The sequence below is a fragment of the Copidosoma floridanum genome, unplaced genomic scaffold, assembly GCF_036245765.1.
Source record: "Copidosoma floridanum isolate Cflo_tuat_1 unplaced genomic scaffold, Cflo_Japanese_pri ptg000006l, whole genome shotgun sequence".
Classification (NCBI taxonomy): domain Eukaryota; kingdom Metazoa; phylum Arthropoda; class Insecta; order Hymenoptera; family Encyrtidae; genus Copidosoma; species Copidosoma floridanum.
In genome coordinates this window covers 17,351,861-17,479,080 of record NW_028321883.1, presented here as the reverse complement: position 1 = coordinate 17,479,080, position 127,220 = coordinate 17,351,861, and the positions used below count along the sequence as shown (strand labels likewise).

Sequence of the window (127,220 nt, the reverse complement as noted above, 5' to 3'; positions counted from 1 at the left end):
ATAAAATTTTTTGTTGCATCTTATGACGATCGATAGTCCTTTGTGAAAACTATACATTAATTTTGAAAGATTTTTTTTGGAACTACATTGAAGCTGCCAATAATGGTAAAAAAATTAATAAAAGTAACAACATAAAATAATTTTTACATGTATATAATATGTATAAATATATAATTTTAGCATGCAAGTCACGAAAAAAGGATGTTACCTCCATTTACCCATCTTCATGATTTTTCCATCATAATTCATTGTTAGTTAAATAAGCCCAGTTTTAATGGTCTGCTTAAAAAAATTTCTTATTTAAAAATAGGAGATAGAAGCGAGATATTTTTTGTGTATTTTTTCATATATAAAGAATAGATGGAGGAGGGGCTACACGAAGTCGCTCATGGCAGCAGCTTGTAGAGAAACAGCATTTGCAGGAGCACCAGTAGAGCAATAGAATAATGCAGTTAAGAACGAAGATAAAAGAGAGCTACGGGTGCCTACTGGCTATGCGCAAAAATCAACATGGCAGTGCGTGAAAGAGAACGAGAGAGAAAGCTCTGGGTTGCAGGAACGCCTATTGCTCTCAAAAGGGAGGCGGGAAGCCCCGAGCAAACTCAATTATAAAATTTAAATATGAAATCTCACTCGATTTCCATGGCTCCCCGGCACGCAAGAGCTTACGCGCCTCGGTGTGTTCTCTGCTCGCGATGAAATACCTTATAGCTGGGCTAACGAGCCGAATTACTACGACGTCGCGTCGTTGGAAAAAGGGACGCCTGGTGGGTTTATAGGTTGAGGATTTGTATGAAACTTTCGCTCTTTCTTTGCTCTGTATTATATGAGTCTCGAAGCGAGAGATAGTAATAAGAAGAGCGGATAATTTATTATTCAAATTCCCAGGACGGAAAACGCATGAAAGGAGAATGGACCCTGATTGGAGGCACTCGGTGCTCGCGGGTTCTTGATAAGCGGAGAATCTTCCACTGAAATTAATGAGGAGGAAAAATTCTCGTAAGTGCTCATTGGCGGCTGTGAACGTCATGTAGGTCCATAATTGTTTTTTGGATTCAGATTTGGAAGAGCTGACGACGCAATGTGCGCTCTCGTGATTTATTGGATTTGGAGCAGGAGGGGGGAGATAATTTAATTGCCTGCTTCTGAACGGAGGAGGATACATGGATGGTGTACTGACACGAGGGTTGTAGTGATGGGGGATCTTATTTCGTAGGGAGCAGTGAAGTTTGAGATGTAAAATTGAGATGACGAGTGCGTATTTTAGAGCCATCTTTAAATACGAGAATGGTTTGATGTTGCGTTTTGCGTAGTATGTCATACTTGTTTGTAGGAAATATTTGTATTTTTTTTTGCTTTATTTCGTCTGAAAGATATCTCATGTTTGAAAATTCGTATGAAAAAATTATGTTAATTCACGAACAAAATTCAGTTAAAACAAAAATAATAATAAAGAAAAAAAGTCTGCAATATAAACCACCGAGTACCGTCCGAGACAATAAGCCCGACAATATTAAGTCATACTTTAATGAACATAAGGTCAAAGATACATTTAATAAACACAAATCTTTTCAACTGAATAAATTAACGATGCAAAATTAAATATACAAAGTTGTTGACACGTCACGTAGTTGAGGATATCTATTAAAATTTTCAAATGTTTGAAAAAAAATGTATACGGCTATAAATTTGATGCATGTATCCTTAAGTACTAATGATTAAATGTCATAGTTTATTAGGTATAATAGTATAAAAAAAAGTCCATCCAAGAAAAGTTAAATGGAAAAAAAACTAAAGATATAGTAATTGTGCAAGTTACAAATTTAGTTGCAGTTTATTATTCATATACAAATTGTACCAAGTAGCAACGCAATTGGACTTGAATTCACGACCTGTATGCCGTTTCTGTCTTTTGAATACATTTTTTTCCACACTAAATTTCAAACCAAACCCATTGAAAGGGGAGTTTTCAAAATTAATTCTTTTCTCGAGGTAAAACAAGATACTCCCTCTAATGATTAAGAATCTGATGGAAAATAACAATATTCGTTTCAACACTCTCCTATACCTATGAAATAGTCAGAGGATAGAAAAAGAAAATACAATCGACAACAAAAGCTGATAGAAATCGAGGCCAGGAAGTACGTCCTCCATAGTCACCAGTGCAACAAAAATGTGGAAAGCGCGTCCACCAAATCTACATCCAATTTTTACAAATCACAAAAAATCATCTCCATGAAATTCTAAAAAACTTCCGTTTCCAAAACAAGTACGCTACCTTTACTTTTGCAAACGCAAACAAAGGAAGCCGAGCTTGCACGTGCCGTCTCTGCAAGCTCCAATGCAGGAGTGCTCACCGGCGTCGTTCAATTAGTTAAGTGGACACATTATTCTCCAGACAATACTACGTACCCTACCACCTTAAAAAAAAACCAAAGTCCCAAGCGCTTCGGAAAAAGAAAAAAAAAAAATCATCGAAAGGGTCGTCTGCGACTCTGGGAATCCACCGTCAACCCTATACACAGTCGTCCTCCACTTTTTCCACCCCTTCGTAGACGTGCCGTCGCCGATTCGTTTTCTTGTCCCATCCCGTTATTCCTCTCACACTCGCACGACAAAGAGGCTTTCTCGGGCTCTATAATCCACTTCTAAGCTCCCGACACACACGCGCACAGGAAGAAACGGGCCATATCCGGCGAGGGACGAGCCCTGGAACCATTAGTAGAAAAATGTTTTCCAAAGCCAGGAGGACTCCCTTCTCGCGCCCCTCGACAGCCGGAACGCAAACTTACATGCGTGTATGTGTATGCTGGTAAATGGTGACTCGCGATTGGGAGATTTAATGACAAAATGGCGGCATGGGGAGTGCCTTGGGGGAAAGGGGGGGGAGATCTTTTGATACGGAGAACGAAGTAACGCGTCTCTTGATAATCAAGGACCAGCTTTCTCGTTACCTCGCTGCTGCTCTTTGGTACTATTGTGTTATCGATGCATGCCTGGGCTCTGGATAGGATAGGTGGCGATCAGCCGATCGTTGGTTCTTGCGAAGGGGCTTGGAGTATTTTTTCATCGTTTTCCGTCGACTTAAATCGATTTTTTGTTTATTTCTTTTTTCCTCAGGAGCTTTTGTGGTAATGAAGATGGCGCGAGAAGGATATGACGAGCGTAATGGAGTTGTTGTTTGAATAGAATTAATTCGTCACGTGATAAAGTAACGATGAAGAAAATTGATAGGTCAACTGTTGAATGATTTTTAAGCAATGTTGTTACACAAAACATTTTTTCTTTATTGGGGTTCAACGACTAATTGACGTTTTAGATTAATTAAACTTTTTTATCTAAGATTTATTTAGGAGTTTCCACATGTTATTTTAATTATTTTAAAACAAAAAACTTAGGTAGTAGTATGTCTATACAGCACGAAAAAATTGAGTACAATTATGTTTTAAAAGGATATAAGTAAATTATGTAATTACAAGACGCTTTAAAAAATAATTGTTGCACAATACTCCATGAACATTGTGATTTTGAGCAAGTCTCCCATAAACTAACAAAAAAACAGAACTATACAAAGTTAGTAACGAGAAAAATAATTCTACAAAATAAATAATTGCTCTAGTCAAAATGTTATTTCATGTCAATGCACGTCTTATAAAAAAACCACATTGTGCTACATTACGACACGTCTTGACGTGCCTGTTGAAAGAGATAACGAGTGTAATTTTCTTTAATGGAGTAAATATAAGAACTGACGTTTCAAAGGTACAGTTTCCAAAGTTGATTGCATTAGAGGCCAAACATTCTTATAATATTTTGGAATAGGATATCTGTAATCTCCTAAAAGTATACAATAAATAAAAAAAGTAACGATGGTGTAAACCTATTTATAGTACCTCAAACACAAAACACACGTCCATTGATTCCATTAGGATAAAAACTCCCAACCAATCCACCACACGTACACACTCGTTCCTTCAGAAATCGAAAATCCTTTTTCCTCCACACTTTAATAAAAAAAAAAAAAAAAAAAAAAAAAAAAAAAACGAAGCATCATCAACTCCTCGATGATCCAAGGTAGCGTGCAAACACTGCACTCTCACAACCCTTCCGCCATGTAGAACTCCGCCATATGCACACAAAAGGACCTCCGCGTCTTTATGGCTCTCTCGCATAAAATTAAAAAAGTCCCTGCACAAGAGAACAAAAAAAAAGAGGCGAGGGAGGGACTCTGTTATATTTGGCGCCAGGACTTGGTGCACGCGTCGAATGGGAGACTCGGTTCTCATTGTACGCACCGCGCATATTATGTATATGCGAGTGTGGGGGAGAGTCCCGATTTTTTTTTTCTTCTTTCCTGCTGAATGGGTAAAATGGCGGGGCCGACACGCGCCCACGTTATATACGGTTACGTCGGCAAGTATGTCTTTTTTCTCTGGTAACGAAAGGGTACCTTGAGTAAGTGGGTGGACGAACGCGTGCCGACGCGATGGCGATGAGCTTGCAAGAGAAGGCATACGTGGGGCCTTTTAGAGCTACATGGGCGATTAATTGGGACCTAATTGGAGGAGTGTGGCAAATTGATAGCTCTTTTTGTAGATTTTACACTTGTTTTGAGGCTGGAGTTGTGTTTTTGCTTGTTCCATTGTTGTCTTGGGGATTTTTATCCAACGAAACGAAAACGGCGGGCAGAAACTGTTATTTACAACTACAGTACATTGAAGTTATTATTATAGGAGTATAAATATTACAATCTTCGAAATTAAATAAAATTTAATAAGCTAGCTCGTGGTTTTACAATGGAATAAAAGAAATTACGCTAGTCTTTGCTGACTTGTATATTTAGTAACGTAAGATAGAAAAATAAAAAAATAAAATAATACAAGCAACTCAGCTGTACGGTATGAGCTAAATCATCATCTACAGCACAATATTGTATGTGTCAATTTTTCACGTGTTTTTTTATTAGTGACAATGGTGAACGTAGATGAAGAGTTTAAAATTACGGATTTGTCTTCAACAGCCTAAGAAAAATTAAATACATGATTAGTCTATATTTTTCATTTTCTTTTTTCTTTACTTCGTTATTTTGTAAAATTGTAGCTCAAAACGGGGAAGCAAAAATTTTCTAAAACTAAAAAAAATAGTTTGAAAATTTGAGTTACAATGAACAAAGTAACGCAATATTTAACTTAATAACTTAATTACCCAAACATGAATTAACAATTAACTGTTACGTAACATCTGTAGGTTTTTTTGTTTTCTCATAAAAACAGAAAGAGTACCATTTTCCAAGTAATAAATTTTTTTTTTTCATGTACCCATGCTACTTTCGTGATACCAAGTATTTAATTGTAAAAAGGTTAATAGATTAAGGTTTTTTTTTTTTTTTTTTTTTTTACTTAAAAAAGAGCACAGAAGAACACTGACGTTTTTTATGGTCCAAATAATCTATATTTTAGCTTAAGTAAGAACACTCATTTTTCTTTCCCTTTGCAACCCCATGCTACGCCATTATTTTTCGTAATTTAAAAACACAATGCATCCCAGAAGTCGCACACATTAAACTTTTCGACTCCAAGAAATGGCGCGAAACAAAAAAAAATCCCTACCCCATTTGCATCCTAAAACCCGAAAGGGTGAAAAAATCAAGCAAACACCTCGTTTTTCACCGAAACCTCTCTCATTCAATAACTCCCGTCGCATTATTTTCCACAGCGACACTCGCTCGATCGAAAAGAAAAAAAATTAATGGCGCCCGCCCGGCACTCGATATACCTACCCTAAGCATATGCGCATAAATCCATTATTGAAATATTCGAGCGCGGGAGACATGAGCGCTCCTTTGTGCGCACAAAAAGCCCAAGTATATACACACATACACGTCAGACGTATGCATTTATTATTTACAATTTTTTTTTCTCCCGTATAATGCAAGCTCTCACACTACAGAGGACCCGGAACCCGAGTAGGTATGGTTCTCTTTTATACATATTTTTTTCCCTGCATTCATCCACCCCTCAATGTTGCCATTAGACAGAAAGACGCGACTGCATGTACAAATATAAGTACACAAGAGTACATACACGCGCATCCATATGCCATTAAAACTAGAGCCATTGCATAGATATGAGAGTGCGTACGTCACAGAGAGAGGGAGAGGAAGGGCGGAGTCCGAAAAAGCTTTTTGCAACGAAGATATCACTCGAAAAATCTTTTCTTTTTTTGTTTCTTTTTTTTTTTTTTTCTCTTCACTTGTTTATACATCGACGGAGTACGTATTATACGTCTGATGTGTCTATGTGCATCCTTTCTTTTTTACGAGGTGCATAAAGGGTGAATGTACGTGATTAAAAATCTCATGGATGTACGTGTGCCGAATGTTATTCAGCAGAAGAAGATTCCTCTCTTCCGAGCTTTTGTTCGGATCGGCCGTTTCATATCAGCGTACCTACAAATGTATGTGCACAGGAGCCTCTTCTCGGCCTCTCCGGGCTTTCGTGCGTATAGCACAATGTATCCAAGCTCCCTAGTCGTCTTTCCTCTGGCACTCTTGGGCGTTATTTTTTCTTTTTTATTTAGAATTTTTTTTATAAATCGCGCAAAAAAATTCAGTTCAATGTTAACAAGAGATGGTTGATTGAATATTAAGTTATAATCGTATGGAAGTAGCACCACAAAAGCTTTTATACAACATTTTTATGAAAAGTCATTATCAACTATAAAACACCGAAGACTGACGTTTATTGATAACTCATAGTGTCCTTATAATTATAAGCATAAATTATCATCTCCAGCCGTGTTTCTTTTTTTTTTTTTTTTTTTTTTTTTTCTTGCCACTTGATAATAATTAAAACTAGATGTTTTGCTTTCCTTTGTTGAAATATGTTTGTGTTTTATTTTCATTACTTTCAGTTCAGGACAAACGCGACAATTTTTGAAATTTATTCGTTTACTTCGTATTGATTCTTATTGCTGCTCCAAGGATATTTTTGCCATTTCTGTATGCTAACACGATGTTTGCATTTTACCAGGTGCATAAAGACTAATTCTTCAAACACTTTGCGATGCAATTTTCATTGTTAATAAAATTTTTTCAAAAAAGTTTATTTTCATTCGAGTTCTTCACCAACCTATTTAATAATCACACACTAACCCAGCACACGAACAATCTTGTATTCGTCTATGACCCCTTCGGAAAAACCCCTCCTACAAAAGTATCGTTTTTATATCCATCTAATCCACCAAAAACCCGCAAGGACAAGTATAGGAACATCAGGACGAACGATACCCCTCGCCCAGACGGAATAATCTACCCTTAGAAACCAGCTCTGAGCAGCTCATCGAGAAAATAAAAATCAGCCGAGAGACCTGCCCATTCTTTCTCATACCCGTGTGTATACACCCGCGGACACACTGCGGCCAAGAGACAATTTTCCTAGGGGCTACTACCGTACCATCTCCAACTCCCGAGCGCAGCAAAGCCAACAAAAGCCATCTTCTGGACCTGACAGGCATTCAGACCCTCGCATTTGTATATACATATACGCACATGTGCACACACCCATACCTCGAAATAAAAGATAGGAGTTGGTATGAGCTCGCAGAGCGCCAACATCTCTCTGGCTGTGGAAAAATCGAGAGGAGGACTGCACGTGATTTTTCCACAATAGGACCGGCTTCTCGTTCCCGCGGACTTTTGACGGCTCCTAGGGGAGGATATTGCAAGGGAGGAGGAGGAGGAGGAGGAGAAAAAAGCTCTCTCTTTCCCTCGTCTGGCTGTGTTATGGTTCTTCTGTACGTGTACGCCGGAGTGAAAGAGGCTCTTCGGGAAATTGCCGATGGCGATTTGAGCAATTCCGCAAATGGACCTTTTCTTCGGAATTGAGCGGTCAATTATTTCTAGGCTGCCAGACCGTGGAGCTGACAAAACAGACGACATTGGGAATTTGGGGAGGGAGGACTCTCTCCTCGGCTGCAATTTCAGCGGGTTATGATTTCCACCGTGTGGCGGAAGATGGGGTGCATTAACGTGGTCGTGAAAAACGCGGAGTGTCTGATCGAGGCTGAATTTTTTTTTTTACCTTTGTTACTCGCCTTAAAAATCGTTTTATAAAGTATTTAACCATTTTATTGTTGACGTTTCAGAACAAAATGCTCGGTGCAAATGTTGATTTTAGAAAAAAAAATCTTCCTTTTGAATTACTATCTAGGAAAACATTAGAACATAATTTTTGTATCTTTGGGAAGGAAATTTATTATTTATTTATTATCTTACTAATAAAGCAAAGTCGCTAAAACCGTTGTAATCGCTAACCGCGAAAACTACTGAACCGATTTTGCTGAAATTTTGCATACCGATTCTTGACACTTCCTAGATGGTTTTAGTATGATTTTTATCTTAAAAATTTAAATACCAATAGCAATAAATAAGCTCAAAGTATTGCAAAAATTTGCCAGCTTTTAACTTTAGTTTAGTAGGATCCGCTAGGTAGCGTTGACATAAAATCGAAGCTACGTGCAACAGAATCAAATAAGTGTGGTTACAATAGGCCGGAGCGTCGCAGAAATTTCTGCAGTCGTCTACTTACAACTCATTGAGCTGCATCAAGAATGTTGATGATAGTCGTGCAGCTGGGTACACCGGTTACCGATGACGCTCTTCTTCAATGGGCAAGTGATCTAAGTCTACTACCACCCTGAACCTCTAGGACTGACGAGTGCCATCAATAAGAAATTTAACCGATAACGTCTCCGGTGGAATATCAGGAGACGTGTCAAGCCAGAGCACATCCTGCTCCAACACTTCAGAGTTATGTGGCCGTACCACAATCTGTCCTGGTGCTGTCAGAGAATTTTATTACTACAATTGTAAGCCAGGGAAGACAGCCCTGAAGAGTACGGGCAGCCACAACTGCCAACTTTTTAGTGGTCGTTCCAACGGCATTATACCTATACAGAGAAGGTATTTTCCAGTCCCACTTTCCCGACTAACGATGAGCGGTTGGTTATCCGGGGAACGACCTGAAGACGAGATATATTTTGGTCAGCGGCGTATCTCCCTCATGTACGGTCTCCGTACACAGACTTCGAGGGTAAGAGTCAAGCTACCAACATCAGTATTCTAAAAAGGCTATACTAGTCAGTACTAATGTGGAATTTTTTTTATCTTCAATTCGAAACACGATGTTATTTAATGGAATGTTAATAACCTCGATGCACCAATGTCGGCGTCAGTTTGCAATCACATGAAAAAATCATTTTTCTGTATATACTTAATACTTTGATGTAAAAATCATTTGTACAAAAAAGATTTAAAATGCATTGCACAGATTTGTCCTAAAAGAAACTTCTTCATGTGTACGACTTTCACAAAAATAGGATTTATAGCGATGTTTTTTCATTTGGTAATAAGTTTAAAAAAAAATTATTTTTGTTTAAACAATGTTATATTTGTTGCTATGAAAAACTGGAATAAACTCCCGTAGTCAATAATTCCTCAGTTTTTTGTAAACCAAAACCATAAAAACCATACAAGTTATTGGTTTTCCAATCGTTTTTCTGTGCTTTGTCCCACGGAGCTCCTAGAATAGCAATTATTAAAAAGCCATACCCAAAGTCCTTCCAACAACAATAAAAGTACACCTCACTCGAAGCAATCGCAGCCCGAAGCTAGTTGTAATTAAATGAAAAAATTCCCTATTCCCCGAATCGAAGAAATAAACCAATCATCGCGCAAATTAAAGCCCATTCTTCGACTCAATAAATGTTAATTCCAACTCACTCGCTTTACGGGTGAAAAAAAAAAGAAACCCTCGGCACAATTTTTCTCACATCGAAGATCCAATCATCTCGGGCGCTTTGATCGCCGAGTGAAAAAAACGAAAGAAAAAAAATCCCCTCCCAATCAAAAGTCCTTTGACATAAATAACGTCCGAAGCGAAACAGACACAAAGTGAGGTGGGGGATCAATTAAAATGATAAGACGCTTGAAAAAAAAAAAAAGACTTATAGTTGGCTGAGAAACTCGACTCCCCTGCTAACTGGCGAACGAGAGACTTCCATCATCAGGAGACTTTGTCTTCCATCCCTCTCGAGCCGAGGATAAAGGGAAGAGGAGAGAAGGCACGGTACAATGGCTCGCAACTAACGGGGCATGCACGGCCATTTTCTAACTTCAGCAGAAGTACATTACACCCAGGGGGGGGGAGTTGGCTCGTTAGTTGGCGTTTAAACGCATAATTGCGTCACTCGTCCGGCCGCACAGCGTCGTTGCCACGCGCTCGCCCTCTCCCTCGGCCCACCCCAATAAACGCTTGTTTTGTTCGCGTCCATGTATATACGTACAATAACTATGTGGCACACGACTCGCTCGTATTGTGCGTGAGTCACTTTCATTGGTGCGCGCTTTGAAATAAAGGGAAAAAAAGAAAAAAATACATAATAAAGGAGCAGAGGACGAGGTATGGTGGACGAGCGAGCGAATGGTTTTGTCGCCGGGTTTCATTTTGTCCCCTTTTTTTTCTCTTTTACTTCTGGTAGTGCCTAAAATGAGGTGCCCGCAGGCAGAATTCGGTGCTATCGGGTGCCAACATCGGGCCATTAGAGAGCGATTATGAGACGTGATAAATGACTTGAAATTGTGGTATGGATATATTGCGTACATATGTGTGAGTGTGGAATAAGGGGACGCGAATGCTTTTTTTTCTATAGGTCGCCAGACACCAAGAATGGCTGGTCGTTGTTTTTTTTCCTTTTTTTTATAAAGATAACATCTGCGACCGTTGGTGGTTGTTTGTTAATTTTTTGGTAGTTAGGGAGCGAGTGGTTTGTCGGGTGATTGTCACTGAGGCAAAGTGGGTGACGCAGAAAATGTAATTATGTTTATTTGGAAGGAGATCAATATGCACCGTAATAAGTAGAAGAGATGGGTTTTTTTCCATTTCCTTGATGTTTGTCATTTTGATAATTTGAAGGATTACTGCGTGTACTTTCATTACAGAAATTTTCAATATATTATGTGATGATAATAGTATATCGTGCTTATCCGTCAGAAGCAAACGATAGAATTTCGGGGACGTATTTTAAGGATGAAGACATGCAATTTCAACTGTTTCGGTTATCTTGAAATCAATCCAAGTCTCGTCTAATTTTTGATTAAGTGAATACTTGAAATTCTCAAACTCAAGGTTTAAATCACTTTCAATCTGTTAGAACCCAATTGGTTATAGTAAAAATGTAAGAGCAATCGTTAGTTATCAAAAATAAATATTTTGTAAGGTGACTATGGCTACAGCTAACAATTGAGAACGAATATCTGTAATTAAATATCAGCAGTATTTAATTTGCAAAAATGCAAATGGCGTTAATATCCTAGTAAATTAAACGTATGTCAGAAATTATTCATTTACACAAAACTGATAATGATATCAATGCTAAATACGAGATCATGATATCAATTAGAAAAGTTATACAATATTACATACTCAGATCATCCTAAATCTCATGGGAAGTTAACATTTACTTTAAATTAAAAATACTAAAATTTTAACTATCTATTGCCCTATGTGATATTCTTAATACTTGCCTTGGTTCATACAAAAAATTATTTAGCTTCGAATTATTAAAACTTTTAAATACCATTCTTACGTGAATTACTGCGTACTCCAAATGTAATCCATGAAATTGGCTCCTATTTAATTAAAAAAAAAAACAAATTACAAATTAATATTTTTAGTAGTATAATTGAGCTTTCTTTGCTTAACCTGACCTTGTTTTTCAAGCCATCTCACATTAGATCAACGTCTGTGAGTTCATCACTGATTTGACAGTACCTAATCTCATTTATTGTTCACGTGGTGGCGATTGATTGGACTGTCACAATATGTTTTACTATAAGTTTTCTACAAATATTCAAACAAAAATTTTCTTGCAACCAGATAATAGACACATACGAGTCACAAAAATTCCGATGGCTGGAAAGTCTTTCTCACATAGTTGTCCCAGTAATTATTATGCGCAGCTGGTTAAGTCAGCACCACCAGTTAAGGGCAGCCTCTTTAGAGATCATGAATAACTTTTGGTTTTAAAAATTACTAATTTTTTCAAGGGCTACATGCTGTCTATTAGATGTATCCATGATTTTCATTATTAGGTAAATTATTGAGCGACTCCAAAAAAAAACTAACATCTAAGTATCATACATGAAAATTCTCGACTACAAAAATGTAATTAGGTAATTTCCACATTCTTACTTATGATTAGTGAAATTCTATGTTTAAAAAACAATCCAGTAACCAACCCAATTTTTTTTTACAACTTCTGAAAACAGAAAGAAAAAAAAAGACTCTTAAGTGTTTCTGTTGATCATTGCACAATACTATAGTATTTGTACGCATACGTGGCGGACTGTTAAAATTCACAACTATTGCTCACATTTAAGTAACATTTTCGATGACCTGTGAACATTAAAGTCATGCTGATAAAAAAAAAAAATTTTCTCCCATACACAACTGCAGTACCAGTTTTTTTACTTTGAACTACCAAAGAAGAAGAAAAATAAACCTCAACAAAGGGTGTCATGAAAATCGAATTCATGGAAAAAAGGTAGCTAGCCGGCTACCTACTCGGTTAAATCGAATCAAGCGAAGCCAAGGCGTATACAGTAGAGACTCGTTGCCATATCAGGTATGACTTTTCATTTGGCTCACTCTTCGGTAATTTCCTCGACGTCCCCGAGCGTTTTGAAACGCATCTACCTGGACGAGAAGCGAAATAAAGTAGACGGCTCGTACAGCGCACCTTCGCCGCCAACGTGGAAAAAGCGGTAGAAGAGGAGTAACGAAATTGCGGCGTTTTTATCCAACGTCGTTACGTGATGTACCACCGGTCCACGGGTACATGATTCGCTATCGAATTTATTACCAATTTTCAGCGAACGGCAATTTTTTTTTTTTTTTTTCCTCGACAGCCCTCATTTTTTTTACCTCCCTCAAGAGGGTAAGCTTCTAATTTAAAAAGGCGGCTAGGGTGGGGAGACGATTCCAGTCTCCCAGAAGTCTGGGAGCGAACTTGCCGGGCAGACTTATTGCCGCTGTCGTCGGCTTTCCAAGGAATCGTGTGCGATCGAAGATGGATGGCTTGATGGAGAGGGAGCGACAAATCATCGGCAAGGAGGGAACTAAGTTTTTTTATTGACACACACATGTGAGCGTTTATAGGTGCCATACGCGAGCGGTGGATGGTGGGTGCTGGATGGGTCGAGGGAACTCGATGCCGACCCTTTTGGATAAACTCGCTTATCTCTCCCTCTCTTTGATTCCTTACGCCCGTGCATGTGGGGAGTATGGAAAATACGCGGGTTATCCCCCCCCCGACTGTTTGATTTTATCGGGACTCTTGCAGGGGATGGCTGATGTTTTCTCGAACGAGTAGCTTCCGAACTCGTTGCAATTTTATTTCTTGCGTACATTTGTTGATGGAATGGTGAGTTTTATCTTGATAACTCCATGATTTTCGAAGTTATTTTTGTTTAATTAATCAACAGATGGAGACGCACGTGTACTTGTAGGTCGATGTTGTCACTTTCCAACTTTCCGTGTAAGGGAATCGGCTGAGCTCGATGTAAACTATTTGTTGGACAAATGGGTGACCTCAGGCTGTGTGCCATTTACGACCACTACAATATGATCCGTGACAATTGAATGTGGTTAACAATGTTCTGTGGCATTTTTTGGTTGGTAATTTCAAACGATCGTTGCGAGCAAAAACTTACGCTTTGAGTGCCATTTTATCTATTTTTAATCTTATTTTGAAACAGTGTTTCACATTACTGATAAAATGGCATTCGAGAGTGTACGTCATTCGGTGTGAATTAAAACAAATAAAGTTTATTTCTGGGTTCCATATCGTCTCCACAGCTGTATCAACACTACAGCATGTATTATTTGCTTCCCACCGGACTTTTTTTTCTTGGCATTTATTCTCAAAGATAAAAAGTGTAAGTAAGTGTCGTTACATGAAATGAAAGATCTAGTTTATTTATTACGTGAGACAAATGGCCACAACAATGAAAGTATGAAGGTTAAGCAATATTAAATATTGATTGTTAAGCATGAATTTGCATCCTCTATTATACATCAAAAACCAACCCATAGTCCAAAAAACCCAACCGTATGGGGTCCATCCAAGAGCAAAAATGAACCAACGTCCAAGAACAGACTTTGCAGACATCTAATAAAGGTATATCTCCTAAGGCTTCTTTTTCTTTTCTCCTTACTAACGAGCAACGTATGAATATTCCTTTGCAAAGGCATCCTTGCGCTATTCACGGCTACCAATTCCAAATCCCTACGTACACCCTCAGACACGAAATACCGTCTGCTTCCCAAACCAGCAACCCGCCACTACGTACTTGATAACAAAAGTCACCGATGCAAAAATAACGACGAGAATATTATAAAAAGATCGTTACAACGTACACTCGCAAGGATCATCCCTAATCCTCGATGCACGTATACTCATTTGCATGCGATGCATACCCAAATGACGATTTGTAACATGTACGTATACAAAGCGGGCAGGGGAGGAGCCCTCTCGATCTTTCTTTTGATCAACGCCAGAGCCCGCGAATCTGCATACCTATGGACTGTCAACCGTATGCACCTCCCACCGACGTGTCTCCGCGCATTATACGCACACTTAAAACGCAGCACTCCTTGGCACGCCGACGATAGCCCACCACGCGCATATGAGTGCAGTTACATCGCACGCGCCGGTCCGAGGAGCCCCCCCGAGTCCTGTTGAACCGATTCCCAGCACGAAGAAGACTTGCATGCCTGTGACGTTTTTCACGCGGGGTGTGTGGGGGGTCGCTGACAACTCCCCCTGCTTTGTAAGGGCAGAGAGAGAGAGAGAGAGAGAGAGAGGAAAAATGGTGTAATACATAAAATGCACCGAGGGGTGGTTGCGGTGCAGCCGGTCGGGATTGGCGGGTTGGCAATGCAGGGCGTGGCTCTCTATACGTGGCTGCACGCGAGCGTGTATTGGAGTGCAACCCCTCCCGGTGCAACGTGCCCGGATTGTACTAACCCACTCTCCGTGGGGGCTGCAGCGGCTATTCGTACTTTCCTTTTTTTTCAACGCGGCCTTCTCGCGTCCTAAGGCTCTCCGAACGCGCGCGCAGGACTGTATTTGTAGGCCGGTGTACTCTTCTACGAGTTTTTTTTTTTTATTCTTTTTTTTTTCCTGCACTTTTAGCGCATCGGCGAGATGAGAAAGTCAAACAGAGAGTGGGAGATTGTCGGTGGGAGTGGATTGGAGGGAGGGGGAGGTGGCCCCCGCGACGGGGAGAAAAATTGAAAAGCCAGACTGACGATCCCTCGAGGTGTATCTGCTGATCCGACGCTGCAGTAGGTGTAGGTGAGGGAGAACAGGAGCGGGAGGAGCGTTAAGAAGTTGGTGATGAGTCTCGGGTTGTGGGTACGGGTGTCCGTGGAGCCAGAGAGGGAGCGTTAGAGAGACACAAGTGGGGGAAAGGGTGGGTGGTATTTTTAATGCGCTACTCTCCACCAGTAGGCGAATTACAATACGTTCCAGCTTGGATGTCCTTCGATGAATACAGGCGTATGATCTTTGTCTACCTATGTTGTCTGATTCTGAGTTTTTTCATTACGAGATCCGTGTCGTAGCTCGTGTTGTTTTGTTTTTTTTCTTTTTTTTCCTTTTTTCTTTGTCCAGGCATTTTTCGTTATTTTTTTGAAAAAATGAGTGTAAAAACGGGCGTGCCACTCGTGTTTTGTTGAGGGATGGTGAAAGATTAGAAGAGCACGGAAAAGGGCTCTTTCAATAATTTGCACGTTGCACGCAAATGTGTAATGTTTTTTTTTTTTTTTTTTTTTTTTTTTTTTTTTTTTTTTTTTTTTTTTTTGCAAAAGAAATAGCTCAGATTTATTTGAGGTAAGCGGTTGGATGTATATTATATTGTTACAATTAGAGGTTCATTTACGTTTAGTCTTCTTTGAAATTAGAATCCAGTCTCAAAGTGAGAAATTATATAAGTCTCAAGACAACAGTACAAGTAGAATTATATGATTATTTGTCATTTGATCCCCTCTGCAAATCGTCCATCTATCGTCAACAAATCAACATTGTTTTGTTTTGCATTGTCATTGTCGTTAATCTCAGAGGATTACATCGTTTATCACAAACATCACTCAAAAAATTGTTATGTTTACTGAACTATTTAAATTTACTTCTAAAAACACACAATAAAACTGAATCCACCGGAAACACAACATAAATTCGGTGTAATCCTTATAACAAAAGCAACTAAAGCATGTGCAAACCAATATTTTTTACAAAAGACTTATTTTCTAATAGCTACTTTTTTTATTAAATATCACCTAAAATTAAAAAGAAAACTATCCATAATGAAGTACAAATGTTTTGACTTGTACATGTTTCAATCCAACTCATACAGTTTATATACATACTAAGCTTATTTTTACGTACACAACGCTCAACGATTTCCATGCACGTGTACTGGTTGTATTTAATACGTTCATATGACAAAATCTAAATGCTATCGAGACCACGATGATGATTGATACTCTTAGCTTTTTTTCAAGACCAAAACTGTCCATGGAATTGTTCGGGGATAAGACTAAAGGCTACAGCTTCCAAATAAAAAATGAGCCCCTACATCGAAAAAGTAAATGCCTAATCAAACATACAGAGACGAGAAATTTTCGCCCCAAGAAAAAAAAAACTTTGCCTCTATCGACCACTTCATTCACGATACATCTTGAAACCAAATTTTCTCGTAGGGAAAATCAAATCATACTGGAGTAGACGCAAAGTGTGGAGCAACCGTATATACACACGTACGGAATACGAGCTGAGTCATTAGTTCGATGAATGGGCTTGAGGGCCTTTTTCTGTCCCTCCGCCCATTCGGATGGCGAATAGATAACTTGGAAGTATGAAAACCGAATATCGCACGGCTCCGCTATTTTCCTCGGGAACCTTCGAATTAACGAACAAGAGCCGAAAGAGGAAGAGCGCAAGAGCAGCGCGACGGCCAAGAGCACCACGCCCCGCGGGCCTCGCCAATATCGGCGCTTATTAATATTCATGCCGCCGTCGCGTTGAACTCGGCCGACGCCCGGGAGCCTTCGCTCTGTTGTGTTCCCGAGAGCTTACGATGCTTTTCGAGGGATTGATTTTTTTGGGTTTTTTTTTCTTTGGGTCTCGTTTGTGTATACGTGTGCATGGAAATTTTTCAAATGCAGTTATTCCTAGCGCGCACGTGTTGTATGCCCACCATCGAAGGTTTAGATTTGTTTTATACTTTGCGTGAATTTTTTGACTGTGTTCTCCATGGGGGTTGCGAGGAAACATATCATCGTTCATCCTTCATCGAAAATAGGAAAACAAATGATAAACGGAAAAACAATCATTGCAAGGTTTATTTGCGTTGGTTACCATTACACATTATCATGGAAAACATAAGTCCCGTTCTCTAAATCTTAATTATTGAAAATTGTCTGATCGACCAAAAATTATCAATTCACCTCGTTATCACCAAGAAAATGAGTATCTCGACGCAAATGGTCGTGTTTCCATGCCTTTCTTTTATTACCCGTGGGCAGATGAATATGGAAAATTGCTGATCTATTCGAAAGCCGAGTATAGGAGAGAGAGATAGAGGGCACGGGTCGAGGAATAAATTGTCGAGCAGCTTTCAAGGATCTCGACGACAGAGTAGAATACCTCTTGATGAATTGCCAGAGTCGGATTGGAGGGAAAGTAGATCGTTAATACCGTGGATGGAGTAGAACTTTAGACGTTTACGGGGAAAGAAAGAGGGATGTTCTTGGAGTATTAAATTGACAATATTAATTTTCTGATCGCCGAATTAACGGTTTTAGTTAAACTAATGTAACGCGATAATGATTGATTCTTCGAATGAGTTTGGCTCTGTCACCCGAGGATGGCTCCATCATTGCCGTGTATGAGTTTTAATCGATTATTGGAATCGTGGGTGGGTGAGTTTTTTTGTTATTGCTACGTAAGCAGTGTATCAATTGTAATGAAAAAAATGTATCAAGAAGTGTATCAAAGGGGCGTTCTGCAAAAGTTTTTACATAATTTTGTCATGAAATAAATGAAAATTCAAGACACGTATAATCAATATCCCCAATATTTTTCAATTGAGCACGAACGAGAAATGTCATCTTCCAAATTTAAATAAAAATAACAGATTTCATCTTTTGAAAGCTCCAAAGCTTTTTAATGCTAAACAACTATTTCCTTCAAGAATATTTAAACAGTCATGAATTAGGGAAAACATGAAAGAAGCTATAGAGTACTGAAATTTAGCTACACTATATCACTGTAGAGTACTCGATCCTTCAGTTTTATTTACGCCTGTTATGGGAATGTTAACGTTTTATGTAGCTAAAAAATGTACCAGGCGTATTTCAACTCTTGAGTGTCACTTAGATATCCTTTTGTATTTTAATTCTTCTTTAGAAACATATTCCAAAAATTTATTTAAATAGCTGATCAAAAATCCTTACAATCTTCTTGTAAGAGAAAAATATTAATGTCGAATTACTCTCATATTTTTGCACTTAACATTTGACTGTTGAAAAACGATCAATTTTCACACATCACTTTTATTAATAACATCTCAGACAAAAGATACTTCAACTGTTAACTTGTATCTAATATTTCATGCAAATTAAGTATACAATACTAGTTATCTTTTTTTTACGTGATTAGTAATTTAAGCAGTATTTTTTTTTTTTTTTTTAACACACTTTTTGCTCTATCAATAATCCTATCATAAAACAGTTGTACCTCAAAACGGCACGTATCGACAATTTCAAATGGTACACGAACTTGGAGTTATGTAAACTAGCTTTAATCTTAGTTCGAAAGAATCACAATAATTGTGAATTTCCCAAGCTACCATTAAAAAATTCGCAAAACACACAAAGGCCGCCAGTAGCGTTTCGAGCGCTCACGTTTTCAGAAAACAGACTCGCATCTCGGACGACAGAGCCAGTCCCTTGTAAGTGGCATTCTCGCATCTAGGACACTAGACGCGAGTAGTTGAGCCGCCACTAGACGACGACGTCGGACCCAGAAGTGCCGCAGATTTCTTTTCCCCAAGTTTGTTAACGGAGGCCTGTTGCTTTTTGCACTAGCCTCGGGCTAGCAAGCAATAAAAGGGGAAAAAAAGGCAAGAGATGGAGAAAAAGTTCGCGTGGAAAACGCGCGACTGATGTCTCCCTTCTTGTCTTTCGGGCCACTCGACTCGTGAGATGAGTTTCTCGAGGGTAGCTAGTCTGCGCGTGAGTGTATCTTCGGTTGCGTGCCGAGTGCCTTGGAGTGTCTCGTTCTCACTGGCTCCGGGAGTCTGAGTCGTGAAATAAGTCGTTTGTACGGACGGAATTCCTCAGGTGTGTTTAAATTAAGTAAAGAATAAAACTCAATCTCTACTTGAAAGGTTTTTTTTTTTTTTTTTTTATTAATCCCTTATCTTCTCGTAAGGATCGGCAATTTATTTTAAAAACTAGCGATAGGAGCTTTCGTACAAAACATCGATACGTCTATAGAAATATTAATTTCATACGTAAGAGATATTTCTGCAATGAATACGTATAAATTTCAGGACTATACAAATTATGGTTGCAGAGATGTCCTAATATTCAAACAATTTTCTACACTTTTTATGTCTCAATGCAGTAATAAAAACATTCTTAACTTTTTTTGGGACAAAATTAACTGATATAATTACACGATTTTTGAATCAACAGCAATCTCTATTGAGCAGCTTTTTTTACCCATTTTTACTGGATTTTATTTGTTTTCTTCAGACCAGTCCTAGATATCCAGTCAGCTGAAGCAATTTTTATTTTAGAACTTAAGTACATATATAATGTATTGTATGAATTATGTGAACATAATTCTTGTGATAAAATTGTTTATCAATGTATTACAAAACATCTACATATGTACTCTTTAAAAAAATTATTTAAATAATTTGTCGGTGGTCACCAAGATTACTTATTTTACAATATAAAATTGTAACTTCACTATTTTGTACATTATTTCTTTGTTCTTTTAATGTTTGTTATTATTTTCCCTATACAATAATGGATTCAAACATTGACTGATAATAATTAAAAGTTATTTAAAAAACCAGTTATTGTTTATATTATTCTAGAGGTACATAACTTACTCACACTAATTGTACTACCCAACATTAAAGACTAAAAAAAAAATATTGTGAACTAATAGTGATTCGATTAACCTTACAAATATGAACTTAATTTAACATGAACGATAACTCAAAAATTGTAGAAACCAGCTAGTATTAGTTTATTCGGTAAGGTATGTATCTCAAAAATAGTGATGAATGCGAAAATATTTGATACAGACTGGACTTAGTAAAAACAAAAGTAAAAAAAAGTCGGAAGTAGAGAAATCCTTTTCCACTTGTTGATTGTAGTCATTTTCAGAGATCCGATAAAATTCCCATCAAACCACAAACTGTCCAACGACGATTAGTTCCCATGACTGGCGTAAGAAAAGAACTCCTCGCATACACGAGCCATACATTCACCAGACATCCCGCGAACGCCCGTCAATGGACCATATCGATTTCCATTCACCAAATTCCTCCGTACACTAGACAAAAAGGACTCTCAACCATTGAGTAAAAAAAAAAATGTAAGCTAAATCCCAAAAATTCCAACGCAAAACTCTTCCTCTACTCCATTCACCAATGGAAAATAAAAGCAAACAGTCTCAAGATCCCAAGTCAAAAGCTCAAATTCCCAGGAAGAAGCACGCGTAATCGACCCCACCCCCTCCATTCAACCCCTTCCGATAGAATCAATCGATCGAATTCCATATACCCGTATCCCTTTTTCTCATTGCAAAACACAAGTATCGGGCATCCATTTCGTCGTCACCCACCAAAAACAAAAACAAAAAAACAAAAAAACAAAAGTGCACACAAATCCATCGCAATTACACGGGCGACGGAAGCCTCCATCAAAACGACGCGTGTTCGAGGGATCGCGTCAAACTCCTCTCACATGCGCACGTTTGACGTCTCTCCTCGAAAAAAAAGAGGCATGCAGAACAACAGCCGTCACCTCTCCCTCCCAACATCCAACCACTGCTGCCATTACCACGTCATTATGCTCAGAAAAAAAAAAAAACCCCAAACAGGTATATACTACCTATACGCACTTTCGTCCCTCTCTCCCTGTGGCACCTTTCTCCCTCCGTTCGTTGGCGCATAATATGACGTATCGAACCCTCCGTGTGCACTGGTTCCCTACCGTCGCTCATTTCCTTCCTTCCTTCCTGCAACGTGCACCCTCGGCTACTGTGCATGTATACCAACCACTCCGGTCCTCCCTCCCTCTTTTTTCCTTGGGGACCAACCGTATGAGTGGTTACATAATGCAATGCGAGCCTACGTACGCGTAACACCTGGCTGTGTATACCCTATGCTTGATCTTGGACAAACATGGCTGCGATTGTACGGTTTCGCGAGTAAGTTGTACTGAAGATTTAATCGCAGTCGGTGTACAAGACACGCAAATGTCATGCATATATATATATGTGTGAGGATTCGGTGCGTGAAACGTGTCGCAATGCGTCCGTGCAATTATACAGTGGTACTTTTGCTAACGAAGTTGACGTGAGTGCGTGGGTGCGGAAAGGTATATTATTACACGCGCAAAGTGACGGCTCGAGCGGATCCAGAAAATTGGAGGGCCGTGTCGTACACGAGCGCGTTATGGAAATATTGTACGAACCACTGCATGGCCAGGCTTTCGGTGTGCATTGTTATACGGCTCCTCGTTTGTTATTTTACTTCGATTCATTCTTGAGGATTTCCAGGCAAAAATAATGGCTGCGTGTTTCGAGGGAGTTTCTGGGATCCCGTTTACCCGTGTGTTTCAATTAAAATCTGGTTGGTTCAAGCGTGCAAAGCAAGGATCGTTCAAAAGTGTGTTTGGAAGTGGATGGTGAATTTTTTCTTTTCTTTACTTGGTAAATTGCATACGCTGAGTTGTGAAATAAGTATTTGGTTGTCGAGAGATCACCTGATGGCTTATATTTACGGGGTATTTGGTTTTTTTTGTATAAAAGTATGTGTTTTTGAACGGTATTTCTTACCATTACCAATCATTTTTTTCCCAGAACGAATGTAGGGAACCAACCAGCCAAATGATTTCTACGCAGGAAATTGTACCCCTGAAGTACTTAGTGATTTATGAATATTGAAAGTTTAGGTCCTAAAATTTTTTATTCCGAACCCTAGAGTTGAAGCTTTATTTCTACATAAGACCTTGAGAATAACTATAAAATATTGGGTTACTCACTGAATCAATACTAGGATGTTTTAGATCGATCCGAAATTACATACCTAAGCACGAATTTTTACTGCAAACCTTTCGTACGTGCCCGTTAGAGTCACGCAGACTTGCAGAAACTTTCATGATTATCGGTAAATAATTACGTTATTGGTGTAGTTTGGTCCTTGTTCATCAACTGTTATTATATCGAGCTGTGCAAAAAAACTTCTTCCACCCTTTGGTGAAGAAAATATAATTGGACGCTTGGTAAGTTTAATTGTACGCTATTAGGTATATTTTCACCAAATCTTTATTAAATTAATAGACAATATTCGCGAGTTGTGTTACAGTTGATATAATCGACAAACCGATGAAATTTTTTATTTTTGTTCTTTTTTTAATGTATATTGGGTCAATACTTTAACCATCGATTTCCTACATAAAAACATAATGAGTTCTCTTGGACCAATACTCTATATACTTTGCTTCATCAGCTACTGTTCAAAAACGTACTCCTAATTCATTCGATTGAAAATTCAATGAAAAACCACAAGGTAAATGACTGTCCGTTCAAAAACTCTAGTGAAAAAAAAAAATATCGCCAAGTACGTGTGAGCTATCTAGTTGTGTCCTTTTACCGTGACTCCCTGCCATTACAACCAAAACTAACAGCTCCTGCGCATAAATAGACGAAACGACCCTATATGCGTATACCCCCAGTGCTTCAAAATGCACGTCCACGTACATACGTCGTTTCTCATTAGACGCTCGGCATAAACAGGCAAAAATCACGTATACGAGCCAACGCAAAGAAAGCAAGTGCCCATGTGGGACTCTCTCTCTCTCTCTCTTTTCATCCTCAGCGACAAACGGAAAGTGGAATGTATATTATAATGGGGTGTTTCGCGGGAGCCTCGTAATGCATCCCGTGTGCCTCCCTCCTACCCCTTACGATCATTATCCGTCCTTTATTTCGCTCTTTCCTCCTCGACCACGCGAATTTTCGCAATGCCTTGTTTCGGGAGAAAATGAAGGCGTCGCGCGTGTACGGGTGCAGTGTGCATCATCTCGAGAGGTTGCGTAACGAGAGACAAAAAGTCATTTGCGCGCATTTTCAAAGTGCGAGAGGAGGAGGAGTAAAAGGGGTGTGGAAAAAAAATCGCACGGCTGTAGTGGGATAGGCTTGGCTTGCTTGTGTATTGCAGTGAAGTCTGAGGTGGGGAGAGGAGCAAAGGCAGCGGGGGGAGGGGTGTTTCCTCGACGCAAATGCGACAGAGTCGGTGATTGTGAGACTAAGAGATGATGCTCTTTTGGAGGGATTTCACCGAGTACGCGCGTGCAACGGGCACGGGTGAGTGTATGCGTGGGTATTAAGGGGGTGGGAGGGGTGAGGGTCGTAGCAGGAAGTAGGCTGGGGGCACGTATGGGTGCGAGAGCGGAGACTTTCGGAGAAGGAATAATCAAACGCCATTATGGCTTTTTTCTCTCTTTCTCTTTTTCTTGCTCCCTTTTCGCGTTTTTTTTTCTTCTTCTTTTTTTCCTTTCTTTCATACTTTTACGCCCAACGTGGCGTCGCTCTCATTTGTTTCGAATTTCGTGGGGATGAAGATCTTCTAGGGAATTTCCCGGGGGAATTAAATTTTTCTAATGGATCCGTTACCTCCGTCTCGGACGCGAATGAAATTTTCTAGACATTGCTTTTTAAATGTATGAATGTGATCAGCAAAATTAGCCAATGTGCTGTTTCTATGACAACCGTACTTTTCAACTAGTGCATGATAGATGATTGCAGTCCGAGAATGATGCCCGAATCAGTGAGAATTTTTTTTCAAGGTTTTAACGTGTCTTATGGTCCCAAGATTTTTCAAGGTATATTTCATAGTCGGTTCTCAATCCAACTGAGATTTTGAGAAAGCATTTTTAAATTTTTTCAAATTGACTCAAATAAAACATGGCGTAGAAGCGAAATTTTAAATAATAGTCGTGAGGAGAAAAAAACAAATTTTTACGACTCGAAAATTGAAATTATTTGATAAAATACTGATGTAAAGTTAATTAAATACACATAAGAAAAAACGATGTACTGTTATTAAAAAGACAAATTATTTTATATTACTGATTCTGTATGAATATTAATTTTTCTTCCCTTTAAAATAACCCAAAGATGCTCATTGAAAGTAAAAGCATCAAGTATACTAATTTCAACTAACAATTTTCTTAAATTTAAGGTTAATCGATTCTTCTGCTGATGTCAGTGAAGCTTTAGAATCTAAGACTACTGTGGTTCCAGGATCAATCGTAACGGTGTATTCTCGTAGAATCATCGTTAAAACTACTTTGGTGTAAAGTAGGCCAAGCTTTTTACCTGCAACAAAAAAAAAATATTGTTCAAGCATATGTATAAATAATATAATAATCAAAACTGAAGTAATATACAAAAAATGAGTGATAATTTATTAAAGTACTAAATGTATCATTTTGATTAATAAATGATTAATAATGTTTCAGTGTTGCCAACCTAGAACTGAGCGGAGTTTTAAGCAAAACTAAGACGTTTTACGCACCAGGGCACATTCTGGGACCGATTCCAAATGAAAGGTAAGCATCAGACGCCGTTTGGCCGCTATCGAACCTGCTTGGATCGTAAATCTCCGGTTGCTCGAAGAAACGGGAATCCCAATGCATGCCATAGAGTGAGATGAAAATTGGAGTTCCTTTTTCTATGATGATGCCAGTATCAGGGATCTGTGCAGATTAAGAACGATGCATAAGTCACGGACGAGAGTAGTCACTGTGGTAACTTACTGGCGATAAGTTTATGTTTGTATGGATAGTAATAACGCATACTCATGGAAAGTATATCATTCACCTACGTGTACGTCTACTTTTACAAACGACTTACTAGACTTCAGTGTGATTACCAGGAGAACTGCAAACAATAGTTGGGTCTAAGATGTACACGAAAGATGCATTTATTTCTGCCTCACCCATTTTCTACCAAGGGCACAGTAAGCGTCCAAACGTCACAAAAAACATTGTTTGAAGTGTCGAGAATGTGCGTCTATTATTCTTTTTTCGATAAAGTAGTTAGTGTTTAAATGCAATACTTATGATGGAAAACTTTCTTACCTCGTAGTCTTCATTGGTTAAGCGATCAAGAGTCGGTACAGGTGGATACATCCTAATGGCTTCATACACACACTGGTCTAAGTATTTCATGTCGTTAAAACCTTTGTGGGTCAAGCCGTGCTCCTTGATTGCACGTTCTATGTCCTCACGTGCCTTATCTTGAAATTCAGGGTGAGACGCCAGCTTCATGAGTGTAAAGGAAATGGAATTGGCGCTCGATTCGAAGCCAGCGTAGAACGTACCTGTCAGATTCACCAATTGTTCACCCTCCATGCCTGTAATAGTAAAAGTTTCATTTATTACCCTTTTAGTTTGTACATACAAAGACAGTTATGATACAAGCATTATGCAGCATATTTTTGATACAATAAAAGTATATCAGTGAGAAAAAAAAAAATTAAAATTATAGAGAAACTCCAGCAAAAATTACCGTTCTGCACAGTAAATAGGATGCAAGTTGACAAAAAAAAAAATTATTATTTTTAATGGTTAAGATTGTTGTTTTAACAGCATAAATTATAGTTTGAATAGTTAAAATTATGGTTACAACAGTAAAAATTAAGAAAAATAAATTTGATATTAATTTCATGTTTCATATGTTTTAGAGTTTATCCTTTAATAATTGAAGGACGGTCTTCTAACATGATTCATTCATTATTAGGAAGATTACGAAGAACTGCTCAAACTGTTTCTTATAAAGTTAGAATAATATTAATGATTATATCTATTTTAATTTTAAGAGAAGTAATTCATTTATTCAATTTAATGAATGTTTAAACATAATTATGATTTTTTAAACCTAATTTTCCATTACTGTTAATTTTTTTAGTTGGATTAGTAGCATAAATAAATCGAACTTCATTAATTTTTCTGAAGGAGAATCAGAATTAGTTTCAGGATTTAATATTGAATGTATAAAAGAAAGATTTTCGTTAATTTTTATTGCATAATGTGGGAAAATTATATTTAGAATAATATTATTAATATTTTCATTTATAAAAGAAAAGACTTTTTATATTGAAATTTTATTTAATTTATTTAGTAACTTTATTTTTAGTTATTTGAATTCAAGGAACTTTCACTCGATTTCTCTATAATTTTTATTATTTTTTTCTCCCAGTCTAGTATGTAATTTTTGTGGGTACCCTGGTATCTGAAAGGCATAATTGCGTAATTAAGTAAAAATGTACCATGACAAATTTTTTATAATACGTGTATTTATGGAAGTATATCACTGATATCATTGCTTGTCTTATTGTTCCTCTTAAGATTTAGTTATTAAATTTTCAATGATTCTGAGATTATTTTTGTCAACCAATTTTTTTTTTTTTTTTTTTTTTTTTTTTTATAGCTGACGAAATAAGTAGTAGCCTGGCCAGCCTGTTCTTCACTAAAGTTACTGTATAGGGCACACTATCCTTTTTTATAAACAAATATATTACTTTTTCTTATCCATTAATGAAAAATAGGTTTCATGTGGTAAACAAACAATGTTCAATTTTATTACTTTTCATTTGTATTGTATAAAGAATAAGTTAGCCGTACAAGTTTTATTACTCACTGTACATAGGATTTTGATTGCTGTTTTTCAGGTCGATAAGTGCATCGACAAAATCCCCTCGTATATTGTTAGTTTCTTCACGATTATTTATGCTATTCCATAGACAACTCCGTATTAATGTTTTGTTTAATTGAAGGTAAGATCCAAATAATGTACTCAGTTCTGGTATGTAAAACAGGTTTAACAAAGCAATTTTTCTTTTCAATCCATAGAATAAAGCATCTCCTGAAATGCAAAAGGAGATGAATGATTCGATTATAAGAAAGAAAACTTTGTAGATGAAGTATGAGAAAAAGCTATGAAAATATAAAATTCTATGATTATTTTTTCTTATCTCGATAAATATGTGTAAAGCTCTTTAATATCTAGGTGAACGATTACTACAAGAAATAATAAATATATTTACGGGTTTAAACTATTCTATAATTATTATGATTCAAATTTACTCTAACACTAAAAAAAAGTAGAGGTGGTCCAAGTAATACAAGTATTATCAAGAATAACAAGAAAATCCAAGCAAAAATAACTAAGAGAAAACCACAACAGTGTCAGGATTAAATGAAAATTGAAATCTCATGGTCATAACTACAAGAAATTTTGCAATCTACAATGTGTTACATCGTTAGAAAATTTAGGAAACATTTACCAAATTCGGTATGGTCGTTGTGATCATGAAAGGAGTCAACTGTTATGCCGAGAGCAATGTTGGTAATGGCATTATTCGTATAGTTGTAGCTCAACTTCTGAGCATCGATTATCATACTTTCATCTGGCTCATGGCTTTGTTCCTTAAGATAGTTCATCATCGTCTCAGTTGTCTGTATCAACAGAGGCAGCATTTGCTTTAGTCTACCACCGTTGAGTGTGGGAGTGATCTTGGACCTCAGATATTTCCAGGTAGGATTCTTTATACCAAACAGATTAATCATGCCCATACTGTCCATCTGTTGACTACCTCCAAAGTGCCGGTCTGAGAAGTTTTTAAAACTACTTATCATAATATTTTTAATAATCTTGGGATCGCGAAGCAGCAGACATGGCTTGTGGAAGATGTAGAAGCCAACAAAAGGCGCATCCTTATTGATGGCGGAGTTGTGGAGTACACCTATGTGCCATCCTGGGGCAGTGCGGAAGAGCATGCCATCCTTGACGTGGCCAAACACTAGGTCAGCGTTTGGCAATTGCTCGACACCTCGCCGGTTCCAGTAGTTTAGCTTGTATCTAGCGTAGGAACGAAACAGCACGAGCGCCACAGCCCCGAAGACGATTGCGAGAAACAAGCTGAGAAACATTGTTATCCAGATGACAGGCTTAAAAAAATGTATTTAATTATGTTATCATTATATTGACGATGAAAAAGTTCAACTACTTTAGAGGAAATAGCTTTAGTTATCAGTAAAGAATTTCAAACTTTATCTATCTCTTTGATGTATAGTTATTAGCAGGTTACGCACTAGCTAATCTACAAATCATTGAGTGTTTGATATGAATAGCCTTCTAAGAATAAACAACAATTTTGTGTGATAATTCCTTAGATAAAAGTATATCAAAACTTTTTTAATTCAAGATTTAGAATGGATTACAAAAGATATCAAATTCATTTTGTGTTTGATATAATTAAATTAATTTTCTTTATTATTTTCATGATTATAAACTAGTGATCTTATGCTTTTTAGAAATTAAATTTGTTATCGCTGTATTTTTAAAATCATAAAGTGATTAATTTTATTTTTTTATCATTAAAAAATGAGTTCATTCAGTTTTCAAAGAACAAAATAAACATTTTTTTTTTTAAATTCAATCTTTTTTTTTAGTCTTTCTAGAATAATTATTATATCATTAAGTCTTTTTGAAGTATAAATTGCTGCTTTTACATTTTTTAACGTTAAAATACAGTATTTTTGTTTGAAGTGATGTTATATTACAATAGCAAGGTTGTCAAATCTAGAATATATAGCGTTACCATGTGAAAGTCAATCTCATACTACGTAGTTATGGGATATAAATTATAAAAATGTTTCTGACATTAAAATAATAAGGTAAAACAGTCACATAAAAAATGTATTAAAAATAAGTTTCTCAGATATCACTTGTGAAAGCAAGTAAAACCATTTTTTTTCAGTCAATAAATCTTTGGAAAATTTTGTTTTTTCAACCAATCTTATTATTACTTACTACAAAGTAGTCGTATGCTTCATAGCTATGAAAAACTAAAAAATAAAAAAAGCAATTAAACGTAGTCATACCATATTTTTCTATTTTTAGTTATTTCGATATTAAAACAAATATTCAGTCTAGTGACGTGGGTGCTCCGTACCAGGGATACTTATTTATTGTATGAATCTAAACTTTATATTTCCTTGCCTCGACTGTGATAATACAAAAAGTTAATATCCGTACAAAAACTTTAAAAGAATCAACTCCAAGGAATCGTGACTTCCATCTCTTTAAAAGAGACGAATTATCAAACAAAAATCTCTAAAGTTTCTCTAGCAAGCAAAAAAAAAAAAAAAAAAAAAGGACTACGCCATTCTGCAGGGACATGGAGGGAAATATAATTTCCGCTTCCCAGGCTAGCATTGCTCCACGAAGAGCAAGTATATGTATCGAGCCAGATACGCGGCTGTCAACGAATAGAGCCAATAATCGCTGCTCCGCAGTGCTCCATTCGCTCTCTCTCTCTCTCTCTTTTTATACCCAATATCTCCTATAATTGGATCACGCGCGCACAAGCTAGATAATGTGATAACGTCGCCGTCACCGTGGTCGTTGGACCGACAGTGTTCGTGTCACAGAGAAGCAGCTATTGCTATCTCCCAGGAATGCAGGGTCGGGGTGAATCGGCCGTAGTGCAGGCGTTCGACAGATTGTGCCAATTTCCGAAACAGAGCGGCGTGACTTGTGCCGCGTAATAGACTTTCATTATGCGGGGCCTGCTTGCACGTGACTGATGCCGTGGTGCTTCATTTAGAAGAGAAATGCGAGCAACGAGTGTATGGATTAAACATTTTGATGGCGAGTGTCACTGAATTTTGGGGCGATGATGAGCAGGTTTTGACAGACTCTCGAGATGGAGGGAGTAAATTTGGGAGACGAAGTAGGAAACATGATATCGAAGATAATGCTTTGGATTCAAAGAAAACGTGTGACATCATAATTAGGATGATAACAATAACGTCCTTGATGATTTAGATAGCTCATCACTTGACCCTGATTTCTCAAATTAAAATAAGATTTTTAGATTTAGTGATAAGTAAAAATAGTCATTTTCATATAAAAACAACAACAACAACAACACTCATAATAATAATAATAACAATAATAATAATAATAGCAATAAGAATAATAATAACAACAATTTTAATAGTAATAATAAAAATAATAATAACGTTTATTTGTAGTAATTTAATACTTTGAGAGTTCATATTTGTTTATTTTTACAGTACATAAAAAATATGTCTACGTATTGTACCTACTCCTACCTAAGGTCAACCGTAACATTTTTTTTCTCTTTGGTACTAATCATGTAAATCGTATTTTTTATTATGGTTGAATGTACAATTGTTAAATTATTTAAAAAATTTTTTTACACAACAAAATAAAATAGCCAGGTTACGATGATTGAGGCAAGTTTAATTGGCGAAAAAAAAATTTTTAACTATTCTTCGTCTCTGTAAGAGTCATAAATCTAAAACTCACGCTTGGCCTCGCGCACACCTTTTGCTTTTTCTCGTAAAATAGGATCATTAATATTCCAAGTTCATCGTTCCAAGTTTCAAGTCATTAAAAAAAATTTTTTTCCTAATTTTTTTTTTTTACAAATTAATGCACAGAAAAAAATAGCAGCGGAGAAAGAGAGAGATAACGAGAGGGAGAGACACGGAAAAAATGACTTCTAAAGTAATTCAAGCGGCTTTATCACAGAAATATCCCTAACGAATTGGTGGGCCTCTCTCTCCTCTCGCCTCCCACCCTTCTCCCTTCTTCTGCTTTGTACCAGACCAATGTGCATTAACGCGACGAGGCGTAAAACCCGAGTACCAGCGATTACTTCTAAAAAATGTAAGGTACAAGGAGGCTAAAGCCCCGCCCTAGCCCCCTTAGGCTCTCTTTTTTACTCACTTTTCTGCTTTCATTCCGCCTCTTTTCTTCTCCACCGAGTCTAAAGTTATAACCCTGGTGCTTTTCTGCTGACGTGCCCGCGACTTTTTCACGAATGTCCTGTATGCTTGACGAATTATTCCCAGCCGGAAATGACGGAAGCGTGCAGTTTTATACGTGTAATGTGTGCGTGTGCGCTTATTAATTTCATGTGGCTTGAGAGTCATGTGCATGCATAAAAAAAAAAAAAAAATTAAGGCACCTTTGTTACGTGCTTAATGAAAAAGGGGCTTTAATAGTCAAAAAATGAATTAATAAACAAAATGAGTAAGCAAACAGCGTGGAAGCAGATTTGATAGTTCATGTTGTCCGTTGCAGAAAGTAGACTACTTATGAAAAAAAAAAAATCTTTAATGTGAAAAAAAGTTTGTCACAGTTAACAATTTGAGTCAATCTTACTATAGAGCTTTTACTGTACAAGCAAACATATACTCCAAGTTTTGAAAAATCAAAATCCTTCGGAATCATTAGAAGTCACGAGGGAATATTTCAAATCATTGAAAATGTTTTGAAAATATCAGAATTTTTATTATGATTTCGTAATGCGCAGTGACTCACTCAAGTCTCATAATTAATTTTTTTCTTAGTTATTATTTCAATTTTTTCTTTGTATTCACAAGCACACGTTTTTGTTTCTTACAATTTACTTGACATAAATATCAAGTAAAAGAATTTGATGAGTAAAATATTCATAGCTAAATAATGTCACTTTAAATACCTATTACGTAATAGGATTTTACTAGAAGAATAGTAAACGCTTAGTAATTTTATACTATAAAAACTTTCAAGTGATTTTTTTCGATAAAAACTGTTGTGCTTCGTGAATTTAAGGGCTATGTTTATCACTGAATGGATAAAAACACTTTTTTATTTCTTGGAACTAACAAAGATTCTTTAGAAAAGTGTCCAAACCTTATGTATAAAGCCTTAAAAACAACTTGGAGTGCATACAAGTTGAAAATTATTTGTGGTTGTAGCCGCGGGCTTTGACTACGAATTTGTTACTGATCTTCCTTATTGAGTCTAAAATTTCTCTCGTCATATCCAAGCAAATCATTATGCCAACAGACACCTTATATCATGACTGGACTAGCATTAGATTCATAACATTTTTATTTTATTTTTACTGATCACAATGTTTCGCACGACTAATTATCTCCAATTATCTACAAGTACTTATTTGTAATAATAGTCTCAAGGTCATTTAACCACTTTAAAATCCAATCTCTTTGTCTCACCTTGTATATTGCAATTAACTTGACATAAATATAAAATAAAAGATATTGACGGCTGTAATACTCATAGCTAAATAATACTCTTTTTACCAGTACTCAATGAAAGTGATTATATTATGAGCTTACATAATTTCTCTCCAGAAACTCCTCATTATAATCATAGTTTGAGATTCCTTGTGATTTTCATTGCATCTAATTATTGTAGTTTTAAAATCTCACTTTTAGTATAATTTGCATAATATTTTATGTTTAATACTCATAGAATATAGAATAGTATTATATTACTAGAGTGCAAGGTAGGTATGTAGTTTTTAAGAATGGTATGAACCCGAAAATATTGTATAGAAAGTCAAAATACGTACACACCAACACAAGAAATTCAAAATAAATTTTTTAACAACGGCTTCTATGAAAAGTTACCAGTACTCTTTGTAAGAAGATAAAAAAAAATGCAAAAAGCTCATGAGATAGCCATGTGGTTGCATTCGTGGCTTTTAATTCAGATTTATTACTGATCTTCCTTATTAAGCTTAAAACTTTACTCGCTATATACAAGCAAATTATTATGTCTGCCAGCACCTTTTATTATAATCAAAGTACTGTTAGACTGATAACATTTTTATTTGATTTTTATCACTCACAATGCTTCACACGGCTAATCATTTCTAATAATCTACAACTACTTATTTGAACTGATAATCTCAAAGTCATTCAACCATTTTTAAATCTAATATCTTTGGATAGCTAACAGTATACCTCTTTGGTTTGTTATTCTGTAGAACATTGAAAAACAATTATTAACCAGCAAAAATTGCAAAACTCCCGTTTTCCCCCTTCCTACTTCTCCATTTTCCCATTTACGTTGTCGGACACCTCTCACTCGCACACGCACGCACGTAGCAACCTTTTATTCTCATGCTCATTCATTATCATCGTTGCCTTTCTCAACCGTACCTCTGCACCCTCCTCCCTTTCACCTGCGGCGTACATCCATCAAACTAACCATCCTCTTTTCTCTCACCTTTTATATCTTTTAGCTGTAAACTCCGGCGCGTCGTCTCGCGGATTGGCATAATCTTTCAAATGTCTCGTTTCCCGCGAGCGAGCTTGCGATCATTGTGGGATGTCGTTATACGAGCCGAGAATAAAAGGGATGAAAAAAAAAAAAAAAAAAAAAAAAAAACAGCTATAAAACAGAGCGCAAGAGAGAAGGTAGCAGCGGACGTCAAAGTTTGAAGCTTAATATTAACGAGGGGCCTAGGCAGCAGCCGACTTCTCTCTCTTTCTCTGTTGCCTATACATTGACTTTCCACCCCGAGGAGAGCGAGAAAAACACCCGACGCGTACCTACGAAAGAAAAGTCGCATTACGTGAAATCTCCTATCCCGTCTTCTTTTGAAGCCGTATTCCGTTCACCATTAAGGTGGTTCTCCCTCCCTTCGTCTTCGAAGCTCCTCTTAAACTTTCATAATAAATCTTGGGGCTTCTCCCAACCTGTGGCGAGATCGCGTTACTGGTGAGTTCAAGAGTTGCTGCTAAGAAGAACAAGGAATAAGAAGCCCAAAAGAAGCCACAGCCTGTAATACCCATCTCGATTATAGTTAGTTGGAAACGAAGGGCGAGGAAAGTCTCATTAAGAAGAAGCAAAACGTGGAAATATTAAGGAGGGTTGATAGTCACTACGATTAGGAAGTTTTTGGTGCAAGCCACTCGTCTCTTTTCTCTTTTTTCATTTGTTTGCTTGTGATAAGTAGAAAAAAAGGTGTCTTCACTACGATCTAACTATTTAAACAATGATGTGTTTATGAACATTAGCAAGAGCCTTAGAATTGGTGGTAAGACAAAAAGGGCTGAGCCTTCCAATCGTCTAATAGAGGGGTACAGCCCCTTCTCCTACGCTTAATTGTTAAGCTTGTTAATGACTGAAACATCTAACACCAGACTGCCCTGTACAACGGTATGAACATAAAAATTAAGAAAAACAATTAAAACCCGAAGTTGGTCACAACCATGAAACACTGTTCTCCGATCTCAGCGTTTGGGTTCAAGTGCGAAGTGTATAAAGTTTATCACCTATAAGTTTTAAGATGTAAAAATTCTTATGTTCCAAACACTTGGAATTTTCAAGTAATTTAGCCTTTTTACCAATCAAACTGAAGAGCAAAATTGGGAAAAAATTTTTGTGTTCCATTCGAAGTATTCTAAAAACATACAAATAAATTTTTTTTGAACTCATTCCATTGTAGACAATATAAATATTTAATTAATTATATTTAATATGTCACCATATACCCAATAAGATATAGAAATATAGAATATATTAATATTTTTGTAACACATATACTATAATAACTTGTGCACTGGAAATATTTTTTCAATACAGTAGTACACGTTTGTTTCTTATTGAATTTAATGTTAGCCGTTTGTTGACTGTATTATTTAAAAAAAAGAGCTTTAAAAAGCTCATTAAAATTACAACCATAAATTTTAATTCAGTAAAAAAAAATTTTTTACGTTTGACTATGTACCCTAATACAATTTGATACGATGATTGTTATTTTTCCGAATTGCAAGGTACATAGCAGCGTATACACATACGAAAGTACATGTGAATATTATTATACCGGTAACGTCATTTAAACTACACAGTGTGCGGATGGTCATTATTATACTCATAACTTTGATTACAATAAGTTGATTTTTATAAAAAAATTAATATTCCGAAAGTTGTATGTTTCAAAAATACGTCTTTTTCTGTATTTTATGTTTCACTTTAGTATATGTCATCCAAAAATAAGCTATGTGATTCATTTTAAATTAAAAAAAAAAATTGTTTAACAACAACTAATTTTTTTTGAAAGTACTTTAAAATAAAGTATTAAGTAAGAAACTTAAAGTTAAAAAAAAAAAATTACGAAGAGGTGTAATTTTTTTTATCTTGCTCTCCTCTCAATATTTTTCCCACTGTTAAAGTATAAAATAAATGAGTGATGTCATCTTAACGTGAAGCTATGAGTAAAATGATAAATTTCAAAAATTTATAATTATTAATATTATTTTTTTCTAGTGAATTTATTTATTCAAAAATTAACGTATTATTATAGTTTAATACCAAAAATAGAATTTATTGATTCCATCGATTTTTGTAACAGGTACTATTTTCATGTAACATGTACTTTTCTTGCATATATTCAGGCACTCCATTGAATTATTGTGTAAAATATAAATTGATGAGTAAATATCGTGAATCCTTCACTAGTATAATGAATCCAAAATAAATTTTTATACACACAAAATGTCACTTAATTAATGAAATGGAGTATTTCTAACTTGTCAAAATATTATAAACAAATCAATCACAACGAAAAAATAAATAAGTAAAAAGAAAAAATTTTTTGGCAATCCATCGTTGAACGTGTTTAAAAGAATTAATTTAATATTAACTTACTTTTTTACACTGGGCGAAGTGAAGATTAATAACTGATTATTTCCTTGCGCTCGAGCTTCGATACGTCTTTGTATGATTCAGTTGCAGCTGTAAACTCTCATTGTATTCCAAAGATTCTGAAAATTGCAATAATGATTTTTTTTAATTTTCGTAAAGTTATTTTTTTTGTTATGTCTTCTTTTTCTTTCAATAATTTTCAAGGACAAAAAAATGCTTGTGCAAGTTATCATCTGCTGAATAACAAACAAAACTGATGAATGCGTGATGTGCGGTGAAATGACGTCAACGTTCGCTTACTGCAGTCATGTGGAAAAAAAACATGAAGGTATATGAAATATTTACAAAAATTAATACAATAAAAGCAAATTGTGTTGTAAGAAACCGGCTTCATTTTAATATTGATATGCAACAATTTCATTCATGAATTATTTCATAAAACTTATTGAGACAATACTCACATCCATTGAAGAAGGCTATAAGACAGTGATTGATGTAAGAATAGTGATGTGGTAAACATAATAACGTATTGAATCAAGCATAATATATTCGTAGTCTAAATGAAGGTTTCGCGGTTTTATGATTGCGTTTGAGATTTTACTGTAGTAAAATGGCTTAATTTGCAGACAGTAAATAAAAAATTTATCATTAATCTTTCTACTTTACCTAGAAATAAAATGGATGAGACAAAAAAGCATTGTACTCACAACAGAAGGTTCATGTTTTCAAACAAGTCCACAAATTTAGTTCATTACAATTATCTAAAGTCCTCTAAACTTTCCAAAAGATTTCAAAATCATTTCAATGTACATATTTGTATTGACATTTTGAAGTACAAAGTCTTATACAGTCAAGTATTCAACTTGGTTTATTATAATAAACTTTTTTTAATATTGTCTCGCAGGCAAGGTGAATTTAGCTCAAAAAATAGTTACTTGTTCAAGATTATTTTCATTCACAGATAACATAATAATTTTTTATAATAAGTGATGTGTATAACAACATGACGTAACATATTTGTTATATCTTGGCTGATCATTTAATTTAAATAAGTGGATGCAAATTAGGTATCTAAAATAATCATTATCTGGATACTCATTATCATACGCTCCGTAACTCATTTTACGTACAATGAATGTATCTTCTTCATTTGTCTTTATAATTTTTTTTAAAGTATTTTAAAACTCTCGGTCGTTTCAAATAATTTGTTAGTATCGTATTTTTAAAATGACTTTCTGTTCAGATTGAAAGTTAGATATTGTTATGTACGATAGCATTAGTAGATACATCAACAGTACACTTTGGTTGTGTTGTTTAATATTCAATAAAAATTTTTATCACGTGTAGACTAAGTTGATTAAACATCGAACAAATTTTGTGATCTTTCTCTTTGCACAGTTGTACAAATTATCCACAAATTTAATTAAATTATATGACGGAAAACTTAAAAGAGCTCGAGGGTAAAAAAGATACTTAAAAATTTTTGAACTTTCCAGATGGAGTTAAACACAAAATGTAAATTAATTAATCTTAATGTCTTTACTTGGGTTTCTAGGAAAAAAATTATAGGATATTTCCTTATTTTTGCACCATGAAAACTTGCAGCTAATATTTTCAATACTTACCGAGTAACTATGTACTGTACCCGTTTGAGAAATTATACACGTTTGTCTAACTTCTCTGCGGGATTTTTTTTTAAACGCGTACAATGAAAGAAAAAAAAATTCTGACTCTTACCAGACCCCACGCTTAGCACCAAAACTGTTACGTAGGGAAGATATTGGTAAGGAGGTGCTTGGCGAGAATGATCAGTATATATATTTTCTTAAACACTTTTATTCGAAATGCCCATCTATAAGGCAAAGTCGCGTGTGTGGTTCCGTTCTAGGCTCATTGTGTCCTTCTGTAGTTATTCCTCGGCGTCTTCATTCGGTAACGCTCGAGTCCCTTGGTAACGCCCGACCCTCTTGATAGTGATCGACTACCGAAGGCCGAAAGCGCGAATCAATTGCCGAATGCGCGAATACCCGACTGTCGCGATTTGAGGCTCGCTGGGCCTTATATTACCTTGTTCCTCACCTGTCGATGCCTTCTTGATAAAGTAGCCTCGCTGTTACTAGGGAGAGTCAGTATGATATGCCTTGCATATCGTACGTTACACTAGCATGAGTAAAAAAAAATTTTTTCTGCTTCACAACATTTTTGTCGTACAAACCTTTCAATTTATGTCCTCAATAAAAAATTTTTTGTAAAAAGTTGTACTTCTGCAACCTTTCTGAATCGTACAATAGGCCAAATATGTATAACTTAAAAGTCGTTGATATAGCTAGTTTATTTGACAGTTTTAAATGATTTCAACAATCTTTACATTTGTTCATTGAAATAGTGACTTATTTAAGTTTATATTTTCCATGATCTCTAACTATTTTTGGCTGAAAATGAGCCTTAAATATTTTTAACACATGATCTTTATAGAGGTTAATTAATTTTTCTCAGAAAATTGCGTTTTAATTAAGAAGATAATGCTTTTTCATAATTAATGAGTTTCTCTGTTACGAAAATATTATTTAAATACTCAAGTTATTCTGGAAATCTGATGCCATCTGTTAGCTACTTTGGGAAACCAAAAAAATCAGTTTTATTCGTAATCAATAATTTTAATTTTGAAAAAAATTATACACTTGAGTTTTCATAAAATTTTTTATTTAACTGACACAATAAGTAAACCTTGTTAAAAAACACACTAATGAGAATTGAATTTTATTTTAATGCAAAAATTGAAACAGATTTTACGACGTACAAATCTGGAAGTTTATTTGTAATGAATTTGTTAAGAAAGAAAACTTTTAACAGTAGGATTTATTTTTAACAATGATCAGTAACTACTGAATTTAAGTTTTCTGTATATTATTGCTTAAAATATATAAGTAAATTTATACTATAATTTTTTAGAGAATTAGTGTAGTTGGAATGAAATTTTTTTTTTTTTTAGTTTTGCGAAATTTCAGACACCTAATTACATGTAAATTTATAGTACGAAAAAAATTATGCATATAAAAAACTAAGAATTAAATAAGACTTAATTTGGGAGTTTCATTAATAAGTATTTATCCTTAAATGGTTGTTGAAAAATAAATTCTTTTAAATAATCATAAAATTTGAATTTATTCGAACAAAAGAAATTTCTAATATAAGGCTTATAGCTAGGCTTTACAACATTGAAAAAAATGATGAATACATCGTTAAAGTTATTACAATCATTACATTAAATCTAAAAAATTTTAATGAAAAGAAATATTATACGTAGATTAATACAATTGTATGCCAAATTAAAACAGTGGGATCGAAAAACAAAAGGATTAACAAGTTATCGAAACCTTGATAGAAAAAACCTCATTAAAAATTATTAGAAAAAATGTAAGATGCAAAATAAAAATATTCATAAAATTCAAACATTGAAAACTTCTGATTGTGTATTCAGAAAAATCGTAACTTCAAAGGGAATAGTAATACCAGGCTTACCATACTTTGCCTAAATACTTCCGCGTTCACGTTCCCGATACCATCCATAGCTCAACTACCACATCCACGCTCGACAAAGTTACTCCCTGCAATGATCTCCCACCCAACCATCAGTCGACGGTTAAACAAATTAGCCAAGTTTCCGAGACGATGTATGCAGACTCACTTATTTCCACGGCCATCTGCGGCACGTTGTACTAAGCCTATCATAGACAACGAGGACGATCCTTTGTTTCAATCTTTCTCTCAAATATTTATTTAATGAATGGCTTTTTTCTAATTTATTTTTACATAAAACAAGAGGCTATTTCTTCACAATCTCTACACTAAAAATATAGAAGCACAGTTGCATGAGTTTACAAATAATTTTTTACTAACAAATAACAACGCAAATATGTTTTTGTGGCAAAACACAATACATGACAAAATCAAACGTGTAAATTTGAAAATGACAAAAAATATGTAAGTATGTGTAAATTTTTTTAGTTCAGATTCCAACCATCTAGCAGATAATTATATCAAAAGCATTTTTTTATGATAATTTATTTATCATTATGTGTTATACGTCAAAATTTTATCCAAGTTGAAAGAAATTATTTTGAATACATTATTACATAGTATTTATGTGACTTTGGAGTGTGCCTGCACGGGGAAGACACTTGATCAAGTTTCTTTAGATATTGACATTAAATTAAAAACAAAGTTCTATTTAACGGAAATATTATCCTCTTCTGGTACAATTTGTGTTTAATCTACAGCACTTGAGTAGATTGAATCAAGTAGTCTTAATCAATTTTTTTGAATTGCAGAGTTATTGATCCTGCTGCCACTGTCAGTGTAGATCGAGAATCTAAGACTACTTTTTGTCCTGGATTCTGTGTGACGATGTATTCTCGTAAAATCATTGCCAAAATTACTTTGGAGTAAAGCATGCCTAGCTTCACACCTGCAAGAAAAAATTATAATCATTGAATAATATTTCAAAAATACCTTATGAATATAATTAATGGTAACTTTTTGTATGGTAAAACTTAATTTTGTATTATAAATTTATTTTATGTATACATCTATAAGCATTGACAACTGGTTGGTTTCAATATCATAAAAATTTAAGTTGGAGTAGTGCAGTATTTTTTAAATTGATTTTTAATTAAGTGATAAGTTTTTAAAATATTTATACAGCACAGTTACTTGATTATTTAAAATTTTAGAAATCCTGTACTACTCTTACTTTAATGGCATTCCACCCCTGCGGTTAAAATCATCGCAGAGATCTCTAGTTTGGTTACATATATATAATTATAAGGTTACACGGTAGGTTTGCAGAAACCTGATAAAATATAAATATCAGTTTATCAACTCTCTCGCAATGAAGCATTACCAAAATTCAATTATAGTTTTATAATGATTCAGTTGCAATGTCCTTGAGTTTGTTTTTCGATCCTTCAATATTAAATCTATTACCTATAGAAGGTCTTTAAATAACAAAAAAACCGTTCAAATCAACCATCACAGTCATCACTCGTCTACAGCTTTTCCATCCTAATTTATACTAAAAAATATTACCCTAGTAATAAGCTACTTTACAACAAAAAGACATTCGAAACATCTTAAAACTGAGTGAAAATTTTATTCCAAACAGAATCAAATGTCATCCAACTATATGACCACATGCTTATACACTGACTTGGAAAGTTATCTTGGAAAAAATGCAGGTTGTACATTACGTTTATTTTATTAATATTAATATTAATTTGCTTGCCTATATATACCCTTTGGATCGTAACTCGAAAGAGTAAACACTTGATAAGCTGTGAAGTATTCACTCGGCCAATGACCTATAATAATATATCTATAACTACATCATGACTTTCCTACAATCGATGAGCATTTATTGCTCAGTCATCAAGTTACCCAGACTCCAAACAGACATGTACCGTTTGTTCCACAATATTTATTTTACTACAATTGAGTTTAATGTTAGTTACTTGTGCAACAAAGTGCAGCGTTAAGTTTTTATTTGTGACGCTGAAATTTATCATTAACAATGACAATTTGAAATTTTTTTGAAACATGTTAATATAAAAATAAATTTGCCAATCTGAAGCGTCGATAAAGTGTGACAGAAAAATATTGGACAAGTCGAATTTGACAGTAAGTTAGAAACAACCATAGTGAATCAGCCCCAATTCGACACAGATAACTGCCAAGACCCCATTTGAAGCTGATTTAAAAAAAAGATAATCACTCAGCTCCAATTCGATACAGATAAGTATGTTATTTCTCGTGCAGCTGACATTTGACATCGACCAATCATGCTCATTTAAAACCAATCACATATAAGTTCATACGCACCAGGGCACATTCTGGGACCTAATCCAAATGGAAGGAAAGCATCAGATACTGTTTGGCCACCAGCGAATCTGCTTGGATCGTAAACCTCCGGTTGCTCAAAGAATCGTGGATCCAAATGCATGCCATAGAGTGAGACGAAAATCGGAGTTCCTTTTTTTATAGTGACACCAGTACCAGGAATCTGCAAATATAAAGAGCGTTTGGAAATGGATTTGCAAAAGCATCTCACTCACTGTATCCATTGTAATGGTGGATTACGCACTCTTATAGAAATACTATATACATATACACTTTTTTCACTTATTCTAAGACTTTTCTCTTGAATACAAAAAGACATACGATATTCCCTGACTTCAAGAGAAATTTCGATTCGAAGAAGATGTAGGGAGTATCTAAATTTTGAACCACTCAAATAGGGCTGTGTGATTTTATGAGATAACAAATGTTTGAAGTAAAAATAAAAGTGTAAATATAAATGCATGTTACAAGGAATAGAAATTATTTTGTCATTAAAGGATAGATTTTTTTTTTATTACTTCATGATGCTATAATTGTTGGCATTATCATTTCTATTGCATGTAAAACATTTTGTTTTGAACTTCTGTCTTATGTTTAATTATTATGGATTCCCAACACATTTTTTAAATATTTATTATACAAAAGGAGCTCTAACCTTATAGTCTTCTTTGGTTCGGCGATCAACAGTTGGCACAGGTGGATATATTCTTATAGTTTCGTACACACACTGATCTAAGTATTTCATGTCGTTAAACCCACTGTAGGTCAAACCATGCTCCTTGATTGCACGTTCTATGTCCTCACGTGCCTTATCTTGATATTCAGGGTGAGATGCCAGCTCCATAAGTGTAAAAGAGACGCAGTTAGAACCTGTTTCGAAGCCAGCGTAAAAAGTACCTATTAGATTCACCAAATTGTCACCTTTCATGTCTGTAATTATAAAAATATCATTTTTCTTGGATTTGGGATTTATAAAGATAAAAGTTACTAAGATAAAAGTGTCGTACAACCAGACTTGGCCAAAGCCGTACTTATTATTTGAAAAAAAAAAAAAAAAAAAAAAACTATTTTATATGGAAAAAGATCAATATTTTATGAATTAAATAAATTTAAAAAAAAAAACAAAAGTAACAATAACTTAAAATTTAAATTACAGTATTTGAATATTTTAACAAATACTGATGGTGTTTTAATTGAGATATTTCAAATGCATTTAGCAAAATTTGAAAAATCTACATACTTTATTTTAAACAAAACATTTCAAATAAAATGTTTTAATTATAAAAAAAACTTGAAATACAATCATATTTGATCAACAAATTTTAAATAATGTATTTAAACTACAAACGTATTTGATGAAAGTATTTTAAGTTTTTTGATCAAATAAAAATGTATTTTAAATAACTCATATCAGATATAATTGTATTTAAAATTTTTCATGTGAAGTACTTAATTAATTCATTGTATTTCAAATATTTTATATTAAATACTTGACTAAATACATTTGTATATTATAAAGTAATGGAAATAAATGAGTCAAATACAAGTATAATTTTTCAACGTGTTTAAATTGAAAACATAATTTTTCACGACAAAGTGCGTTACCATTAAATTCAAATTTACACTTTTTGTCTCATTCTATGGTCATATCTAAACGGAATATATAATGTTTTAAAGTAAAATCAGCTGTTACAAGATATATATTCTATGTATGTGCCGTGTGTAGTTTTTGTGTACTCTTCGTCATGATTTTATACATTCGTATTTGAAATACAGTATTTAAGTATATTTTAAAATACAATTGTATTTTATCATGGCATTTGAAATAATGAAGTAAAATATAATTGTATTGAAACAAACTATTTCAAATACTTTATCAAATACATTTGAACCTGAAATAATGTATTTCAAATAAAATGCATTTTGTACAATTTATTAGAGATAAAGTACTTGAACTACTTTCCATTCAAATATTGTATTTAATATTCATCGTATTTAATTATAAATACATTTAAAATACAAACGTATTGGATATTTTTATTTAAAACAAAATAGTTTAAATTCTTTTTTTTAAATAAAAATAATAACTATTCTTTTGAACAACTTTTAATGATTGGAACACTTTATTTCAAATGAAATATTTCTTTAAGTAGTTGATTTAAACTATTTTAAACGTAAAGATAAATACAGTATTTAGTTCAGATATTTAATTGAAATAAAGTTATTAAAGATTTGGATAACTTAAATTAAAGCGGAAATGAAGTATTTCAGAGTATTTCAACTCTGTCAAATATTGTCCATCTCTGCGTACAACGCATATATTATGCATTGAAGTGTGTTTGATATTATTTAATACGGGTACCAAAAATTTTTTATTATTTCACTCAATTGAGAGAAAGAGTTTCTTTTTGAATGTCTTACACAACAATTGGATAATTCTTTTGTTTTAAATTTACATTGCTGGTTTCTCGATAAAGAAATGTTACTTTAAAAATGTCTCTAATTTTTTGGTTGGATTTAAAGTGAAGACCAATTTATTATTTACTCAATACAATGAATATTTATTAAACAATAACAGTTTTTTGAATTTATAATTGAATTTGATTTCGACCAATGGATATATTTTTGAGTACCAGTAGATCGATGGTGTTAAAAAAATTTAGAAAAATATAATATTTTGTGCACGTACGTAATATTTACAATTATTTCTGTGTTTATAGCTGGGACCTTCAATAACAGGGAAATGTTTGATAACATGATTGTTAAATTTCAAGTATTATCTTGCTTACCGAAAAAATTACGGAAATATTTAAAAAATATGCATTTACAAATTTATTAGTTGTTCATAGGTTTTGAGAGAATTTTATCATCGTTGAATTTTCCAACATGCTTCCTGATAAATAAACCATTGGAATTTTTTGCTACTCACTGTATATAGGATCTTGTTTGCCGTTTTTTAGATCGATAACTGCGTCAATAAAGTCGCCTCTTGTATTGCTAGTTTCTGCACGATTTTTGATACTATTCCATAAATATTTCCTTATTAATGATCTGCTTGACAGAACGCAAAATCCGATGAAAGTTAACAATTCTGGTACGTAAAGCAAATTTAATACAGCAATCTTTCTTTTTAATCCATAGAACAAGACATTGCCTAAAATTAGAAATTAAGTGTTATGTTACATAGTTAGGGAAGTAATGAAAAGATTAAACTGCGCGAGTATTGATATTGGAAGTGAATTCGTAAGAGATGGGTATGGTACAAAAAATTTTATGATATTTCTATGTAAAAATAAAGGTATAGTTTTAGATACAGAACCAAATTTGTCAAAGATTTTTTCAATATTCATTGTAAATATAAAAATGATTGATTTTTTTTGTTTATTCTCATTACACCAATGAAGGGCATCTTAAAAATTCTGTGTTAACATTCAGACGTAAAAAGCGTATTTATCAACTACTACTGACAGGTAATTTATTTATTAAAATTTATCGTTAATTTAATAAATACAGACATACGTATAATATGTATGTGTCTCAGGATCATACTGAGAAACAGTACGTTATAAGAAGGTAATGTTTACAAAATTTCAATTTGAGCAAAAAACAAGTATAATACAATACATCTGTTAAAGTTTTGTAGTATTCAAATGTATAACATTAAAATTTAAAATAAAAAATGCTTTTTTTTCACAATGATTAATACAACATATATTTTATATGTTGTATATGACGATGTACTTTTATCAGATTTTTCAAAATTGCTACAAATTAATGGTCTTTTAAATTTTGAAACACAATGTTATGACTGTTAGTAGTCAACGTACGGGAAATCAATAAAATATTACCAAATTCCGTAATCTCGTTAGGATTTTTGAAAGAGTCCATGGATATACCAAGAGCCACGTTGGCAGTAGCATCGGTGGTGTAATAGTAACACAGTTTCTGTGCATCAATCATCATATGTTTATTTAAATTCTTACTTTGCTCCTCCAAATATTTCATCATTGTTTCAGCATTTTGTATCAACAGAGGCAGCATTTGCTTTAATCTGCTGCCATTGAGTGTTGGGGTCAATTTAGATCTCAGATACTTCCAGGCTGGATTCTTAAGACCGAATAGATTGGTCATGCCCATACTGTCCTTCTGTTGACTACCTCCAAAATGCCGGTCTGAGAAGTTTTCAAAACTACTTGTCATAATATTTTTAATAATCTTGGGATCACGAAGTAGCAGACATGGCTTGTGGAAGATGTAGAAGCCAACAAAAGGTGCATCCTTATTGATGGTGGAGTTGTGGAGTACACCCATGTGCCATCCTGGGGCAGTGCGGAAGAGCACGCCATCCTTGACGTGGCCAAACACTAGGTCAGCGTTTGGCAATTGCTCGACACCTTGCCGGTTCCAGTAGTTTAGCTTGTATCTTGCGTAAAAACGAAATATCAGTAGTAACAACCCCACGATGAGAAGTACAAGACACAGGCCGAGGAACGTGACTGTCATTATTTTTATTTAGGTAGAAGCTTGAACAAAAATATGTCAGGAAGATGTTATCAGTATATCAAAGACAAAAAAGTTCAGTTATTGTTTAGTCAAGAGCAACTTTTCACTGTCTAGTCACTAATCTAATCCCTGAATAATAGTTGTTTTTTTGCCTAGCCAGGGGTGGCAAACGTGAGATCAGGGCATTCAGTGTAGTATATCGATTAGTGGGACTAAAGTACCAACTGTGGCCTCGTAGGTACGGAAATAATAAATTCCATTAGTATAGTTGTTGGCTCAGCTTTTGCTTGATTTTTTGTGTACAGTGAGTTTGTATTACACTGTTCAAATGTAAAGTAGTACACGCAAGTGAGTGCAATAAAACCAAAAATATTTTCGATAAAAAGCTGGCACTGCCTATGTTCTATAATAATTTGGTTGCAAGAGTCTTTCGAGATTTACGTTACCAGACATAGTGTGGCCTTGTTTATGTAAGACAGTGTATACCAGGTGGAGGACTGGAGGAAAGAAAGAATTTGTCTCTGAGAAGCGCAATGAAATCATCAGGGCATGTATGCACATGTATGTGTTTTGATTGTTGGCGAAGTACAATATTTTTTTTATGAAAGAGTGATGTCGTATTGTATGTACACTTATTAATAAATTGGTTTAAGTTATTTATCGGGAATTACCGTAAGGGACTCATCACACTAAAGAGAAAAGAGTGCCTGTCTATTTATACTAGAGCTACAGAAAGTTGTTGAACATTGAAGAATGTACGAATAACACTAACATTTTCACACAATATGTAGAATTTATTTTCACTGTGCTTACTGATTTGAATATGGTTCTAATTATTCACTCTATCAAAATAAACTTTTACTTTTCGTCTGATGATATTTACTGAACCCACAGATTTAAATATGTCTTTAATTATTCACTCCACTAAAAAAAAAAATTTACTTTTCATCTGATAATTAATTTAAGTATGTATTTTGATGTGCTGTGTATATTAAAATTCAATTGATACTGATGCTCCCGAAAGCAAAATCTTGCTTGGTACCCACGTTTTTTCAGTACTCTACACAATGCGTTAAAATATATATACAGAAATATTTACATATGTATGCGTAAGATAAAAATCAAAGATAAAAAATAAAAATCAAAAGATGAAAATCAAAAGCCAACTGATAAGTACCACTCATTGTATTAAACTTATGATGATCGAGCAGAGACTGTCAACTTCTCGAGTTGAAACACGAAGTTGCGGTATTCGTGATTCAAGAGGGGGATAGTAGACGTTTCGAAGCTGAGCGTCAAAAAAATTACAAATCTAGTTCACAGTTTTAATAATAAGTGACTCTCTGGTGGGCTCATCGAACAATGATGTACCAGTCATTATTTATCTCGTATTATATATCGTTAGACCAGTGATTTTGAGTTTTTGCTGATTTTTTGAGATATTGTCGACACGCATTGGTCAGAAATTTATAAAAATTTTGTAAACGTTTTGCAGACAGCTGTTTCTTAGTATTAGTATTATGTTTAAGATCAATATATTTTTGATATAAAGGAAATGTCTTTAATAATCCTTTAATACACGTAAATTATAAATATATCAAACCCACAATATTATTAATCATCACCTCTACAAATTTTAGGTAATTAGGCTAAAATATATTTATAATTATTTAATAACGATTTGATTTGTACTAGGGTATGAAAATACACGTAGTACAAAATAAATACAGATATTTTTATGTTATTTTTACATATGAAGTATGTCTTTTTCACACGCTTCAAACGTGTTACTACAACACGCTTTAGACGTGTAACGATTTTGAAAAACTGCACGTTTGAAGGGTGTTTTGCTAATTTCTTATTTTCTACGCAAATCATATTTTCTGGTGGCAAATGAATAATAAAGTTGTACATTACTTAGAGAAACTAATGAAACAAGCAGATTTATGCATTTCTACTGAAAATCGTGAAGAAAAACACTTGAATTGATATTACTCCGCTTTAACTTCTTTACGTTAAAATTCTTCCTTTTCCTTCGTAAATAAAAAAATATACACACACAGACTACCACTTTCGTTTTATTAAAACTAAATATTTAGTTAAATATTTTACACCTGTCGGTTGATTAATCTACAGAAGACAGCGATAAGAAAGGATATCTAGAAGATAGCGATAGGATGGGAACAAAATAATACGTACTATCACTGGCTCACAATACAAAGTACTAATATACTTGTGCGTTGCGTGGCAAGTAATGAGGAAAGATGTATTCGCTGTGAGAATAACAAGTGGTGCCCTCAACTTGTGGCCAGTGTAGCACAGGGGTACGACAACATGTACTAACTTACAGGTAAGAGTAATTTAAAATGTTTTAACAATATCATCACTGTTATTCACGATATTTACTCTTGGACTTACGGATCAATACTAAGGTAAATAAACGATTTAAAAGTATTTTTTTTAATGCAGTGTAAGTGTGTCAAAACAATAAATTTTAGTTCTATTTTTTTGAATGACAATGTTCCCAGGAGACTCATGAATGCTTCTACTCAAAAACTAGAAATTCTCCGAAAAAAATTTATTAATTAAATAATTTATTAAAAGGTTTAGCATTCAGGTGTATTAATTTATGACATCCGATTACCCTTTTATCAAACACGCTGTAACAGATTATCGTTTATTTCTTATGGACATTTTTGTGAATATCACACGGAAACTAGATACTTGAATTGACTAAGCTAAATATTTTTCCACCACTGAACTCATTATTATTAAAATTATTTATATTAAATTTTATCGACCTTACAAATTCTCATTAAATTTAAATTGAATTGGGTTTTTTTTTTTTTTTTTTATTTAATACATTTTTTTGGTCAAAAATGTTTTTAATGCATATTATTGAAATTATTATAGCCATAGAGCTAGAAAATAAGTTTGCAAACGTATAAAAGTGAAACTCAATAGTTTTGGTTATTCAAAATAAAACGATTGTGTGAAACGTAACAATTAATTTTTAATTCATTTATTTTGTGTGACTAGTATTTAAAAATAATTATAAAATTCCAAAGTAAGCTTATTTTTTTATGGTTTTCTTTTTGATGACAATCAAATAAAAAATAAAAATTTTTCTGTTCAATCACTTAATTTTTTTTGATCAGGGACTCTGCTTCCTAAACTTTTACCAGCTTTGCATCGCCTTCCCCCGTATATTATGAGAGCGAGTCTTAAGACTCCATGCATAGTTTGTGATGACGTAAAAATCTAACCATCAGTGATTTTTTTATAACTAATACTTTAAATACAATTGGTTACTGATCTGATAGGTACAGCAAAATACATAACCATACTCAAAAATTTGTTACGTAGCATGTTTTATTTCAAACCCTAATAATAGAGATAAGTATATGGATACAGTTGAGTCAGTGGATGCAGAAGATTCTAGCTATCGATAAAGAATAAAACTAGTCCACTTCTTTACTATTGATTCCTCCCTTCAGCCTTACTTTATTTAACACTTCGGGCAAGCTCGAATTAGAAAAAAATTAATGAGTTTCCTTGTAACGACATCGTTTGTATACTCACTTAGGTCTCAATTAGTTACTTAAGAATCAAGCACCATACAATTTATTTATTCAAACAGACAATACAAAATAAAATTTTACTATCCATGTTCTACGGAAGAACAGAAATGTTTGAAGTATCAATAAGTCAAAATTAGTTCCAAAATTACTGAAATGAAACTCGTACATACACATGTCCGGAAAATGTTGCTGTAAAAAAACGCCATAACGTCTACTTCGGCTACGTTTTTAGCTAATGTCAACTAATCATATATAACATGAACTACACTATTTAGTAATTTTATTGAATCGAAGACTTATTGACTCTGCTGCAGCTGTAAACATGAATCTAGAATCCAAGACCAATTCACTTCCTGGGTTCTGCGTAACACTGTACTCTCGTAAAATCATGGCCAAAACTACTTTAGCGTGAAGCATGCCTAGCTGTTTACCTGCAACAACAGAATAATAATTAGTGTATGAGATTCATAGTCATTGTGAGTAACTATAATCAAACGTAATTTTATTTAATGTATTATTATAACTGGTTTTCCATATGTATCCATTTCTAGGATTTTACCGATTTACTTAATAATATACCACTACACTTTTTTTCCTCTATTTTCTTCTTCTGAGATTGAAAGGATACCTTTAGGTCAGGGCATATATATATATTTATATATTACTTATAGAAATCAAACATTATATTTTTTAAATGATTTACTTTTTCAAAATACAGTTTAATACATTATTTTTCAAAGTGTAATTCATAGAAGAAAAATTTTCTTTTTCGTGAGTTACGTTTGTAGTATAGTTATCTGAACCCAAAAAAAATAAACAAAATTTTAATTTATTATTAAAGTATGATAATGATCTGATGAAAAACTATAACTGATTAAGTACCTTCATTAACTTTGTATCTCATTTTGTGGTTATTACTGTTTTTTTTTACTAATTTTTTATAAGAAGCTTGTATGGTTGGTACTTAGAATTCAAATTTAACTTGGTATGATTTTCATCACAAATGCTTTTAAGATGCTTGTTTTATTAACAAAAGTACCCATCCTTGTTCTATTTTTTATTCACTTTGACAGACTTTTGTATAACACGAAAGAAAAATGTAATTAATATACATCGTCATTTACAATATGAGGTAAACTCCCAGTGGTATATAAATTATAAAAGTTTGTTTGTACTGTCCAATGTACGTAAAAGCTAGAACTTGATACTCAAAAGAATATTTGTCAGTTTGGTTTATTAAATAATATTCAAATAAAAGATTTGTTATGTTTCAATATTAATTTCGGATAAATGAATGATAATAACGTTACAAAAGCCTATTTTAATTTTAAGTCGATCAATCAAATATGTTTAAAGCTGTCTTAAGAGATTTTTTTGAAGAGCTTTGCGTCATCAAGTTTTTTTACCCTGAATATGAGATTTAAAAAAATATCTTTAAAATACCCCGAATTGTCTGGGTGAAAATGTTGCTTTTTTCCAAAATTATCCGTAAGATATGACTAAATAGATCTTCAAGATGCATTTAAGCTTAAAATCGAATACATCGTAAGAAGGAGAAAAACTTGATGCCGAAGAATTCTTCATAAATATGTTTATGAAGATTAGTTGAAACATATTTCATTAATCAGTTTAAAACTCCAATATGCTTTTATAATCTTGTTCTTACTGATTCATATATAGTTGACCTTGAGACATTTCCATCGCATGTCTGTTATTTTCTTAAGTAAACGTTGTAACACGTGTAAAGTAACAACCGAAAGTATTAATTGTTGTAAAACAAAGTCAGCTGAAAATATTATTGTAAGTATCAACAAGTACTAGCTTTTATGTACATTGGTAAGTATACATTAGCTTTTGTGTTGTATATACTTCTGGATATTTATCTTGGCTCATAAGTTGCAATAGTCATTAGTTATTTTACGCCTTTGTGTAATAAAGAAGCCTGTCGAGCTAAAGAAAAACTAACAAAGAGGATAAAAACTGCATTTTTTATTAGTAAAAAAAAAAAAAAAAAATTACGACGATGTTCCAATAAATAAATAAGATTTCAACATATTACCTGAGTTACCTCTCCAAACCCCAGACGTCTTACAAATATTTATTATAGATTTATAAGTCCAAAATAAACTTCTAATTCCATTGGTTAAACTCATTAGCATGTACACATGATTAAAATTTTTTAGTGTACATTTATCAGCTGTTATAGGAGAAAAAACTAAGTATGATTGGTGATGGTTCAATGTCGAAGGTATAAAGAAATATCTCGAATCACAAGTCAATCATGGCTGAGGAGCGAGTGCCCCAAAAGTTTAAAAAAAATTGATACTACTACCAATAAAACAAGCCTCTCAGAAGTTTTGATGATCGAAATTGTACTGAGTAAGTAAGCTTAAAATTATAAGTACTAAGTACATAAGTTTCTACTAAAAATATTAATTCAAAATTAGTAATGAATACAAAATTAATGATCAAAATCGATTACTTGAGTACAGTTAGATATTGTTTTTTTTAATATAATACTTTTCTTGTCAAAAACGCTTGAGAAAAAAATCTGGATGAATTTTAAACGATACGTTACATAATTGCATATAGTTTTAAAAAGCCGTTTATGTTGAAGGAACTATAAAATAAGTTAAATTGATATCACGTTCTATTAACTTTTGAATCAATCGCAAAATGTATTTTTTTCCGATCCAAAGTCCTCTATATCTTTCTCTCTCTCTCTCTCTCTCTTTCTCTCTGTACCATGTACGGACGTATAAAATTTCAACATTTTAATTATATGCTCTTTTAAAACTAAATTCTATTTAACTTGCATAAGTTCATACGCACCAGGGCACATTCTGGGACCTAATCCAAATGGAAGGAAAGCATCAGATACTGTTTGGCCACCAGCGAATCTGCTTGGATCGTAAATCTCCGGTTGCTCAAAGAATCGTGGATCCAAATGCATGCCATAGAGTGAGACGAAAATCGGAGTTCCTTTTTTTATAGTAACACCAGTACCAGGAATCTGAAACAAATGAGCTGTTAGAAATTAAATTCTTTAAAATCTACAATAGCTTATCATTGCTTGCGTTAGATTTCAGGTGGACTAGCAAACAAGTAAAATAAAACGGAAGAACGCATTACTTTTATCTCGTCATTGTGACCAAGCATTCATTATCTGCCCTTCTTTCTTTTTTTTTAACTTTGCAAGTTGATAGATAAAACCATGATAAAATTATTACTTTGACTAAAATTAACTTATCTCTCATTTTTTTGTCTTTGAACTAGTAATTCGTAAAGTGAGAAATAAAAAATTGTTATAACTTAAAATTTTCTCTCAAGCAAATTGTGTATTTTTCGTTATTCAAGTGATCCCTTCAATCAATGTATTTTGAGCTCAGGTCAAGTCTAACCAAAAATCAACATAGTATTGCCCCAAAACTTTTTTTTCCCAATTTTGATTGTTGCTCATGCAACATTGTATTGATAGCATAGAGATAAATTGATTTTTATATTGGCACCTGATATTTTTTGAAAACTAATCATAAATAAATGGCTAACCTCGTAGTCTTCTTTGGTTAGGCGATCAACAGTTGGTACAGGCGGGTGCAGTCTAGCAGATTCGTATATACACTGATCTAAGTATTTCATGTCGTTAAACCCACTGTAGGTCAAACCATGCTCCTTGATTGCACGTTCTATGTCCTCACGTGCCTTGTCTTGATACTCAGGATTTTCTGCCAGCTCCATAAGTGTAAAAGAGACGGAATTAGAGCTTGATTCGAAGCCAGAAATGTAAGTACCTGTTAGATTTACTAAATTGTCACCCTCAATTTCTGGAATTGTAAAAATTTCATTGGTTATACATCTAATTACACATTCCATACAGGACAATAATTATTAATTATACAATGTTTAATAATTGTTGTATTTAAAAAAAAATTATGTAAAATAAATTACTCACTGTAAATAGGATTTTGTTCGCCGTTCTTCAGTTCAATGAGTATATCGATAAAGTCACCTCTTTTATTATCAGTTTCTTCGCGATTTTTAAGACTTTTCCGCAGTATTGTCCTTACTAAGGATTTACTCAACAAAAGACGAGGTCCGATTATCGTAGCTATTTCTGGCATGAAAAATAGGTTGACCAAAGCAACCATTCGTTTAAATCCGTGAAAGAAGTCATATTCTAAAAAAAGGAAAATAATGTTAGTAATTCAGACTACTTAAAAGGTTTAAGTTCATTCAAAATCTTATTTTACGTTGTAGCAATAAATTAAAAAGTGGATGGTAAACCAACGTTGCTTGGACCAATTTTCAGAAAAAGATTATGTTAGGTTCTATACAAAAGTTTCTATACAACAGTCTTGGTTTGCCACTCTGTATTCATGTCCTTATATTAGTACAAATATTTTCTAGGTATAATTCATTCCAAAAAATCCTTTTTTCAACTCAAAACAAACTCAACATCTTTGGAGTAAAATTCCAATCCAAAATTATACACAATACAATTATAATCCATGCAAGTATATTAGGAATTATATGCTTTACATTTTTCCTCAAATAATAGTTTCTTTACGTAAATAGAAGTAACTACGACCTAGAAGTAATTAAAAAATACAATTCTTATATCCTCAGCTCTAAATTAAATTAATATAGATCACAGGATCAATATGAGTTATGAACCTTTAGAATGTGATATTATTTTTAATAACACTAGGTTCTTAATGAGGATTAGGGGCTTGAAAATAAAAAATTTTGTTTCATATTTGTTAAATTTGAGATCAGTTTGAAGTTCAGATTTTTCTACATTGATAATAATCACTATAAGGGTTTATTTTCAGTTACATTTAATAAAATTATGTGTTTAGTTGTTTCTTAACATCAAACTTAAAATCAACCCTAAGCCTTTACAAGTGTAAGAAATAGAAGAACAATCGTTACCGAATTTGGTGTACTCATTAGGATCATGGAACGAGTCAACTGTGATACCAAGAGCGATATTGGCAGTGGCATCAGTGGTGTACTTGTAACTTAATTCCTGGGCATCAATCACTGCCTGTTCGTTCGACTGATTGGTTTGCTCCTTTAGATAGTTCATCATAGTCTTGGCTGTCTGCATCAACAGAGGCAGCATTTGCCTTAGTTTGTTGCCACTGAGTGTGGGAGTGATCTTAGATCTCAGGTATTTCCAGGTTGGATTCTTGAGACCGAATAGATTGGTCATACCCAAGCTGTCCATCTGCTGGGTACCTGCATAATGGCGATCTGTGAAGTTATCGAATCTTCGAATCATGACATCCTTAATGATGTTGGGATCACGAAGTAGCAGGCATGGCTTGTGGAAGATGTAGAAGCCAACAAAAGGTGCATCCTTATTGATGGTGGAGTTGTGGAGTACACCCATGTGCCATCCTGGGGCAGTGCGGAAGAGCACGCCATCCTTGATGTGGCCAAACACTAGGTCAGCGTTTGGCAATTGCTCGATACCTCGCCGGTTCCAGTAGTTTAGCTTGTATCTAGCGTAGGAACGAAACAGCACGAGCGCCACAGCCCCAAAGACTAGTACGAGGAATATACCGAGAAGCATAGCTGGGATGATCCTTATTAAGACGAGAGACTTGAACAAAAAGACGCCATATGAATATTTGTTTTTTCAGAAGTAACAGCAAAGTTTTACAGTCAACTGCACCGATCGTTTATTTGCGATAGTCAATTTTCTATGAGTAACTATTTAAAATTTAGATATAGGATGTGTGCCTACTGCTAAGCAAATTTAAATTACAATTGGAAATCTTTCTAATTTTCTTCTCCTGAAATCTGCTACTAAGCCTTACAGATATACTGTAGTCATTCTTTTTCAAAATAACAAAGTATTTCCTTTACTGTATATTCCTCAGTCAAATGAAAAATTGTTTATGAATTATTCATATGAGGAAAAAACTAGGATACATTATTCACAATTAGAAAACGTGTTTTTTAAAAGAGACTCAAAAGTATGAAAAAATCTCATAAAAAAGCGAAAATATTTAAAACAGATGTTTTGACCATGTTGTCACGTACGATATCATAACAGTTTAAAAAGAACTTAGTTTCACATTTTCGTAAGAAAAAAAAAAAACATTGTCTCACGTTTTGAATAAGAAAAATATAGATAACAAAGAAACGATGTGGAAATCTTTGTATTGTCACAACCGGTTATGTAACTATTTCTTAGTAAGGAAAAAACATTTCTGCACTACCCGAAATATTTGGTAAGAATATACGTGTGGTATTATCATACATCTAATAAAATATTTTCCGTATTTCAGTGCTCACGTGCATAGCTGATAAATGTTTCGAAAAAATCACAACAAAAATTTTACTTCCAACCGAATAAGGCTCTAATAATTCCTTCTAAATAATCAACAGTTTTTAAGACTTTTTGAAATAAATTTACTTTTGATATCAGTGACCTTGATATTACATTCTGTAAAATTTTCATAAAAATTACGAGTCATAAGTTCACAAAAAAAAAAAAAACAGATTTATTAATTATTTATAGGCATCGTCTCTTTCTTTCATGTATTTTTTTTTTTTTTTTTTTTGTAACTTTGCAAGTAAGACTCAATAAGGGCGGACTGATTAGATTACACTAAGATCAGATTAGACAGCATATAGGAGAAAAAAGTAAAGAACAATAGGGCTAAGGTCAACATTTTCCCAGAAACCAACACCTTAAAAGTAAAAAATCGTATGTTTGTATGAGTAGTAAAGAACAAGCTGTAAAAAATGGTTAAATATATGGAAAAAGCATATCTTGTTTAATTTTTCATGCTATTAATATTTAAAAAGTTATCTTACCTTGACTGATTAAAAAGCTTATTGTGGCATGTACTTTTAACGTGTTACTCGAGTTAAATGAAGGCAAATCAATGCTCTTAACTATTTTCAAAGTATCATCAACAATCTTGAAGATAAGTTTTCTCCAAATGCCTTAACTCCTAACAGTCGAGCAGAAAGCTCTAGCTGAAAAGAGGCTATTTCACAAAGCAGCACGTATATATATCCTGAGACGACAATAATTTTCATTTAAAATGTAATGTAACATGTACTGAGATTAGACAAAGAGGCGTAGCTAAGCGATGTTCAAGGCTCGTAAGCGCCATTTTTAAGTACATGTAGAGGATAAAGACGTGAATAACTAAGCTCAAGGCGAGGAAATATATTATAACACAAGCAATTGTTTGAAAAGGTTTTGATTAGACAATCCAAACATTTCCCTTACCCGAACAGCTTTTTGTTCCATAAAATAAAAAAACCTACGAACACGTGGGACTATGGCTCAGCCAATCATGGCTAAGTTTAAAACTCTATAGCTGATTTGCTGATTAGCTGAGCCAAAATTTCAACACGTTTATAGGATTCTTTATATTGTAAAACAGGAAATTACTAAGGTAGATAAAGGGACACAAAATTTTCTTCAACGTGCGCGTGGAAGACTATCACAGCGTGACGTCACCCCATTTAAAATAACACGGTGTGACGACAACCTGTGATAGTCTTCCACGTGCACATCGAGCTGAGCAATGTTGCCACATTCTTAAACTTACGAGCGTACCGTAACAGTTCATCAATTAGGGCAGCATAAAACTTCTTTGTTTTTCTATATTTACTCACTAAAGTAACAGATAAAATGTAGAATATGGCTTACAACAGTCTCTACGATAATTTTATACCATATTTTAAAGAAAATAATGATTAATTTTTAGTCTCCCCATTTTGATACGGCACTAGGCGCTGGATCCACCTTAAATTATAAAGGTAAAATATTACCAAAAAATTTGAGGGTATTTTTCGGGTGCTCTGGTTTCCTATAACCTTTGTCCAAAGTTTGAAAATTTTTTTCGTGTAGTCAAAATTTTTGATGCTTCCATTATTTCTTCACATCTCAAGAGTACGTGTAGCAAATTTCACATTTTATGTGAAACGGTAGAAAATTGTTAAGAAATTTGGTGGAAAGGCTTCTCGCTACATGCAGTCGATGGAAAACACCGATAAGACATACCATGAAGCGAGGAGGGGCTTGTTCACGTTTTTGTTCATATTTCTGTTTCTTTATGTTTAACTTTAGTTTTCTTTTCTTTAAATGAACTACAAATTTGAACACAAATTCAGTCCAACTCATGGGATCTCAAGGAATAATTCTTTTCATTTTATAAAATTGTTAAATCAGATTAAAGGGGACCACCTCAAAATATCATTCATCAATAATTAAATTATTCGAGAAAGTAAAAGTTTAACTAGAATTCGTATTTTTCATGTGCTCAAGAGTAATGTTTTTACTATTTTAGAACATAACTACTACTTAGTCAAAAAGCATTCAAAATTATGACAGCTCACAATTTTTTCACGCAAGTTGAACCAAAGCTTAGAAATTCTACTTTGTTTTCACATTTGTTGTACCGGTATGAGTTTTAGGAAAAACGTCCAACTCGTTTGAACTTTGGAATATAATTATTTCCAATGTACAATATTTCCGGAAAAGATATAAAATACCTCCAGATTTTAGCTGTACACTAAATTATATGTTATCAACTTTCGATGCATAACGATATTATTGTTCCCGTTTGTGTTCGGGTTTAGTAAACACTTTTTTTTTTTTTTTTTTTTTTTTTGTTTGATGGAGCGGGGAGGGGAAAATTTTCATAGACACCCCAGCTGATCCGGTGGTAGTGTCGGATTCACCCGGTGTGCCTACCGATTAAAAACTAACCTCCCCGCATGGGACAGGTCCGTGAGGACCACTCCCCTGGAAGACAAAAGGGCATAGGAGAAGAAAGAAAAAGGAAAATAACGGAGAATTTCGGAGGCCGACTCGCTCTCGAAGTAATGAGAGGAGGGGGCACTTACGCATCTGGGCGAAGCTCGATAGTAAACACTGAAGTGCTTTCATTTGACTTAGGCAAAAGTTTAAAATCAGTACTTATTTTCCAATATTTTTTTCTACCTTTGGAGTTTTTAAACATTTGGACGCTTACTGTACCCACGGTAAAAAAATTGGAGTTCACCGCTGATGTGCATCCCAACCAGATCAATCACAAGGGGTTTCTCGTGCCCGTGTGACGAAAACTAATATTTCTAACTTGGGTATTTTTTTTCAATTCCTAAAACTTTTTGCATTTTCGTTTGTAATAAATAATGTTCTACGCTAGCTACTTAATTGCACTACACTAACTAAGTAGAATAATGCATTGTGATCCTGAAGGATCTTGTGACCCCCACGATGTATACATCCAGTTGGGGAAAAATAAAACAAGCCTTATGGGGAAAATCTGTATTTATTTTTTTTTTACTGCACTTTCAACGATTGTAATTTTATTCAAAGGCTTTTATTTCATTTCAATCGTTGAAAGTTCAGTAAAAAAAATAAATACAGATACTCCCCATAAAGCCTGTCTTAATTTTCCCCCAATTGACTATATGTACCACGGGGGTCACGTGCCCTTTTGGGATACCAATATTTTTTTTAAACATCAATTGAGCTGTCAGCCTGACGTTTTCAAAACTATTTTTTATTCAATGGTTCGTTATTATGACTTTATAAAAATATTTGAAAATACGCCGTATCTTGAAAAGGAAGCAAAATAGACAAAAAATAAAAAATTTGTTGAGAGATTTCTAAATGGAAAAAATCGTCATAGTTGAATAGAGAGGTATTGATTGGTAATTGAACACAAACACAATTTTTATCGTTTTCATTGGGCTAAAATAGGCCCTTTCTCAACTCTGAAATAGTGCCTTTTTAGGAAAAATCCAAAATGGGACCTTTCTCACAGGAAATCCAAAATAGGGCCTTCTTTCGTCCCAAGCGGTGATATTCCACTGTTTGGATGATTTTACAATGTAACATTTCATTGACTGTAATTTAAAAAATAGATACCTTTATTTGAATTATCATCAAACGTGTTTATTTTGATTGGTACCTGTATAAGTGGACCATACTGTTATCATAGCAACAGTTAAACAATTAAAATTTGTACAGCGTTGATGAATGAGAGACGTTCACACGAAATAAATTTTGTACTCTTGAGATAAAAATTATCAGTTTTCTGTAAAAAATTACCTGTTTTATGCAGTAAGTTTATTGTTTCTTTTTGTTTTAGTTTAATTTATCCCTGATGAAATTGGCTCACTATTCCAGCGAAACGTTGTTATGAATTGATAAACTTAAAATAAAAAATACAATTTAACCGCATTCCATTCCATCCCGTACAAATATGAGTGTAAAATTTTATAGTGTTTATTGGAGACTATTACATTTATGACAAAGACATTTTCACAATTTTCTAGTAAAATTTATAGAAAGATGATCAACTATATCATTCTATGTTACAATCAAATGTTTCTTAAAAACATTCAAAAATATAGCTTGTAACAACTAGTTCAATATCTTGGTAAGAGTATTTAAAATCCAAAATCATCCCGATCGGAAATCTAACTCTTAAGAGGACCTAGCAAGGTAATAATGCAGTCGAATACAATGTATGGCATTGTTACAGATTTCCAATCTAAATACTTATTTTTTTCTACTTTGCACAGAGAGTACAGCCAAAATATAAAATAAGATTATTATTTACAGTGTGGAAAAATCAGGTAAATTTTTTAACATTGAGTAACAAACTATTTTTACATACATGGAACCATGCAGTTAGAAGTCTTTTACCGTAGGCTCATGTGAGAAACAGTAGATGTAGGCTCGTATTGTCTAAGAAAATTGTGCAAAAAATGGGGGAAAAAACTTTGTAGCGATAATAATATGCCATTAAAATCTGTATTTACGAAAATTCATAACATTTTTTCATTGAAAAAGAGAGAAGAATGTGTATGCTGCTTACTAATTATTTTTCAACTTAAAAAAAAAGTATTGAATTTTTTTTTATGATTGATCATTAGAAACTAGACCTCCGAATAATATACGTTCGTTAATTTATTTGAAAAATAATATCCTGTTATTTTCAGATGCTTTAGAGAACCGTCGATTTAAACACAAAAACGCATTTCCTGTAAAATCTGACAACAAAAGAGACCACTCTCTCACCAGCCCTCGTCCACAAAGTTTCCCCATCTACCTTTTCTCGGTATGTATGTACCATCCACTGCTCAACTGCCACACCTACCGTCGCCAAAGAAACTCGCTGCAACAGTCTCCCACGCAACCATGAGTCGCTCCCCTACGTACCAACGCACTAACCAACAAAAGCTCACTCAACCTCAACGTCAAAGCATAGCTTGTCCGACCCTCCGACTCCGCAGCGCCAGGCTCGCTCGCATCTATAAAGCCCCGCGCAATAACACACCCTCGGCCACCCCTACGGAGTAGGGGCTCTCCTGTTTCCTCCCTTCCCGCAAGGGTCAGAAACGGTGCAGCATTGACCGCGCGCTCTGCTCACCGTAAGAGCGATTGCTGCCGTGCGTGCTTTAACAATTTAAAAAAAAAAAAAATTACTACAGTAAAGCACATCCGGTCAAACCCGACAAAAAAGTTCAAGAATCTATCGGTCAATAGAAATAAATATAAATTTCCCAGAAACATGGTTGCACCGAGGCTACAGAAGAAAGTGCCAGTGCAGGTATGAGCGGGCCAGTTGCGCCCGCTCGCCATCGGTCACTATAGGAAGAGCTTTCATTGCTCGGTGGAAAAACGTAGTTTAGCCAACGACGCGCTGGGGGAAGAGGAAAGGGAGTGGAAGTCAAGATGAGCATCTCCCAGGACAGCGTATCTACGGTCGTCTGCCGGGAGGTTTTCGACGAGAACTCCCAGCCGTCCGAGAAAGGTGGGTGCTAAGCTGTCGATTCAAACAGCTGATGACGCTTATTTCCTTTCTTACTTCCGATCGAGGGGACGCGAGGGACGCGTCGGAGAGGAAACTCTCGTTGTACTTGCGCCGGATAGAAAAATTTCATAACTAGGTTATCGAAGGTGTTTTGCCTTTCCTCTTAGTCTTGTCGTTTCCAAAGTATTCAATCATAAAATTCTTATTACTACATCACGATAATTTATAGGGAAAAAGTTGTCGTTACAGCCTCGTCAATGCAATTGCATGGGCACGTTTCTGCAGTCGCGTGACATCGTAGCTAGTCTTGCGTAATTCTTCGGAGTGATTTTGTGATTTTCCTTGCCAACGCAAAACTTTGTATACACGCTCGGGTGACCAACTTTTAACACGCGTAGGTCGTAACCTTGAATAATACATAAGCAGCGCGTCGTTTGATGAAGTACGTGTTGTTAGTATTTTGCGAGGTTTTTTTTTTTTCGGTTCAACGAACGACTTATCGCTCTCTGGCTTATACCTGCGTTGAAAGACTGTTTTTTCACCTATTTCCACCCACATTTCTCTCTATTTTTTTCCTTTTTTATAAAATATCTTCGTATGTTATTATTGAACAACAAATGCACGATAAGTGTAAGTAAACTGAAAACGAAGGTCGTACCTCATACCAAAATCCTTACATACTGATAAGTTAACACCCCATTGAAATCGACAATGATATCAAACATTGGTTTTTTTCCTCTGTTTTTATGTACACTAAGAATTTGGAACATTATCGGAACAACCATTAATATTGATATTGGTATGAGTTTATCGAGAAAAGGGGCTGAGCCCCACGTAGGTGTTAACTGTGGTACACGAAAATTATTAAAGCAACATGCACATGCATTAAATTTGACGATTTCTGACGAGTAAAAATAAAAGAAAATTTAAAAGAACAGCATAGAAAAGCAACACATGGATCGAAAAAAATGAGAAAAAAAAACAACAGGTCTTCGCAAACGCACGAGTCCTTTACTACAACTTAGGTTTATCATTACCCTGCTCGGGTACGCATGAAAGGGTTGTAGCCCACACGAAACCTGCATGTATGAGAAAATGTATATATGCGTGCATGTACACGTACGTTTATACACACTGAAATAAGGAGGGGGAAATCGAGGGTCGGAGGGCTGAAAATCAATAGAGCCCGCAGTGCGGCAAAAATGTTGTCACCCCCACACATCGGGCGCATGCTACTCCCATGCACCGCGCACTTTATCGTTCTCCCTCTAATTCTCCTTCTTCTTCTTCTTCGTCTTGTCTGTATCGTCTCTATGTGTGTATGTGTATGGTTGTGTGGGTGTGCAAACTACTTCCGGGGGGTATATTCACCCTGTGTATATAACACATCCCTTCCACCCAAACTTGAAGTGACGACAAGACGGCACCCTCGGGGGCAGAAGATGTTTTCGAGATTTGATGACTTGTTTAGGTACTTGTTGTTGTCGTTGGAAGAAGGGTTGGGAAGATTAATTCCAAGCGTGGGGTTTTTCCGTGGTTAGCAACCAGAAGGTAAACACGGGTCTGTGTTTTCACGAATAGAGAGTTGGATGATTCCGCGTCAGAATTTTCCTACTTTTTGGGAGAAAATTCAGATATTAGTCAACACAAGCTCTGCTTTTTATTTATTTATTTTTCAATTAACATCGTTGGGGAGTTGCCACTTTTCAGTACAACGTAAATTTTTTGAGGTTCTCGTATTCCATTTTTTTCAACAATATCAGTGTTTGATATGCAATCCTGTTATTAATTATTTTTTTACCATATCAATAGTATCCCGTTGAAATAAGGAAATCGGTAGATGTACGTGCGATTCCGAAAAAAAAATTGTCGACTCTCCAGTGATATTGAAAAGTTAGTACCTCGGGGCGTACACTATTGCAGTCAATATACGTGTGACTGCCACACATATCGTACGAGAAGCTATTCACACATCGTGCAGAAGCCAAGCCTTGAAGCAGGAAATTAAAAAAACATCCCCTCGCTCGTACCCCGTGCTCTGTGCATGTATGTATACACCTACGCTCATAGTTAAAGCTCAGGGTGAAAGATCCACAGTGTACATAAGAGAAAAGCTCGTGAGCACAAGCCAAGTCGGAAAGCGACGGCGTTTTCATCGCACCCCTTCCTACACCCACCGCTGCATATATCGCGACGAGAAAACATTCAGCTTACGAGCCGTCGTTGAACCTACGTGTAAGCTCAAAACAGCGTGAAATATTTATGGTTAGGAGGGGATGAGCGGATGGAATTTTTAAAGGCCATAGGTGTACGACGTATCAAAAAAATGGGTATCTACAACTCTTTTTGACGACTTTTTGCAGCCACTCTGCCCACCTATTTATTCTCCTTATGTTCTTGGAAGTTTTCTTTCTTTTTTTTCTTTTTTTTTTGCAAATAAAAATAAAAATAAACGGTTATTTAATAAGCGTAAACGTTGCGTGAGTAGGGCGAGGAGCGTAAGGTACACAGGGGTGGTGGCTCGGCACACCTGCTCTCAGAGCTGTACTCCCTGTGACCTATTGCTCATAGTGGTGGTATAGCAGGTATAGGTAGCTCGCGTGCGGGCGTATATACAGATATATACTTGCATACAACGTACGAGCTGGAAAAATATTGACTCAATGGACACGCACGACCGAGTGTAGGTGTAACATTATATAGTACAAAGTGCTACATAATTTGTGTAGGCAATGGACTAGCGTTTTTTTTTTTTTTTTTTTTTTTATGTGTATTTTTGTCTTTTGCTTTTCTTTAATTTATTTTACTTAAATGCGAGGTCTATGATGATGATTTTTAAAAATATTGTTTAAATGAGTCGAGATACTTTATTAGTCTCCTTTTAAAAATCATAGTTATTTTTTTCTTTCAGTATCAGTAAACCGGCTGCCATGTAAATTGAATGTTATTTAAATTGCATAATTGTTTTATCTGTAATAAAGTAGAGGTGATTGTGTTTAATAAATTATAACTCATGAACTATTTTAGTTTTACTTGATTTCAGTAATGTATTTGTTAACTACTTTTTTCACACGTTATATGTTCAGTATTAACGATAAAATAAGAATATAGTATAACGTTAGAAATAGAAATTATATAGTTGAGTCAAGGTTTACTTGATTAAAAAAAAAACCCTTACAAAAAAAATTCATGACGTTCTTTAAAATACGTTGTTTCAAATATTGCATTATGGGAATGTTTTAAAATTTACTAAAAATAAAAATAGTCTTCAAACATGTTTGTTACTGTCCTAATTGGTTTAAATATTTTTATACAATATAATATGATGTATGTTTGTATTTAAAATAAAATTATGTCAGTCTTAAAATTTTACATTGTGTACTTTAAATATTGTAGTTAACATATTTTTGGTATAAATGCAGATACTCTTACACACATACTCTTACAATGATTGCAATTGCTGCTTCGAACAAATAATTTATAATTTTCATTAGATTCAGCTGTTAATGTCAAAACAATTATGGTTATTAATTAAAACAGTTATACAAATTTTTTTGTTTGTTTAAATTGCGTATCTATGTAAAAATCAACCATTGCAGAGGCTAATAAATAAGAATACAAAATAAAAAAAATAAAAAAAAATGTAAATATCAAAAGAAGTAATCGATTTTATAAGTGCTCAGCTTGGATGACCATTTTACTTAAGTTTCACACTCAAATAAATAGTTAAATGACCAACTTTACCCCCACAAATGAAAAAAAAAAAAAAAAAAAAAATTACCCAATAAAAACCAAAAAATCTTTATATTCGTGTTCACAGAGGTATTGGATCACGCCCGCAAGCTAGGCATCGACCCAGACAACGAGCCCCAACTCCTAGAGCTGGCTCGTGAGGGTCTTATGGCTGCATTGCCAAAGGGCTGGATCCCAGTCTACGATGAAAATACGAACACGCACTACTACTACCAACGCAAGACCAACACCACCACTTGGGAGCACCCGATTGATGCGGTTTACCGTGACTTGATTGCCCAGGCACGCGCCACTGCCAATCCAACTAATCCAATAGCCATCGCAGTGGCATCCTCATCATCCTCGTCGTCGAGCAGTAACCGACGTCGGGCGAGCGTCGGTACGCTTGTTTGAACATGTTGATTAATTGTTTTGTTTGATTTTTTTTTTTTTTTTTTTTTTTTTTTAACCCTTTGCAAATCTCTGAGTTGCATTTTATACATGTACATATTATTTGATGATTGACTTAATCCATTTCGTTAACTCTTTCATACGTATGTACCTGTATTTAGGTACACATTAGCACGTGCAGTCTCCCTCTGTTCTTATTCATTTTTACGCTGTACGTTAGGCCATTACTTTTCATAATATGTTACCTGAACTGCACATGCCATACTTTACAGTCAATGGTCTCTTCACTCTTTGTTAGCATGATCTGAACGACCGGATTATTGGTCAGACTTCCAAGTCTCTTTTAGCTTGGCTTGATACCTATGCGCTCGATACGCGCTACTGCAGATAGCGGATAGAGTCGGACGAGAAAAGAATTTTGAGACATGACTCTTCTATTTTTTTTATTCATACACAGCAAGTGTTACCTTAACTTTGTTTAATCAATTCGTTTTAATAAAAAAGGATAAATTCTAAGGGTTATGGTTTAGGAGTGTATACAATACGTGATAGCTTTTTTACATAAAAATTGTTACGCTCCGGTAGGAAATTAATTGAACATGAATAGTGCAAAAAAAAAGGAGTATGATAGGAGATGGAGTGATTTTTTTAAATCTACTCTTTCCAGTATCTGTGTATCTACCAAAATCTTACAATTGTTGATAAGGGTATGTACTTTTATTTGATATCAAATAATTTTTGCGATTGTTAAAAAAATTGTCAATTACAAAAAAAAAATTTGCTATGAATACATATTTTTAACTATTAGAAGACAAATTTTTCAAATGGCAACTGATACAGTTGGAAAAAGTTTCATTACAGTTTCAGAAAAAAACGCAATTTTAAGATATCATACTTTTTTTATTTCCGATGGTCTATTATTGGGTCATTAATGAAAAGAAAAATCTTTTGGCTTTAATTTATTAAAACATATGATTCAAAAATTTTCATCCAAAACAAAACAGAAACTTAATAATACTAACACAACGAAGAAATATTTTTTAAAAATCAAAAAATGTTGACACTGTTAAATCAAATTCATATTATGTGATGTCTGATAAAAGTACAGAGGTCCCTTTTACATCCCTTCAATGTTAGCATACAGCTACCTCAATCGTCTTCTTACAGTATATGTTTTGATCAAGATACTTGCACAAATACCAAGCACTTTTTACTTATTATTTGTACGTCTAATCTTTTACCATCCATGTATTTGTATTTTTTTTTGGGATATAAAATCTGACTTATTATGAAATATTTATGTTTTAGCACAAACTCATGATATTAAAAAAGTCATTTTGTGTTCAAATAACATATCTTATACTTAGTAATTATCACTGGTGTTCCTATCACGAAAATTGCGATTTTGATCATTGGAGTTATACAAAAATTTATTTTTGTTATGACTATGATAACCAAATAGCATGTAGTTTTCATATTTATAGCATCGTTACATTATTAAATGCGTTATAAACGCTCAGTCCATTAAAAAAAGCAAAAATATCTATTTTTTAAAAATTCAACATAATTTCATCAATTTAAAAAGTTATTGTTACGTAGGTAAATAAATTTAATGAAATCTATAAATATTTTACAGGTCAATTAGTCAAATTGAATAAAGTAATTACTACAGCATGTGATTTTATTGAAATAAAATATTATTAACATAGTAATAAATTCAAATAACGTTATATGTTATGAGAGATAATTAAAATTTGATAATACGAATAGTATTTTGAGAAATACGCCTATCCAAAGTATTGCAAAGATGTTATAGGTAACAAAGGCGATTGAAAATAAATTTGCTTAGCATAACAAAGTTATTGCTTGCCAACGGCATCGTTCCATCTGCTTGGTTCCCTTCTCAATAATCTTGTAATACAAGTACCACCAAGCAACACTACTGGAAAAAAAGTTTTTATTGAATAAGAGTTATTTTAATTAATTGATAAAATTTATTAACAAAGAAACTCATGAAATATAAGAAAAGGAGTCGATAGTAGGCAAGAATTTGTTTTCTACTGTCATACCTAAAATTGAATTAGATATACCAACAAGCTTATTCAGTTTTATCAACTGTGATGTTGCTTCTCAAATTCATCTATTACTTATTCAGAACAGTCGAGAAAAATTTTCAATACGTAAAAAATTAGATAAATTAAACTACAAATATGTTAAAAAATTTACCTACGGGTATAAATAATTTTATGCCTATTACTATTTACGTTAACAATTTTTTTAAGAATTCTTGACAGTAAATAATTATATTACTGTTTTAAAAGTAAAACAAATTTCTCAAAATAAGTATAAGATAAACATTTTTTTCAATTTTTAATAATATAACAACATATTTTATAATCAGTATACTAATTTCATTTTACAAAATAACAAATAGAAAAATTGTTATTTTAGATAGTGAAAATATTTTTTTTTGGACTTCATGAATTTCTAAATTATTAAGTTACGACTTCCAAATCTATTTTATTGTTTTCGATAAGGAATTTTCTTTAATACTACTACATCTCTATTTTTCGCTATTTTTTTTTTTTAAGTCTTTGTAGTGGAAGATATTTTGAATATTTATGTTCTCAGTTTGTAATTGTAAATTGCAACTGTCAGAAATATAATACTGTACAGATCTTAAGAAACAACTATATTTAACAGCAAAGCTGACTAAATTAAGGAAAAAAAGCAATGAAAACTAGCATTTACGCTTGTTACAATTAAGCATACAAATGTGCCAAAATAACACTATTATGTGGATCAATTAATCATCGAAGAATTTATTCTCTTAAACATGTATCTATTTATCTGTTTGCTGTTAAACACAAAAAATATAGTTTATGATTAAAGTTTATACTATTCGATAAAGTACAATAACTTAGAAATATGGCATATATATGGAATATAAACATGACATAGTGATATAAATATTGTTTCAATAAACGAAAAGAAAAACTACGATGAAATATACACCATAAAAAATTTAAATGTTGCGAAAAGCATACAAGTTCCTTTATCACATTACTAGGTATAGTCCAGAATTATATATACATACATATATATCTCGCAGATACCAACGATCTTCGCGATGTTATGTACCTAACTGTGAAAGTTTTTTTGCATGTACTAGAGGACAAAGTAAAAAAAAAGAATGGAAGTTGAGAATAAAGTATTTATTTGAGGAATAAAGCATCTAATCCGTGTTATTTATTTTTGATTCATTCTCTAAAACTCTTTCCATTTAACCAAAATCCTTGCTTGACTTTGCAGTACTCATACCGTATACTTATTTTTTGTTTCTAATATTGGTTATTTTGAGAATATTATTGAGAATTAAATTAATAATTTTATTGCTGTAAAGAAAATTTTACATTTTTAACCTGTTAATTTAATTAGTAGTTGCTTTTTTAAAATTTATTTCTCTTTTAATTATCGACTTGTTTTTACTGAATAACTTCACTTTTACTGTAAAAGTGTATTAGACATATTTCAATTACTACAGAAATTAAATTTATAAACTATTACGTATCAAATGATATCATGATAGATTTTAGAATAAATATACACTTCAGAACTTATTTATTATTGAAATACTTGGAATGTAATACAAACTTTCAAAATTAGGATACAAATTTTTTTCATTAGTTATCCTAATTCGTTGGTGGAATTAGGTTCACTTTTTTAATGTTTTTTAATTAATTATGAAGGAAATCTTAGTTTTGGCACATTTGATTGTTTCTCATGGTTTTTAATTTTGAAACAATTCAAAAATCAATTCTACAAAAATTAATTTGATGAAAAGTCAGTACTCAGTTACCGAATAATTTTTAACAACGATTTACTGGAGTTTGTAGAAAATTAGATTTAAATGTTTTAGTTAAACATAGTCTCATTTTTTAATAAATGAATCAATTGAGGATGAAAAAAAATGTGAAAAAATAAGTGATGTGTTATTAAATAGAAATTTCATCACTTTTAATTTTTATTATTGTCCATGCAAGTATTGAAAAATTCTAGTTTTATTTGTAAAAATAATAAACTAAATGACAATCTATAGTATTAAAAAAATTTTTTGCACAGAATTCCATCGGCTACTAGTTAATTAAATTGAAAAAAAAAAAGAAAAAAAACTATGCCACGCATTGAAGCAAATAAAAAACAATCAGAAAGACTCGTAAGCAGCGTATTTTTCGTAGGCGAAGACTTGCCATCGGAAGCCGAAGCTGTCAGAGGCACGAAAACACTATCACTGACAGCAGTGGCAACAGCAGCAGTAGCGGCAAGTCGTTGGGACTTGCCCAGGCCAGCGACGGCCGGTTTACCGCCACCAGTTCCTCAGCAGTTAAAATCACCGTCCACGCGAATACCAAAAAAACTGGCCCCACTGAAGAGGCATCGAAGCGAGAGCACGTCCGGTTTTCCCAGGCGCTCGGAATCGTCCCTCGATCGGTTGACCCGAGCTTGGAAAAGCGGTGACTCTGAGGTGGAGTCGATCAGCACAAAGTCGTCACTGTCCAGTGATCGTGTGGCCAGAGACTATACGAATCTGAGGTTTCAGGATCCTGAATTTTACGAGAGTCCTAGGGTTATCGAAACCGGTAAGTCCGTTGTTTTCAAAGATCAAAAAAATATTCATCAGCCAATTTGTTGGAAATTCATAGTCTTTATTTTCAAAATTCACATCTTACAGTTGACTTTGGTTAAATAGTTTTTAATGTAACAAGATAACCTGCAAAATTAATTACTCGTATCGAGGCGTACTATTAGAAATCGATATCTAGTGTTTCGTTAATGGATTTTAACAGCATCCCACGCAGCGTCAACAGTAATAGGTGGAGTCTGAAAAATTACAAAAATTCCGAAGTATTGTCGAATAGCCGATAAATAGAGTAAAGTGTCACATGAATTCCAATAATCAATACATCGCAATACTAACCCTCACGAAAAATGAATTTTACGCAAAGAGCAATACATGCACAGCATATCAATAATTGAGTAGAGAACATCATTTGAAAATGGCATTATATCTATAAAATTTAGGAAAATCTACTGCCTTAAGAAATAGGTAGAATTAAATTATTGTCCTCATAGTTTATAATTAACCCTTTATAACTCTGTATCGTTAAAAAAATGTTTGATACAATATGATATTCAATATTGTTAAAGATACCGACTTTTTTCACAGTAATCAATTAATAACATATGTTTACAGCAAAGCAAAAACTGGACCTACGGGACGTCTTAAGACGCTCGGAATCTCTAAGTCCACGCCACGAAAAAGACTGGAAACAGCTGAACAGTCGTTTCAGCTCCGAGGAGAACATCATCGACATCGACCACCTTAGCGTGACATCTTTGGGGACCAAGCCACGCACACCTGATACTTCGCTCAGCAAAGCGGCCGCAGATGTCCCAAGTTCAGTTGGACAAAAACCTCAACTGCAAGAACAGCAACAATGCAACCAACAACAACCCAAAGAGCTGATACTCAGCGGTGGTGGCTCGATTTTCCTCAAAAGTAACAGAAGTCGCGACACGACGCCATGTCACGACGAAGTAAAAACGTTTCCGGATCAACAACAGCCCGGCACCAGTGGCTTAAGTGTGCCGAGTGGCAGTAATGAGGATATGAACGCCTCTTGTGGATCTGACAGGCTGAAATCTATTTTGAGGGATAAAATCAGCGAAGATGGTAAGTTGATTCTAGTTAACGACATGTCTTCTTCATCATTGCCATTCTCGAGGAATACAGTACTACTAATTTCTATTTTTATCATACTTGTGCACACAGATGACAGACACATGGACGAGGAGCGCAAGAGCGTGCGGTTCGATCTGCAAAAGGTGGCCATCCTTAACTCATCGGTAACAAAATTCAACGATAGTGAATCCGAAAAAGAAGATACCGATGAGGACAGTGAGCCCGATGAGCGAGTCGATCGGTTGTCCACGGCCTTGGCCGAAAAACGAGCAGCAGCAGTTTTGTCCCTTCAGAAGGTGCTCAATCGCCAGAGTACTGACTCCGAGGGCAGTGGTTCCTTTGGCAAGAAAGCGGAGATCGAGTCCAAATCATCGAAAGTCGTAGCGAGACGCTTTGTTGTGGAAAATGTCACGGAAAAAGAACATCAGCTACAACAGCAAAGAAACAAATCCGCGGACACAGACGATGAGTGTGCAAACGGCAAATTCGAGAACATCAAACACATTGATCTGGTGTCCAAGAGCGACTCGGAGAGGAATACTCTAAGAAGTAGTGGTGACTCCAGGTCAAATTTTTTGGATGAGCTGAGGAAAAGCAAAGACATCATGCTGGAGAACATGAAGAAATCTGAGATCAGGGCCAAGATAAAGGAAGAAGAGGAGAGTAGGTCAGGCACGTGGTCGAGTAAGATCTTGAAGAGCCTAGAGTTGTCGAAAGAGGGCAAATGCCCGGCAAACTCGGCTCTGATGCTGGAAGTAGTGAAGACCAATTTGATTAAGGTGCACGAACAGGATATGAAGATGTTCAAACAGGAACTTGAAGAAAAGTTGGAGGAAACAAAGAGGTACCTGGAGTCTGAGTTTAACGACCAGAAGTTGTCGTTGGAGGCCAGTTTGCAGGAAAGGCTAAGTGAATTAAAGAAAGAGATGGCTGACAAGGAGGAGAAAGAAATCCAAAAGCTCGTGGCTGATATGGACGTAATACGAGCTGAGAACTTGAAGAAGGTCAGAAGCGAATTGGAGATATGTTACGAGAAAGAAAGGCAGGACATATTGGCAAACCTCAAAATCGAACTGGATCAGAGGAAGCGCGAACTGTTGGAGCTGAGGTCGCAGGAGATATCAAAGCTGGAAAGCGAACACGAAAAGGGACTTGACGATGAGAGGCACGTAAAACTGGGTGAAATTGAAGTTACGAAACAACATGGCGAAAAGATAGAGAATCTGAAGAAAGAGTTAGACAAAGATTTTAATAATGTAAGGGCGGATCTGAGAAATCAGCAGAGGGAGAAGATCATGAAGATCAAGGACGACCATGAGAAGTGTCTTGCTGACATTTTAAGGGATTTCAAAACAGACGTAAGTTTTAAATTATTTTCTGTACAAATTTACCTGTAGAAGTATCACACTGCTGGAAGCTTATAATTTTGGTTCTCTGAATTATGGTTGATTGAGAATAATATGGCAATGGGCTTCTTTACACTGATATATTTACATGGAAAAGTAACAATGGTTATTTTAGTAGAACTTCACGTGTATAGTATAACAAACTCTACTATACCGTAATGTATTAGAGCCACGTATTGTCGTTCGTTTAAAACTACCATAACCCACTAGAAATATGCTAAGTAAGGTCAGTTAGAAAAATGATACCTCATGTGAAATTGTACTGTAAAGATTGCACAATATAGAAAAAAATTTAAAAAGTTAATAGAAAAATTACAAGTACGGAAATAATAATATTGTATGAAGATGCAATTTTTTCCATAATAAATTCCATAAACTTGATATATAAAGGATAACATCACTTTATCAACAATTACCATTTTTTTATTGTCTTCTCCTCATTCTTGTTATGTTAAAAAACAGGACAAGAAGAAGTTAGTTGGTCCAAATAATGTTAACTCTTGATTTTACGGGAATTAAATTATGGTACAAATGAAATTGTTGAGGTGCTGATATTGATGTTTGATAAATTGCAGGAAGCTATAACGCGGAAAATGTACAAACAGAGGCTTGACGAGATACGTGCCGATCATGCAAAGGACATCGAAAACGAGATAAAAAAACTAAATGACTCAGCAAACCGTCAAGAAAACGGAGATTGTGACAAATTGCGTTACGAAAAACGATTGGTTGAAGATAAGTATAACATATTGAAAGAAAAGTATCTGAAGTTGAAAAAAGACATGCGAGCAGCTATAGAGAAAAGGAATCGACGTAAGGAATTGGCCAATGCAACGGCTTCAGAGACTGAGATGTCAACCTCGACAAGGACGAGAACTGATCGGACCGAGTCATCGGACCAAAAGTTAGTCTATACTTCTTAATTTTTGTTTTTTAATTATGTCAATCGAGTAGCCGTTATATCCTCTGTAGATGTTGGTTCATTCAGCTTATTTATTTTTTTTTTTCCTGTTAATTTTTTTTGTACAGTTTTAATTTTCTATTTTATTGTTGTTGTATTGTTAATTTGTTTAATCATCCTTAAGATGAAGAAAATTTTCAAAAAAGACATAAAAAGGTTAGTGAAAAATTGAAAGAGTGAGAATTAATTTTTAGTAACATTAAAAGGCTTCAGTGATTTAAGACGCCTTTTTATTGCTTCTTAACAGCATTAACACAAAATTGCTATTCAAACTGAGTAGGAGCTTCAAGAAATTATTGATTTTCCAAATTACTGCACACCTATTTCTTCCGTATTGTAAAATGTTGAAAATAAAATTGTATTATGATAGTACGTAATTTATTTTAGAGTAGTTTCAAAATTAGAAGAAAAAAATTGTTATGTGAAATGATTAAATCCTCGAGATATAAATTATTCAATCAACCAACATAAGATTTCTAGAAAAATCTCAAATGAAATAATGTTTTTAATTCACGTAGAGTTACGTAGAAACTTAAGTCGCATGCTATACACTTATTGTTTTCCTAACTTGCTTTTATGTTTTTTTATAAACTTAGACACAAATTTTTCCAAATTTATATAAACAAATTGTTTAGTAGAAGAGACTAATGTTTAATGAAGAAAAATCTTAATTGCATCGAATGTAGAAACATCCACACGTTATAATATATATAAAATTTCGAAATGTTATCTTATATATCGTCATAGTCTCTTTTACTATGAATACTTAAACAACACTATGCATTAGGACAAATAAATTGAAAATTTCCAAAGACGGCACATTCCTTACATTTACAAAAATCATTCACCAAGTCATTGAATTTGAACTATCCGTTTGCTCATATTGCAGTCACTCTGTATGAATTTCACATCACTAAAGCTGAAAAATACATCACACAAGTAAAATTTTTACACTTGATTGAACTAATTTAGAATAATAAGATTAGAAATACATTAATACCTAATATTAATTGCACCACCATTACGTAAAGTCATTGTCATTGTCACGGTTAAATTTAAAAATGTGAGACTTTCTGATCTGATCTTATCTAATATCCAGAAAATTCTAATTGAAACAGGATTTTGGCAAGTAAAAATTTCAAAATATAGTTCCAAAAAAAATGTAAAAAATCAAATATTTTATTGAAACGATAATTAATGCTTCTTGTAATCATTTATATTTCTCAAAGAATGATTGATTTAAAAAAAATGTTTGATCAATTGAACTAGGAAAATATAAACATTCAAAATAAAACGAAACCATCTATCTTTTGGACTGACGAGACTTAAAAATTCAAACTTAAAAGTGATTTGCCATCTCAAACGCTGATGTCATTAGAGAAAAAAGAAAAGAATAAAGAACCCGTGACGGTGCCTCTTTTCACCTTCATACTATTTGTCCTAATTCGCGGCTATAGGCCTTAACTCGAACCGCCACAGATCGCCGCTAACGAAGACAAATTCGATCTCGAACTCCAAGTCCAAGGAGATTCCCGGCCAAAATCCCGATGTGCTGAGAGACCAACCGCGTCAGCAGCAATCAGCGGCACAGCAACGCGTCATCGTCAAGTCGTCAATTGCCCCGATGACCAATAAAGTGTCGACGCCAACGTCACCTACGATACCAGACATGGTGCAACAGGCACCCAAGTCCCAAAAATTCGAGTCCGATGATACGACGACGTGCAGCGAAACGACCTCGAATCTGCTGATGAACAAGCGCAAAAGGGTTTTTACGAAAAAGCAGCCGAACGCTGGTGCTAACAAGATGAACAACAACACTCTGGCTGACAACCCCGTGGAGAACATCAGGAAGCAGCTTGAGAAGCTTGAGGATCTCGGGGATCAGCTGCCCAGCAACGATACAGCCTACACTGTCAGATATCCATTCCAGGACAAGTGTGAGTAAAATTGTAGCATAACATGCATTATTTTTAATTTATTTCCAATTAAAGGCATCTAGTTAAATCACACGTCAGTCAAAAAAAAAAAAAAAAAAAAAAAACACACAACTAAAGCACCGCATCCCTCTATAACTGTGGATGTTTACAGCACCAACCAACGTGTCATCTGAGCTCGAGTTTTTCAAGCACCGTATCCACCTCGAGCGCGATTTTGTGAAAAGGGCTCGAGAGGCACTGCGCCAGCAGAGAAGTGCTTTCCAGAGCAGACAAAGGGCGTGGAAGCAACGTAGTTCCAGAGCAACCCTCGATCAGATAGTCAAGGTACGGTGGACAATTGCACACGCTCGTGTACGCAAACACCTTCGTCAGAGCTTTGTGCTCGATGAAGTAGGTTTTCCTATCCCCCGTCCAAAGTCAGGTCTTGGCTAATTCATCGTGCGTTTCTGAGCATCAAGCCATTGTTTTTTACCATTTTTGCCCTCCAACCTATTTCTGCCTTTCTCAGCACGTACAACAAAGTTGTCATTTTCTCTTTTGTGTATTTAAGCACATTTTTAGTTTAACTTTAGAAGAACGAAATCAATAAAAAATAATCCAGAAGCTAGTTAAATTTTATATTGATTATAAAAAATTGAGCTTTTCATTTTTCTTACTCTTGTTATTAAGGTTTGGTATGGTTAACATTAATCTAATGGTTTAGTAATTTTTTCAAAAAAAAAAAAAAACAAATAAATAAAATTATATTTTTGAGCATAAATATCGACACTTGGACCTTAAATAGTCACCAAGAAAAAGTAGGAAACTCAGCGTTTTGATATTTAGCAGTCCACTTCGGAAACTCGTAAAGTTTTAACGATCCTAAAATATGCAGGAGGAACGCGAGCTGTCGGACATGGAGGTGAGTTTGCACCGGACGCGCAGCCTCCTGGGCGAGAAGGTAATTCATTTGCGTCACTTGGAACAATCACTCGAGAGGGTGGCCAACGCCAGACGAAGCGAGAACGAAGCCAACGCCGCGGCAATTGGTGGTGGCGCCAACAAGAGCGACGAGCTCACTCTGAGCGACATGTCGAGCGCCAGCAGCGGGTTCAGCTCCACGGACCTTGGCACTGACATCATCGGTATAGTTTCAAAGCTCTTTTGGCGCACCTAAGCGATACAAATTTTTCGAAAGATTATCACTCACCCACGTGATTTTGTCGGATTATTATGTAACACATTTTTTTACTTTTTTCCAACGCGAAGCGTCTCTGCGTGCGCTATTACTTCACAAAAAATCTAAATATCTCAAACCACCATTCGTTACGATAGCAATAATCGAAAATGAGAAATAAAAAAACAATATCGAAAGAAAGAAATAAAAAAAAACAGCACGACGCAAAGGCGAATGTACGTTTCGTGCGAGCCATGTATCTTTAGCGGTGGGTCGGTATGAGCGAGGAATTTGTTTAAGAAGATTGTTTGTGTGCTCTCGGTCATAAAGAAACAACGGAAAAAATAGCGGCAAGTCTGGAGAGCCTTAACTCGGAAATACGCGAGATTTGGGGTGTGTTGAATAAACGCCAGGAGAGCGGAGTGATGGCCTCGATGCCACCCCTGCCACCGGCGGCCCTCATGTACACGGACCTGTCCTGGTACCCTTACCAGCATCAATTAACCAGCCAGCCATCAGCCGGTGCTGCAGGTTAGAATCGATTTCAGCATGACTAGCCATCGCCATCACCATCACCATCTATATGTGATGCTTGCGTGTCACTTGGATCCTTCCGTATCGTATTTACTCATGTATAAACATATACACACTTTTGTTTTTGGATCTGAAGATTTTACAGAAAAGTACTACTACCTTGATTCCAGCTCATCCTTAATTGAAATTCTTTATGTTGCCCCGATACTTGTTTTGAAGTCTTATTTATAATAATATATTATCTTATAACCTACACTTCATTTGGGTCAACAAGTTATGTTTGTTGTTATGATATAGTTTTCGATTCAACCATTCCCTTAGTATTAGTTGGAATAAGTTGAATTTGTTGTTTAATTCAATCGTTATTCATAGTAGTATTGACAATTGTTATTATTTTGTTGGTTCGGTTGACCTTTTGGGCTCTACAATACGTGTTAAAATTTGGGCAACACAACTTTTATATTACAGTTATACATCAGTTTATACTTTTACAAGTAGTACTGTTCCGTAATGAAATATTATGTGCATGTAGCAAAACATTTTCCTCTAAAAATTACTACTCTTACATTTTACTTAATTTTTTTATTTAATTAAATTTTAACAATTACGGTATCTATTTCCAACGTACTTGCATTAATTCCGTCCGTAATAAGTAATAATTATTGGCTCCTTCTCTTGCGTAGCTCTATGATACGCCATGTTAATTCAACTTTGTCTTGAAAAAGTCATTATTCACAAACTATGTACATACACGCAATTTTCATTCATTGCAGAAAAATAAAAAATGAAGAAGAATACTTAATATTTTATATTTATTCTTTTCAGAATAGCTCCACTCCTAGAGTAATTTAAAATTTTAATAATTAACGAAAAAATGAGGATGTAAGAAACTTTAATTTAGATCAAACTGCACTCGAAAAGCTAACTACCTTTAGAAGTAGCAGACTGCAGAAGTTTGATCTCAAAAATGTACGTTTGTAAATGATGGTTTTTTCGTATTCAGCATCAGAAAATACATTAAAGTTCACTCATTTGAACGCATTTTTCAGTACACATGGGGATAGCTGAGTTTTTTTCATCACTTTTCAGTTTAAACTCGAGCCCCCAATGTATAATAATTTTAAAATCTGAAAAAATAAAGAGAACTTTTCTTTATTACATTAAATCTTTACAATCGTTCCGATAGTCCATTATATGTCGAGTTAAACAAACACATCAATGTTTATTAGTAAAGTAACATGTCTGAAAAACCATATTCCCACTTGAGCAATATAACAGCACTCATGCAACAAAATATCTGACATCAACATACGAAAAAAAACTATTCGCAATTTGCCAACCCAGTTCATCATTATTAACAAAAAACATCTGCATCCTGCTTGATACAAGATAAGTCTAACCTCTAGATAACGCTCTAAACTAATCCAAGAATGAACGAATGTTTTATCCACAGCTTTTGGCACTCCAAACATCCAGTCAAACATCTTGTCACAGTTAACAGGCTCCCATCCACCATCCGGTACGACCCAGAACATAATAGCCCAATACGGGCCAACGAGCGGCTACACAACGAGCGTCGGTACAGTAGAACAGATGCCGGCCGGTTCGGGCAATCTCATTGAGCGCACTCGCAATTTGAAAGACTGGCTGCGCCAGGCACGTATCGAGACCTCGGACCACGTCAGTCCTGGACAGGCTACGCTCTAAGCGTACTCGTATGCTCATTAATTTAGTAATGCACATTGATTTGCATGGTTTATTGGAATCACGAGGACTAGCGATTTATAGGTTATGGGTGACCTCTCGTAGAGAAATCGTTGGGATTAAAGTCAGACTGTAAATTTTTTTGAACCTGGGCCTAAAGTGTATACTTGAACTAGTGCAATCATTTCAGATCTAGTCCTATGAATGTAACTCTATGTATGTAAATAAGGGAGATATTGAATTGTAAGTTAATGAGATTATCAGGATAACAAAACTACTGAAAGATCCATCCAATCATTATGCGCATTACTGTGAAGCTGGATGTTAAAAAAAAACAACAATTTTAAAAAGCATTAGGAGTGATGTATAGTTATAATGTTGATGGATTTTATCCACTGATTTTAAAGGCTTTTAAAAAAACATAAGTTTTTACTAATAGAATTTCTAGTTAGTGTTGACATTCATAATTGCGAAGAAAAACGAAAAAAACCTTTTTATCATGCATAATATATTTCATTTATTTTGCATATAATGTTTTAAATTGAAAGAATAATTTTCAAAAATTATTTGAGCAAAATCTTGCAACATATCCTTGTCAAAATGGTAATCCATGTTATTACGATGAATTAAGTATACTTTGCCAGTGATTCTTTTAATTTATCTCTAAAATCAGCACTAAATGTGCTAAAATAGTCTTTTCAACATATAACTCGATAGTAATGTTTTACACTAAAGAAATCATGAATAAGGATAAGTAGATGGCAATATCCCTTATGTGTATAGTACTAGTGAAACTTTATTTAGTAAAAATTTGTAAAAAAATTTAAATTCTACTTATCCACCTGAATATTTGTACTAACGATTTAACATGATCGTATTACAATGTCGGACAAAAAAAAAGTCTAAAATATCAAAAATAAAGTATAGAACTTACCTAATACTACATAAAAAATTTCGTCGTTTATATAAACTTTGTATAAATTGATTGTTTGGATCATACTGTGTGATACATTTGTGTGCGTGTATGTCTATACATTGTATTGTTAGACTAAACACATAATATGTAAATTTACTTTCAAATGGACTGATGGTTATTGATCTAATGCTGATGCTCAAAGACATCTTTTGTAAACATGAGGGTAGTTAATACACACTGTATGAATTGAAACTCAGCGATAGACGATGCATACGTTTTTATGATTTTAAAGGGTAGCTTTGGTAAAATCAATGATACACTGAATACTTGTGTGATATGTGTGTAAATGAACGTATTTGGTTCGTGTGTTTACGATATGTGTACTATCTTTTATTCGTGTAGATGTACATTTAGGTATATTACAAAATCAAATGATTCAATATAAGCTTACAGCGAAGTGCAATCAGAGGATCGCACGGCCATGATGAAAAAATGCGTCTTTTAAATGACAGAGTATTTTCTGGTATGTAACATTTAATTTCATTTCTTAACTATTTTTAGCGATTTTACGATGTGTTGCAAGTTCATGAGAATATTGTAAACAAACGCTTACGTGGAATTTTTATGAGCTTCATTACTAATTTTATAACAATTGTGAAAACAATTATCAAAATAAGTTTTTCATGCGAATGTTGTAGATCAATGCGTGAATATCATTTCACCGACCAAATTTTCATTTATCAAGTATCGGAAAAATGAATATCCTATCGAGATTTTTATCACTATTTTAGTCTCTGAGTTTCCTGGTATACGCCAAAAATTTTTACTCGTAACGTGATGCCAAATATATGTAAAATAGATATTCGATGAAGATTTTAAAATCTTGAGTCATTAAAATAATTACATCAAAAAACCAAAGATAGCTTTAAGGATGAAAATTTAACTAAAATTTTAAACTAGTACTATTGTGGTATCAGAAAAATTAGTAACAAAAAAGTTCTTTAATAATTTTGTACCTTGGAGCTTCAAGGGCACATTATTATGAAAAATGACAGATACTTACAGAAAATCATTTTCTGTCGCGATAATCATAGTTAGGAGTTACAAAATCATAAATAAAGTAAGCAAATTAACTATGAATGAATTTGAAAGTGAAGCTAATATGTACGAATTGCAATCGATCAAACTTTTTGCAAAATGATATAATCATCAAAATATTCTTAGAGTAATAAAAAAATTTTCAGAAAGATTAATAAAAAAATTATAGCGATATTACATGAATTATATATGTAAGTTTGTGGCCCTAAATTTTTAATATGTACTGTGTGTCTGTGAGCTCCAAAGTGCATTATTTACGTAGTACCGTCCTTGTCCTCAAATATTATTTTGTATAGGAAAAAAATTAAAAGAAATATATTAAATGTTGAGTCCTGTTTAAGAATGAAGTACATTGTCGATTAAAAGCACTTTCCAAAATGTGTTATTTACAATACTTATTTATAGCACAGTTATTGCGAAAAGTATTTGTTTCAATAAATTGACTGAAACTTAGAGCTGGAAAAAAGATACGTAAATATAGCAAAATATATGATGTGTCAAAAAGTATTACAGTAATAAATACGAGAAGAAAATTTATTTATTCAACCGTTTCGTACAAACGTAACAAATAAAACCGAAACGTTTTAGATGGTAAAAAAAGAGTATTTACAACATATTTTTGTGGATGTGAGTTATTAAATAATCTTTTAAGATAATGGTCGATGTACTTCTTTCGTCAAATCAAAATATTAACAATTGAATTTAATCTTTCAACATGATTATGTTATAAGTGTTGAGATATTTTTTCATAATTTAATTTACAAAAGACTATGTAAATAAATTTGTATAATGTATAAATAATTTGTGTTAAAGAAAATTCTCTTAGAAGAAGTTGATAGTCTAATGACAAGTGTTTGTTTGGATAATTTTTTATCTATACACTTCTTTATCCAATAAAGAATGCCAGTTAGATTAAATTAATAACTGCATTTGTATTGTGTAATTTTATTAAAAGCTTTTTGGTATCCTACATTTTCATAACATTTTCTACAAACATTTCTAACTTTTCCATACTACATATTGTTCAGATATTGAGAATATTTTTGATGGCACTAATTTTAATTAATTAGTGCAAATATTGTTATTTTCTAATTTTTTAATTTAAATTATAATATTAAGTTACAAATTCTGGTAAGGTATGGGACAATCTGTATGCTTATCATCACAAACGTCGGAGTAATCCTCGAATTCTTCTATCGAGGGTAGCCAAGATGTGAGATCTCGTTTTACACTTCTGGAATTATTTTTTAGCGATTTCTGGGCTGCCCAAATTATTGGCGAGGTTTTGCACAACAACAGTTTCACACATGAGGACTCCAAATTATTGGCATACAGAGCTAGTCGATCTGGTAAATTTTTATCTTTTGCTTGTTGAAATAGATTTTGAACCTCAAAGAGATGGTAGTAAGTATCGTAATTCATTGACACATGCATAGATTTTTTTCAAATTTCATAAAATATTTAACTTACTTTTTCATTGTCACTTTCCGTAATCAGTCTAATCGGTTCCATAAAAGAATCATCTTTATTTAATGATCTGGCGTGCTCAACTTTTGGAGTAATTTTAAAGAATTCACTTATCTGCGACAATTTACGAATTAGTCAGAAGATAAAAAAAAACACCATAGATGGTCTGATAGCCCTTACCATTTGAGCGAAAAAAATAAAGCTGTTTATAGCAACCGCCGTGACTTTTTTAGAATCTAATCCGAGAAGCCGAAAAAATGTTGACACCAAGTTGGTCGGCTCAAATGGTTTGTTATATTGATTATCACCAAAGTTTGCGTCATCGCCGCGTTTTTTCTGAGTTTGCCCGGGCCTCAAACTCTTTGAAACCAGGTCTGCTATATCTCGGGCTGTCTCCAAGTAATTCCTAGCATTTTGCAGACCTGCCTTGATTTTATCGAGAACTCCTGTAATAATTAAAAATGTATAATTTTTTACAACCTTTTCTTTTTATACCTTATATTTTAGGCTTGTAGCAAATCGAATTAAGTAATCACATGCTTGTAAACAAAAGTGTGAAATCACAATTATAATCAGAAGTTACAATACTGTTAAGTTTATTCAATCATATGCTTGTTATAAATATACAAGCATAATAGTGACATTTTTATTGACGTAATAAAATTAAAAGTCAAAAAATCCAGTCTTCCTAATCCGCAAATCGTTTGAAGATCCTACATAAAATATAAAACTAATATTTTTTAGCTACTACGATCCTGTTAAAATAAATATTTAAAGCTGTGGACCATCAAAGTCTATCAATGAAACCTTCAAATGAGATTAATCGAAAATTTTTTTTACTATTTTCGCAACGAAAAAAAAGTAAAAATTAAAAAAAATCAAAATAAGGAAAAAAATGATTAAAAATAATTAACTAAGCTTTTTCATACTCTGTCAATATTTTGAGAATTAATTAAAAAAATTTTTACTAAAAAAATATTTTAGTTAATTTTTTAAAGATAAAAAAATTCGTTTTAAAATCATTGGTAATATACAAAACTACATTCATATTTCTGAGCTTCTACGATAATCATATAAAAATGAGCCTTGTTATCCATGGATCCTTAAAATCTGTTACCAGGATGTCAAGATGTGACTGATAAAGCAAAAAAATTTTAATTTCCTTGTTGGGAAAAAAATCAGTTACAATTCAGTATGAGTAAAATAAAAAAATTAATCTACAGTTACGTTTGATGAATTAAGATTGTTTCAAAAATAAGATTAAAATAGAAAATTATTTTCAAGAAAATTTTTTTTATTTTTATTTTACAAAGCTCTTTCTACGAGGAAACAAAGTTAGCTATACATGAATTTATTGCACACTTAATAAAACGTTATGCTCCATTTTTAGTATGTCACAATACATAAAATGCAGAAGTATGCAATGGACTAATGATTTTATGCATAGTCATACGCAGTCAATTATTTGTTGATTTTGCGCACAGTTGTAAGGTTGTAAGCAAAATTATGAATTTCACGATCAAAGAATTAGAAATAATAAAAATTTGACAGATAAGTCTCTCACTCCAACCAATTACCTTCATTCGCCAAAGCGCACGGCACCGAGACAACAAGAAATGAGAAGTAAAAAACCGCACAACTTAACAACATCTTGTCCTTCGAAAGTTCAAGACAGCACTGGGAGTACCAAGTCACAATAATCCTGAAAAATCATACACAGTCCCAACAAACGGAATCGAGGTGACGAAGATAATTGAGGCAAACTTGGCAACCATATTTTGCCGTGGACAAGTGACAAAAGTGCCGTTGCAGCACGCGCCGCTCTGTTACCCATGCAGGAGACAGTAATTGTTGAACGGACGTCGCACCTCTGGCCGGTCCTGTGCCACCAACTTGCCAAGCTGGTCAGTCACTTTTGGAAAGTCCGATGAAAAACATATCCTATTTTCATATTTATTAACGGAATGTGATTGGCTCTCGAATTGGCGCTGACTTATTTTATTCACCTGTTTTTATTCGATCACCCCTACGATCATGGATCTTCACGGTCTTGTGTTTATGACGATATTTTCACTGCCCTGCTATGCATTAAATACCAGCGGTTTGTACTTCAACCAGGACGAAGTGCAATCTTTGAGCGAATTACCGCTCGACAAGCTGATACAGATAAAATCCTCGTTCGCTAGAAAAAGTAAGTACGACGCGTGATTATCGTGACAGCACTCTAGATTAAAATATCTTAAATATACATTTTTTGGCCCAATCGGACAATACTCGTTTAATTTGACAAAAGGGCGACTTGTAACCTTAAAAAACAATTTTATGTATAATTAGTGAGAGATTTACGATAAGTGCCGTGTGGAAGTTTGGTGGATACATATTCTTTTCACATGTGAATAGATGACCTCAGACGCATTTCAATCTCACTGAGCCGATATAAGTATACATGTGTAACAAATGGCACTGCAAGTTATAGGCTAGGTCGGGACAAATTTTTCTACCACGTTGTATCAAACTCTTATACTTATGCTGCTTACGAGGCGTGAAAGGGGGGCTTTTATTTGACACCGCGCATCGTAATCTTTGTTACGCAATGAAAACGTAACGCGCGTCTTACAAGTGAAATTGGAATAAACACTTTAATCTCGTACTCCCGGAAATTATACGCTGCTAGAAACTGAAAAATAACTTTGTATCTCCCTTTAAGGTGCTTCATGCGTGAAATGATTGTCGTCAGAGTTGAATGATGCTTTGAGGAATTTTTTGTATGGACTCGTATCCAGAGTAGTACGATTTATACGAAAAAGTATAAATCTTTACTAGCCAGAAATAAAACTATCATAAAAAAAGGTCATTAGATCAGCACCTCGAAAAAAAGTCATTTTGCCTAATGAAAAAACATTGACGAAATTGACGAAAATAAAGACAAGCATTATTATTGCAAAATTATTTTTAGAACCTTTTCTATTGAGTAGTTGTTTTAATTTCAAAAAGATTGATACAGTCGCTCTTTTGACTTGAAAGTCACACACGAAGCACCTTATTTCGACGTTGTTTTAACAATTGTACCATATAATGGTAAAAAAATATCGTCATCTCAATGCCGAAATATCATGGGGCCCTTGCTTAATTTAAGCAGTATCTGTTTTTAAAATGGTAAAAAATGGCACCTACAAACTTTGATACCACAATTTTAAAACTCCCAAAATTCTGTGGCTATACAGAGCTTATCCATACAAAGAGACACAACGTCAAAGTACATAATTATGTTATCCATATCTACAAGTGAAAAACGCATTTACTCGTTTCAGGCTCGGATGACTACGACCTTATACCGGAGGCTCGCACTAGATCAGCGTCAGTTGTGCCAATGGCGATGTCCCTGAGACGAACATCCGGAAGTAATAATGGGCTAATTCGCCGTCACGGGATGGAGGAGGAAAAGGGCAAGGACTCCAAGATATCGAAGATATTTCAGCTGACGGTGACGGCGCTCTCGTTTTTGGCCTTTGGTGGGTATCTGTTGACACTCATCGTCACCGCTATCAAGCGCAACCAAATCAACGTAAATCCTGGCGTCATTGTCCTCTCGGTGAGTTTGCAGTTCGCACTGCTGTAACATGTGGCAGCTTCATTGTACATTCAAAATATTCATTTTATTATTATTATTATTATTATTATTATTTTTTTTTTTTTTTGGGACGTGTTATTTGCTGTTTGAAATACTATATTGTAGTGTTTTTGCTTTACGTACTGGCTGACATTGATTATTAACGATATAGATAGTGTAATTTGTTTTACGACGAGATTTTTGAAGGTGGCATCAAACGAAAGCCTTGAAAAATCCCAATTTGTCTATAAAGCTTCATATTTACAAGGCTTTATCGAAATTATCAAGATGTCGTTATTATAATAAAAATCCATGAGTTATTTGACCTCTTAATGTCTTTAAGTGATCTTTTGATTTCTATCACTATCTTAAAGAACGACTAGTTGTGAAATTTTGTTGAAACAACTTTAAAGTTCGAACTTGAAGTCACCAGTTAGTCCCCTCTGAAAATTATATGACTTCCCTACTTGAGCCCATTTTTAATCGAGGTCTTCCTGAAACAGCTTAAAAGAGAATGTAAAATTAAAAATAAATAACTTATAAGCCCGTCTGATAAAGTTTCAAGATAGGAATTGAAAAATTCACCGAACCACGTGAAAATAGAATACTTGACGATTAAATTTTTTCCAGGGCCTCAACAGCTTACAAAAAATCAAAAGACCCAAGCGAGGACTGTTGGTTCTCGACCCGGCAGAAAACGAATACGACACGGAAAGGATGTACAGGGGAATGATAATGCTCTCGAGTGACTACAGCAGACACTACCATTGAGCTCTACTGGAAAATGTTTGTCATGTAATGCATCACCACCCACAGTAATTATATATATGTAAAAAAAAAAAAAAAAAAAAAAAAACGATTCATAAATAAACATGGATGCGAACAAATAATCATTAACCGTATCAGTAAAGACGAATCATTTGAACTCGCACTCCCTCCTCACACATCCATGCGTATTCCTCATTATTTATCTCGGCTACGAGGCAGAGAGCAGATATCTTTATCGTATCGCGATCGGCCCGAGAATCTTAAAACCTAATAAAATCGAATAGAAGCTCTCTCTCTCTCCCGATCTCCGTACACATACGTATACATATATGCTATTGGAGATTATTCTCGGCCTGGTTCCCTCTGTACGTATGTACACATACGCAGCAACACACCAGCCGTTGTCCAAATATACAAACGATTCTTTACGTGTATAACCCACAACTCTCATCCACAAAGATAACCATATGGCTATGTGCTTGTATATACGCGGGTGTACGCGTTGAAAATATACTTACGACGAGGGGTGCATGGGGGCATTTACGGGAAACTGGAGATATTATGGACAGTGTCGTGTTGCGCGAGTGCCACTGGATTTATATATCGGCCGAAGGCTTGCGAGTTATTGTATTGGGAAAAAGAATGCACGAGGTCACAATTTGGATACGCCTTTTGCGATACACTTGTTGCGGTAGCTAATCTGTACCAAAGCGTGTCTTTTTGAAATCAAGTGATTTAGTTCCGCTGTGTGGTGACTCTAACGCCGTGTTTTCATGATGCACCCTAACATTTTTGTTAGATTAATTGCTTCGACATTATTTCAATCCTTCAAATCACGACTATACGTGATTAATCATCTTGCTGGGAGGGGCGCAATAAAATTAATCGACAAGTAATAATGAATTACGACAAATAACAAAGTGTGGAACTTAATCGATAATTATGAGGCATGTCGTCCTTTTAAGTTATACTTAATACTATGTGTGCGTATTATAAGGTCACTACATCGTCTGAAATGACGTAAAATAGGGGTGGTAAGGGACGAAGGTTTTTTTTTCTACCGACATTAATTTAAAAATAGGCCTTGACCCATAATGTATTATTCGACGGCGTAAACTGCACACGACACGCGTGACCTTATCGGCGTACATTACTCGAGTTCATCGGCCATGAGTCGTATAGCTGGTCAAATGGTTCAATGTCGGTGGAGATACAAGCCGATTGGGGCGCGTTTCACAGATTAATTTTAACGATGGTTCGGTATACGCTGTTTCGACGATGGAGTTGGTTCTTTACTTATTTAGAACCAAGTCACGTGAGTTTTACAGGTTGTTAGGAAACATTTGTCTGTATGATAATTTATGTCATCAAGGGACCATTGATTCTTATGTGAGGCTCTGCAATAGTTTAAGATTTCAACAAAATTTTATAATGTAACGGACGATTCTGTCGAAAATAATCCAAAATTACGTTTTATTATTTAAGTAATTCAATATTACATTTTCAATATTGTGTTGGAATAATTTCAAAAAATATTTATGAGCAATAGAAAGTTTTTTCAATGTTAGACAACAATTTATTTGACGATGGTGTATTTAAATTTTGCATCGTAAGCTATTTTATCGATTAAATAAAACTTCATTGCCCCACAATTTATGAGTATTCGTACGTTATTTCCTTTGATTTCACATTGATTCGAGATCCATGTGGTTAAGGATAGCCTCTCGGATATTGTAAATAAACACACTTGCATCGTAAACATTTTCCCCCGAGTTTCGAGTACCTAAATCTAATGATTCAGAAAGGAAGAAGTGATGAAAACAAAGCCAAGTACATCGTGTGCAGACGATAAAAATATGAAACCCCGATGACCCGAAGCCATTGGATTTCGCGGGGCCCCAGCTATTCTCGGGCAACAATGCGCCGCCCAATTTATTTGTTCAGCACCGGACGCTTTATTTGCCGGCTCAGCTCTTTGGGATCCTCTCCTCTCGCCACGCATCCCGCCTACATCCGACCGGTCGACCAGCCAGCCAATCACAAGGGCTCTTCCGGAGCCTTCGCCGAGACGCGTGATTTTTTACTCTCGGAATAAAAGGCCCGCTTCGAAAATTCACGGTCCAGCACGCGAGGGCCGCGAGAATGGCTTCTTCTCACGTTGGACTCGCTCGTGAGAGTATCGGGCTCGTGAAAGTGTAATGGTGCATGATACCGACTCGTTCGATAGAACATTTATTTTTGTTTAGTTTTTCGGTCAAAAAATTTGATAGTACTAGTGCTGGGTGCATTTAGTGATCGATTTTGTCGTTTATACAAAGAAAAATCATTTTGTGCCGCAATGGGAACCAAAGGGTGTAACATGACACAACTGAACTTTGGCATTGAAAGAATACTTTCCGGTAATTTTTCCAGAGACAAAAGCATAGGTGAGTTTCTCCTCTTCAGAAATATACGGTTAAAATGGCAGGAAAAAAGAAATAACGGTAATTTACAGAAAAAACAAGTGCTCGCGAGCTTCCAGTTTGCTCTAGGACGTGCTCGTTGCCTGCTCATCACGGAGCGTACGAGTTTCTGCAAAGTCACTCGAGTCTAGCGTACTCCTATCAGCCACACGTGTATACGATCACGCGTTCGCGTATCACGTCGATTGCAAGTAATTTTGGGAACGTCGTTGGAGGTAACATTAACGTCATCAGGCCTTCACCAGTTCGGCCTCTGCCTAAAGGTACTTACATTGAATTTCAACTCCAATAGTCAACCCAAGTAATTGGTGCCTTAGTAGATTTTTCACGGATTTTTTCACAACCGAAATTTTTGAATCCCGCATTGTTTATATACAGACTTTGACACGAGCACTTGGAAAAATAATTACTTGGCGTTGATAACTTTTTCTAAAAATGTATCAAATTTTTAATTATTACTGCTTATAACGATATACTAATGAAACCTTTTTTTGATAAAAATAATGTATGATATTCTAAAGTGAAATAAATTTAGAAGAAAAACGGTGTCAAATTATTTTTAGTTTATTTAGTTTATTGAATTCTTCATGATAAACTTCATAATCTTAAAAAGAATTACGTTTTTTTTGCAAGAAAATTAATTTTTCATTACGAAATTGTAACAACCTAGTAATGAAAATAAATTTTAGCAAAATAGTGCTTTAAATTTTTTCAAAAATCCGTAGTCTGTTTCAAGTACGTAAAAAGAACTTTTTTTTTATTCTAACAAATACTACTATAATCATTCATTTGAAAAACTAGTACACAGTAGATAAAATAAATGCATAAGTAAGAATATATTTTTAATATAAAATATTACGGGCCATTAAAAAAAATCATGAATTTCCAAATAATTCTTAGTGCTTTTAGTATAACAACGTAACCAGTATTTCCAGTAAAATTAACCAGGACATAAAATGTTAACGGGCACCAACTACCTTCAGTGGAATTACAGTGTTAGATAAAAATACTTGTATTTTTCAAAAAGTGGATGATAATCCAAATACATTGAAATGCCACTAAAAAGTACCATCAAGTAGGTACATGTAAGTCCGCTCTGCTTGGTTGCCTAAGGATTCTCGGGGTACAAGCAAGTGGGACAAAATGTTTATGCCTGAGTGTTGCTATACTCTCGCGTTTCCTGCCTCCGTTTTCTCAAACGACACTTAAAAGTGCCATCGTGAATTTACGTCTCTTCTGTAAACACAGACAACTGACGTATGTTTACTCAATACTTTTTTTCTATCCTTTCAGCTACACAAAAATGTACGATTTACGTTTAATGTCAATTACGACGTTTTTTTACTGGTTAACGTATTATCTGTGTGAGAATAGTACTTAAAAATTACGACTAATCGATTAAATTTTTTTTATGTAGTTTAAATTTGTTGAGTCATCTAAAATACATCTTTGAAAAATAGCCTTAATCTGTGTAACGTTGCTAAAGAGTTAAAAAAAAAAATCAATTTATTACTTTTTATTTTATCCATCATTACGTTGTTGATTTATAATTGAACACTTTCGGTTTTACCTGTTAGCGATTTAATATGTTTTTAAAAACTAATATTACTAATTATTCTACAAATAAGTAAAATAAAGAATCTTAATGGATAATTACTATAATATTTATAACTTTGTAAATTATACGTTAAAGAAATAATAAGCATTTATTTTTTTTTTTAATTATGAATTCCAAAGAATAAGAATAATAAAGAAATATTGAACGTACTATTAGTAAATGAAGGGAATTTAAAAAATTAAACATTTTACGTTCAGAATGTATCTATGTACATAGTATGACTTAAAAAATTAAAATTTTGTAGACTTGCGTGTTAATATTCATAAAAATTAATCAAATTTCAGTTGTGGACTGTTTTTTTTTCGTTGAATATTAAAAAAAAAATTCTTACACATGAAAAAAACTAAAGTAATGGAAGTTTTATGATAAAAATTACAAAAATAATGGGTTATTTCATTCTTTCAATTTAACTTCAAAGATATAATAACTGATTACCAGAGGATAACTTAATGTTTGATAATTATTCTCAATGGCAAATATGTAACTCATGCACTAGTTTCATATTAATTATAACAATAAGTAAAAATTTATTAAAAAACAACAAAAACATATTTTTTAAAACCCCACGAAACAAAAACCACATTTTATGGGTAACAAAAGCCCCGTTGAAACAGAGACGGAAATAATAGCCGAGTCGCACTAAGCGTCTTTGGCACACGTGCTCCATACTCTGCTTGAATGTATACCTTACCACGCGCTTGTAAATCACACACAAGTGCTGGCCCATCTTGGGAGGGCACTTGCATACACTTTCGATCCTGTAAAAGGGCTATCATATTCTTCGCTTGCTCGTAAAGGTCCTTACCTTCCCCGTTTACATTATCACAACCTTCCAGCGGGCCTTTCCTCCCCGTACTTGCGTAGTCACACACATTTGGCTCTCCAAATGGCTAATCTTTCTTTAAACATACGCTCAGCTAATTGTTTTTTTGAAGCTCGTTTTATGATCCCATTCGCGGAATCTCGAGCTTTGATCTCTCACTCTCTTTTTTCATCCTCTTGGGCTCCCATCTAGTGTATATTATGTGTTTCTCCGAAAGAAGAAACCAAACTTCTATAACTGATATAAAATCCGACGTACGTATAAATCTACATAGCCGCAATCACTACTTACGTTAGAGGGCTCACAACAAAATTTTATTTGCCAGAAAAAAAGTATTGAAAAAATTTCTATGAGTTAATTTTAGTAGTGTTTACCACACATTCAAATTTCAAAGGGATATACGGTGAAGTTTTTGAGAAACTGGATCACCAAGTTGGTTGCTTACATAGATGTGATCATGGCTTTTATAGTTGCAAGATATCACTGAAAAAATTTTCGTTAATCAAAATAAACGTTTATTTGAATACAAACAATAAAATATTGATTCAATTTAAATAATAGTAATTCAAATTAATTTAAATCAAATAAGTAATTTTTTTATAACATGCTATTTAATAGATTTTATCAATTATTTATCTAACTCGAATAAACATTTTTTTTGTGTTCAAATAAACGTTTCTTTGGATTCGCAAATTTTTTTTCTCGGGGTACACGTTCTTACTAATATACTTTGACAACTGGACTTAAAATTGCTTGAAAAACTACAGTACAATAAAAAATAACATTCAAAATATTATTTTACAATTTCAGGAGGCCTAGTACAGGGTCCCCAATAATTCAATGTAATCTTAATTTTATTACATTTTAATGAACAATTTAGGTCAACTATTTGATTGATTTACTTGTAAATTAACAATTAAATTCTGTTCTGAGTTAACATAAGTTCAAATTGATAATTAAATTCCTTTTTTAGTTAAAATAAGTATTAATAAATAATTCAATTTCACTGTTAATTAGCATGGGATTCAAAGAAGATTTAAACTTTTTTTCAATTTAAAAGTAATATAAAGATTTATTTAACCTGGCAGAAGACATAGTATTTTACAAATTTCACGAAAAAAAGGGCAAAAATTAAGTGTCATTTATAATATATTTTACAAGATACTTAATTTTAATTGTAATAGTTCAATTGAAAAATTTATTATTTTAGTGATATGTTTTTAAATATATCGACAGAAGTTAAAGGTTTAAAAATAACTTATACAATGCACCAAAAAAAAAATTACTTACCTATTTAAAGCTAAAATCTCATTTTTTATAGTTTTTCGCTATGATTTCCTTATTTTGTAGATTATTATAAGACATGGCGTAAAAATTATTTGATAATAATCATCCAAAGAAGTAACTTTTGATTGAAATTTACTTTTTTTTTTAAATAAACTCTGTAGACTAAAATTCAAATGTCTTATTTATAGCAAAACATACAACTTAATAACATATTGTTTTGATATTTTGTTACAGAAACCACGATATCATCCAATGGCTCAACTGACAGGCATGTTGACAGTAATAATTGCAGGCGGAGATCCTGGTCAAGGGCTGTGTTCAGCTCGTTACAGCGCAAGGGGTTGGAGAGACGTTTTTCAATACAAAAATACATTACAAAACCAGACAGACGTCAACTGGCTGCGACACTCGGACTTACAGATGCACAAGTAAGGTTTTTTTTATGTGCTTTTTTTTCTTTGTTTTGGAAAAATTCTTTCAGAAGTATATCTGTGTAGAGTACAATTTCTACTATTATTACTTAAATTTTGGAGTTAAAAAAAATTTTAAAGGAAATTTTTAATTTCTTATTTTTCTCATCTTCTCATCATTTTTCTCATTAATTGCATTGATAACTTCTATTATTGTACTGCTGTAACAAATTCTCTAAAAAATTATGTTGACGTTTCTCACAACCTAAATAAATAACCTATTGATTTAATACTTTTTAATGTATCATAAATAATTAGTGTAAATTATTGTTGTTAGTCAAAAAAATTAATATGACCTTGAGGCAGCAACCTCATTGTATGTTTTTTATCACAGCTGAAGAGGTATGTAACTTTTACGAAGAACAAAGCTGCAACATTGTGAAATGAAAAGAATTTTTCTACTGTGACCAGAGAAGTCTTTTTCTTGAAATAACATCTGGTATCGTTAGATTCTTTTATCGTTATAATTATAAAAATAAAACTCTTCGGCCAGTAAATTCTTGTAATGGCAAATTATGACGAACTTATCAGCTATCTTACGTAATTTTCCATAAAATAAGTAAAAATACTAGAAAAAGCTTATTAAATCTATTAGCTTTATCGAATAGATTACTGTAAAATACTGGATATGAGCTTTTTTTTCACTTAAAAAACTGACTGTGATAAGTGTAATCTTTCGCATGATGTTATAAGGCACGTAAACCCTATATGGGGAGTGATAACACTCGTACCCTCTATCAAATATTAATAGGAGCAGTCTTTCTTGGTTTCTGATTACGTAAAAAAAAAACGCTTCAATATTTTTCTGTAATTTACCTTTTATACTTACTAAAAAAGAATTGTTATTATAATCGTTATAACTGATTAGAATTTACATGATCATAGTGTTGCAATTAGAGTTATCATAATATCCCGAAACACTCACAAAGTAAATTTTTTTTAGTTACGATACAGAGGAACGAACGTTCACTGTTACTAAAAAAACCAGCATGTTTTTATAAATATTGTAACATTTTTTGTAGTTTTGTTACTTTTTAAAAATACAATTGAAATAAACCTTATTAATTCTAAAATACTAAATTTTCCAAATATTTGTTTTGTTGAGAAATATCTGTTAAAAATAAGTAATTTCACTTAAGACATTTTTTGCCCAAACAATCTAAAATAAATAAACTTTGATGTTAATTCGCACTAAAGTAAAAACTGTCTTTAAAAATGTATATAATTTTTCTATAAATAAACTTTTAAGTTGAAGAGATTATTTTTCCAAAATCCAAACACGTTGGCACAAAATAATTTTCCTACATAAAATAAAGACTCTCTGAGGAAGAACACTGCTGGAAGAGAAACAAGTGTATTTCCCGTGTTTTAGTAGCAATCGATGAATCTTATTATTTATTGATGTAACAGATCAAGTAAACATACGTAAAAAAAAAAAAATCACGCATACTTTTTGTTTACAGGTCAAGGTATGGTTTCAAAATCGTCGAATGAAGTGGCGACACGCAAAAGAAGTTGAGAAGTCCAGTGACGTTCAAATAGATTCCATACACAACGATAATCTGAAGCCATATCAGCTATGCAATGCTTCACGAAGTGGTGACGAAACGAAAAATACAGATGATGAGGATATTGACGTGGGATCTAATGAATAGGATTCTCTGTAGAAATACAAAATTATGATTTTCAACTTTTACTGGACAGTCGTCTTATGTTTTTGTCATCTACAAAAATGAGGCTCATACCATATTTTCTAGTCAATTCAACATTGGAATAATAATACTACTTTTCACTCAATTCATTGTACCATACGGGCTTAGCATGCTTTAATAGCAGATAGTGCTGTTTTTTATACATGAATTTAGGATAGGCCTATAAATTATCTTTTCACGTTTTAATTGATATCCTTAAGGTATAATTGTCAATAAATAATATTTTTCGGGATACTAGTCAGTTTTAAATTTTCTGAGCTTTTTTATGATTTTTTGTTACTGTCGTCTCCCGTTGAATGAACTTTTTTTCGAAAATAAATTTTAAAAACGCAGTTTTCAATGAGCTAAATCATCATACAAAACGATGAAAAAATTTATGCTGATTCCTGATAATCGAATTGATCATACTTATAAATTTTACCTGATTTATTGTAAGTTTGTAAAAGGTATGAGCCTACTTAATTATTAAGATAAACCAGAGATTACTGCGAAAACTAGTAATTTATTAATCTTTGAAATAAATTTTTTACTATGTAATATTTTTAAAAAATTGTATATTATGATGCACTAGCATTCAATACCAAAATTATATTTTAAAAATACCAAAGAAATATATATTAATTTTTTGTTTCACTTAAAATAAGCTCGATGTCTTTGGATTCAGTCATAAGGTTTTATATATTTTGTTCAGAACCACAAGTACTTATCCCAAATTTCTCCAAGATTTTATAATGTATATCAACGAAAATTTTTAAGTTCTTATTTATAATTTACCGTGAATCTTAAAACCATAATGTCTTATGATTAAAAACTTATAATTTTGTAAAAACATAGTGTAATTATGTGACAAATCAATGAGTTTTTTTATCAAATTAATACTTTAAATATATTACAGATGTCACGTCATGTCATTTTTTAATAATAATAGTAAAATACAAAGCGTCCTGTTTTCTTGTTTCAGTATTACAGGCTGACGCACAAGAAGTATCGATTCGTTTCACACTGCAACACACACGAACGCTTCCTGTACTATCATTATCCGTACATCTAGCCTATCAATCAATTATTAGTCTCTTTCAATGTAAGTATTTTCGTTTTCATAGTAAAGTCAATCTAAATAATTAAATGCAAATGACGAGTTGTTTCAAAGTGAGAAGAATTCAATGTAGGATGGGAATACGGTTATTTATTTTTATTCCTCGTAAACGCAAGAAAAATTATTGAAACAAACATAACAAAAAACGTTTGTCCTTACAATATTTTAGAAAAAGAATACAGAAACTGGAATATATGCAGAGATACAGATAAGCTTGTTAGCCTTGGCAGTCAAAAGTATGTAAATGCTTTTACAAAGTCTTAACATCAAGAAGTAATCGAGTTGAAAAATTAGCCATTGAAGCCAAAATTAATCTCTTTTTGTTTTTTATTTTAGCAATGGACACAAAAAGACTTTTATATCTCACTATATGCAACGTTCTCCATAGATTTCTATGTCATTTATAAAATTATCCAAGCTTATTGAATACTATTTTATCATTTAGTAAGATTTTCATGGTTCGTAATGAAATGAGCGAGAAAAATGTAATAAATATAATTATTAATATAATACACTTATATATTGAACCCAACTAAATACAAATTATAAATTTTCAGCGATTAGTCAACCTCTCGTGTGAATGATAAATGCGTATCCAATTCTTACTGCTGATTTAGTAACAAATAAACCTACTTGTAACAAAATTATTCTGTGGCATATTTAAAACAGTAACACCCCTGTGTTGCTTATTTTAGGAAAAAAATTTTGTTTTTAATAAGGCCCTATTCAGTTGAAAAATTAATTCGGATTTTCAAATCGACAATAATGGTATTTTTTTCAGCTGCGAAACAAATGTTTTCGAGGTTAATCGAATATTGGATATTTATAACTTGTGTGATGCGAGAAATAAAAGTAATATTATTGATGGATGCTATCAATTTGTCAGAAGGAAATTGAAATCCTTACAAGTACGTCACTTTCTATCACAGTGACACACTCTAAATAGATAGTTATCCGTAAATAATCATTTTATCCATTATTATTAATACCACTAAGTTATTGGCATATTGCCCTGATGGTTTCAAGGTTCAGTAGAGAAAAGTAGCCACAGTCACAGGACCTATACAAGTAAAATTGATTGAATATTGTTTGGTTATATTATTTATTACATGATTTATTTTTAAATTTCTTTTTCTTGTGTAATATAGTTAAAAATGAAATTCTTTCACATTATTGCTGTACTTCTTTGTCTCTATATAACTTTAACAAGTTCTATTTACGAAAACTTCTTAGAAGTTAAAAGTGGTGGTATAACTAAGATGATTAGCTATTGTTCTTCAGCCATTGTAATGAAACTATTTAAACTTGAGCAAAATTTAAGAGTAATATCTGATGATCGTACTGTTGTTAGTGACAGTGATTTCCTTAAGAATTTAAATTTGAATTTCACACTTTTACTTTCTACAAACACTTGTGATCCAAATATTATACTGAGTTGTGTTGTTATAAGTAACGATATTTCTTTTCTGTATACTGTATTCAGAAAATCATGTTACAATCAATTCTCCCGATACTTAGTTATTACTGAATTGAAAATTATTGCTTTCAAAGATTTCATAAGTTATTTGTGGAATAATAGCTTTACCTTCGTAACGCTTTTGATAACTGATCAACAGTTAATCCGAATTCATCAACAAATAAGCGGTTGTGCATACTGCGATCATCGGGAACCTAAATGGCACGTAGCTGGATATTACAATAACTCATCAAATAGAAAGTTTTCTGGCTCAATCACATCTTTTGAAAATATGCTTTGCCCCGCTAAAATTTGCGAATTAAGATTCATCAGAGTGGATTATGGAGCCACAAAAGAAGAATTATATGATTTAAGTGATAATGGAACTGAAATAGCAGCAGATAGCTATGGTGGCTGTGTTTTAGAAGCTTTTGCTGAATACTACAATTTGTCAATAACTAAGAAAGATTACGTGAGCAATTACAATTGGAGTAACACAGTACGAGAAATACTTAATGGTCACATTGACATTGGTTTCGGCCCAACGCTTCCTTATTCCCATATTGTTTGGAATTTGGAAAAAAGCACTTCGTATACGTGAGTTTTTAAGTCACGAAATTTAGCTTATTCTAAAGATCTTTTTTAATCGATGTTGAAAAGGCTGCACAAGTTAAATGACTATAGATTGATGTCCTTAAACAATTTTTGTTAACTTTATTGTTCAAAACTTTTATCTTTGATTTCATCTTCAATATCTTGTCATACGCACAACACGTAGTATGTAAGAGTCATGAATCAATTTATTAAAAGACTTTGGAATTTTTATCGAGATCTTATGGAGTAGAATCTCTCAGCGTCAATACAGAATATATTTTTCTAAGGATTATACATTTTTCAGATTTGAAGAATTTTTATTCATCGATATGATACCAAATATTATCCCATCTGTTTCGCTAATTACGATGCCTCTAAGTGAAGAAGTTTGGTTCTGTTTCATAACTATAGCATTATTTTATGGATGTTTTGTACTTCTACTCAAAAAATTGAGAACTCAAGAAACGAGAGAAAAAATAGATATTTTGCATCTTGTGGCTATGTATTTCAGTCAGAACATACGTTTGCCAAAGAAATCGGGACTACGCATTGTAGTTTTCATGTGGTTAATTTATGCTTTTTTAATGAATGCCATTTACAATTGCAATTTCTTTAGCATTATCATTAATGCTAAGCCTATTCACATGCTGGAAACTTTTCGCGATTTACGGAATTCGAAACGAAGAATAGGTGGTACTGATATTGCAAAAGAATGGTTATATGATAGGAGAGATCCAACTATGATGGACTTATATAATCGGTAAATATTTTCTTTTACTTCAGTTGGCTGAAAGAACCAGCTTATAACTTATTATGTTAACATTGCTATAGGTATGAAATAATAAGCCCTGACAATGCATCTTACGCTTTGAAAGAACTTGGGATGGTAGTGTCTCTGACTGATTATGCACTTATAAAAACAGGCATGACAGAATATTACGTGTTGAAAGAAAAAATTATTTCTTATCCTCTACTGTACTATATGCCACAAGGTCATCCTTTCTCAAAATATATAACTCGATTCATGGAACGGATAAAAACTGGAAATGTGCCATTTTTACAATGTCCAGAAAAGAAGATGAGAAAAATTATCAACGAGTTCCAAGCAATTACTATTGTTCACCTGCAAGTACTCTTTAAGATACTTATCTTTGGTCATTTTCTTAGTACCATCATTTTTTTGACGGAATATTTTTCGTAATTTTAAATTTACTTGATAATGTAAAATAATTGTCATTTTGTCTTTATATTTTCGATTTTACGTTGAAAGAGTACTATAATATTTGAAATTACTATGTAGATTGGTATTTATTTAAAGTACAACAAAATTATAATTATTTTTGTGTCGAGAATAAGCTAAATTAGATTTTGTTTGTGGTAAACCATATTAATACTCAGAGCCAGAAAACTATATTTATTTTCCTGATTAATAAAACTACAAAATTACCACTAAAAAAGTTTTAAAAAAAAGACTTTCAGAACCAAAACTTCCTTCCCAGAAACTAAGCTGGTTAGTTTTAAAATATGAAATAAATCTTTTTTTTACGTAAACTCAACTGATTCTTCATTGTCATTACATTAGTATGATGTAAAGAATTATTAAGAAATAAAATAAACTATAGTATAGTTTACTAGTTTGTTTGAAGGTGAAAAAAAAATAAATATGCGTGAGATTTTGTTTCTTGCTAAACTGTATAGAATACTTACACGTTATTGAAACCATAATCACATACATCATCTTAAATAAAAAGGTGTTTAAATAATAGCAGTCATAAATTTTTAATAGTGGATCCTCATAAGTAATACAAATTTTATTTTATGAATGCAACACTTCAAGTATTAAATGTTCTTCGAACTGCAATCATTTCTCTAAAACTGCTCGTAAACTGACGAAGTAAGACATCGTTTTTGATAGAAACTAAAAATGTACATATTCATCATTGTAAAATTAATAAATAATTTATTATAATTTGTGAAATATGTTTGTTACTTCAGCATAGGACTCTACAGAATAAGACTTAATGAGTCCCGCTATGGACAACACAAATGGTTTTTGACTGCGAAACGCTAGCATGATAGCAATTCGAGCTGCAGCCGGTGATTTTTGTTGCGAAGCTACGTAAAGAGAAGATCTAGCCAATGATTCACACTGTAATGAATTTAATAATTATTTTGATTATAAATTTAAATCAGACGTAATAAAAGTAATAATCTTACGTTTTCCCGTAAATCGCTCGCTGGTTGAGCGCTGACATAGAGTCTAAAACAACCAGCTGTTACCATGAGAACAAATCGTAATAAAATCTCTATGGGTGGATGCTAAAACGAATGCAAAATTTATTAATATGCAGGGATGAGTTTGCAAGCATCCCGAGACCCAGATGAGTTAAAATCTTAGTTGCACCTCACCATGTGTTTGAGTTATAGATAAAAGTATTATACCAAAAATAAATACATTACACTTTGTTATAACTTACTTGAATTAACTGGAAAGCACCACATATGATCGCTCCAGTCATTAATACATTTGACTTTAAAATAATAAATCGTATTCCTTCCATCACATTACTCGTGAATCTACAACGATTGAAATATATAAATATACGTAGTAACAAGATACTACTTAAAATAATATTTTTGTATACGCAACATCAGTTAAATTGTGACCCCAGTAGATGCAAAACAATTTTAATGTTAAGCTTGATTTTAAAATACAGTAAAAATGATTGTAAAAGAGGTATATGAGACAAGAACAACTTTTTATTGAATTTTATAAAAAATATCTCTGATTATGTGTGATAAGTAAATAAATCTTGACATTTAGTTTTAATTAGTGTGTTGTATAATAACACACAACTGTTATTGTAGTTATTAAGAGTAGGGATACCAATAACTGATTTTTTTTTAATGCTAGAAATTGAATTTATATCTTAAAAAAATTTTCATGTTGCTCAAAATGCCAACTAATAGTAATTTTCATTTAAGCATGCATGTTATTCATAACTGTACAAAAAACTTGATAATAATTTTATAAAAAATATTTAAACATTTTAATGAACAGTAATAGGTATTTGAAGTGCAATAGTTTTTATTAAATTTGATGATTAAGCTCGAGCATTTTAAGAGCTTCAAAACTCTTAAAACATAAACGTCTATGCTTACAATAAAACTTTTTAATCAGGAAAGTATTGTATCATCTCTCGATTAACTAGAAATGTACGAATACATAAGTAATATGTGAGTAGTGTGCACAGTGTATTTTTTGTTTCATAGGGGTAAAAGGGGGTCACAATTCCACATTTGTTTAGCGTACACCAATTTCACTTCAATTTACATCACTAGCTCCTGGTAGTTTCGTGCACAACACTTTAATTTTTCGGTGCTTAAAGCTCGATTCACTTGAATTTCCAATAACTCAACTCGAGCAGCACTATACCAAAGCATCATTGCTACGATTAAATCCATGGATATACCAATACCAACTTGAAATATGGCTACAACTTGTTGAGTGTACAAAAAAACTTGTACTTTTCGAGAGTCAGTGGAAAAAGGATACCATACGTCACCAGGAAGTAGTTGCAGTGATACCAAAGGTATGAAAGTAAATATTATTGCTGTGAGAATAAAGGATAAACCGACAAGTATGTGGAAACATTTGTAGCGGTTCACATATTTTTGCATCACTGCTTCTTCTTGTTTATCTGCTTTTTCAATGAATTGATCAATTTCATGAAGAATTATCTAGAATTAACACAACATTATTCATGCAGCTGGTTAATTATTAATACTTATTATTTTAACTATAAAATAATATAGTAACAGCTAGGAAAATACAATGCATTGTTAAACATTTCATTCTTAACTCTCTTACTTTAGTTTAAAAAATGTTTTAAAATAGAATGTAATACTAAATTTAAGTGAAAAATCTTACCTGGAATTTTTTTTCCATAACTTTACTTGCTAACATATTAAGAAATATTTCACATAGGGCCGTCATCTCTGATAACGATCTTGTAATTTTGATGGAGTCTTCATAAAAATAGTAAACTGCTAGATTTAATGGTATCAACAATGCTATGACATTGGTAAAAGCAATCCACCACTTGAAGGTATGAATTAAAACTTCATTTTTAGTAGCATTTATTTTTAAGGGCCAAATAGCAATGAGTTTACCGAAATATCGTAAGAAATAATATACATTTTTTGGATTGATATAATTCTTCATTTCAATTACTATGGACCAACACAATAATATTTCCAGTAACAATAATTACTTGTTTAATAATAAGAAAAAAAATTGTTGAACAAAGTAGATCAGTGGAAAATATAATTAATGGTTATTTATTCAACAACAATCTTACTATGCTCTAAAGCAGCAGCGCATGAATTGCTGCCTTTCTTCCAGAACATACTAGATGAAAGTGACGAGTGACAGTCTAATAGGTGTAATTACTTTCAGCTGGAAGGCTTTTCCCCTTTCTATGTGGCCGATAAACTGAACTTCAACTGGATTGCTCTTTCTCGTGAACAGTGATCTCTATCGCTGATAAAGTGTACAAATACTACACTCTCAGAATATGTTAAGAAGAAATCCTTCAAATTTGTATACTATATAGACACTGTTTGGAAGCAAATATACATAAAGACTGTTGACGTGACTATTGGGTCGGTAAATGATATACTTATAAAGGTTTAGGCCATTAACGCTCGTTCAGTCTTAAATTATTTACGTGATTGTAATCAACCTAAAGTATATCTTGATATTAACGCATATTAAAAATAATAGACATCTTGCTTCATGGTATGCATATTTAAACTAGCTTTACATAAATTATTTCTACAGAAAAATTTGTTCAAGGGTAGAAAAATTAAAATTCCATTATCATTAGAAGCATGCAATTACGACTGACGTAGTACGTGTCTGTTGATTTTTCTTCTGTAAATTTTTTACTTCGTGAATTTTTGTATCGTCAAAGTTTTATGTTAAAGGAATCCAGACAGATACCCACACAAGCATTGGTAACAGAAATATTTTTGTAAGCGTTCTTATCTTTTCTTGTTGTATGAATAATGCGTAGGTGCAACAGCCCCTCACTTTTGAAAAATATTTTATTTACACAATAAAACCTTTTGTTAATTATAGTATTAAAAAGTTATTATTTTTACGTATGTATTCAAAAATAGTTTATCAAGCAAATTAGGGTTAGAAAACGTAATATTTGTGAATGGTAAAAAAGGTTTTTATATTATTACGTATTTAAGAAGTGGAAAAGAACATGCGTAAACTATTTAAATTCAAGGTAAAAAATATCATTTAATAAATCATTAATTTTCATGCCAGAATTTACATTAATCATTAGTAAAAATGTACTATTCTGATTAAGTTCCATACGGTGTAATTATGTTTATGACTGATGACTTTAAAAACTGGAAAGAAGCATCCCTTGCCTTTATGAATATTTTTTTCTATTTTTAGGATGATGCAACTCTTGGAACAAACATTTTAAGCATATGCATCAAGGGCAAATAAAAAACTGTATATATTTAACGCAAGCTTCTAGTTCAAAGATGTAATTACTTATTTTTTTTTTTTACTTTTTCATCTTGTCATTTAATAATCATTTTGATGGTGAATTAATTAATAACGTTCAAAATCTATTATGAAATTTTTTTGTATAACTATACTTCTACGATTCTTATGAGCCTAATCCAAATACCGTTTTGCGTTACAGCTTACTATGGTCACAAAAATTTGTATTGAATTAGTATATTCTTGTAAGCACAAATTGAATCCAAAACTGGTAATCAAGTACATACTAAACTTATAGAAGAACGAGACAAAACAAAATTTACCAGCCTTGTTGGTAATCCTCAGCAACGAAATCTAGTGGCCAGATAACAACTAATTCTTATTGAGAGTCTCATCAGGCGATATTCTATCTTTATTTTATATTACGATTTTCAGATACAAAGCATTAACGGACATAGTACATGTTTTTTGGTAGGGTAATATAATATGGTAAAAATAATATGGTACAACAGTTAATCACAAGTGCCTTTTAAAGAGTACTGTTACGTGGGAAAACCGATAGGTAAGGAGGTGCTTCGCGAGAACGATCAAAACCTTGGAACCTTAAAGACCTTTATTCAAGATACTTAATTATAAGGCAAAGACGCGTGTGTGTGTTCCCGATTAATTGCCCGATCTCTCCGAGTGTTCTCTTCGCTCTCCCTGTCTGCCCGAGTACTCCCTTCGTTCTCCCGGTCTGTGCGAGTCTTTCCTTTGTTCTCCCGATTTTGAAGCTTGCCGGGCCTTATATTACCTCGTTCCGCTCCCATCGGTACCCTCTTGATAAGGTAGCTTCGTGGTCACCAGGGGGAGTTAGTATGATATGCCTAGCATATCGTACGTAACAGTACTAAGGCACTGATAAAAAGTATTTTTATGACCTGAAAATTTTGTTAACGAAAGAATAATATTTATTAATTTTTTGTACAATATTTTTTGGAGTAAATTTTTTTGTAGGGGTCACAAAAAACAACTAGCATTAACAATTGTAAAGTAAGAAGTAATATACTTAAAGATATAGGTGGTTACCTTTTTTTAACGATTTAATTTCTTCTACTTTTGGAAGTATCTACATAGTTGACTTTCACGATCATTTTATTCAAATGAAAAACAGTAAGTGGTATAAAAAATGTCTCACTCCTACAATACCATGGCTACTGACAAGTTAATATAATATTCATTGAAAAACGTTGCACTCTTTACAAGTTGATCAATAAATAATTAAACACAGCAATAGGTAGATTGTTTTCTAAAAAGGACCGTACGTCACAATTTTCCCCTCATAATCACAATCATTTATTTATATGCCAAAAATTGTATGTATTAACGCAGATGTTCATTAGATATTGAAACTATTTCTACATTCCAAAAAAAACACAAAAGTGACTTATTATAGTAAAAAATCATATTGGCTTTGTATTAAATACAGCTTGTTTTCACCCCACTTGATAATTAGTTAATTCAGTGTTACGACAAATCAATCCAATCTGTTCCATTTTTTAATGGTTTTCTAAAGTACATAACTGTAATAATTCGTTTTATGAACTCGTTTATAAAATATTATACTGTCAAAAAATTAAAGAAAATAAAATTAAAACTTTTAACTGTCATCAAAAATTTATTGTATCGGAATTTACTAATTTTATTTTTCAACATATAGCAATCAAGTGTTAAGTAAAGAAAGCATGGTGGCAAAGAATTTAATAATTCATACATTTACGCTTGAAAAATAGTTTCGTTCTTAATTAATAAATAATTGCTTTTCAAAGGTTTACATGTCGTATGAGAGCTGTTACGCATATTTGGTCTTGAATATATATTAACGATAACACCATTATTTTTAATCAAAAAAAAAGTTGTGGAACAAAAAAATATTTATTTAATTTTTCAGTGTTATTATGATTATTAGAAATTGTTAGAAATCAAATGAATGAAAAAAAAAAACCTTAAACGTAACTCATAAACAATTGATGACACGTTTAAGAATATAGATTAATTTGTTAAGATAATTAGCTGTATGCCGTTGTAAAACCATAAATAAATGAAATATAATAATTTTATAGGAAGATGTTTTCATAATGAAGGCATTACATAACTTTTAAAAATAATTTAATAGATAGCAGTTAATTGAGATGGTTGATTCTTAGCTATGATGCATCCTCATAACATTATGATAATTATCCATCACAACAGAGGAGTAAGTAGTCAAATTACATTGTGTCATTGTTGAAAAGCCTGAGATGAATAAAATTCTCATGTTTATTTATAAGGATAATAAAATGAAGGAGGTATAATTAAATCAGTAATCCATTTTTTTTTCACTCACTTTATTTTCATTAATAATCCGATAGGTGACACGCTGCCATAACATAATTTTTGGTAAAATCACATTCAGTTAATTTTTTCTTATTAATGGTTTGGTCATTATAAACTTCTTTAAAAAATCTCGACAAAAACACAAATAACATTTCAGAGCTTCAGTTACTAGACAAAAACGAAAGGAAAATGACATTAATAATTGTACTAATAACATCAGCCTTACAGAGGTTATTAATTTATTAATCGGAAGTTACAGCTTTTTTTAGCCCAAAGTCAGGCCATACGATACAAAAACTGAGCCAAGTTCATTAAAGTAATAGTTTTTCAAATTGTATAGCCAAAAAATACATTTACAAAAGAAAGCCAAATGATATTGAAAAGTGCAATGCAGAAGCAGATAAATATATCTTTTGCACAGATATAGAAATACTCAAAAAAAGTTTGGATAATGTATCCACATTTTTGGCTTGGATTAATATAGCTGTTACTTAAACTCTTTTTAAGAGTATCTACTGAAGAGCCAGGCAAAGTTTCAAATAAAAATAAACTATTAAAAATTCAGAGAATGAAGGGCAAAAAAGGAGGTTCTCGTCGCTCTTGTGGCTCCCTTGTTATCTCGTCTTCGTCTTCCTCACCAAGAGGAGGTGCACTTTCGATTTCATCCTCGATTACAGATACATTTCGTTTTCTTAGCTCCATTCCTTGAGAAGGCTCCCCTTGACGATCATGCAGGGGTCGAATTCTTCTTTTATTCTTGCTTACAATTTTTCTCGATATTTTTGGTTTTAATATTTGGTACAACTTTTCGAAAAAAAGTATAATTAAACCCAAGACGCATCCGACAAATATGATTACAAAAAGTGGTATAACCTCTCTTAAACCAAAAGATGTAAATATATTGTTTTTTTCAATATTTTCCTTGAAATAATGCATATCGCTCAACCTAGCTAGTGCTCCACTTTCAATACTTTTTCTTATGCTGAAAAAAAACTTTATTTTAATTTCTGGTCACCGATAATTTTCATTCAAATACACTTACAAGTGATTGAAAAATCCATAGACAGGATGGCCCTTCCTGACAGCGATACCCAATTGTTGCAGTCTATCTTGCGGAAATGCTATGTGTTTGCATGGTTTTTCAATTATTGTGGGATATTGCAACATAGTATCTCCATAGTAAGCAACCCTTTCATTGCATACCTAAGTTGAAAAATATTTGAATAAATCATCGTAGTAAAGTTTTAATCAGTAAAACTAAAAAAAAAAAAAAAAAAAAAAAAAAAAAAAAAAAAAAAAAACACAAATAATAGTGAAGGCATCAGTGATTAAAGCATTATATATAACAACTCATACATGATTACAATGATAGAGACCAATTCAATTAAATATTAGTATCCTAATGGTTTCTTTACAAAATATTTTACTGCAGAAATTACATCATTATGGTGACCACTGATTTAGCACGTAGTCTTTTTCAGGTTATTTCAAGGGTTTTCCAATTAATATGCGATATAAAAATGTACAATCAAAAGTTCTTATTTTTGTTTTTATATATAAAAGTTAAATTTATTGGTGTATAAAAGAAATGATCTCTGTATAATTTTATATATACCTGTAACTGAAAAATTTTGTGTCATCAAATTCTGCTCATAAAATTTGGTTTTACTTATACATGTATGTATATATTATATTAAATGATACTTCATTATACATAATTTAATATTATTTACACTCCAAAAAATAGGAAAAAGTTTTAGAGAAGGTATTGTTAACAAATGTGAAAATATTTTATAACGCTAACTCGTAACTTTACCATTATAAACTATAACAATCTTGTTCATGGATTGTCAGTAATTTTACTCATCTGTTTTATAAATGAATATTTCTCTAGATTACATGTTTTCTACTAGAGAACTTTTTCAGCTTGTAAAGCTTACTGCATCCTTCAGACCCTTTAAAATAACGTGATCACTTACTGATCCATATTAACTTTGATAAACACAAAAATAACTCAGGCGTTGCTTTCTAAAGCGCCTATGAGCTCGGTATTCAAGCTAGTGACATGCAGTTACAAAAAATTGAGTTTTTAATTTTATTTTACTAAATTACTTTTATCATCAAAAACTATTTAGTTGATAGAAAAAGAATATATTCGTTTAATAACATGACCATAAATCACATGTGCACGTGACGTGCAGACAGCAGAGATGTATCTCCAGGAACCCCTGCTAATTCTTTATGACCATACATGAAGAAAATTGTTTTGGAATTCTCAGCTTTACTTTTTTATTCCGCTTAACGCTATGGTGGGGAGGTGCGGGCACTAGGAATCCCAAATAGTGCACATCATTTTGGTATTAAAACCATCAATGTGTATTCCAGCGAGGTTAACTTCAACTGTTTAGAATTTTTACAATTAAAAAAAAACAACAAAAAAAAAGTTAAAACAAATTGTCTGGTTGATGAGCCGGCTGTCACAATTGTCGAAATAATAAATAATGGTTGCAATAAGCTACATTACTGTCGTCAACATAACCGTGTCTGGAATAAACATCTATAATTTGATTACGATATTAAAGTGGACTGTCAATGTATCAAACCCCCCTTTTGCAGTTTATCATTCATACACTAATTTATGTAATTTGGAAAAATGATCATTATTTTTTTTAACAATAACTATTTGAAAATATTTTTTTTTAATGGCATTAATTACCTAACGGCTTTTTCGTATCTATTACCAAGTTCATCTAGATGAAAAATTTATGATATTTGTATTATGGCTGTTAAACATAAAACCACAGTAAAACTTCGCAAAGTATTATAAAAAATATTCAACAAAAATCTCGTTTCACTGAAACGTGGGTTCTACACTGCGTAGAATCATAAAAATTTCTGGTAACACACTTTTTTTAAGATATCGTGGTTAAAAATAAGGATTTCTTGCATTCACAGTACTAGAAATTCGATTCTTACGAAAATATTGTGAAAAACATATGTATAGTCAAGCACATTTTACCAAATAGATTTGCACATGCGATAACTATCACTGATTGTTACCTGTTCTGTTATTTCCTCGAGTGTTTGTAACTTGTCAGTATTTTTTAAATGTAAGCTTATGTTCTGAAGCATATCATTACTCAAACCCTGAAAGAATAAAATAACATCATTACTCTTTATTTCCATCCTTCGACTGGCAGTTAAAGAAGTTTAAAATTACCGGAAACAGTTTAGTCAGTGTTTTGTTTTTCCTAATAATCAGTTTGTACGTTCCATCCTTGATGAAGCCATGAATATCTTTGAGAGGTATTGTTGGTGAAAAAACTGTAGAAAAACTAGTAAAACATCCCGAGTATGCCGAGACAAAAATAAAGGATGATAATAACAGTGATAGTTGTGCCAATTTGAACGATGTGCAGCTTAGATGTAAATCTGTAAATTTTGTGAAAATAAAAGATACAATCAACATATGAATCGGTGGATTTTTTAAAATCAAAATTTATCATGAAATGATATTTCATCATGTATTAAGAAAAAAATCTGTAGAACATAGTGCTTAAATAAAATACTTTAGAAAAGATGTGTACAGAACTTGTTTCAAAACAGCGTTTGGCACTTTTGATACTTTTTTTTTAATTACGATCGTGTCAAAAAAATAAAATTTCGAATTCGTTTTAGTAAAGCAAATAGAACCTTCATACAGATAAAAACTTTTGTTATTAACTACTCCAATTAAACACAATTTAAATGAGTAATTAAAACATACTTTTTTTGTTTAGTTTGGATACTGAGTACTCATATACGTCAGTTATCACAAGTGTGTCGTTTTTCGTTTTGTACTAAATACCTAATACTCTTTATACATTATGGTTTTTCTAAGGCATGATTATAAAAAAAATTTTATTTCAAATTCGTTCTAGTGAACCCTAATAAAATTTTCATACAGTTGAAAGTTTTTATTTTTTCACACCACTCGCAGAACACAATGTAAACAAACAATGAAAACATTCTATTTTTGTTTGGTTTGGTTTCTAAGTACTGATAAATGTTGGTTATCACAAGTGAATCATTTTTTTATTTTTACTACATACTGTGTACTTTTTGTACGTTATCGTTTTATGGAATATTTATGAAACAAAAGATAATCCTATAAACCAATTACCCGGATGTTCCTGATGAACCAGAATCCGCCATACATGCATGTAACTGTCTACTAGCGATACTCTATAGTTATTTGAGCAATTATGCAAAATTGCGATCACAGTAAAAAATGTTGGTGTGACAGTGGCCAGGAAAATCAAGTAGGCCCAAATTGAACTATTGAAAACCTGTTATAAAAAATTGTAATAATTAAGTTACAAATAGAATGAAATAACAGATAACAACGATAATTAAACAAATTGTTACATCAAAATAGGCATTCCATGGAATATCCGCATCGGGATATTTAATCATCAATACGTGTCTTCGCTCGAGAGTTGTAACCGTTATATCAAAATTTTGAAAAGCTTTCTTAGATAATTCTAAACTACAAATGATATCAGAGGTCTTCCGTGAATCATTATGCTTCGCTAAAGTTATATTCATATATGATGCTGCCTCTTTAATAAGCTCAGCATGTCCAAATACAGTACGTTCCTTTTGCGTAGGCTACAAAGGATATACAATAAATTTTTTGTTTGGATACAAAAGTATTTTGGACAAATAATAATTATTAATACGACACACTCATTACCTCAAAATCGACTGTTACTGTCACACCTGTTAAATTTTTTCGTCTCTGATACAAGTTTTGATTGGTATTGACTACCAAACCAGTTTCTTCTTTCCACTCGAGGAATTCTGGTGTATGCAATATATTCATTGGTTCTGTAGCGTACTATTCCCTTATCATTTGATTTCCACCGCACTTGACCAGCACCTGACTGGCATAGTTTAGTTCCAAAAAATTATCTTTTGGATTGTGACAGACATTCCGCATTTCCTGAGAGAATAGCAGCAGCCACATATGAAAAGACATGTCATTCTCTTTCGCAAAGTCAACAAACTTTTCCAAGTCATAGTCAGTGCTTAAAAGAACAGCAAATAAAGTTTGCAAATCGGCTTTTATTATTGGAATTTTTACTCGCAACTCTGAAACTTCTACGGCAACCGAAGAATGTAACGAGCGAGAAAGTTCCCTCACCATTTCCATGACAAAGTGCTCATCTGATAAAGTACAAGCAAGATTTTAATTTAAAAAAAATAAATAAATAAAAATTTAATTTTTATAGGCTCACGCTATTTACTACTTACGCTTAAAACCATTGTAAATTATTCCTGTACTTCTGAAGTTATAGAACTTTTCCAAGTCAGTTATTAGTTTAACGTGATTTCTTTCACTGCTTGTGGAATATTCTTCCGAAATTAATGGAAAAACGAATGAAATCAAAATTAAACAAATAGTCTTCATTTTTCTGGACTGAAAAAAAAAATCAGAAACTATAAAGAGTTTATAGCACAACCACAAAAAAAGTTATAATAAATTCTTCATAAAAAGCAGTGAAAACTAAAAGAGTTCTTACGGATAAATTTATTGGAATTAGCCTATTTTATAATTATAATGCGTTCACAAAAGATATGGATTTTGTCCATGGTCTGAAACAAAAAGATATAAAAAGCATAGATAAAACAAAATTATCGTTTTTGTACATGATAGTGCATGTCACTAGTGCAAGGATAGACTTCTCATGATGGTTCTGGTTGAAAGTGCACCAAAAGCGAACTCTATTATATTCCTACCAAGGGTACAGTGAAAGTTTCAAGGTAAAAATATCACACCACAAGTGAAAAATAATTTTATTTTAAGAAACATGTATCAAGTTATGTAACATTTGTTATAATTGAAAAATCTTATTTGGGAGTACTAAACAAATGGATCTGATTATAAATAATTTTGCTAAGTAAATGAAAAAACATTTATGCTAGCGATAAGAAATTAATTAAATGTTATGATATAAAATTCATGAAACGTATTTTGCATTTAACTATTTTTTCTCTACGCCCACCAGAAGTTTCTATTTTCTGTGCCTTTACACTATAACTTAACTATGTTTATGTTTAGAAAACAGAAACTTGTAGGCTAGTTATCTGTTACTTCAACTTTTTAATCAGTATCTTTGATTTATACATGATGATGGACAATGAAAAAAAATTTAAGAATTTCGAGTTTAAGATTTGTTTTTATTATTAAATTAATCTTATTATGAATGGTTAAAATAGTAATTTAAAAAAAAATTCTTTGTCAAAACACATAAGATTTTCACATCAATTAGAAAATGGTCAATAATACATTTTTAAGTTTATACGATATTTTAGTGATAGATTTCATCAAAAAAATAAATCCCTGTAAATATTTTTGAATAATAGCACAATTGTTTTAATTATAGTTTAAAATAGTGTCTGTTAATTTTCGATTAACGCCTTTCAGTAAGGCAAAATTATGTTGCAAAATTTAGTAGTTTTTGTGTGGGATAAGTGCTGTTGTCTCTGGGGCTATTTTGCGGCCCGAGGAATCTGCAAAGCAGGGCCTGAGGGACATAAGGTAACCACAGAGCGATGGCACTTACGTGGTGAATCCTATTTTTTCTACCAAGGGCTCACCCAACCCTCAAAAACGCTTGAAGTCAGAAATGAACGACTTTTTTTAACGTTAAAAATTAAATATAATTATATCAAGTCATACGTTCTCTATTTTATAATTGCATATTGATTCAATTAATTCAGTCCTGATACTGCAGAAATATTTTTCGTTCTGATATAAAACTTCAGAACTTATTACAACGTATAAATGATAACTACTGCTATGAAATAAGCACAAAACTATTAGCTTAACTTTAATTAAGCACTATTATAATTTTTGAAATTATTTTTCAAATATCACTATTGACACATGTTATCATTGGTGCAAAAACTATGCATAGAAAATTGTAATATAAAAACTCATCTTAATTGTATTCTTTGATTTTTGGTGTCAATAATTTATATTTAATAACATCAGCGAGGAAATAAAAGTGATATCTGATTTAGAAGTTAAAAAAGTACTTTTAAACTTTTGGGTTAAAAAAATAAGCTATCTCAATTATAATTCAAAAATAATTATATTTTTTATGTCCTTTAAACAAGAGCTTCAATAATGATATGTTACATAATTTGTTTAATCCTTTTTGTTTCTCCATCAGATTTTAACAGTTAACTATCTTGATAAAACTAATGTTTAATGAACAATGTAAGCCACCTCTTTCTACAAAAATAATTTAGGTAGAAACTTGTTATCACTGTTTGTCCATATAATTCCATAGTAATAAAAAAAAGCAAAATAAATTTAAATTTTTCATTCATTTTATACATTAAAGATTCCAAATTTACTAGTTATAGTAATAGGGCAAAGATGCAAGCACGATGTGAATAAAATTGTGTTTTTACTCAATAGTAAACAATCTCTTAGGATTTAGTTTACTGTCACCACCGATCGTTAAGAGTTGATATTTTTGCTATTAAAAGATATAACATTTCGCTAGAACTTGATGCCAGCCTCTGTAGACACGTGATGATTATTTATCATTAAGTTTCCATAAACCATCACTTATAATCCAAAATTTATTGTTTTGTTTTGAGTTTTTTTTTACTTAAAAATACCGGCATAAGCATACTGCGTATATACTCAACTCAACTCTTGGACAGAATTAGTAATGAAGATGAGGTACAAATTTTTAAACTCTAATTGCGTACAAAACCACTTCCCGTATGGTATTTTAGACTTAATTTAAAAAAAAAAATGCATTTTAGCACTTACTTGATAGCCTGTAACTCTTGGTAAGTTAAAAACGGTTGAAAGTTCCCTTGACTTAGCCGTACTCAACTGAATGAAACGATTGTAGATGGAAGATGGAAGTTAAAGTGCGTCGAATCAAAAAATATGCACTTTACCAACAATCACTGGTAAAACAAGCACTGAGTCCCTTTGTAAGTCAGGCGATGTATTGTCGTACTCGATTAAACTGATCAATTGGGGCTGACAAGTTGTTTAGCTGAAGTACCGTAGTCGACTGAACCCACGTCATGTTGCGCTACCCTTTCAAGCCCCACGAATCTATTTCCTATACCAAAATTTCGTTGTCATCGAGGGGGAGGAAATCGAATTCTATGACGACGCACCCATGAACAGCTGAATGTTGTTTATTCTTTTAGTCAATTTTTTTTATAAATTTCAAATTAAAAACAATATCAAGTCTAATATGAAATACTGTTTAAAAGAAACTAAAAATAATATATGATTTCACAATAATATATTATGCAAACTTTGTCTCATCAATGTAGCTCACAGTAAAATTACTCTGTGCAAATTGCATCTTGTCTACTTATTTTACGCACTCATTTAAATTTCAACTATTACCTTGTTATCTCTTAAAATGATAATTTTCTAAAAAATAATATCATATTTTGAACAAATAACTCTCTTTCAGAGTTTTTTTCAGACTTTCCGAAAAAAAATTATAGTATCCTTTAAGAAAAGGATTTCTCTCTTCAATAAATGCCTGACTAGATACATTGGTAATGACTATAAATATGTATTAGATAGCTACATTTTTTTGCAAGTGATTCTAGCTTTATATTCAATTTCATACCAGCAAGCCATCATACAAGAAACATGTATTTTCCGCCTTCTTACTGCAAAATAGCACCTTCGCCGCTTGATTTTGGGTTTTCAGGCGGAAAAATGGTATACGAACCTCGTTCGAAAAGGCTTCTTTACGAACCTTGTTTATGCCGTCGCCTTCGGCTTGTGCTATAAACCTTTTGGTTCGTAAATCGAAGCCTTTGCAAACTCGTACATAATACACTACTTGTAAAAATAAATTGGTTACTAAGTATAAATTTTTGGATGGGATATTGGTGTTAAAACAATTGTTTTGATATCGATTTCTATAAATAATGAGTATTAGCTTATAGACTTAATGATGACCGCCACGTTATTGTTCACATGAACATGTGTCGACTCGAATCTGTAGTTTCAGTTCTAGACTATATTTACTTAAATCTTCCATTTTTAAAGATATACTAACTTAAACTCAGCAAATTCAATAAAATTTTGATCAGTGCCTCAATACTTCGACAGAGCTCAAGGAGCAACTAACGTGGTTAGCAGTGATTCTACGTTTCTACGTGCCTGTGCATGCATTGCGTGTAACGTCATCTTTATTTAAATTTCCCCAATAAGTAGATGATAATGTTGGACTTCTGCGCGTGTGTTGATGACAAAATATGATTAAGACTGTTTGACGACACCTGGAATCAAATTACGGAGTTTTTAATTTTTCTGTGGCATAAAATCTTAAAGTATTCGACGCAAACAATAATTTTATGTATTTCATACGGTCCAAAAAAATATCCAATTGGTGTATTCACATTTAGACTTTACAGAGATCGAGGATGTCGCAGCAATTTCTACTGATTTTTTCATTACAGTAAACCAGTTCTACATGCTCGCGAATTTGAAGATTGTGTCTCCCTAAAAAAAAACTAACAGCCCCTTACGCTAAAAAATATCATGTAACTTTTCAAAGCATTTGGTTATGAACTGAGAAGGTGGTAGGTTGAAATGTCACTAGCTGTATTATGTATTAAAAAAAAAGTTTAATTTTCGTATGGTGCGTTTTAATCTGAATTTTTTAACTAATAATGACTGTTTAATGTGTCTCGTAGAGTTTAGGGTAGAAAAATGACTGTAGACAACGATCAATATAATGTATAGATTTAATCACGACATCGCAACTATTATTTTTTCTTGTATATATATTATTACATGATACACAACAACAGGATAAAAGCAAATATTTTAGTAAGCAGAAGTGTACTATATGTCTTATTTCAATCCATTGCATAATATACCTTTCTAGCTTTCAACTTTCAACACAATCATAACTACAATATTGGTACCATGAAAAGACAGTACCGTGGATAAAAATGTAGTAACTACCAGTGACTTAAGCTCTGATGAAGCTTTGTAAGAATCGTTTTAAGAAATTCCCTAGAATATTGATTTTTACAAGTCTTAAATTCTGAGTTTACGTATATCGACATTCTTCATATTATTTCATAAGGTAAAATACGCAAACAGTGCCCGAAAAAGTGAAATCATAGTATAGATTGTTTTTAAAAATACTACTACAAATTTTATAGGTATTGATATACGGCGTCCATATTTTAGGAAAACACAGATCATTTGTAATAAAAGTAGAGACACGAGCTTGTAACAAAAAAATCATGAAGTTTTTACAGATTTTCTCTTCAGATTGTATTCCTAGTTTGTAAGTATTTTACAAAAAATTACTACAGTCCTTTCTCATACGGTATACATTAACCAATCTAACAGTACAAGGTGAGCTCTAAAAGTGAAAGTTGTAAAGGAGTTTCATTAAACAACTCGATAAAGATTTTCCTGGGCCTTTTTTAAAATAACACTCCAAAAAATTGTCTTCTAAAGATTGAGGTACATAAAGTAAAATTACCAAACTAATAAATACAAAACATAAGAAAAGACGTGGATAAAATGACGATCACGTAACAGAACATCGTTATTACACGATTTTTTAAATCTTTTAATATTTTTATTGCAAAACCAGGCGATTGATAAAAAAATAAAATAATTGTCTTTCTGTCTGGCACTGTTATTTTCCGTGTTATTCACTACAGCAAAAAATTCTTGTACTCTTATGAAATATTTAATTTATTGACACATTAAACTACACTTTAAAACAACGAATATTTGCTGCTCATCGTTACTTTGAGAGTTTAGCAGTTTTTTTTCTTTTGATTATGTCATAAACTGTTCAATTTAAATTGAATCTTGACAGTTTCAAACTTTTTTTGTTAATAAATACTTTTTTTTTACATCTATATTCATACAAAATTTTTTAACACCAATTTTCAACTAAAGTAAAAAATATCATCACTACTTGAATATTTTGTACGAGTTCACACGAAGTCAATTCATTGCTATGCAAAAATTTAATCTATAGTCATTAGAAAAAACACAAACTATCTATTTAAATTTGAAACCAATAGCATACGATAACTTGTACATTAATTAACTGATTTTTATCAGCTTAAAATGACTTCTAATTTAATAAGTATTTAAGTTTTTAAAGACACTTTTCATTGTTTGAAAAATTTGTGTTTAATAATCAGTACATCAAATGATGTATTAACATTTTTTCATTATTTCTCTTCTTGAATTTCCTTTTCTTCTTTGTTGAGTTATTTACCAGTTTCTTCAATGTTTCTAGAACTTTCATTGTCAACTGCCATTTTATTCTTGCAAGGAACATATACAGTTAAAACTTTATCCGAACTCAACAATGCCTCGGCCTTTCCCAAATCGAATGAGTCACGGACACTCAACTTCTTATACAAGCCATTCTGGTGCTGTTTTTCTGGTGATGCCTCGACTATAACATCTCTACCTACAACCTACAAACAAACAAAATAAAGATCTATTGAGAGATTTAATGCTTTTGTGTGGAAAAACCTGATGAATATTAGTTTAGCTATTTGTTTAGATACACTTCACATGATTAATTATTATACTTGGATGATATTTATTCAACCATTTATATATACCAAGTGCTTATTGCATGAAAAAAATAACGATTGAATAATTACTTACCTTAACAATAATTTTATCTTGGTTGTACATCGTGCAGTCCAGGCGGCACACAAATTTCTCCTATAAAAATTCCATTTTACAAATTTAAATTTTACTGTAAATGAAGTACAAAATGAATTGCACTTATTATCAAAGATCATACTGTATTTACCTGGTTAGTTGAAGTACAATAGTCATTACTAAGTTTAATATCTAGAAATACAGGCTGACTCAATGTGCTGCAGGGAACAATAGAGGGACTGCTTTGATAATCATCGTAGGCTTCCCAATCCACACCCCTTTCTCCACATAACAGAGATACCCTTTTGAATTTATTTTCATGATCTATTTCTTCTGATGCCTCAATTTGATCTTCGTCCATTTTTTAAATACACTTACTTAAATTCGGCAAATTCAATAAAATTTTGATCAGTGCCTCAATGCTTCAACAAAGCACAAGGTGCAACTGACGTGGTTAGCAGTGATCCTACGTTTCTACGTGCCTGTACGGGCATTGCGTGTAACGTCATCGTTATTTAAATTTTTCCAATAAGCAGATGATAAAATTGGACTTCTTCGCATGTGTGGATGACAAAAATACGTCCTAAACTGCAAACTTTCATGCACGTTAATAGAATTCCAGCAACCCGTGAGTACTTTAAGAATCTGAAAATGTTAGGGTTAACAATACAGACTTTCTCTCTCCTCCTCTCTCTCAACTAGACGACCAAGTGACATAATGTATATTCCCCCCTGTCACACCAAATCATATCAGGACTCCTTCATCATCTCATCGTCCAAGCTAATGAACTCTCTTCCCACCCCCTCATTTCGTGGCGATCACCTATACACCTACAAAAAACTTGTACTTTGCTCTCTTCTTCAACGTGAAACTAACCAAACTCTGCACCATCTACATAAAAATTAATAACAACTAGTAATAACTTCTAGTAGTAATCCACTTAAAGAGCCTTTGGTCGGTACATAGCAAACAATGTCATCATTACGCATCCAACACTCTTCATTACACACTACTTACTTTCATAACATTATAACAATTAAACTAAACATATTTCTCTTACATACAATACATAATGTACACAACTGTATTCAATTAGTTACATAGGGTATTACCCCATGGCCCAAACAATAAATAAAACTCAAATCTAAATGTAAATCTCTCTCTCTTTCTTTCTCCCTCTCTCAACGTTTCTGAGTCAGGAAGAGAGGGAAGGGCTATGTCACTGAGCAACCCAATTCTTTGAATCAAAAAAAAATTATTTATCCTTATGTTGTTAAATATTTTCTTCTAATTGAAACAAATTTAGTCGATCCAAAAAAATATTTCGTACAACTAAATGAGAAATTTGTCATTAAAAAAAGAAAATTTTAATTTAATAAAATATTATTTTCAATGAACTTACGCGTCAAAAATTGTCTTCTAAAGATTGAGGTACATAAAGTAAAATTAACAAACTAATAAATACAAAACATAAGCAAAGACGCAGATAAAATGACGATCACGTAACAGAACATCGTTATTTCACGATTTTTTGAATCTTTTCGTATTTTTATTGCAAAACCAGGCGATTGATAAGAAAATAAAATAATTGTCTTTCTGTCTGGCACTGTTACTTTCCGTGTTATTCACTAGAGCGAAAAAATTCTTGTACTCTTAACTAATATTTCATTTATTAATATATAAATTTACTTTTCAAAGTAACAAATATTTGCTGCCCGTTATTACTTTAAAAATTTAGCCGTTTTTCTGTTTTGATTATGTCATAACCTGTTCATTTAAAATTGAATCTTGACAGTTTCAAACTTTTTTTGTCAATAAAAACCTTTTTTTTACATGTATATTCATACAAAATTTTTTAACACCAATTTTCAACTAAAGTAAAAAATATCGAAACTACTTGAATATTTTGCACGAGTTCACACGAAGTCAATTCATTGCTATGCAAAAATTTAATCTATAGTAATTAGAAAAAACACAAACTATCTATTTAAATTTGAAACCAATAGCATACGATAACTTGTCTATTGATTAACAGATTTTTATCAGCTGGAAATGACTTATTATTTAATAGGTATTTAAGTTTTTAAAGACACTTTTCATTGTTTGAAAAATTTGTGTTTATTAATCAGTACATCAAATGATGTATTAACATTTTTTCATTAATTCTCTTCTTGGATTTCCTTTTCTTCTTTGTTGAGTGATTTACCAGTTTCTTCGATATTGCTAGAACTTTCATTGTCAACTGCTATTTTATTCTTGCAAGGAACATATAAAGTTAAAGCTTTATCTGAACTAATATTAATCTTCGTGTCGTAACTCTGCCCTGTGATTATTAGGGCGATCGGATCTTGTGCTCTTCTTTGTAAATCTGCATCGTGGTAAAACTGTGCCAACCCTAACCTGTTTCGCCTGTAGCCTATAGGCATATTCGTATTGTATTGTAGCTTGGTGGTGGATCTGTCTCTGGAGAACTCTACTGCACTCGTTGGTCTAACACAGTGCCAACAAAGAGCTCATCCCTTGTCTGCATGGTGTCATCACGGCCGCGGTGTCACAGGCAGAAAGTCGTGTGTCTGCCTCTTGGGAAGACAAAATGCAGCAGGCCATCGACGGGGCCATTGCCCGTTACGGTGCCCAGACAGACGCAGTGGTGGCTAGGTGTGTCCAGAGAGTGATTGAGCCAGTTGAGAGCAAGCTGGCATCCCATGATGAGGATATGTCTGATATACGGACATCGCCGCAGGGCTTGAGAGTCAATTTTGACGCTCTCTCTCAGGGTGGTGCCGTTCGTTCTAGTCCCAAGACCGGCTTGTCCGCAGACAGCATCTCTGCTGAACTCAATGACAGAATCGATAGATATTGTAACGTCCTGTTGTTCAACTTGGCAGAGCCCGACCACAGTCTAGCTCTCTCGGGGCAGAGTGCTGATAAAGACTCTGCTGCTGCCTTGATTGGTAAGATTTACGACATGGATATGAAGGCTCTTAGAGTCAGACGTATTGGTAGACGTGACCCGGTTGATCCCTCTAGATCTAGGCCCCTTCTAGTAACTTTTCCTTTACAGGCTGATGCCCTGGCCGTTATTCAAAAGAGAAAACACATACCCAAGCCCTACTATATCAGGGCGGACCTGACCAATTGGCAAAGAAGAGAGCTCGAGTCATTGAATAAACGGATAGATGCACTTAATGCCGATGATGTCGTCAAGACTAACATATATATAAACAACACTCCCACAATAGTGGACTCTGAACAGTCAACGAATGGCCGGAGCAACTCTATTGAGTCTGGTTCTTCCGCTTCCTCAACTATGGCTTAACACGAAGTCAATTCATTTCTATACAAAAATTTAATCTATATTCATTAGGAAAAACACAAACTATCTATTTGGATTTAAAACCAATAGCATACGATAACTTGTACATTAATTAACTGATTTTTATCAGCTTAAAGTGACATATTTTAATTGGTATTTAAGTTTTTAACGACACTTTTCATTGTTTAAAAAATTTGTTTTTAATAATCAATACATCAAATGATGTATTAACATTCTTCCATGAATTCTCTTCTTGAATTTCCAATTCTTCTTTGTTGAGTGATTTACCAGTTTCTTCGATGTTTCTAAAACTTCCATCGTCAACTGTCATTTTATTCTTGCAAGAAACATATAAAGTTAAAACTATATCTGAACTAAACAATGCCTCGGCCTTTCCCAAATCGAATGAGTCATGGACACTTAACTTCTTATACAAGCCCTTCTCGTGCTGTTCTTCTGGTGCCGCCTCAACTATAATGTCCCTACCTTCAACCTACAAATATAATAAAGCTTTATTAAGAAATTCAATACTTTTGGGTTGAAAAAACTTAATGAATATTAATTTGGCTATTTTTAAGATAGACTTCACATGATTAATTATTATACTTGGATAATATTTATTCAACCATTAATCTATACCAAGTGCTTATCACATGAAAAGAATAACAATTAAATAAGTACTCACCTTAACAATAATTTTATCTTGGTTGTACATCGTGCAGTCCAGGCAGCACACAAATTTCTCCTATAAAAATTCCATTTTACAAATTTAAATTTTACTGTAAATGAAGTACAAAATGAATTGCACTTATTATCAAAGATCATACTGTATTTACCTGGTTAGTTGAAGTACGAGAGTCATTACTAAGTTTAATATCTAGAAATACAGGCTGACTCAATGTGCTGCAGGGAACAATAGAGGGACTGCTTTCTTTATTACCGTAGCCTTCATAATCCACACCTTTTTTTCCACCAAACTATAGTTCCAATTCTACTTTACGGTCTTTTTCTATTTCTTTGAATATCCTTTGAGTTTCGTCGTCCATTTCTCAAATACACATACTTTAATTCGAAAATTTCAATAAAATTTTAATCAGTGCCTCAATGCTTCGACAAAGTCCAAGGTGCATCTGACGTAGTTTACAGTGTACTACTTGCCTGTGCGTACATTAGGTGTAGCGTCATCATTATTTAAATTTCAGCAATCTTCCTTGATGCTCATAAAAGTTTACACTTTGGGACGTACCATTAACTTCTGCGCATGTGCTTATGACAAACTTTGACTTCTACGCATGCGTGGATGACTATAATAGATAATGCGTCTTAAACTGCAAACTTTCATGCACATTGATAGACCCCTACGTAGCTAATCAAGAGTACTGTAGGAATTCAAAAATTCCATTACTTGTGATAGGGGCAGCAGTATAGTATCTCTTTCTCTTGACGTTCCTAAGTCAGGAAGGGATAAAAAGGCCATAGCTTACTTTTAATTTTCGGGCCCCTTTACATTTTTAAAAAGTGGCAATTTGAGCTATTGTGGGAAAATTGTAAAACAAAAGTGTGATGATAAGGGATAACTTAATAAATCATTGTTTCTTCAAAAGTTAATAATATTACTTCGCTAAATTCATTGTGGTAAACACTTTTATGTATTAATTATATCACCCTTTTAATTTCATTTGAAGATATGTATTTTACTCTAAGTTTGCTTGTAGTGTCAATTTATTTACTAGCATGGTCAGTACCAGCTTAACTTTTGTAATAGTAGTCTTTCTAAAGTGATTTTGTTTTTATGTATTAGAAAAAATCATTTCCTATCAGAATAGGCCAGCGTTTATGTTTGTGAGTCATGTTTCCGTTGCAGTGTAGCTATACGAGCGACTTGCAGGTGAAAAATCTCTTTTAACAAGCACGTTACTCCATGCTTTTGACTTTTTTCAAATCAGTTTGGAAAAATTCCTAAGGAAAAAAAAAATTAATAAAGACATCAAAAATAAATCTTAAACATTACAAGTATAAAATGTATGTGGCTTAGACTAAGCTCTTTGTGTTTATTTTAAACATATCCTACTTTTGTTTAAAATTAGTGTGCATAGAAAAACTATTTAATATCTTCGAGATTTCCGAAAATATCAATTTAGATAGGCAAGAGGTATTAAAAAAAGGCTTGATGTAGTAAAACTGTCCTGGTATTAAAGCTTTCTAGATAAAGATAGGGAAAGATGACCTGACGAGGGTAAGTTCAGGTTTAAAACCCAGAAAATATAGTATTTTTAAGCTGATAATGAACAATTCTTTTTTTATAGAAAATTCTACAATTTCTGAAAGCATTTGGTTGTCAACTAAAAAGGTGATGAGATTAAATATAACTGTATTATGTACAAATATACACATTTAATTTTCGTTTGGTGCGTTTCAATGTCGATTGTTCGACTGATTAATAAGATCCTGTAACGTTAGTTTATGAAAAACTTGTAACGTTACAGAACCTAGTATTTCTAAGTAAAGCGTTTGATTGTCGTTCCAAAAGGTGATAAATTTACCAACAGCTGTTACTTATATAGTACAAGTTCATATCTAAAACTTAATTCTCATTTGTAACTCACAATTTCTTAAAATATGACATAAATCCATTGGCTGTTTAATGTATCTCGTACAGTTAATAACAGAAAAATAACTATGTACAACTATTTATCTAATGTATAGGTTGAATTAAGCCGACGCCACTATGATTTTTTTCTGAATTATTTTATCACATGGTACGTAACATCAGAATAAAAAAAAAAATGTTAGTAAACGAAAGTATACTATATGTCTTATTCCAATCTATTGTATAATACACTTTTATATAGCTAAGATACATATTACAATATAAAATATTTAAAAAAAAAACATGTACATATATACCCTAGATATCTTGCATATTTTGTTGTTATTGCTAAGTTGTGTTTCATCGCTTTGTATACTTAGGTAGTGGATTTATTTAAAAATGACGTCATATCTAGAGACTGAGGAAATATTTAGTCTAAGAATAACACAGCTTTTTTTATCGTTGTCTAAGCTGAATAAATACGTGAAGAGAAGGTACAATTATGAATTATATAAACTTTATCTGAACGCGTTTCTATACCAAGGCAAGATTATCTAATTTCTAGACATTTTATATAAAATATATTGCAATAAATTTAAGAAAACTTGTAAATCTCCAACCGATACCTACAGTTTTTTACTTACTCACCGGATGACCAAGCAGTCTGAGGGGAACTTTGCAAGGGGTAATCACGAAAGACTCTCGCATACTTGAGAGAAAAAAAAAGAAGACATGACCACAGAAAAAAAAGGTAACAATTAGGGATATTAGAATACTTAAAAACCGTGGCAATAAGTATACGTGGAATTTAGTTCTAACTCATCGAAAAAAATGCTTTAAGACTTGTTACATGTTCTCTATGCGCATTGATAATTGGAGATGCATCATATACAATAAAAGCTCTTAAAACAAGGCTTTTTCTCCAAATACAAACAGACAATCAATAAAAGAGAACACTCTTCAACATAAACTCCCATTTTTTCCTGTGATATCGACTCGGATCGATCAAACACGTGGGCAATTGTTTTTTTGTTAAGCTCCACTGCTACGCCCTCGATTCCTGATGACTAATTTCTAATCTCGATGCCCATCTTTTTGGGAGACCTGTAATCAGCACTAGGCAGTTGAGCTTAGGGAGACAACCGGTCTTCGTTCCGAAAGCGTTTCGTGTGAAGTAAATACTGCGGGTATTGAGGATGACGTTTCCACTTTTTCATACTTTTTCTGTACTATATACATACAAATGAAATATATTTAATTATTCGTTTGGGGTCTGCATGTGTTTGGTTCCTTTTTTTTTTTTTTTTTTTTTTTCGTCAAGTGGTGTCAACCAAATCGTGTCCTAGAGTATCTTTTGAATTTCGGGTCATCGATCGCACGCAACACTGTGATTGTTGGTAGAAAAAGACGAGCAAATTATCGATTGCTGCGTGAGTTTTTTTTTTATTCGACGTAGAAAAATTAAGCTTCGATGAGAGCATGGCAAATATTCTATCAACGACAAAAAAAGAATTTTGTGTTTATGTAGCTTTGACCGTAATCTAAGGATATCTGATAGGCTGCGATGGAAATACGGATAGTCAATAAAGTTGGAGAAAATTTTTTTCGTAACACTTCTGGTGTGAAGCCGTAGTGTTTTAAATGACATTATTAAATGTATTTCTTATCTTATACACGACCCAGAAAATATTTGAAGCGCATTAAATGTTTGAATCATTAGGGCTACTGCAAGACGAGACAATACGAAAATTTTTGAAATATTGTTTCAGCCTTGAAAATTATTAAAATTGTATTATCGCCTTGTTTTTGAATTGATCTTCAAATAAATAAAATTTTACTTGTCTTGATTATTGATGGATAAATGTGTGATTTGACCTCAAGATCTTGGTACTGGCAAGAGATTTACGAGTATAAAACTTTATAAATCAATGGTGTTACAATGTATAAAGATATATAAGTGGCTAACAAAATAATTTTCTTATTCTATATAATAAAAAAAATTCAAACAACACATGGACTTATTAGTTACCATGTGATATATTTTACGTGCGCGTAAATACAATATTTAAATTAGGAAAAAAAAATTTTTATAAATTTTTATAAAATTAATATAAGTAGAGTAAGGCTTATTTCTCTGTAATAGTACGTTAAGAATGATTGATTTATGTGCACCGTTCATCAATGCATTAACATTCCCATCGATATACTCTCTCTGTTCTTCTGCGGACAAGGATAAAAATACGGATACCCACACTTGTTTGAAGCTTTTCGTTACCATGTCCTTGATCTCTGACCTATTGTCTTTTTCTGTTTTCCAGCACAAAATATAAAATGATCGTTAATGTTGGGGAGAGGAAAAAACTGGATTGATTTTTCCTTTTTGTTGCACGTGAATGCTGCGTAAATTTAGTCCGACTATCCCATTTTTTCTACTCTCTACTACGGAGTTGTGTCTCTAATATATTCATATTAGATTTTTTCATGGCCTGAATTTTTTGTTGTAATTTGACGTTTATTTATTAACGTTGAATCGAGCGGTATATTTTTTTATGTTTTAGGGCATCGATCGAATGTACGCTTTTTCGTTTGTATAGAAAATCGTGAATTAGCTTTTCGTTAGTCCATGTATATTTTTATGTTTAACGTTTGTCTGGTGACAATTTTGTCGGAACGTGACACGTAGTTATTACTTCCCTGAATATACATAAAAATCGAAATTCGAATTCATAGCGTTTTTGGTAGGAAGCTAAAGATAAACAATACTAAAAGTACAATTGTTTTTTAGGTGTATTTTTGTTGGTCAGTACGATCCACAAATGATTGCACCTACTTTGTGTAATTAGGAGTTTGACTGTGGGCAGTATTTGAAAATATAACCCTTGACCATGACATAACTATTAAAATAACAAACAAAATTAAAACCATTACCTCCATGAAATTGTACGTCTGTAGGTCAAAGAAATTTTATTAACTTTAAACAGAGGCTTCGGCATTATTTACTGCAAGAGAACTTCATGAAGAATATAGCTAGTATTAAAATTTGGTTGTAGCTGGCTTG

At 33.2% G+C, this 127,220-nt stretch overlaps 11 protein-coding genes across 11 annotated transcripts; 4 read left to right on the top strand and 7 right to left on the bottom strand.

The window, feature by feature from the left end:
- Positions 1 to 24,584: 24,584 nt before the first annotated feature.
- On the bottom strand, positions 24,585 to 28,367 carry LOC106640464 (cytochrome P450 6k1-like). Its single transcript, XM_014354520.2, has 5 exons — positions 27,716 to 28,367; positions 27,076 to 27,297; positions 25,515 to 25,789; positions 24,950 to 25,130; positions 24,585 to 24,750 (listed from the first exon to the last, which is right to left on the bottom strand). Exons 1-5 carry the CDS (start codon positions 28,365 to 28,367, stop codon positions 24,587 to 24,589), a joined length of 1,494 nt encoding a protein of 497 aa, XP_014210006.2. The 3' UTR covers positions 24,585 to 24,586.
- An 11,726-nt stretch (positions 28,368 to 40,093) lies between these two features.
- Positions 40,094 to 46,328, bottom strand: LOC106640461 (cytochrome P450 6k1-like). Its single transcript, XM_023389243.2, has 5 exons — positions 45,660 to 46,328; positions 44,741 to 44,965; positions 42,467 to 42,741; positions 41,794 to 41,974; positions 40,094 to 40,384 (listed from the first exon to the last, which is right to left on the bottom strand). The coding sequence occupies exons 1-5, from the start codon at positions 46,312 to 46,314 to the stop codon at positions 40,224 to 40,226; spliced, it is 1,497 nt and encodes a 498-aa protein (XP_023245011.2). The 5' UTR covers positions 46,315 to 46,328; the 3' UTR covers positions 40,094 to 40,223.
- Positions 46,329 to 49,183: 2,855 nt separating this feature from the next.
- On the bottom strand, positions 49,184 to 56,903 carry LOC106639992 (cytochrome P450 6k1-like). The gene is made up of 6 exons (XM_089598524.1): positions 56,727 to 56,903; positions 54,828 to 55,503; positions 53,848 to 54,072; positions 53,445 to 53,719; positions 52,728 to 52,908; positions 49,184 to 50,326 (listed from the first exon to the last, which is right to left on the bottom strand). Exons 2-6 carry the CDS (start codon positions 55,471 to 55,473, stop codon positions 50,163 to 50,165), a joined length of 1,491 nt encoding a protein of 496 aa, XP_089454650.1. The 5' UTR covers positions 55,474 to 55,503; positions 56,727 to 56,903; the 3' UTR covers positions 49,184 to 50,162.
- Positions 56,904 to 61,332: 4,429 nt separating this feature from the next.
- Cep164 (centrosomal protein 164) lies at positions 61,333 to 79,778 on the top strand. The gene is made up of 13 exons (XM_089598608.1): positions 61,333 to 61,699; positions 65,520 to 65,831; positions 70,162 to 70,482; positions 71,097 to 71,576; positions 71,676 to 72,305; positions 72,345 to 72,943; positions 73,567 to 73,899; positions 75,448 to 75,520; positions 75,590 to 75,892; positions 76,044 to 76,216; positions 76,767 to 77,016; positions 77,379 to 77,570; positions 79,036 to 79,778. Exons 1-13 carry the CDS (start codon positions 61,621 to 61,623, stop codon positions 79,287 to 79,289), a joined length of 3,999 nt encoding a protein of 1,332 aa, XP_089454734.1. The 5' UTR covers positions 61,333 to 61,620; the 3' UTR covers positions 79,290 to 79,778.
- Positions 79,779 to 82,419: 2,641 nt separating this feature from the next.
- Positions 82,420 to 84,417, bottom strand: LOC106639985 (uncharacterized). The gene is made up of 4 exons (XM_014353829.2): positions 84,345 to 84,417; positions 82,948 to 83,213; positions 82,771 to 82,881; positions 82,420 to 82,689 (listed from the first exon to the last, which is right to left on the bottom strand). Exons 1-4 carry the CDS (start codon positions 84,415 to 84,417, stop codon positions 82,420 to 82,422), a joined length of 720 nt encoding a protein of 239 aa, XP_014209315.2.
- A 384-nt stretch (positions 84,418 to 84,801) lies between these two features.
- LOC111643010 (uncharacterized) lies at positions 84,802 to 87,148 on the top strand. Its single transcript, XM_089598758.1, has 3 exons — positions 84,802 to 84,958; positions 86,079 to 86,359; positions 87,008 to 87,148. The coding sequence occupies exons 1-3, from the start codon at positions 84,802 to 84,804 to the stop codon at positions 87,146 to 87,148; spliced, it is 579 nt and encodes a 192-aa protein (XP_089454884.1).
- A 2,335-nt stretch (positions 87,149 to 89,483) lies between these two features.
- LOC111643588 (Homeodomain protein 2.0) lies at positions 89,484 to 95,460 on the top strand. The gene is made up of 4 exons (XM_089598757.1): positions 89,484 to 89,571; positions 89,640 to 89,870; positions 93,570 to 93,763; positions 95,269 to 95,460. Exons 1-4 carry the CDS (start codon positions 89,484 to 89,486, stop codon positions 95,458 to 95,460), a joined length of 705 nt encoding a protein of 234 aa, XP_089454883.1.
- Positions 95,461 to 98,361: 2,901 nt separating this feature from the next.
- Positions 98,362 to 99,427, top strand: LOC149375565 (uncharacterized). Its single transcript, XM_089598756.1, has 2 exons — positions 98,362 to 98,666; positions 98,968 to 99,427. Exons 1-2 carry the CDS (start codon positions 98,362 to 98,364, stop codon positions 99,425 to 99,427), a joined length of 765 nt encoding a protein of 254 aa, XP_089454882.1.
- A 1,097-nt stretch (positions 99,428 to 100,524) lies between these two features.
- Positions 100,525 to 102,888, bottom strand: LOC106639984 (uncharacterized). The gene is made up of 6 exons (XM_089598755.1): positions 102,595 to 102,888; positions 101,998 to 102,404; positions 101,141 to 101,240; positions 100,881 to 100,982; positions 100,654 to 100,812; positions 100,525 to 100,581 (listed from the first exon to the last, which is right to left on the bottom strand). The coding sequence occupies exons 1-6, from the start codon at positions 102,886 to 102,888 to the stop codon at positions 100,525 to 100,527; spliced, it is 1,119 nt and encodes a 372-aa protein (XP_089454881.1).
- Positions 102,889 to 117,819: 14,931 nt separating this feature from the next.
- LOC149375564 (uncharacterized) lies at positions 117,820 to 118,616 on the bottom strand. Its single transcript, XM_089598754.1, has 3 exons — positions 118,407 to 118,616; positions 118,256 to 118,315; positions 117,820 to 118,059 (listed from the first exon to the last, which is right to left on the bottom strand). The coding sequence occupies exons 1-3, from the start codon at positions 118,614 to 118,616 to the stop codon at positions 117,847 to 117,849; spliced, it is 483 nt and encodes a 160-aa protein (XP_089454880.1). The 3' UTR covers positions 117,820 to 117,846.
- Positions 118,617 to 121,718: 3,102 nt separating this feature from the next.
- Positions 121,719 to 122,739, bottom strand: LOC149375563 (uncharacterized). Its single transcript, XM_089598644.1, has 3 exons — positions 122,409 to 122,739; positions 122,258 to 122,317; positions 121,719 to 122,065 (listed from the first exon to the last, which is right to left on the bottom strand). Exons 2-3 carry the CDS (start codon positions 122,285 to 122,287, stop codon positions 121,751 to 121,753), a joined length of 345 nt encoding a protein of 114 aa, XP_089454770.1. The 5' UTR covers positions 122,288 to 122,317; positions 122,409 to 122,739; the 3' UTR covers positions 121,719 to 121,750.
- Positions 122,740 to 127,220: the final 4,481 nt, after the last annotated feature.

Bases quoted from the DNA above. Each gene is read 5' to 3' on its own strand.
- LOC106640464 (XM_014354520.2), bottom strand. From the start codon at position 28,367: ATGTTTCTCAGCTTGTTTCTCGCAATCGTCTTCGGGGCTGTGGCGCTC. The intron at 27,298-27,715 runs GTTTCCTAAATT...GCATTTCAGGAG, and splicing joins CCATACCGAATTTGGTAAAT to ATGCTTTATTCTATGGATTG. The intron at 25,131-25,514 runs GTAAGAAAGTTT...TAATCTGCACAG, and splicing joins TAACCAATGAAGACTACGAG to ATCCCTGATACTGGCATCAT.
- LOC106640461 (XM_023389243.2), bottom strand. From the start codon at position 46,314: ATGACAGTCACGTTCCTCGGCCTGTGTCTTGTACTTCTCATCGTGGGG. The intron at 44,966-45,659 runs GTAATATTTTAT...TTCTAATTTTAG, and splicing joins TAACGAGATTACGGAATTTG to GCAATGTCTTGTTCTATGGA. The intron at 42,742-44,740 runs GTGAGTAGCAAA...TTATAATTACAG, and splicing joins CAAACAAGATCCTATATACA to ACATGAAAGGTGACAATTTG.
- LOC106639992 (XM_089598524.1), bottom strand. From the start codon at position 55,473: ATGCTTCTCGGTATATTCCTCGTACTAGTCTTTGGGGCTGTGGCGCTC. The intron at 53,720-53,847 runs GTGAGTAATTTA...TTACAATTCCAG, and splicing joins CGAACAAAATCCTATTTACA to AAATTGAGGGTGACAATTTA. The intron at 50,327-52,727 runs GTGCGTATGAAC...CTGTTGTTGCAG, and splicing joins AGGTCCCAGAATGTGCCCTG to GTAAACAGCTAGGCATGCTT.
- Cep164 (XM_089598608.1), top strand. From the start codon at position 61,621: ATGAGCATCTCCCAGGACAGCGTATCTACGGTCGTCTGCCGGGAGGTT. The intron at 73,900-75,447 runs GTCTATACTTCT...CCGCTAACGAAG, and splicing joins AGTCATCGGACCAAAAGTTA to ACAAATTCGATCTCGAACTC. The intron at 75,893-76,043 runs GTGAGTAAAATT...GGATGTTTACAG, and splicing joins ATATCCATTCCAGGACAAGT to CACCAACCAACGTGTCATCT.
- LOC106639985 (XM_014353829.2), bottom strand. From the start codon at position 84,417: ATGTTGTTAAGTTGTGCGGTTTTTTACTTCTCATTTCTTGTTGTCTCG. The intron at 82,882-82,947 runs GTAAGGGCTATC...AAATTGTCGCAG, and splicing joins TTATTTTTTTCGCTCAAATG to ATAAGTGAATTCTTTAAAAT. The intron at 82,690-82,770 runs GTAAGTTAAATA...CATCTCTTTGAG, and splicing joins CGGAAAGTGACAATGAAAAA to GTTCAAAATCTATTTCAACA.
- LOC111643010 (XM_089598758.1), top strand. From the start codon at position 84,802: ATGGATCTTCACGGTCTTGTGTTTATGACGATATTTTCACTGCCCTGC. The intron at 84,959-86,078 runs GTAAGTACGACG...TACTCGTTTCAG, and splicing joins ATCCTCGTTCGCTAGAAAAA to GCTCGGATGACTACGACCTT. The intron at 86,360-87,007 runs GTGAGTTTGCAG...AATTTTTTCCAG, and splicing joins CTGGCGTCATTGTCCTCTCG to GGCCTCAACAGCTTACAAAA.
- LOC111643588 (XM_089598757.1), top strand. From the start codon at position 89,484: ATGGGAACCAAAGGGTGTAACATGACACAACTGAACTTTGGCATTGAA. The intron at 89,572-89,639 runs GTGAGTTTCTCC...GGTAATTTACAG, and splicing joins TTCCAGAGACAAAAGCATAG to AAAAAACAAGTGCTCGCGAG. The intron at 89,871-93,569 runs GTACTTACATTG...ATTTTGTTACAG, and splicing joins AGTTCGGCCTCTGCCTAAAG to AAACCACGATATCATCCAAT.
- LOC149375565 (XM_089598756.1), top strand. From the start codon at position 98,362: ATGCTTTGCCCCGCTAAAATTTGCGAATTAAGATTCATCAGAGTGGAT. The intron at 98,667-98,967 runs GTGAGTTTTTAA...TACATTTTTCAG, and splicing joins GAAAAAAGCACTTCGTATAC to ATTTGAAGAATTTTTATTCA.
- LOC106639984 (XM_089598755.1), bottom strand. From the start codon at position 102,888: ATGAAGAATTATATCAATCCAAAAAATGTATATTATTTCTTACGATAT. The intron at 102,405-102,594 runs GTAAGATTTTTC...TGTTAATTCTAG, and splicing joins TTATGGAAAAAAAATTCCAG to ATAATTCTTCATGAAATTGA. The intron at 100,582-100,653 runs GTAACAAACATA...GTACATTTTTAG, and splicing joins CTGTAGAGTCCTATGCTGAA to TTTCTATCAAAAACGATGTC.
- LOC149375564 (XM_089598754.1), bottom strand. From the start codon at position 118,616: ATGGACGAAGATCAAATTGAGGCATCAGAAGAAATAGATCATGAAAAT. The intron at 118,316-118,406 runs GTAAATACAGTA...GAATTTTTATAG, and splicing joins ATTGTACTTCAACTAACCAG to GAGAAATTTGTGTGCCGCCT. The intron at 118,060-118,255 runs GTAAGTAATTAT...GTTTGTTTGTAG, and splicing joins AAGATAAAATTATTGTTAAG to GTTGTAGGTAGAGATGTTAT.
- LOC149375563 (XM_089598644.1), bottom strand. From the start codon at position 122,287: ATGTACAACCAAGATAAAATTATTGTTAAG. The intron at 122,066-122,257 runs GTGAGTACTTAT...TTATATTTGTAG, and splicing joins AAGATAAAATTATTGTTAAG to GTTGAAGGTAGGGACATTAT.